Source organism: Piliocolobus tephrosceles, chromosome 15 (genome assembly GCF_002776525.5).
Source record: "Piliocolobus tephrosceles isolate RC106 chromosome 15, ASM277652v3, whole genome shotgun sequence".
Lineage (NCBI taxonomy): Eukaryota > Metazoa > Chordata > Mammalia > Primates > Cercopithecidae > Piliocolobus > Piliocolobus tephrosceles.
This window is the reverse complement of record NC_045448.1, coordinates 56342435-56486613: the sequence shown is the minus strand read 5'-3', so window position 1 is coordinate 56486613 and position 144179 is coordinate 56342435. Positions and strand designations below refer to the sequence as shown.

The following is a 144179-nucleotide window of genomic DNA, read 5'->3' as shown; positions in this document are numbered from 1 at the left end:
ATGTAGTCTACCAAAGAAGGTAGGTCCAAGCTGATTCAGCCATTACAACTTCAATTCTATGGAGCAGATCAGCGTCACTGAAGTTAATTATTACTATGTCTCTGGTCTCCAGAAAGAGCACCTTCAAAATTTTCTTTTTTTATGAAAGAGAAGGTGGCATAAGTTTAGTCTTAAGGGTTGCAACCCAATTACATATAGGCAACCCCCGATGACTATTCTAACAGAAACTACTTTATTTCTCTCCAATTACTCATATTATTATCATTATCCATCCTACTAATAATGTCTTTTCTCTGAGGAGATTATTTATCCGCTTGGGTCACAGGGATGGAGAATGCACCATATCTCTTGAAGTGGAACTGGCTTCTTTTTAAGGCTTTGCAGAAGCTTGAACTAGAGAAGGATAAAGCCTTTTTATGGGAACCATCCTTTGTATCAGTAACACTTATGTTCTGTTGTTAATTGTGACTACCTATTCAAGAATGTCTCCACCATTCAGAATGTGGAAAACATGCCAGTGGGAAGCTCAGCTCAATGGCAGTTCCGGCTTTGGCTTTGGACTCGACACCCAGTTATGCACACTATGACTCAAATTCCCTTCTCGTAATGCCTTATCTCTAGACACCATTCTCCATGAATCCCTTTCCCCATTCGTAATCACTTCTAATCCTCATGTTCCTCTGTCTGACCTTCTCTTCCCACAAAAATCCAGAAAGTATGCACTTAATAAACAAACAAATCCATTGACAAAGATAAATGTATTCAGGGCAGCTTTACCAAAATTCAAACTGGTATTTAACACAATTCCAGCCAAAATGCTCATTTGTAACTCCAGCCAACTATTTTATTGAAATCAATTTGAAGCCAAACATTTTCCAAATGCCTACAGGGCTACAAAAAAAAAAAACAATGTTTGGCTATTTTTCAAACCTTGGAGGATACGGAGTCCCAGTCCCAGAAATAACAAAAAGACAAGGTAAAAGGAAGCAGACTTGAAAAGCGTTATTGCTTGGATAGTGACTCTCAACCAGAAATCAAAGAGCAGAAGTTCATTTAGGGAACCTTTAGGTAGTCATCATAAATGCTAGGAAATTAGGATACAGAAGAGAGTAACACTGAGTGGATTCTTATGGGTCCTGTCATCCACAAGCACTTTTTCAGTTGATTTGTATAGATTTTCTACCTTTGTTTTGAGTTAATTTCCAAAAAGTAGGATGCGAAAGATACTCAAATACAACAAAATTAATACTACTTCAGCACTAGCTTGAGTTTGAGTATCCAAAGACCTGAGATGTTTCAGAATTTAAGCCTGAAGTTTGACAGAGGACATGTCTCAGATGATGGAGAGAAAGAAAAGAAAGAAGAGAAAACTGAATTGCAAGTACAGCTTGTATCAACTCTAGATACCATAAGGTTCTGAGGAATCAATAACATCATGTAAACTCAGAAGGCCTTCAACTTAGAGATTGAGACACCTCTTGACCTATATACTAATACACCCTAGTACATTGATAATATATCAGTAACTCAAGCAAGATACAGAAATGGATATGAAAAAATTCTAGGAAGGAGGAAAATAACAAAAAAGATACAAGCATAAAAAATGAGTGGGATTTGGATAACTTTTGTAAACTCTGGAGGTTGAAGATTTGTAAAACTAACAGAAAAAGTAATGGATTAACCAAAGGACATAGGAATAAAATTAAAACAAAATAAAATTAGCATTTATGGAGAATTTATGTATCAGATTCTATACTAGTTAGACATTTTCACAAATACCGTATTTAGTTCTTAATCTCATGCACAAGTATTACCAACACAGAAACGGAGGCTCCGAGAAATAAAACAATTTGCCTTAAAGCCCACAGGTAGTAAGTAGTAGAACCAGCACTCACACCAAGGTCCACCTTACTCCAAAGTTCATGTGCTTCCCGACACCCCACACACCATTCCACAGCCAGGATAGCTGCAGGAAGGGTAGTCCTCCAGGTTTTCAGAAGATATCCAAATACTTACAGCTCTGAATAAATAACACTAGTTTTCAGGGAAATAGGAAAATTGCTACCATCTGAACGGACCCAATGACCAAACTGAAATTTGTTACTCTCAAATACAAATCTATAGAGAGCCTCCAATAGAACTAAGATCCCAAATGCATACATTGCAGTGCACCCAAAAGATGCATATAGAGACATCTTACCATGGATATGATAATATCCCCAGAATACTTGAACAGAATGTATAGATAAGTTAGAAACAGCTTACTCCTTGATACTTTGCTACTATATTTCAGTTTATCTGGCCTGTGGACTATCTATTCACATTAATATAGCATTGTTGACAAAACAACACTGTATCAGTTTCTTCCTTTTTCTTTTTTAACTGCCCATCACAGCAACCCAGTAAGGTAGGCAAGGCAGAAAAGTATGTGTCTGCTTCTGTTGAGAGCCTGCCTCCCTGTGCAGTTGTGGGCATGACAACTTAAGATTAATACAAAGCTGTCTCATCTTCCACATCAACATATGATGTTTCCATTTATGATCTTTTCTTAATGTTTTCTAGCAGAGGGAAGAAGAACTACATACTTCTGTCACCTCTCTATAGTAACTGTTCAGTATTAAACTTTCTAGAGAGAAAGGAAAATCAAATCTAAGATTAAGAGAAAAGAAAAAACTGAACATCATTCACGTTACTCTGAGAAGCCCTTGTTTTTTGATTAGGATAAAATCTGCTTATTTTTAATCCTGAGCAATTTGACTCCAGAAAATAAACTTAGAACAATATTTAAAAAGTTAAATCCTAATGATCAGACATTCTTATTTTACAAAAGTAGCCTTGTACTTAGGAGTTCGTATGAGGCACAAGATTATATTCAATTGTTCTTTCTCAATTATTTTGTAACTTTATATTTACCTGACTTTTAAAATGAAAAGCCACTTTTCTAACTCAGTAAACCATCACTCTCTTAATTGTGTCAAGTCTCAATTATTTAAGGACAAGTTATGAGCTGAAATCCATAATTCTTTGGTTCAACAAACATTTGATTTAGTTTGACAAAATTTTATTGAGCACTTATTAAACATCAGATGCTAAACTGAGAATAGTATAGTTGAGGATATAAAGATGAATAAGCATAGTGCCAACACTTAGAAGTCTGCAGTCAATGAAGGAGAAAGCATGTGAGTGAGAAAACACCATTGGGTATTACAGGTGCCAAAAAAGGGAGACCGGGGAGAGAAGGCAGTGTGTGATAGTTTTCTAAGATTCAATGTGTGACTGTCACACAAGGGGTGGGTGTGTATGTGTGTGTGTGTGAGTGAAAGAGAGAGAGAGGAGGGAGAGAGAAAGAAGAAATGATTCCAAGTATGGGCAAATACAGCTCACTGGATTTTCAGAACTTGTTAGAGCTGGAGTCTACAATGCAGAGGAAGAAATGGTTTAGTATGAAATGAGGCCGGAGAAAGGCAGCGGAAAATCTCTACCGAAGTGCAAATCGCAGTCAACAAAACCAGACCTACTGAATCAAAATCTAGAGGTAGGTCCTGGGGATCTACATTTGTAACAAGTTCCCTATGTGCTTCTTATACTCACTCAAGTTGAGATGCCATCCAAGGCGGATGGTGGGGAAACTCTGAAGGCGTTTCCTATTCCCTCCGTTCTTAATCATTATTCCTACCATTGATTAGCCCCACCTAGTGGACTGAGGGGCTTAGATCATGGCTCAGTCTCACTAAGCCATGACAAAGTGACATGGGCAAGAGGGGAGGACATGAACATCCCCATCTATGAAAGGTAACAGCCACCACTATTGACACATCTGCCCATTTGGTGAGTATACAGTCATTACTTTTTCAATGTAATTGCTGGTTTTCTTGTCTGAGGACAAATTTTAGAGTGTTTGGCTTTGATATTTCCAAATTCTCTATAAAGCTTGTTGAAAAAACCGTTTTTAGTGATTGGTTTTACATTGACCTGTACTCCTACTTGACTGTTTCTTACTATATATGGATTAGAGTAAATCCTTTCTAAATGCAAAGATTATACTTTTATGACATTACATGCAATATAGCATATGCCAGAAATCTGTGAAAATGAGGTTTCAATTCAGCAAGAGGAGTAGCTTGATAATGTCTCATCAAGAAAAATGCAGAGGGGTACATCAGGGCTTCTGCTGCTGCACTTGGTGAATGAAGATGTGCTTCCACCTAACACAGCCACGTGCCTGTGCTCATACACTTTCTCTTGCAGGTCTAACACGGATGGCTGTGAGTTGGCTTAATCTCAGCTGGCAACTGTGAGATGTTCATACAATCCCTCACAGTGGTCTCTGGGATTATGCTAAACAGAGCAATTTCCTTGCCCTCACGAAGCAAAAGACTTGCATGGCAACCAAAACTAAAATACCAAATTTCTATTTCATGACCAAGGCGGAGGAAAAGGTTTCAATGGTTACTGTTTCATGCTCAACCACTTTTAATCTTACCAAAGTCTTTTTCTAAAGTGTTGTTGTACCAGAAAGGAAACCAGCCTCGGGAATTAATTTGCCTTTATTGGATTCACGTGCTACTTACTGCGCTCCTTCGGTGCTACTTGGTTTTTTAAAAAATTGCAGCCAAGGAGTTTGGGTGTTAGAAACTGAACCCAAAATGTTTTCCCTCTGAAAGCTCCTCCCACTCTCTTTGTGGGTGCTACTCCATCAAATTCCAAACAGTCTAAAAGAGGACGATCTCCTGCCAGGCCCTCCTCAAACTTCAACTCCCCAGATTATCACATTTAATCACCCTTCCTCATTCCTTCTGTGTTTCACATTCATCTGCCCTAAATAATACTGAAATTTAGAATCAACTATGGCTTAGGCTAAGGTTGCCACGAAACTTTTGAGCTGTACCCAACTCTAATTATCGGCGATTCCTGGAAACAGATAATCCTTTTCTGCAAAAAGAATAAGAACAAATGTAATTCTTTAGGGTGAAAAATCAAGGCCAGTTATCCTCCTCATTCACCCAGTAACACAAAACAAATCATGTGAACCAAATTTATAATTAAAAGTGGGATTAACTTTAACAACAAAAATTATTAAAATGTTATTTCCAAAGTCTTGACTGGCACATATCCCCTCAGGTATCCTCAGGAAGAGAAGTCTGTATATCTCAGTTTGATTAAATTACACTTCTGGGCCTGGCGCAGTGGCTCACGCCTGTAATCCCAGCACTTTGGGAGGCCGAGGTGGGCGGATCATGAGGTCAGGAGATTGAGACCATCCTGGCTAACATGGTGAAACCCTGTCTCTACTAAAAATACAAAAACTAGCTGGGTGTGGTGGCGGCTACTAGGGAGGCTGAGGCAGGAGAATGGCCTGAACCCGAGAGGAGGAGCTTGCAGTGAGCCGAGATCGCACCACTGCACTCCAGCCTGGGTGACAGAGCAAGACAGAGCAAGACTCCATTTCCAAAAAAAAAAAATTAAAAAAAATTACATTTCTGTATCAAGGCACATTAGTATGACCTATTAGATTTCCTTGCCAGAAATTGATGTTGAGCAGTAGGAAGTAAGTTTGAGAACTAGTTATTCACATACTAACAGCACAAATACTGAACCATAAGCCAGGAAATAACTTACGTCTGGTAAGGAGAGGACTTCGTATTAATTTTCAGGACTCATTAAGAGCTCTTTTAAGCTGCTGAAACTTTCTAAATGTTGTCTGTATCCTCCTGCTAGTTGAAATAACCATTTTTCCAAACAGGAAAAAATTCCCAATTCCAATTTTTGGTGACCATTTTTCAAAAAGGGAAGAAGATACATGTAATTAAACAGAGTAGGAAATATTTTTTGAATAGCTGAGTACATATGATGCATCAGGAACCGTGCTTGTTGCCTTGCTTCTGTGTACACTCAGTGCACTCTTGCAGTCTCCAGATGTTCCCAGTGCTCTCTGCACATAGAGGCACAGGGAGCTTTCAACACGGCACAAGTATACATATGTAACAAACCTGCATGTTATGCACATGTACCCTAGAACTTAAAGTATAATAAAAAAAAAAGAATTAAAAAAAAAGAAAATGTCAATATCAAGGGCTGTGCCACTGAAAAATGAAATCAGAATGTCTGGGATGGTATCTGGGCATCACTATTTAAGAGGTACCCAGGGGATTATAATGTGCAGCCAAAGGTGAGAATCACTGTATTTGAGCTCAACAGGGAAGCTGTGGTTGGAGTGCAGTGAGAAAATCTGGAAGGAGAGGACTGGAGGGTACAGCTGGGTAGACTATGGTAACAATTTGGGGTTTTAATGTGATGGACTTCAGAAGCAATTGGAGAGTTTTAATTAGAGAAGTGGCATGACTTATTTACCAGTAACACAGTTTAATAGATTTTTCTTAGAATCTAACCATGTATAAACTTTAAAGAAAAATGGTTATTGTGAACTGCAAATAACTTCCTTGTCATTTAACTTTAGGAATGTAAGACCACAGGATAGGCAGATTCCAACCAAGAGGAAAGCCAGTATGAAAGAACAAAAAGGAAACTAGCTCAGGAATCAGGAGCCACAACTCCTTTAGGCAACAGCTTGAGTCACTGTTTCAAGAAAAAAAGAAAATCACGTATCCTTTCAACACATAGACTCTGACTTTTCTTTTAAAACTTAATAACTTTGGAATTACAGCCTGGTAGTAATTAGCATCAAAATAAGTGAAGGATTTGGCATCTCTATCAATGAGACATTCAAAATATCATTTGTTAGACTGGGTTTATGCCAGTCTTCAGTAAAAATAGAGTGCAACAGGATTCCTAGCCTTTTAGTAAAGAGGCTCTGTCTTGCTCATGACCCAAGACCTTGTTAGGGCTCCTAGGAACTAAGTCCTCAGCATTCTCAACTCATCATCTCATTCACCAGCACCTACAGTGTGGCACTTATTATCCCTTTTCCACCTATACCATGAAGACTATGAAAGCCAAGGTGGAAGCAGCCAGCCTGTTAATCAGAGCAAACAAACAGAACCTACTGCCAGTCTGCAGGACTAGACCTTAGATGTCTGCTGAATCTGTGATCCTGAGCTTTTGTTGAAAACCTGAATTCTATTTCTGCCTGGTAAAGATGGCCCCAGGCTCAAAATGTTTGTCTTCTGTGGAAATCCAAATTAGAGTTTTCTGTGGCCCTCCCTTATGCTATACCACCAAATGATGAACAGTTCTTGAATGCTCAGAAAGTCCCACCTTTGCCCTCCTTTGGCAGCCTGCCCTCAGCCCAACCAAAACAATAGCAGAACAAAATAAACAAAAATGGCTTGTGTTTTTAATGATCACTGCAAGATTCACCATTAAACTCCTAAAGATGAGTCTCTATAACCATCTTATTCAAGCCAGAGCTGTCTATCATTAAGGTAGAGCAGGACAGAAAGAACTTTTCTGGTTACAGACTTAATTCTATATCAGATAAGCCCCTCAGGATCAGTAACCCTGCAAAGTACCCAATTTGCGCTTGTCACCTGGCATGGACATACCAGGAGGATCTCTCTGGAAAAACTCTAGAAATATCTGGAAAGGGTGACCCTCTGCTTTTTAGTTCTATTATAGACACCTCAATTACTGGGAAATACTCTTCAGCTTATACAGTGCTCTAAACTGTGACCTGAATTTTAGGATTCTGTTTTATAGTGGACAATCTCAGTTGTATTGCTTACTATCATTTTGCATTGTCTACAGGCATGTTAGTTATATTTCCAAACTCGAGTAATGATTATTAGTTGGCCAGAGAAAAGCAGAGTTTCTGTTCTGTGATTTCTCTGTGGTGAAAGGCAATGAAAACAGGAAGTTACAAATGTACTCCTTAAAGACCTATAATAATACAGTGACATTCAACAAGCAACATTCTTGAACTACAATAATTACTAGGACTTGAACTTCTATAGGTGCTCAATTCTGGCCTTTTTCCTTCTAGATCATCACATTCACTTACCAAGGTCCTATGTAATTAAGATCACCTGTTTCCAATAACCCAAATAGTGTCTGACTAGGGTAGGGCACTGGTTCTAAAATTATGGTCCCTGGACCATATCACTAGAGAACTTGTTAAAAATGCCAATTCTAGGGCCCCATCCCAGATTTACTAAATCAGAGACTCTAGGTGTGGGTCTCAGCAATCTATATTTTAACAAGCCTCTGGATTATTGCTCAACTTTTAGAACCATTGGCCTAGAGGACCTTTTCACCCACCCTGATGAATCTCTCCTTCCCCGTCTGATTCCCCGCAGTAGTTTGTAATGAAAGATGACATTTTAATATCCAGTCATCCTAGCCAACAGTATCCCAGTCCTTGGGGCTTTTAAAACTTGCAGTCTTATGCTGGACACTCCAGATAACAGCCAAAAGAAGCCTAAAATTATGACAAGGCTGCACCCTATTATTTTTAATTAATGACACTACCTGAGGAAGATCACATAAAGCATATTTGCAACAATCAAATCTTCATAAAGCCTATTCTTCACCTACTTTCACTTATCACAGTTCATCCCAGCATGCAAATGACACGATACCAACTGGTTTCCCAACCACCACAAGAGTTGTTAACCCAAGTCCCTAATCTGTCAAATCTTGCTGCAAAACCCCGAAACTATACCTACAGAGAGACAAAACTAGCTAGAGGGGAACATCATGATGAACTGGCTTCTCAGGTCCTCCTCCTGGGGCTCCTTCTCCAGGAAGGAGTCTTTAGGGTTTCTAAGACCACTCTGCTTACAAGACCTTTGGCTTCATTTGAATACCCTTTAGAAAGACACACAGATTTTAGGGAAATGTCTGGTAAAAAATTGAGATACTATATTTGATCATAGATAAGACCTCTAGAGAGAGAAACAATAAGCTAGAAAATATGTCCCTAAGATACTTTAATGTACTCCAAATTTTCACTATCCATAAAATGAAAATATGATTAACCTTAATTCTCAAGCCTATTTGGAATCCAGATAAATGAGACAGAAAGCCAAAAGTGGATTCTTCAGTCTCCACTTCTATGATCTTCACCTCTCAGCTCCACCTCTATTCTACTTCTGAATTCCCTACCCAATTATTTCCTCCCCTTATGTCCAAAACAGCCCATGTAAACTAGAAGTCCCACCGGACAGAATGATGGATTTGCTAAGTAATATTGGACTCCTTCATTCATTCTATATTTGGAGGCATTCTAGAGGATCAACTAGAATTTTCTAATGAGAGATTCTCCAAAAGATGGCCTGCAAAATTATTAATAAGGTAGAAAACCAGTAACACTCTCAGAATTATAGATTTGGCCACCACATTCTTCAAGTTGTTACGTGCCTCCCATATGTACTAATTCTAATTCTAACTTTATCATTTCAGTGAGCTAGAATTCTAGTGTGGTTAAAGTAACATATTAAACAAGAAAACTTTTGGAAGTGATGAATATGTTTATTACCTTGATTGTCATAATGCTAATATCAATGTATATATGACACAATACCAACTGGTTTCCCAACCAATTGTATACCAATTGTACCCCAATAAAGCTGGCAGGGGGAAAACATAATAAAGTTATCTTGAAAATGAAATGCAGTTTATCCTAATCAATGAATCTAAAATTAAACAATTCATCAGAATTTTCTCATTCGAATCCACCTGAGGGCTTTAATATTTTTTAAATTATCATTTAAAAACAGGACTGAGTGGCTTAAGAAAAGCTATTTTTAGGTTGGGTGCAGTGGCTCATGCCTGTAATCCCAACACTTTGGGAGGCCAAGGTGGGTGGATCACTTGAGGTCAGAAATTCGAGACCAGCCTGGCCAACATGGTGAAATGCTATCTCTGCTAAAAATACAAAAATTAGCCGGGCATGGTGGCAGGTGCCTGTAATTCCAGCATCTCAGAAGGCTGAGGTAGGAGAATTGCTTGAACCCAGGAGGCAGAAGTTGCAATGAGCTGAGATCGTGCCATTACACTCCAGCCTGGACAACACAGCAAGACTCTGTCTCAAAAAAAAAAAAAAAAAGCTAGTTTTAAAAAACCCTTTATAAATGCTTATTCACACTACCATAATAGTTTGCCATAAAATAAATGTTTGTGCTAAGTTAGTCATACACATTATATTGTAATATATCTCTCTTGGTAAGTTGGGAAAATTACTTGTTAGTATGACTTTGGATTGCTTTATTAACTGACATTAAAAAGAGTTTTTTAAATTGCAAATTTCATATGAAGGAACAAAAGAGAATAAAGTTGCTGCACTTGGAAATAAATGATACTTAATATAAATTATTACATAGTTTTTGATGTCGCAGATACTGCATCAGGAACTGATTGGATAAGAATCAGTCACCATCAGTTCCTAATGCATTGCCTTCAGCATCTAAACAAGCACCAGTAAATACCTCAAGTTAGATTTGCTGTGATGTGTTCATGGTCATCCAATAAAATACTCAGTCTTAACCCTGAAGAGAAATGTTTCTACAAGGGAGGTGATCCCAAGATGCTAAAACACCTATCATTTACCACCATTCTTGTGGATTTATCACTGAAACCAGAAGTACAAATCTAATTGCATGTTTATGCCTATGGTACATTTGTACCTTCTTTGCTAAATACATTACCAGTAAAACAACCTAAAAGTTGCTGATCATTTTTCTATTTTGGGAGAAAAATGAATAACTTTTTATTGGTTTATCTTTGCTATTTTTTTTAACTTAAGTGTTTATGGAGATTAAATAGGTATTGCTATTGGAATAAGGATTATTTCCCACTTGTAGCACTAAAATAAAGGTTACTGTAAGAAAAAGTGCTACAAAGTCATTATTATTAAAAAATACCATAGTAACTGGGCATAGTAGCTTACTCCTGTAATCCTAGGACTTTAGAAGGCCAAGGCAGGAGGATTGCTTGAGCCCAGAAGTTTGAGACCAGACCAGCCTGGGCAACATAGCAAGACCCCATCTCTAAAAACATAATAATAAGCAGGAATGGTGGTGCATGCCTATAGTCCCAGCTATTTGGGAGGCTGAGGTGGGAGGATTGCTTGAGCCCAGGAGTTAGAGGTGTCAGTGAGCTATGATCATGACACTGTACTCCAGCCTGGGACAGAGTGAGACCCTGTCTCTAAAAGATAATAAAATAACATGTTAAATTCTACTTTCAATGAGTCTAAATTCACATATATTTCCAGAATTTTCTGGTTGGAAGGTCAAGGTGGCTTGACTAGTAAGTTCATTATACTTCACGCACTAATTCATTTATTGAACACCTATTTTGTGCTAGGTACTATTCTAAGCACTTGCAATAAAGCAGTGAGCAAAACAAAACAGGCACGGTGGCTCACATCTGTAATTCCACCCCTTTTGGGAGGCCGAGGCGGGCAGATCACCTGAGGTCGGGATTTTGAAACCAGCCTGGCCAACATGGTGAAACCCTGTCTCTACTAAAAATATAAAAATTAGCCAGGCATGGTGGTGCACGCCTGTAATCTCAGCTACTTGGGAGGCTGAGGCACGAGAATTGCTTGAACCCAGGAAGCAGAGTTTGCAGTGAGCTGAGATCATGTCACTACACTCCAGCCTGGGCAACAGAGTGAGACTCTGTCTCAAAACAAACAAACAAACAAAAACCAAAGTCACTTCCTAAGGAACTTTACACACTATAAAAAGGGAAGTAAACAACTAAAAACCTAATTTAAATTATTCTTCTTCATAAAATCAAGAGTTTTCAGAAGAGCAACAGTCTTGAAATAAATATGCTTTGACATGGATTGAACATTACTGGATACAAGTAATTATGTAAATTTTGTGGATACTTACCATATAATATTGTTTACCTACATAACAGGAGCGCTCTCTGAAAGAAAATGATATTTATTCAGAAATAGAGCATTGCAATGGAAATACATGTGCCATTGTAAACTATGTGCATATTCAGGGAGGTAAAGGAAGACAAAGGTTTGTAAAGGAAAATTGAGGAGGATTAGATAATTGTTTTAAGATAATTATCCTTGGCTACAAGGATCAGCAACAATGGTGGTACTAGTCCAAGGCTGAGCAGGCACTTATTCAGCAACTGTCTTTAAATAATTATTTTTTTGTGCAAGGTTCTGGTTTTTGCAAAGTCTTTCGTGATAGTTTTTGTTATTAGGCATTTATGAATGAGAACCTTCTCTTCATATTTTTTTCCCAGCTCTGTTTGTCAGGGTAGTTTTTTTTAACGCAAGTTACTGTGTTTTTATTCTGACAACTTTTACATTTCCCCCTTTTTGATCAGTATCTTTCTCCAAAAACATCACTGATCAATTATCCTATATTTAGATTTTGATATCCCTCAGTGCCTGGCCTGGCTGGATCTGGCCCAGGTTGCGGGTCTGGTCTCATATAGGAGGGTGTGAATAGCAGCTGGGAATTGGTGTTAAAGCCCTTTTAAAGCCACATTTGAGCAACAAAGAAGGTTTGAAGGGAGAGTCTCTCAGGCTAAGTCTACCAGCAGTTCATTATTAAGTTCAGTTTTGTCTGTTTTGTAGCCTTTGGCTATCACTTCAAAGTGCCAGGACAGCATTATTCTGTTAGAAGTTGTATTTCTGAAAAAATGTAGTAAGTAACAGATACAAAATTCAAGAAAGGGAAATTCAAAGTAAGATTAATAGTAATATGATAATCCCAGTTTGCATGTAGTTTAAAGCCATGAAACCTATGCTTACAGACAACCAATTGAATAAATCAAAGGACCATTATCCTGCCAAAAGAAAAAGGTAGACATTAAGTGGGGTAAGAGTCTCATCATAATATGGAATCCTGTTCTGACATGTTCAGAAAAACTCTCTACGGTGTAACAACTTCAACTTCTTGTCCTGGTTTTCAGTTTAAATATCTCTGGTTAAGGAATTGGAGAGTTTGGTGAACTTTTTCTGGGGCCCTTACATCAAGCATGAGACTTGTTTCTTTTTTTTTTTTTTTTTTTTTTTTTTGAGACGGAGTCTGGCTCTGTCACCCAGGCTGGAGTGCTGTGCCCGGATCTCAGCTCACTGCAAGCTCCGCCTCCCAGGTTTACGCCATTCTCCTGCCTCCGCCTCCCAAGTAGCTGGGACTACAGGCGCCCGCCTCGTCGCCCGGCTAGTTTTTTTTTATTCTTTAGTAGAGACGGGATTTCACCGTATTAGCCAGGATGGTCTGGATCTCCTGACCTTGTGATCCACCCGTGTCGGCCTCCCAAAGTGCTGGGATTACAGGCTTGAGCCACTGCGCCCGGCCTGAGACTTGTTTCTTAAAATTCATCTAGTTTCAGCTTATGAAGCTTCAGGAAGAGAAGTTCAATTTTTAATAATTTCAAGAAAAAAAAGGTTGAATTGGAGGGATCTGGAGAATTCATGATCTAGTCTAGTTTATAGGTTGATAACAAGGACTTGAAATAATTCACTACATAACAGGTGTATTATAACTTCTTTAGAAACATAACTTTTTCTTTCTAAATTGGTCACTTAGGAATCTCAAATTTAAAAACCTCTTGAGGCTAGGAAGCCAAGCCAAAGCAGACTTTAGATTTTATCTACAGTCTTAAGGTTCCTGGACCTGTCAGGAAGTGACATTTTTAATCTATTCACTTTAAAGTTGAAAACCAGCTTTGAAGCCAGGCATTCTACGTGTGTTTTCAAATATGATATTCCAGTCAAAGCCTTGGTAATATAACTAACGTTCCCAGCTATAAAGAGAAAGCAGATTTTTATTGGTTTAAGTTATTTGGAAATTTTCATCCAGACATGTAATTTATGTCTATTAATTCCACATAACATAACTTTAAAATCTCAAATTACATGAAAATTTAGTTATAAATATTTATCTCTTTCACATTACCTAATTTATTTATTTTTAAAAGTTTTATGAAAATTACTCATGAAAACAGATATTAGAAAAAGTTCTAGTCATCATTTCAGGTTATTTTCTTGTTAACCATTTTTTAACCTGTGAATATCAGGTGCTCACCTAAATAAGAATCTTAAAGTTAAATATATGGGTATTTTGCTGATAAATACAGCTGTTTTTATTAAGCCAACAACATTAAATTAGTCTTATCAAGCAATTACACAAACAAAGATCATTCTGTTTTAGGCTGGGTTTAGTCTTATAACCTTTGTGTCAAACCTTGACACCTTAAAACATCTAGCAGAGACAAATATGAAACTGACCAGTAGACCCTGGGAAAAATGTATACAGACAATTTTGAAGACATTTTTATTTTTATTTTACCAATGATTTTAAAACTAGCCTATTTAAAGATTTGCTTAAGTCACATGAACTAAAAGGCATTTGGGTTAATTACCACATATTTTATATGAGTGCTCCATTTATCTAAGCCAATCTGAATAGAATTTCCTAAGGGATTTCTGTCTGACTATACTAGATTTTAAAATATAGACACAACATATAACATGATACATACACATATGTGTAAACATACCTAAACACATATGTACACAAAGATCTTATAGCTTTCATTTTAGAATTTTAGTCACAAGACAGTGAAACATACAAAATCACTGGCTTATAAAAGACAATTGGATCCATATTACATTCCTGACAAAATGTAACCCATTTATGTGGCTAATAAATATATTATTATAATATATTTATAATAATAAAACTATTGTATTATAATAATAAAACTATTATTTCTCCTGATACGTAATCTAATGAAGTTTATGGACCAAAATTTTGGGTACAGCAGTTTCTGTAGTAGTTTGATTTATTTTTAAAAAAATATTTGTATCCCTTTTTTAGTTTCAAATAAGTTTAGGGTTAAATTTTCAATGTTTACATTTTAGCTAGAACTGGCTGAATTGTACAAGAAAAGTGGATTTCCAAGTGGCCTTGAATTTTTAATAACAAATCGCTCTTTTCATTTGCTCTTCTGATTTGCTTGACTAGTTAATGTGGGTAGAGAAGCATTTTCGCAAGATTTTTTTTTTTTTTTTTGGCTTTTTCTTTTTGGCCCCTACATGTCAGGCAACGAAATATTTATGACAGACAGAGGTACCTTATATTACTGCTCTGAGCTCGAGATTTTGACCTGTTTGATCTGAGAGCCTAAGTTTTATATACATTTATGTAGTTACAGACTATCGATCCTTCAATTAACTGCTCCATTGCCCTGAGCAATTGTTAGACACACCTAAATGTACATTAAAAGGGATTACTCTTAGGTTTAGATTGTTGGTTACCATGAAGCTGTTGTAATTTGTAAAGTCATTAATTTGAAAGTCCTCTAAGGTTTTTTTTTCTTTTTTTCTTTCTTCTTTTTTTTTTTTTTAGTGTTGTCTAGAATGCCACAATCACTAAGTTTTATCTCAGCACCTGTAGAAAAGTCAGCATATTCAAAATAGGCAGAAAAAAAAAATAGAGAGAGATAACTTGGAAAGCTCTACATGTTACCCATATCATTCTAGAGGTTTTTAAACAGTTTGAATAATGACCATCTGGGCTCTGAATCTTCCCTGATGTAATTTGCTCATCAGTTGAGAAATGTGCACATGTATAGGCCATTTAGAAACGTGCACAATTATGGGCCTTAATATAGCTGTCTGGGGTCCCAGAAGACCTCGTATACCTTAATGTTTAAGGATCCCATTCTGTTTCTTATTAATCTCTGACGAGCAAAGAACATCCTATAAATCCTGTTACAGAATGTCATGAGTTTGTACTGATGTTTTAGATGGTGGCAACAGCACTAGTGGCTTTTAATTAGCCATCCAGCACATACCATTTAGGATGTTTATTTTTGCTCTTGGAAGATTTTTAGAAGCAAGCAAGGGAAAGGAGTGGAATAATTTACAGATGCACATAACCAAGCTAAAATGAAATTAAGGTAAAAGTATTCACAAAACTGTTAACCCAGGTATGCAGATGAAAAAAAATATTCAATTAGGCACACAGAAAGAACCAAAAGTAAATTCACCAGGTAACATGTGCCTCAAAGACAGAACACAAACTCTACAGAAACAAGATTACTCAAACCAAAAGGACACCTGTCTTTTATACCAAAAATGACTTGTCAGAAACATACACACACACACACACACACACACACACACACACACACATCTTATCATCGTAAAAGGGATGTAAGGTCTTTTATGTAAGGTGGCCTTGTAACCAAACCAAATCCTAAATAAAGTCAAGAATTTCTACCAAAAGAAGGAGGCTCAGCCTGAGAAAAGACTTATGAGGGCAGAAGTGAGCCATGGAAGCAGAAAGCTCAAAAGTCTCAAATAAGAACTGTATACCAGTCCCAGAAATCACCTGTTCCTTCTGATAGTGATCCTTTCGCAGGTCCCACTTCTGGATGCCGTTTATATCAACTTAAATGACAATCAGAGAGAAGCTTTCTTAAAAATATGATACGTATTTGGGAATAAGTAATTGCATTCCAATGGGAATACATGCGCCATAGTAAACTATTGCATGTTCAGAAAGGTAAACGAAAACAAAGATTTTTAAAGAAAAAATGAGGAGGATTACCTAATTGTTTTGAGATAATTATCTTTGGCTACAAGGATCAATAAAAAGAGTGACACCAGTCCAAGGTTGGACAGGCAGCTGCTGAGCAGTGTAAGGTTGCAGTTTTTGCAGTCTTTTGTGATAGTTTTTGTTTTCTGGCATTTATGAATGAGAATCCTCTCTTCATGTCCTTTCCCAGCTCAATTTGGCAGAGGGCTTTTTTTTTTTTTGGCACAGCAACTCCATTTTGATTCTGACAACTATCACACTATATGCTGTACAGATGTTATGTATATCTATTTTATGGACTTAGCTGAATATGTTCCCTGAAGGGAGAAAAGGCTACTATGCAGGATCTCTGAATTCACTTTCCTGCAGGTAATGTGAAACATAAATTTAATGTTTATTAAATATAACTCAAATATAAACCATATGGCCCAGTTTCAGTGGAGTGTTGCATTAAAAAGAAATACAGGCCAATGGCCATAAGTCATTCAAAAAATAGTTTCCACTTCTATTTATATCTGAAAAAGAGCATAAGCGAAAAACAATTTATAACTTTCAGCACTACTTCTAGGAATCTCTTCTGGTTCTTAATGCCCCCATAGTTGCTCCTGAGCCTCTCAATGTCTATTTTCTAACCCTTAAAAGCCTCAGCCCGTTTGGCTTATCTATATCTCTTTTCCTCCTCCTTTCCTCCCACCTCGCCAGTTTCCTCTCTCCCTCACTCTGTTTTTCTCTCCCTACCCACCCTTACAGATCAGACCCTTAGCTTTTCATTCTATTGGTTCCTTCCATTTTTCTTTGCCTGCCATACCCAACCAACTCTGTTTCATTCTCTAGATATTTACATAGCTAGCTCTTAGTTTGTCTCCACACTTTTTAGGAAACACCTTCCCCAACTGCCCTATTTAAAACAGCCCCTCCAATCCATCACTTTCTACCCCTTATCTGGCTTTATTTTTCTTAATAGTGTCTATCACCGCCTGACATTTGGTGATATATTTGTTTGTTCGGAGTTTTTTATTGTCTATCATTTCTACCAGAGTAGAGGTACCTGAGCACTGGAACTATATAGTGTTCACTGTGTGATCCCTAGTACCATTTCCTGGCACATAGTGGGCTCCAGAAACTATTTGGATAACAAGTGGGTTAATGAGAAATGAGTGGTTTGTATCAGAAATCATCATTTTAACTCTCCTTTCCAGAGAAATAGTTATATCTGAATATGAAAGTTGAGAAACCCTTCTAGTTAGGTCTTCAAGCCTTTTCTCCATCTAGTCTCTTCTGAAGGAAAGTTGGGATTAGGTATTTAGTTTCATATCTTTAAATACTATCTATATGTTAATGAATCACAAATTTATATCTCTAGCCTGACTATTCCTTGCATTCCAGACCAATATATGCAATTCTTGGATTGCGTTGATCGAGAGGGAAGGGGATCCTGAATGTTAGAATAGTCATATGTAAGAAGACAGTGATAAAGCTGGGGACATTAAGCCTCTAAGTTTTGATGAGTTTTGTCTTCTCCACTCCTATCTGAGGAAATTAACCCTGCAGTGCCTGAGGAAAGTATAATGACCTCCCCTGAAGCAGTTACCATGCAAGACAATGCTGAGTCTCCTCACCACTCACCCCTACACTCCTCTTTGCTTCTAGACCTATAATTAGACTCAAGTCCCAGCAGGCATCTAAAGGTGAGGTAGAAAGTGTGGCCCATGACAAGGTGTGCTGTACTTCAAAAGAACTACAGTACTTAGGTTTTCTAACTTATACAGAAATCCATAGAACATGTGTGGAATGGAATATTAAGGGTGTGGAATAATGGTGGAAGGAATATGAAATAAGATCAGGTAAAATTTGTTGATATGGGCTCACTAACCAGAGATTCTGTGTTTAAGGTTTCAGCTTGGGGAATTAGAAAGGGCTATAATTGTTTGACTGGTTGGTTGGTTGATTGGTTGGCTGAAACATGGATCAAAAGATAGCCCACCATTAGCAAATTTGAAATGCCCCATATCCCTCAGTTTAATGTAGAGGAAGGGGTTGAAAGGCTTAGGATAATTGGAATGTTGGAGTGGATTTTTCATTTAAAACCTACTAACCCATCCTAGAATGGTCCAGTAAACATATCTTTCATCGTAATTATAAGAAATAAATTTGTGAACGGAGCCCCAGCATCCTTGAAGAGCATCCTTGATTGCTCTTTTCTATAGGCCAGACTTCACAATGGGAACTACAGTTCCTGAACTGGGAAACCTAAATGCAATGTGAATAATTAGATTCTGGGATGGGAGGGGCCAAGTGGCAGCATTCAACCCCCAAAGGCATAGTAAGCATGATTACCAGAATGAACAGCAGAATCGAAGCAGCAGTTCAAATAACCTGGCTCACATAGACCTATGGCATTGGCTATTTGATCATGGTGTTTATAGAAGTGAATAGTTAGGATGCCTACTAATTTATTACTTGATCTGTATAAGCAGAAAAGTTCTACGTCAAATGAATAAAAGTCAAACCTGAACCATAAAGAGCGTCACAGCCACTCAATCGATTCCCAGACATTAGCTGGTTTACAGACCCAGAACCCCTTGAATGAAGGGGAAGCCAGGTACTCTTGAAGAAAGACCTTGATACACTGCCAAAAATTAGTAATATTTCTCTCAGCCTACCCCAAAGGGATCCATGGCCTTTTACCAAGGGAACTGTGAGTTTGGGAAAAGGAAACAATCAGACCTTTTGGAGATTACCAGACATAGGCTCCAAACTGACATTAATTCCAGGAGATCCAAAAGTCACTATAGCCCACTAGTCAGAGTAGGGGCTTAGGAGAAATCAGTTTAATTCAGGCCTGTGTCACAGTGTGTCCAGTGGGTCCCCAAAGCCATCCTGTGGTTTTTTTCCTCCATTTTGCAATGCATATTTGGAATAGACATACTCAGTAACTGGCAGAATCCCCACATTGGTTCCCTGAACTCTGAAGTAAGGGCTATTAAGGTGGAAAAGGTCAAACAAAAGCCACTAGAACTATCCATACCTAGGAAAGTAGTAAACCAAAAGCAATACCACATCCCTCGAGGGATTTCAGAGATTAGCACCACCATTAAGGACTTGAAAGATGCAGTGGTGATGACTCCTACCACATTCCCATTCATTTTTCCTATTTGTCCTGTACAGAAGACAGACGGATCCTGGAGAATGACAGTGGATAATCTTAAACTTGACCAAGTGATGATTCTAACTGTAGCTGTTCTACTAGGTATGGTTTCATTGCTTTAGCAAGGTAACACATTCCCTGGTATTTGTCATGCAGCTATTGACCTGTCAAACACATTTTTCTCAATGCCTATTACTAAAGACCCCCAAAAGCAGTTTGCTTTCAGCTGGCAAGGATAGCAATATACCTTCACTGTTCTACCTCACAGGTAGATATCACACTAGTTCATTACATTATACCATTATGCTGATTGGACCTAGTGAGCAAGAAGTAGCAACTACTCTACCACTTATTGATAAGACATTTGCATATAAGAGGGTAGAAAATAAACTGACAAATATTCAGGGGCCCTCTACCTCAGTGAAATTTCTAGGGGACCAGTGTTGTGGGGCATGTTGTAATATCCCTTCCAAGGTGCATCTGACCCCAAGAAAGAGGCATAATGCCCGTTGGGCCTCTTTGGATTTTGAAGGCAATGTATTTCTTATTTGGGCGTGTTATTCTCATTCATTTACTGAGTGCTTTTTGTGAGACATCCCTGAAGGACAGTGGTGAAGGGAAATCTGCCCAGTGAGAAGAATACTTGGTTGTGCACTTTGCTTAGCAAGAAACTTGGCCAGATGTACAACTATGTACAATGTGAATGGCTATAGCTAATGGTTTATCTGGATGCTCAAGAGCTTAAAAGGAACATGATTGGAAAATTGGTAAAAAAATTTGGAGAGAGGTGTATGAATAGATCTCTCTCAGTGGGCAAAAATATGTAAAAATATTTGTGTTTCATATGAATGCTCATCAAAGGGTGACCTCAGCAGAAGAGGATTTTGATAATCAAGTGGATAAGATGACCCGTTCTACAGATACCAGTCACCCTCTTCCCCCAAGCACCCCTGTCATCACCCAGTGGGCTCATGAACAAGGTGACCATGATGGCAATATGGGGGTATGCATGGGCCCAGCAACAAGCGTTTCTACTTCCCAAGGGCAAGCCAACCATGGTCACTACTGAGTGCCCAACCTGCCAGCAGAGACCAACACCGATGCTCCTATATGACGCCATTCCCCGAGTAATCAGTCAGCTACCTGGTAGCAGGTTGGTTACACTGGACCTCTTTCTTCATGGAATGAGCCATGTTTGGTCCTTACTGCAGTTATCCCTTACTCTGGATCTGGATTTTCCTCCTCTGCATGCATTGCTTCCATCAAAACGATCATCTTACAGAATGCCTTATCCACCACCATGGTATCCCACATAGTACTGCTTCTGATCAAAGAAATCTCTTCACAGCAAATGAAGTTAGTCACCACTGATGCCTTTCAAATGAAGTAGCAGAAAAAGGGAAGGAAAGAAAACAGTTAATATCCAAACATTATTCTATTCAATTGGAAGCTGAGACTCCTTGGGGCTCCTAATACCACTAGCAGGCAAAGTGTACTGGGCAAGGCAGCTGCAAGTACACCTCAGTAACCAAGGGTAAATCAGGTTGCTGCAGCACAGCAGGGGCAAGGAAGACTGTGTCTGGGAGACAGGGGATTTCGTGGTACACAGCTCAGTAGTCCTATGCCCAAAAATACTCATCAATGGAAAATTGTGGTAACCTAATAAAGATAAGATCACTAAGAACTTGTATCCCATAGGCATAAGGTTAGATTAACCCCACCAAGTAAAAAATTCTGACCAGCCAAGATTCTGGCAGAGGGCAAGGGAACATGGAATAGGTGGAACATAGAATTAATGTAATGATGATCAAGATAGGACTTATGACCAGCTACAGAAGCAGGGACTACAGCAGTCCCCAATTTAACAGAATTGTGACGTATGTTCCCTGGTAGAAGTAATCCTGTCTTAGACACCAGGACCTTCAAACCTACCCAGCCCAGGGTTTTAAGGAGAGGGAACAGTTAATTAATTGTTTATTATTATTACTAGGTATTTATTGTTATGATGATTATTAGGTATAATAGTGAGACCTCCACCCCTCAAACATGAAAACTGCCTATATTGCCTGCTGCATAAACAGCCTCCTCCTCTATGATGTTCTTTCCTCAATCTTTGCATTGGCTTGTTTCTGGACTCAGCTCAAATGTGACCTCTTCAAAGTAGCCTTCCATGACCACCTGTCATCTAAAATAATGCACTCTCTCCACCCCTACAATCACTATATTACTGCATATTTTATTTCCTTCCCAGCATTTCACAGGCTCTGAAATTATCTTTTTATTTCCTTGTCTATCCCCTTTCTTCCCCCACTCCACAAAGCCTGTGACTTTGTCTTATTTCTTCAGTACTTAGAACAGTTCCTGCTACATAGAAGAAGCTCACAAAATATTTCTCTATAACATAAGTACTTCTGGCCTCCAGGAATATAAGGCAAGAGAAAACCATGTACCAAAGTTCAAGTATGAGCCCTTGAAGTATGATTCCTGCAGAGGGGACAATTCTTTTGCTACAAGGAGAAACTCAAGACAATAGGTGTAGAACTGACAACTATTCTAAAATATTCTGTAATTATCTGTACTTTCTATCTTAAAGTGACAATGATAGAATAGGATTCAGAAGGGAAACATTTAAGCCTGCTGCTTTGAATTAATTATGGGCACAAAATGAAAATTTGGATTTTTGAGAGAAAGAACACTGTAAGTGGCCCATACTGGCTCTAGGAAAGCCCCTCTTTGAAACAGGCAAAATGAAATTTGAAATGTGTAGTTTCAGAGTGCTGTGTTGGAAGGACTGTAAAGAAATTTGTGAGGGCTGTGAAGTCAACTGTGTCTTATTCTCTATATCATGCCATCACCCAGCAAAGCTCACAGCATTAAGGATGAGAGGTGAAAGCATATGAGGAACTTTATAAAATGCTTTTGCATCCACATCACAGAAGTGAAGCTGGGCTACACCCAGAAACTAATTTCCACAGTGGAAAATGCACCATCTGAGGTGCCTTTCATTTCCTGGGAGGCAAATGACAAACCACACTGTAACTTCTCACACATTTGACCAAATAATCCCAATCTTGTTGTATTTATCTGGACCAGAGGTACAGGATGGGTATGTCAGTTCCCCATTACTACCTCACTGAACCAGACCGAGGAACAAGTTGGGAATGGGGACCATGGCCCATGTCATGTCAATTACAGATAGCAAACCACCCACACAAGTACCCTAGTTTATACATAATAGGCCCTCTGAGAACCCACATGACATCCTACGTGCTGGATGGTACATCTGAAAGCACTGAGAGAGCTGAAAATCACAGACAGCCAAGTAAGTCCCTGCTGAATACATATCTAAGGAGCTTTGCATGCATTGTTTATTCCAGCAACTTTATGGAATAAATTACGTACAACAAATTAGTTTCAGATGGTAGGATATGAAGAGCTGATGTTCTGTATAAAGGAAGGTGAACTCCCAATTTTGACCCAACCACTTCCCATCTCGGGCATCTCGGACTCAGAATCCAGATGCAATTCATTTCTGAAATGCAGTGAAGATCAGAAAGTGAATAAGTGATGAGGTTTAGAGATTTCAAAAAGAAATTTATGAGTATTGTTAACTCATTATATTATCCTATGATTTCTGGTTGTTATATGTGAAACCACAGGTAAAATTGAACCCGTCCTTCCTTCATTCCTTCATTATGCACAGCAAGCAAAAATAAATGTCTTCCTGACATTTCCAACCTGCACAGAAATTCCATAATAGATTCAACTCAACACACGTTTAAAACCTCACTGCCTACCATACTGGGATGTCATTAAATTCCTGAAAGAGACATAATGTCTTTCTCTATTCCCCCTGAAATCATAAATTATTTGTTAAATTCACACGGTAAAATTGACTTATTTTGGTGTATAGTTTTATGAATCTTTCTACAGGTATAGACTCATGGAACCAACACTGCAGTCAGGGTAATAATTCTAGCACCCCAAAAAATTGTCTGACATTACTACTTTACAGTCCCTCTCCTACTTTAAGCACTAGCAAACCACTGGTATGTTCTCTGTCACTGTAGTTTTGTCTTGTCAAGAATGTCACATAACTTTTGTCATGTAACTTTTCACTCAGTAAAATACCTTTGCGATCCATCTAAGTTGCTCCACGTCTCAATAATCTGTCCTTTTTATTGCTAGGTGATACTCTGTTATATGGATATACCATAGTTTGTTTATATGTAGTTATTTTCAGTTTTTAGCAATTACAAATAGAGATGCTATAAACATTTATGTACAAGTTATGTTGTAAGTATAACTTTTCATTCTCTTGGGTAAATACCTAGAAGTGGGATTGCTGGGTCACATCCTACACGTATGTCTCTAAGAAATTGCCAAACTTTTTACAGAGTGGCTATACATAATGTCTTTTTGATAAGTAAAAATATAAAAATTATTAAAATGACCCCCAAAGCTTGTTTACTTGTGTTGAGGGGATTCCAATAGTTATTCACCATAATAAAATATTGTTCTTAAAATAATCAGAGGCATTTGACTTCATTTCTTTCTTTTTACTTTTAAAGCTTCAATTACGTCTTTCATATTTTAATGTGATTTTTAAAACAAAATTAAGTGCTTAACATTGTAGAAGCATAAGGCCTTGAGGAATCTACTTATACATGAAGAGATTTTAGTAAGAGACAGAGAATCAGGAGAAAATCTCATCATAGCTAGTTTAAGCAATATAACCCAGTGTCATATGCATCAAGTCCAATTTTCAATTCATAAATAAGCCTCCCCCTCCCTTCCTCCAAAAACGTCCACCCCAAGCTAATTACAGAAGAAAAGGGAACATGAACACCAGCCAGAAAAGATTCACAGTTGCCACTCTTTAGTTGCTACTTTAATGGGAAACACATGTGCAAGATACCACCCAGGAGACAACTGACCAATGTGCTCTGAAAAATGGAATGTCACAAAAATGAGCCATACAAGATGGCTTACTCTCTTGAATAGGCTGAACACATAAAAATGTTTGATACCATTTTGTTCTTAGATAAATATGGCGAGGTCCCAAGATGAGATGCTGAGACAGAAATTAATTTGTAGCAACAAAGTTAAAAAGCAATGACTTAAATTAGCCCTCACTTCTTATCTCATCCACATGCCCCACAATAGTTGACCATCAGATTTGGAAAGTACTTAGCAAAGTTTACATGAGGAGAAATCCTGCAAAGAAATTGGAAGAAAGGGAAGAATGGTGATTGTTCTTATTAAATAACAACACTAACACTCATTAGCTACCATCACTACAAGAAGCCAGTTCTGTTCTGAGTGCTGTATGCACAGTATCTCATTATATCCATAATTTACAGGGTAGAATTATCTCCACTGTATTAGTCAGCTAGAATTGCCATAACAAAATACCATAGACTGAGTGGCTTAAACAACAGAAATTTATTTCTCACAGTTCTGGAAGCCAGAAAGTATGAGATCAAGGTGCCAGCTGATCTGGTTCCTGGTGATGGTTTTCTTCCTGGCTTGCAAACAACAACCTCCTCACTGTGTCCTCACATGGTGGAGGGGTGGGGGTGGTACGGAGAGACAGAGGGTGAAAGGAAGAGCTCAAGAGCTCGAAGGTGCTTCTTCTTATAAGGGCACTAATCCCATCATGAGGTCCCCATCCTCAGGACTTCATTTAACCCCAATTATCTCCTAAAGGCCTCATTGCAAAATACCAATACAGTAGGCTTTAGGGCTTCCACACATGAATTGTCAGGGAGAGTCAGGGAGGAACAGTTCAGTCAATAGCATCCACTTTACAAATAAATGATGTTTCAAGAGAACAAGGAGTTCACAACAGCCCACTCAGTTGGCAATCAGCAGAGTTTGAACTTGAACCCAAGGGTATCAGACTCTAAGAGAAAAATATCTACTACTTATTGACTGCCCACTAAGTGTCAGGTGTATCTATACAACATCTCTATTCTCTATGGGAAGCCAAGTTTTTCCCGTTATTCTTTCCAGTTATAGATACGGAAACCGGCCCCAAATAGTTAACCAGCTATTAACAACCTACCATCTAAGCCTAACATACTGCGTAACATTTATCCTACTGGTTATCAAAGTGAGGCCCCCATCATCACCTGGGAACTAATTAGAAATGCACATTTTGGGGCCAAACAGCAGACCTACCGAATCAGGAACTCTATGGTGGCGTCCACAATCTGTGTATTAACATACCTTCTAGGTAAATCTGATCCATGATAAATTTTGAGAACCACTTGGTTGTTCCATAAATTTATTAAAATAACTAATGCATTGAAAACTCAATAATCAGTGGTATATCCAGAATTCATATACAGATCTGTTTGGTTCTAAAGCCTATGGCTTTCTGCTATACCGTACTCTTCCATCCCAACTTTACGAAGGGAAGATCTGTGATTGCAGAGCCCGGTTCTGAATTCTGCTTTGCCGCTATAATTCCGATCAGTTCTCCTACCTGCAAAAATGTGATACAGGAAAATGTCAAAAGATAATCCCTGAGAATTAATAACGCTGCTTAATACTAATCAGGAAACACCTTTGGTACGAACTAGAAACCAAGCTTTGTGAAATTTTTATTTGGGCCTGACAATTTTGTGCTCCATGTAGTGCAAATGAGAAACAACCCAGTATATGGAAACAGTAAGTATGGAACAAAGTTACTTCTTTTAAAAAGAAAAAAAATGATTTTATCCCTCTTTGACTTTTTTTAATCATGTTTAATCCATCTAATTGATCATTGCTTTATCTACATGTTGTCGCTGTATAATTACCCCATTTCCCCCCTGCAAGGAACAAGACCATATTATATCCCTTTATAAAATCTTGATAATTTACACAAAGGAATAAAAATCTGCTTATAATAGAAATGGAGATTTCTATTTCTCATTTTTGGAGTGGTAAATGAAGGTACTTCTTCTCACATCAAGTGCCTTTTAAAATCATTCACAAAATAAAAGCGCTTTGAAAAGGGTTATTTCCAATGCAAATATAGTCACCTGCTCTTGTGATCAATACACCTCTAAAACATTATATTAATATTTACAATATTAATGAGCATGTGTTAGTCACTGCACAAAGCCTTTTACATGTGGTAAAACTCATTTAATTATCACACACACATGAGGTAGCTTTTAGGATTATTCCCATTTCACAGATGAGGAAATTGAGAATCAGGGAGGGTAAGTAACTTGCCAGAGCTCCTTCAGCCAGGAAGTACAGGACTCTAGATATTAAGCTTATGAAAGAGCTCTTGCTGAAAATTGATTCAGACACGGACACTTGGCTCTGGATGGATGGGCTCAGCGTTGCTCTGCATCTGGATTACTTCCAAAGGCCCATCTGTGAGCCTGCCTGACCCCCGGGATGGGGCGGCGCAGCCTTTGCGGCCTTGGCACTCCATCTGGAGAGACTGAAAGGGAACAGCAAGGTGGTGACTCAGCGGCCTTGACTGTCCCTCACTCTCCTGGGAGACGGAGAGCAAAGTGATAAAGGGACAGAGTGGGAACTGTAGTTCTCATTTCTCTGTTTGTTTTCCACTTGATTCTTAAAAACAGACCTATTAATCATTTAGTTCATGACTTTGGTCATTCCACTGACTCCTAACACATTTGAGTCAATGAAGCAAAAACTAGAAAGTTGTGTGTTCAAACTTCTCAGATGGAAGAATTAAAATCCTTTGAAAACATTTCATCAGCCAGCAGAAAGAGTCACATGTTTTTCTGCTTCAGAGTTGTAGATGGATGTGACTTAAGCCCTAACTGGGAAAAACTGTGTGATTTACAACAGCAGATAGACATTCTGAGTAACCTTCTCATAGTCTTTTATTCCACCTACCAAAAACAAAAGCTGTTTTCAGCAGAGCCCAATTAGGTGAAAAGGGTTTTCCAAGGAAACTGTTGCGTGTGCTTCTTGATTCTGTCCTGATTTGGGAAGTTCATCCAGGCTGAAATTACTCTGTGGAGCTGACAGGAAGTTTGTTCAATGACTTTTGCCTTTCACAGCCCTGCTCTCCTTATCTCTACAGACATGCTTCCCACTTTCTTTTCTGGCTCCCTTCCTCCTTCCCTTCACACACACCTTCACATCTCCCATCTACTTTGATTGTATTAATTGATACCATAAAGAACACTGTTAGAAGGGGAGGCACAAGTGTTGTAGCATTTGAGGGGCTTTTAGTGCAGGAATTAAAGGCTAATACTTGACCTGGCCAGATCTATCATTGCATGCTATGTCCAGACTCTCCAAAACTGTGAGAGCCTATTTTGAGTCCCTCTTTCATATCTTTGTCAGGATTTGAGTTCACTGAATATGCTGAGAGCTTCAGATAGAAAAAGACCCTATCCTTCCTCTCAAGGAGCTGACGCTTGCCCAGCAGGGACAGTAGGTTAATGAGTAGCAAAGCTCTCCCTAGTTAATCTGGCTCCAAGTGTAGTGTGATGGGTCCTCTACCAGGTTACTTAAGGGTATATGTCCACTGCCTGAACCTTAAAGGTCAGGTAGTGAGCCAAGGCAGTCATGCCCAGCCAAAGAGCAGGTGTCTCTGAGAACCCAAACATACCGAGGAAAACAGTCCCATCACACAGGCACAGTAGGCAAAGAGCCAAATAATTAGCTTAAATGAGAGATAGGAAGCGGGATGAATCTCTAGAGCTGTCCTGCTACTGCCCAGGAGTGCTTTGTATGTAAGTCTTAATAAACTCATCTACTCACCAAGCTGGACTTGTCCAAGTCATTTTGGTTTCTTGATACCTTTCCAGTTTGCAGGGGGTGGGGAGGAAACATTACAGTCCTAAGTTTTTCTCATAACACCAAGTGGATTCATTTAGAAGGCAATTTCCTAGCAAGCATCAAATTCACAGCAGATCTCCCTGGATCAAGGGTGATAAGCTTTCTAGTAAAATGATCGGTTTGGAATCAGATCTACCTAAGCCTAAATCCCTGTTCTACCTTGGACAAGTCATTGAATCTCATTAAGCCTCAATTCTCTCTACTATAAAATGCAAATGACATCTACCTCAAGACTCTACATGAGGATTAAATGAGGAAATGTTATACAAAGCATATGGCATAATTATTGGCAAACAGGAGGTACTCAATAAAGGGTAGTTTCCCTTCTTCCTCCTTGTCTCTTCCCAGGCCTCACAAGAGGACTGTGGCCTCTTAGTGAGATGATATAAAAGAGACTCTAACAATATTAAACACTTCAGAAGCACCTACTACATCCCAGGCACTATTCTAAGCACTTTATATATTTCAGCTCATTTAAGTCTTCCCTAAAACCCGATAAGATAAGAGCTATTATCATCTCTACTTCATAAATGAGATATCGGGTAACTTTCCAAAGTCACACAGTCAGTATGTATGTGATGGGGCTATGATTTGATCCCAGTTTATCTAGCTCTTAACTATCACATTATTAGGAAACAGATAGTGAAAGAGGTGCTAACTGTATCTGGAATGCAAGTACACAAAACAAGCAGTCCTCAGACAATGGGTTCTGTTTGATTTGCACAGTGTTTTAAAAATCAAGTCTATATTTCTGACTGCTCTCAAAAAATCTGGAAGATCTGGCACTAGGCAGTTCACATAGTGATGTGGCAACAAGCCATTGACTGGTGGCTGCTGTCCGGATTGAGGTCCCCAGTTCACCAGTCTCCAGTGCTCACAGCTGTATTATAGGGCCTGCTTCACTTTTAATCTGCACATACATTTGAGCTTGCCATCCAGAATTAGGCAATGCTGCTAAACATGGTCTTAGCCATAAAGACACAAGAATTGTGTTCAATAATGTGCACCCAATGGTTAAAATGTCTGAATTAAATGAAGGAAAAAAATGAATGTAGGCAAGAGGTCTGCGTGAAAAGCAGTCAACAACCAGGTTCAAACACAACCACGCAGAAAATGCCTGGATAAGCCTTTGAGCCCTATGTGCAGAAATTGTAAACTCCACATCTCCACACCTAAACAAAACCTGAAAATGCAAGTTTCCTTACAGTCCATGGAGCAAAGACTCTTTTGCCTTCAATGTTAAATGCATTCCTCTTTGTTTGGCATAGCTAAAAGAGGGAGTTTAAATTTTCATGTACTACTTAACACAAACAATAACATTTAAAATGTTTTCTCTCTCTCTCTCTCTTTTTTTTTTTTTTTTTAATTCTTTAGGCCTTAATGATTGACATGATCTTGGAGATCAGTTAGGTATGTAGCAAAACTGTCCTAGAAACCTGGAAGATGTGGCAAGAAGAAAACATGGAGCCTTTTCTGAACAAGAGTATGAGAGAAGAAGAATCACTTCAATTTGTAAGTGTGGATCCTGGGGCTAAAGAACTTACCTAACACCACACAACCAGCAAATTACTGACCCAGCATATTCTGAACCAGGTCTTTATTCTTTCCAGGACTTCACAGTGCCTTCCTCAGAGCATCTCTACATGAAAATCTGTATAAAGAAGTGATCTGTGGTGTCGCCATTTGTATCAAAATGATATCACCAACTTATTTAAAAGACTTTATCTAAAAGTCTTCAGATAGTTTTGGCCAGGGAAGAGCTCTAATATCACACATTAATAGCCCTACCTTTGTAACATGTAAATTGTTTTTTGTTTTAACATCTCAGTTTCATTAAACTGAGACCAGAAAGAGTCATCATCTTTTTACCAATTTGTAATCATTTCATTGTGTTATGGACCTGTAGCAATGTTGACTATATTTACAAATCTGTGAGTGAAATCTTAAAACCATTTTCCTCTTCTAATCTCTCCCATCCTGCCTTCTTAGAAGCACACAAAGCATCTCAACCACTCCCAAATTCCCTGTTGGAATACTCTTAATGATTCTGAAATATTTTGTTATTCCCCAAACACCGCCCTAAAGACGAATCACTAGACTCCAGGCTCTTCACATTGCCAAGTTGAATAGAGTTCAAATGTTCTATCTAACCAAATTCTAACTTACAACAAAGCCACATATAGTAGATGATGTGTAAGATATTCCGAAAATACCAAGGCAACAGAGAAAAAAATTTGTCATCAAGAGGTCCTCCCAGAACTTCTTGTAATCTAGAATAGTCATTTTTATCAAGTTCCTGTAACCTAATCATAGCACACGTGTATATATGTATGACTAATAACATAAATCAACTTTCATTTTAATAATGTATAGCTTAAATTTTCTCACATCCAAAACAATTAGTGTTGCCAACTTTAAGACTATTTCTCTACTTGAGACATCAGAACATGCACAAAGACTTGAGGAATAAATAAACCCAAGAAAACAATCTTAGCCTGATAAAGTAAAAATTTTGAATAAATTCATAAATCATTTAAAACACAATCTTATGAAATTAGCCATTTCATAGTATGTTATGAATGTAAAAGCAGAACACAGAAAAGGCATTTTCCAAAAAGATATAGGACTTACTAGAATTTCCTTTTATGTTAAAAAATGGCCCATGGAAGAGCAGTTTTCAGAATGACCAGGGCATAGTCAGACACCTCTTTCATTGGAAGCTTCACCAAAGAGCACACTTCTCCTGAACTCAGAATTTTGAGTCCAGACCCAGCTCTTGCCAAAGTTCACTGGGAGTTTTGCTAAGCTTCAAGGCGATCCCACCTCGAAGCTCTTTCGAGACAAAGTTAAGGTAAGTTCCCCTTAATATTTCCAGAACCATATGAACATATAAGCAAACTGTGTAAGGCTACATAGAAATGATTGAATTTTGATTTCTTCAAACTACAAATACTTTAAAGACAAGGATTCTCCTCTCCACTTATTTTGTATTACTGGCACCAAGAATAATGCATAGCACATAGTTGATACTTAATAAAGTCAATACTTGTATAAATAAACTGAAAAATTCTCACAAGACCAGTGGGGGCAGTTTTACGAATCTCCCTGTAGCCCTGCAATTTTCAAAGGTTTCATCACATAATTCCCCTCGCGACTTTTTGGTTCACTAATCATAAAGCCACACAGGCAGAAAGGAAAGAAATTCCAGAGACCAAAAAGCCGTTTGTTTTGTCCATCCAGTCACATATGTGTAGAGTTTTAGAGCTAAAAGTGGTATTAGAAGTTGCCTTTGAGCAATCTCATTTTACATGTGAGAAAACTAAAGTCTAAGCTCTTGGGTTAAGTGACTGAGCCTTGATCACCCAGCTGACAGGCACCAAAGCACTTCCCGTTATTATTTCCTACATGTTCCTCTGCAGTTAGCCCCCACCACCTCCACCAGAAAGTATCTGTAGACTTAGGTATTTCCTTTAAAAGTCTCAGATGACTTTACTTGGGGTGTAGTGGAAGGGACCACAATTTTATTATAATTTACCAATAGCTGGGAGTTTTGCCCCATTAAAAGGTATGTATTGACTGATCTGCTGAATCTTGCTTTGAGGGGAAGGTTTTTTTTTTTTTTTTTTTTGAGCCCATTTGAAAAGGTTAAATGTTTCATTACTCTTAGATTATTAAATGAATAACTCCAGGGAAAAAATGTATCATTGTTTCTTACCAGTATCAAGACAAAGAGGTAAAACTTTCAATTTGGCCACAAGAGGGCAGCTACAACATTTCCTCCTAGGTCTTTGCGGTTCTAAACAATGACAAACTGAGCATTTGGGGACTCAGCTTGCCATCGACTTCCTAATAATACCTTTCAACTGAATTCCCAATATGTCACAAAACATTCTCTCATGGTGTTTCCTGGGACGTTTTTTGTTTTGTTTTTAAAGAAATTATTTTCCAACTTCTTTCCAGATCTAGAGAGTCCTCTGCTTTAGAACTCTGTGCCAAAGTCACCATCTACAAAGATCTTTAGAGACCAGTAAATTGTTAGGCTAATTAGAAAACCCACAGAAAATGTTTTATTTTAATTAAGTTTGACTCCAGATAAAAATAAAAACAGTAATGATTATCTGATTCCACCACACTTAATAAAGCTTGCTCTAAGTGCTTCACAGGATTTGCCAAATATTTGCCTCATCTCAGCCTTTATTCGTCATTCCCATTTTCATGATATCCTAAAATCTTTCAAGTCAAAATTTATTGTGGAATTTTATCACTGAGCTAAACGGTGGGAGGTCTGCAGACAAAAAAGCAGAGATTAGTAATAGCTACATTGCATATTCTTATAGTTGCACAAAAACATAAATTCAAACTTATTTCATCTTTTAGGTGCATAAAGAGTGAGGAGTTAATTTGAAAAGTAAGCGCTAGATTTTATATGTACATATGTGTATGCATCTGTGTGTAGGTGTGGCTGTGTTTGTATACTCATTAATTTTTTTGTTTTTTTGCTCATAATTATAGATAAGTACTTTGGAAATTTAATATTGATGTTTGTAGATTTTGAAGATGTACCTAGTGATGTATTTCCTTTACATTTACCGTAGAGCCTTTCCCCTAACCATCTTATTTAAAATTGCAATCCCTGTCCCCCTTACCCCCATATATCCTGTCCCAATTCCCTGTTGTATTTTTTCTCTTATCAACATTTGACATACTTTATATTTTACTTGGTTTTTGTTCGCCTCCTCCACAAGCACCCCCTCCCCAACTAGAATAAAATTCCTATGACGAAGACAGAATTTTTTCTGTTTTGTTTATTGCCATGTCTTCAAATCTTACAATAGTGCCTGACACATCAGGGGAACTCAATAATGCAGCAACATAATGAAGTCACAAAAATTGAAGCATTTTTACTAGAAACTGATATTTTAAAATATCTGGCATTGCTAATTTACTTGAGTACACTTAAGGAGACCTCCTAAAAAGAGAAAATAGCCCACTATCAGAACGCAAGCATATTTCCTAAAGTAAGTATCTGAAACAATACTTGGGCTCATGATTACGGCTGAGCGTATATTCTTGAATGCTCAGACTCAGCAGGTCCTGTTTCCCAAAAGTCAGTCAGACCTGGACTGAATTATCAGCAAAGGTGGCCTCCAAGAGTTGTCACAGTATCACACAAGCAAAGCAGTGAGATAAAGGAAAGAGCAGTGACCTATCAATAAGGAGCCCATAGTTCTAGTTCTGCCTCTGCCACTAGCTAGCCAGGAGTTAAACCATCTATTTAAATTGTTAGTGCTTCGATGTCCTCTAAAAAATAATAGATATAACACCCTGTTTATATCAAAGAATTTTGGAATCTAGTGAAATGTGAAAGTATTTTGGTAAGTATGGACTATTTTTCAAGTAGAAGATGTTATGAAAATCAGTGTTTCCTGTACTGTGCTATGTAATGCCACCATTTGGTGTGGCCAATCAACAATTTAATGTTAATGAACAACTCTAGGTTGGATCCAGTTCTATCAGTGAAGTGATGGTTTGTCAGGCCCTTCTTGGTACTGTAACCCCTAGGCCTTCTTCTTTCCACTGTTGGGTTTATTTGACCCCAGAAGCTCTGCCCCATCCTGCCTCTACGATCAATCCTAAGTAAAAACAAAAGACACTAAGGGAGTTCTATCCCCATAAGGAGGAATTCACATCATGTCACCATACTTACTTAGTCCAGCCCTGATCGTATGTCCCAGCGCTGGTAACTGGGCATCTTCTTTCTTCTCCTTCTGATAATCAGATCAAGAATTCACCTCCTCTTGGAAGCATTTTCACAGTAGGTATAAATATTTGATAAAGGAATGACAAAAAGGCTTTATGCCAGTGTCCCTCTTGGTTTAGAGCTCTGCCAGGTCCTTGTCGGTATCCTTTAATCCCTTACCTCTTCACTCCTGGCAGCCTTCCCTGATGCTGGCTGACCATTAGTAGCCTATATTTGAGAGCATCAGAAGTACAAGATATCTTCCTCAATTCCTACTGCTATGTTCAACCACCTTTAGGACTTCTCCTTATTCCATTAGACTCTGTAAAGCCAACTGCTTTTCTGATCCATGCTTGGTTGCCATACCCAGTGGATACCACCTTCTATTTGCCAACCGTCTAAAACAGGTCTCTATCCTCAGGGCCTGCCTCACTTGGTTCCTGTTCCAGCTCGTGGCTTAGCCATACCACAGGACTGTCACTGGGTTAACTGGAAGGATGCTGTCGAGTCATGCCTACCCTGGCAGAACCCTGACAGCACACAAAGCAGTGCAAGTAATGCTCAGCTTCAAAAAATGTTATACTCCAAAACTATGCTTGCAAATAGATTCTCTAGCACTTGGGAATGCATATCTCTACACCAACAACTCATACACTTCAGTAGTCATTCCTTCAAAGACATTCACCAAGTATCTTCTTACTTGGCACTGTTCTTGGCACAGTAGAAGAGAAAGTGAGATACAATCTCGTTCCTCCAGAAGTTCACAGAAGAACAAAGGAGACAGTGATAGAAATGACACATATGCAAGGCAGCATGTGGAAAGATAGAGGACTATCCACAGTACAGTGAGAACAAGAAAAAAGAGGTGAGCCCTCTGCCTGGGCGGATCAGGAAGGTTCCACAAAGAGACATTCCACTGAGGCCTAAAGAATGAGGAAGTATGCACCAGGCAGATGAGTGGAGAAGGGTGTTCCTGGTATGTGGTTGTCAGGTTGCCAGACCAACACCCAAGTGTCAATTTAACCCCAACTGTAGCTCCATCAGTGCTGCAGGCTTATGTCAGAAACAGAAATGGAATAGGTTTTTGTAGGCCAGCCTGGAAATACTTATTTCTGTTGGGAGATTAGTTCTAAGACCCTCAATAAAAGAGAGTTGGCCCTGGGCTTATGCCAACACACATGTACCCACTGCCACTACCACCAATCATCACCTGGGGCAAACAAGAAAAGCAGTTAAGTGTCAGGAGGAACAATTCTTGCACTTTCACTTTCTTTCACTAGCTGATCTTGTGAATGCAAGGTCATGAGTAAGGCCTTTTAGGGACTGCACATACAAGACAGGTCCACACTCCAAGGAGCTTAACAACAGGCTATGCTAGGACAGGCGCAGTGACCCACGCTTGTAATCCCAGCACTTTGGGAGGTAGAGGCAGGAGGATCACGAGGTCAGGAGTTTGAAACCAGCCTGGCCAACATAGTGAAACCCCATCTCTACTAAAAATACAAAAATTAGCCAGGTGTAGTGGTGCACGCCTGTAGTCCCAGCTACTCAGGAGGCTGAGGTGGGAGAACCGCTTGAACCCGGGAGGCAGAGGTTGCAGTGAGCTGAGACCATACCATTGCACTCCAGCCTGGGTGACAGAGTGAGACTCTGTCTCAAAAATAAATAAATAAATAAAATAAAATAAAGAAACAACAACAGGCTATGCAGGCAAGACCTGTGCATATAAAATAACTGAGAGTCCAAGGCAGTAGCTGCCAAAATAATGATGCATTCTATAAGTACTATACTCCTAGCCATCACTGCTTTATGGAAAGGATAATTCAACTTAGTTCAACAAGTATTTTACATTAAATGCCCACTAAAGATCTGTTGGTTATATAAGGCTGCATTCTGAATTTCACAAGGCAGGATCCACCAAGTTCCATAAATGCAAATAAGTTTTCCTCCCAAAAGTAACACGGTAAGTCAACTCTGGAAAGACTGTTGGGTGTTTAATTAATAGGAATTCTGGTTTACTCAATACAAGAAACACATCAAACTGAATAGGTATGAAAAAGAATTTCCCACCAGTTGAAGCTGTCTGAATTAAAATTAACCACCTTGGGGGGTAATAAGTTTCCCATGAGGCTAAATAATTACTTGGCAGTGATTTGGTAGGGGTGATGCAAGCATTCAATGACCAGTAGGCTCCCTTCCAGTCCTGTGATTGTGTGAATTTCTGCAGCTCCCCCTTAATAACACAATAAACAAACCTGGGAACCCACACTACAAGGTTGTCAATGTTGAAGATTAGCCATGGGTTAGGCTTATTCAGGGTACCAGAGCTCATTCTGAATGGTGGTGAGGAAAGAGAGAATGGGAAGGTCGAACTTCTACCAAGAACTTGACCAAACTCCCAGGGTGCTAGTCAGTATCTGGGAGACTTCAGAATGCCGAAACTCATTAGTGCTCAAAAAGGGTCATAGTTATTAGACAAGGGCACTCCAAGATGAAGACGTAACTAAAGAACTAAAAAAACAGCTCCTTGAAGAAATGTGTAGGATTCTAGAGTATTTTGAAAGGCTCTTCCGATGCTGACTCCTGAGGGGCCCTCATGAATGTTAGGACATTCAGATTCTCGGGAAGCTCCAAGCAAAGCTGTTGTCAAAGATGTGCCCAAGAAGAGTACCTCCAAAAGTAAACAAGCAGGGGGTAGACAAGACAGTTATAGAGGTCTCCTGAGTAAAGTATATAGGACTGAGATGGTGAATGCAGAAGAGGAGTAACAGCCTAGGGGGTCCTGGACAACCAAGAAACAGGTTGTTTAAAATCCTGGCATCAGGCAGTACCTCAAAGCAAATTGCAAACGATGTCATTGGCTGAGCCCTGGGTATCCTGCCTCTGAAACAATGCCACTGTGTAGGAAAAACAGCCCATGTTTGGATCCATATTCAACCAATGCCGGGCTCTGTAACTGATACAGTTTTTAAACTCCCATGGGCTTCAAAAATCAGGGGACTGAATTAAAAATTTTTCACAAAGTCCCTATAAGTCCCTTATAGATCTAACTCTAGGATCTATAATCCCTATACACAAAAGAGAACATATTATAGGAGAAGAAAACAGTTATCAGCAGGTCATTCCAAAACATGCTGGAGAAACTAAATAAAGCAAAAAGTCTTGATTTCTGATCTTGTATCTATGACTTCTCATTTTTTTCCATTTTGCGACTAAATTGTGGTTTAAGTAGTTAAGCCAAATGAATAGAAGCGAAACCAATACACTGCACACCAGCAGCATTCTTATTTTTGTGGAGAAAGAAAACAAATATGTGCTATTTGATCGTGCAAGAAAGATAAATCTACAAAGCTTCCACAGACAAAGCCCATTAAATCAATAGAGGTTCTGCCCAGTGCCCAGGGAAACCCATCAAGAGAAGCCAAATTATTTCTTTTAAAAAAAAAAAGCTACAGCTTAACATTACAAATCATTTGCTGTTCTCAAGAGAATTGCCTAGTATTGCAAAACTTGATAATTACTGATTCATGACTGATTTAGGAAAAACATCGGCTTAAGTAATCAGGCCAGAGTACTGCTGCTGACCGCAAGGCTGGCAGGAAACCTAGCCTTTCTTTCATCATTTCTTTCACGAATGTTTAACATTTAACAAAATTTAGCTTTTAGCATATCACCAGTGGTTTGATTTTTTCAAAAACCTGGGAATACAGAACATACCAGTTATGTATTATCAAGCACCTAGCTTTTCTCTAACTTTTCTTCAAGGATCACTAACCAGAAATGCAGTAAATTATGAGAAAGTGATTCAGAAATCAGACTTGACATGGACTCTTTGCTATAAAATGGTAGATCTCAGGCTCTTTGAAAGAACTCTACAAACACTATAAACTGACAGTACATTCTGCATAAAATAGCAGGAAGAATTTAATTAATGTTCTGAGCCAATCCTACACGCCACAGGCTACACATGCCTACATTAGGACAATACACAAAACTCTCATGTAAGCTTTGCTAAACAGTCACTTCATGTGGCCAGCAGAAAACAAGTATATCAGAAAATGTTCATCTGTACATGCCCCTGGGAAGATATTTTCTATAAGGATACGTGAATATCGTACCTGCATAAAGAAAACTATTTCCTCTCTGTTGGAATTGTTTTTCTGCTTAAAATTAAGACATTAAGAATATTTTCTTATTCTGGAGAGGAATTACAGAGAAATGTTGTCCTACAGATTCAGAAACTGCTTCTAATACCATAACCAATTTTCATTTCAGATCTTTTCTTTTTTCTCTAAGATTCTGCTTTCAAGTAAACATGCTTTTGTTAGTAAAAGCCAGATTCTTGTCGACTTAGTTTCTACTAACAGTCCTCTCTTTCTCTCTCTCTCTCTACATATATATATATATATATATATACATACACACAATAATTTTATATATTTTGTAGTATATATCTATTTTGTAATATATAGATAGATATATATGACAAAAATATCCAAATTGTAGGTCTCTTCACTAAGAAGACCTACATCATCAATGTTCTTGCAGGAAAAAAGTCAAGTATTTAAAGAACAGAAAATTTAAGTAAGCATTTAAGGGCAGTGGTAAAGCAAGTACTTATAAACTGCTGATGTGCAATTTGGTATAGAACCCTATATAAGCAAATTGACAATATATATTAAGGTGTAAAATGATTATACCCCAGATCCAAAAATTCCACTTTGAAGGAGATATTATTTTAAATACAACTACAATAGGAAAAATTTTATGCACAAAGATATTTACTGCAGCATTATTTTTAATAGAAAAACAGAGAAACAGCATTTATGTTGAACAGTAGGAAAATGATTAAGGAAAAAAATTATATAATCTCTCAACAGATTACTATGTAGCCATGAGAAATACCTATGAACATTGGTAATAACATAAAAATGCTTAAAATATTAAAAAAAAACAGAAAACAAGCCAATATTATAGATGCACATACATATATAAAAATGTTTGCTGATAAAAATAAACAAAAGAAAACCCTTCATGTAAAAAATAGATGAAAGGAAATATTGGATGCTTTTTTTCTCCTCTTACTTTTTCCGTATTTTCTAAATTTTCTTCAATAAGCTCCTTAAGGAAACATTTTGAGTAAAACAAGAGGAATTCCAAACAGATATGGATAAGAATTATGCTTAATATTCCTGACCAAAATTATACTAGGTCTGAGAGAGGGCAAATTTGAAGAAATTTTTGTGGCATTACTGTTTATTGAATTAATTCATAATTCATTCATTAAATGAATAGTTATATAAATTGTCTGAGGGAGAGCGGGAGGGAATCATAGAAGTCATTGTTAACCCAAGAAAATCATCTAGTCTGCATTATTCAGCAGCAGGAAGAATGAACCCTAGGGGGACTGAAATGTAATTTAAGAATTGAAATAATATAGCAGCAGAGAAGTCATACGAAAAGAAACTTCGAACAAGGCAGAGAAGATCAGAAATGTTAGTGCTGCAGAGATGCACTGAGGTCAAGGAAAACAAGGAGAAACAAAAAGGGACAGGAGTTAACAAGTTCAAGACTATTTGGGAAACTAAAGCTAGAAATCAAGTCCTGGAGGGTGAGTGGTGAGGAACTGGAGGCAGTGGGTGCAGAGGGAGATGAGAAGGCAGCAGATTAGACCCAGGGACATTTGCTTCATCCTTTGCAGAATAGGGGATATGGGCGTGAGTTTGGAAGCAAGAGCGGGGAAGATTGGAGATGTGGAAACAGCCCAGAACCGTCCTGTCCCCTGCACGCCCCCAACCATCAGAGGCTGCCCATGTACCATATATGGCTGTGCCTGGCACGGAAGTGCACCTCAGCTGGCTCTAAACATCTTTGAGACTTTATCTCTAAACCATGCCTCACCACAAGTCATCTCTCCTAATCAAGCCATTCTTGTGCTACTCCCCACCTGCACACACATAGCCTTCTCTAACTCTGGGAATGTTCCTCCCCTGTCCCTTTCTCACGTCCTCATTTCCTGCTATCCGTAACTGTCAGATTCCAGGGCTCATCCGTGGTCCTTGTATTAATCTTCTAGGGCTGCCATAACAAAGTACTACAACCTGGGTGGCCTAAAACAACAGACATATCCTCTCACAATTCTGGAGGCTAAAAGTCTAAAATCAAGGTGTGGCAGAGCCATGCTGTCTCGGAAGGCCAGAAGGAGGGTCTTTCCTTGCTTCCTCTTACCTTTTTGGAGGTCCTGGAAATCCTTTGTGTTCCTTGGTTTATACATGCATTACTTCAATCTCTGCCTCTATCTTCACGTGGCTTTCTCCATTGTGTGTCTGTATCTCTGTTTTCTCTTCTCACAAGGACACTAGGCATTGGATTAGGGCCCACCCTAATGCAATATGACCTAATTTTAACTTAACTAATTACAACCGTAGAGACCCAATTCCAAATAAGGTGACAGGATATGAGGGCGATCTGGCCGCAACATCTGTCACCCCATTGATCACCAGGGCTGATTTGGCTGATCTGGCTGGTTAGGCAGGTGTCCCCTTCCTCCCACAACTCCATGTGCATCCCTCCAGAAGCTGCGCACTCAGGGGAAGAGGACGACCATCTGGATAGAGGAGGACCGGTCTTTGGTCAAGGATATACAAGTAGCTGCATTCCCCTGCTAGAACCTCCAAACAACCCCAGATAAAGTAAGAATCTTAGGTTCTGGGTAGACATAAAATCAGGGGTCGGGGAGGGGGGGACTCTTCAACTCAGTACAGTCCTCATCCAGCCCCAGAGAATGGCCATTCCCCTGTGGTCTCATCTGCTCCCAGTCCATCTATTCTCTGCTTGTTACTATGAAATCTGAATCCCTGGCCTCAAGCTCAATGCCACTCTTTAGAGCCATGCTTCCCACTGCCCGTTGGAAATAGTTGATTCAGAAATTCACAGGCCCTTTAAACAAAACAGCCACTTCCAAAAGAGAGTCCAAATCCCATCATGGCTCCTGTGTTTTCTATTTTAATTCATAACAAATCTATCTGGCCTCTCAAGTTAAGAAGCCTTGGCATTATCTTCAACTTTCTCTTCTTCCTATTCCCCTCCTACCACATCTGATCAGAAAAATAGTCCCTGTGGATTCTATCTCACAAACCTCACTCAAATTTGACCTCTTCTTTCCACTTCCATTGCTAAGGCTTTAGTTTGCTCTCAACCTTTCCTAGTTTGCTTTTCAACCTTCTAAGGAAAGGTTGCTTATATAGGCAACACAAAGGCTCAATTCAGTAAAATACAGCACCCCTATGCGGTAGGTGCTGGACATACCAAGAGGAATTCAACACAATCTTGCCCTTGTGTAACCCTCAGCCTCTTATCTGGTCTCCCTGCCACTAGGCTTAAATGTATTTTCTTGTCAGAAAACAAATCTTATAATGTCATGCTGTGGCTTCCAATTCTCTTTTCACTCTCTTTTTCCTACAAGGTGAAATGCAAATCCTTCTACAGTCATGGAAGATGTTTCACAGTCTGCTTCCCCCTGTGCCACACCCTTCTCATCCAGTACTTCATCTCTGCCATGGTGGGCTTCTTGTTCTTTCCAGATTTATTCCTGGGAGCAGTGTTTTCATTTATCCAAAGAGCCTTTTCTCCCTTCGTGCCCTGGGAAGCTCCTACCTACCTTTAAAGTGCTGCCCAAATGACCTGTCCTTTCTTACCTCTTATCAGAATCCAACAGAGTTCCTCCACACTCCATGCCCCATAAGACTTTGTTCAAATCCCTGTATAATCACATTTGCTAGATTGTTGAAATTTATCTTTTTCACTGTGTGTCTCCATCACTAGACCAGGAGCTCACAGAGGACCAGTATCAGGCAGCATTCATGTATCTCAGTCTGAATGAATGAAATTATGAATGCATCCTGCTCTCTGTGTCTTAATCCTACCCAAGGTTCCAGGCCTGGCTCAGTCCCAAGCCCCTTCCCTGGACTTTCTCAGTCACTCACTCCAGGCTATGAGTGTCTCCCTTCTCTGAAATGACCACAGTACTTACTCTACGTATCACCAGCTTGATGCTTACAACATGGTACTTTGTGTGACTGAATGTCCCAGTCTTCCCTTTTGATACACTTCAAAGTTTCTTTTCCAAACTTAGTCCAATAATTTGCACCATAGTAGATGCTCTGTGAATATTTGCTAATTGGTTTTTCAGTTTGGCAATGAGGGGGTAGAGTCCTAAAGAAAATGAGAAAGGGTGAGTCCCAGGACAGGTGGTAGTTTGGGCTATAGAACAGATAGAGTATATTTTCTCCCATGAAACTAAAAGGAAGGGAAGAAAATTATAGGAAAATTATAGAGGAGAATACAAAAGTCCAAATTAGGACAGCCTTGGTCTTATTTTTAAAATAAGCATGGAAAAACAATATGCCAATTTAAGTATGCTACATAAATCTTAAATACAGCCAAATAAAAACAAATCAACATTTACCATCTACAGCTAGAAAAAGAGAAGGCAAGAGTGTGTGTAGTTTATATAAAATGGAACACATCATGTACACACTTTATGTAAACTTGCCTCTACATGCTTATTGGAAAAGATGTGAGTAAAAGAACTGTAAAGTGTAGGCAATTCTTCCCTCTGGTCCACTGAAGGAGCATTCACTCACCATGTGCCCCTCGTAGTCTAAGCAGCTCCTGATGCTGATAAAGCCAAGCCCACTTCTTTAGCGATCTGTGTCTACAGCAAAGGAAAAACTAACTGTACGGCACTTGCAGAGAGAGAGTGTTAGTACCTAATGTAGCACATATTTGTGATGGGATATACTAAAATTTATGAGCAGTTTAATAGTCTTTCAAGGATATTGACTTTGCATAATTTTCATATTGTACATTGACTTTAGTACCAAACCCCTAAGTAAGATGTGACTCCACTGTGTAAGTCAACTGGCCTCTACTGATACGTAACCCCCATTAGGAACTCTTATAGTATTTGTTATTTATACTACTCATTTTGGCATTTAGTTGTATGTTTAACTGCTGGAAGTTCAGGTGTAAATATGATCTTGTTATCTAGACTATAAGTTCACGTTATCTAGACTGTAAGTTGGTGACTGTAACCACATCTTAAGCTTTTATACCCCACAGTGTGTATGGCACAATGCCAAAGACCAAACAAAAGTTCTTAATTACTGAAAGGCCATTTTATCAGTGTCACTTTCTCTCTAATCAAACTCTGAATCTAAAAAATTACTAAACATGTCTTATATTCTCTGTTATGCTTTCTAGGGTCCATTTTTAAGGAAGAGGCCCTTGTTTAACTCAAAGTTACTCCTTAAATATTAAATAATTGGCTGTTATCATATTCAATTAGGGAGGCATGCAGAGGTTCAGTACAAAGAGTAATTTAAAAAGTTATTGTCATCAGCATTTTTCTAGAAAGATAATAAAAATCACTTGGGAAACAAGCCTGCCTTTATTGGTGGCCTGGGAAGAAACATCAAATCAAGCTAAGACCCACCCACTCCTTTAGAGAAAATATAAAACATGAGAGTAAAATCTCCATGGAATAATCAACGAAATACAGATATTTGAGAAGATGAATCAGGATTTCTTCAGGTTTAAATAAATTATCATGTATCATCTCTAATTTAAAAACAACATTTTTAAAGTAAAATGAGCCTTTCATTGCTGATTCCTAGCATACTATTTCCTTAAATCCTTTCATTTCATTAATATAACTCAGTTCACAGTGCAGTGGGAATCAGATGAAGATTGAGCAATTACTGAATGTCATGGGATTATAAAGATAAGCTATTTGGATAATTTAAGCTAAAAAAAAAAAAAAAAACCTCTCCTTTATCTCCAGGGTGGGTTTGGGAACTTTGGTTATTCACTGAATTTGGCCAGCCTACATTTTATATTACCAGAAAAAACATTCTAAATGTGCTTCCAACATTAGAAAATTATTTCTGTTTTCAACATGTTCTGCGATGAAGAGATGTAAGATTAAATATCATCCCAGTTAAAAGTAAGTTTGCTGCCATTTTTACTTTATTGGTCAGCTAGCTCCTTTTAACTCTTGAGTCAAAGTTTGGGGCATTAAAACAAATAAATTCACTGTTTTTTCAAGCATAAATGATATGCAATAAGCCTCAGAGAACAGAGGTTACTCACTCTGGTTATGTTTTACTTTCTTGCAAACACATACTCATGCTCAATTGAACTGCCTCCAAGTGATTTTTAAGCATTAAAGGTGAACACAGCCCTCATTTTTCAGGGATATTTTGGGCAGCTGTTGTAAAACAAAATGCAAATCATTTAAAAAAAAAACCTGATGTTAAATTAAAAAGCACTAATCAAGAAATTACCCAAAGTTTAAGCTCACATAAAAACCACCTAAAATGAATGATGGGTAAATGCCTTGTAACATTGAACAGGAAAAACATTTAGAACTCTTGACAATGGGTTCAAATGTCCTGACCTGCTCGACAAACTCCCCTTTCCACATCTTTCCTAGATTCCATCAGATCCTGTTTTTCTCTCTATAATAAACTGTCATTTATCTAGAATGCAATCAAGCAGAAAGTTAAAATAAACAGGGTGGTGTTTTCCTATGCTCCCTTTTCCGTTAATTTGCAGGTGTTTATTGAATGCCTACTATGTTCCCAACACTGTGTTGGACACTGGGCATATGAAAGATGTTGCAACTGTTGCTTAGAATTCTAGAATTCTCAGAATTCTTAGAATTCTCTTTAATGAGGAAAGAATAACAAGCAAACAAGCTTTCAGAAATGTAGTCCATAAAGCAACTTCTAATACGTCTGTAAAAGCAATCCTGTTTCCATCCAACCTCTAACTGCCTTGTTCACCTATAATTACCAGGCTGAGCAGTAACAGTCAAAGCTCTCTGACTGTAAGTGGAAAATACTATAAAATCCAGAAGTTCCAAAGAGGGTCGAGTCTCTTCCATACAGTTTTAGTTTCAAATGTATTTCTATTTTTTGACTTTGTTAATGTGATTAATCATTCATATGTTCTATTAATAAAACTAACCTGTTCTCCCACATTATACATAAATGAGGATTGAAGTCTCTTCCTATTCAATGCAAGGCCCAGCATGGAGTTTCAAAGGATTAACAAATAATTTTTGAATGATAGAGATTATGTCCATAATGCAAAACCCACATTATTCTTACATGGATCTGTGGCAATGTAAGCTACAAGTTTTAATTAGAAGTTAAATTTTACTTCTCAGTATAGTGAATTTCTATTTTGCATGGAAATAATTCCATGGGTAAAGGGAAAGTTGACAAAAAAGCACAAATTTAATCTATGAGGAAGGGCATAATAATATTCCATAGGGGTTATCCATGCACCTCTGTCTCCATCTTCATAGCCCTCATTCCTGGGAAAATAAGAAAGTCCAATTTTCCCCATCCAAATTAATACATATCTGTTTCTAATTCTCTACTAGACCACCAATAATTATGTCACATGGGTAAATTCAATATATACAAGATTCCGATTTTACGAAAACAGAAAACATGGAGTCAGCAAAAAATCTTTTGCTCTCCAGAGTCTCCTATTTTAATGTTCCATTTTATAGTATACTGGACATTTTTTTAGAAAAAAAAATTTCTGTTGGAGACACTGGTGAATAAACCAAGGAATTAAAAGTCCACCCTCTTTCAAAGAATACAAAGGACATCAACACACTTTTAAAAAACACAAAATCATTCATTTTCACAATTGGTTTTCCACATTATGCATCTAACAAGTATGCTTGTAACTTCGATTGAAACACAATCCTTTTCATTACTAGTTATACCTTTAGCCATTATTATTTTATATTTCTATTTTTTAACAAATTACCTAGATGTTGGGACAACAAGTTAACTATCTGAGAAAATAAAATAAAATTAGATTCCTACTTTTCACGTTTCATTGAGATTAACTCCAAACGAACTAAATATTTAAACACTTAAAACGTAAAACCATGCAACTACAACAGAAAAATATATGTGAACATTTGGATATTCTTGAAGTGGAGCAGGACCTCCCAAGCTTAACAATGAAAACAAAATTCATAAAAGAAAATACTGATACACCTGACTACCTCAAAATTTTAAATTTTTAGGTTTATAATTCTAACAATATGGTGTATCCCAAGGAATTTTTCTGTACAGGATACCTAAAAATTCTGAACAAAACATTTTTTAAAACCTTTTAGAAACATAGCTTAGATGGCAAGAAAATTAAGGAATTTGCAGAAGCAAAAATGATTTAAAAGCTAGAATCCAAAAAGGTAACCAAGCACTCAACAGCACAGTTGCCTGGAGGCATTTGCAGAAATCTGTGATTTCTTACAGTTTGGAGATTTCAATTTTAATGAGGAATAGGAAACAGGACCAACCTAAAACAGAAATTAAGATCAAGACATTGCCACAAAGCTGAAATAATGAAAGGAGATATTCTCAATGGAAAAGGTAAACTAAACAAACAAAACAAAACTATCCCACTGACTCACAAAGCAAGGGCTCTGGATTCTGGTTTCTGCATAAAGGAAAAAAAGAAGAGAATTCCTAAGAGCTCACAGTCTCAGGCAAACTTTCATTTTGGTTTGGTAACAGGACTCAAATTATCTATGCAGAGGAAAATAAAAGATTACAGACTAAAGTAGTTCTTGATTTCATTTCCATTTGGCTTGCAGAAGCAAATTTAAATTCTTTCTATAGAAGGTAACTTTAACCCAGGCCTCAGATTTCCCACAGATAGAGTTCCAATGATTATGAGCTCACAAATAAAAATCACAAAACAAATAAGGAAACAAGCCACTATGAACAAGAGTCAGCAGAATAATTATGCAATTCAATCGGACTCACAAAAATTGCTGGTATTGGAATTATCAGATATTATATTTAAAAATACATGAGTTTAGTGTGTTTACAGAAAACAATACTGAAAATGATGAAGAAACAAGGGAGTATAAAAAAATAGACAGTCGTGAAAAAGACAAAACATTCAACTGGAAACTATCGTAATATTAGAAACTTAATTGTCAAGCTAATCTTCAAGTTAGAGCTGAAGAGAGAACCCATGAGTTAGCAGATAAATCTGAGTACCCATATGCAGCAACAAGAATCAAAGATTGACATATAAAAGAGAGGTCAAGAGACTTGGAGAAGAGAGTCAGAAGAGAGAGACATATTTAATAGGATAGTCAAAGATAACAAAGCAAATGAGGAGATGCAAGAGAGTAGAAAGGAATAAATCTTCAGATTCAGAATTATAACAATGCCAAGAAGGAAAAATGAAAATAAATCCACACCTAGAGACATCACGAGAAATTACAACATACCTGAGTTCAAGAGATCTTAAAAGAAGCCAGAGAGAAAAGAGAGATTATCTACAAACGAACAATTATTAATAAAATGATTGCTGACATCTTAGATCAACCATGAAAGCCAGAAGATTGTGGAATAACACCTTCAACATGCCAAATCACAATAACTCTCAATTTGGAAGCTTATATCCAACAAAAGTATCTTTCAAGATAAGCATGATGAAGACATTTTCAGACAAGCAAAAAGGGAGAATTTACCACCCACATATCCTTTCTAAAGGAACTTCTAATGGAAACACTACAGAACAAAGAAAGATCTGAAATTCAGAAGGAAATACCAAGAGAGAATATACTACACATGTGGATGAAGTTAATAAACATTAACTGCAAGGACCACAATGTCTAAATTGTGGGATTTGAGAAAGACAGAACAAATATAAAACAACAGTAAAGGAGATGGTTATCAAAATTAAAGTGTTCTAAGGTCCTGAAGATAGTGATGTCCTTTGAATATTTTTAAGCTAAATATGCATAATAAAAATTTTAAGATAACCACAAAATTAATAGAAACAGTAGGTACAACTAAAAACTAGAAGAGGAAAAAGTAGAATGCAAAAAACAGCATAACAACAAACCAATCTGAAAGAAGGGAAAAAAAAAGCGAAGAAAAAATGAAAATTAAGATGGTAGCAATGAATTCAAAAGCAACAATAATCACTATAAATGAAAATGATGGAACACTCTCCTTCAAGGAACATACCAGACATGAGGGATAAAAGACTACAAATTGGCCAGGTGCGGTGGCTGATGCCTGTAATCCCAGCACTTTGGGAGGCCAAGGCGGGCAGATCACGAGGTCAGGAGATCGAGACCATCCTGGCTAACACGGTGAAACCTCGTCTCTACTAAAAAAAATACAAAGTTAGCTGGGCATGGTGGCAGGCGCCTGTAGTCTCAGCTACTTGGGAGGCTGAGGCAGGAGAATGGCGTGAACCCAGGAGGCAGAGTTTGCAGTGAGCCAAGATCATGCCACCGCACTCCAGCCTGGGCAACAGAGCAAGACTCCATCTCAAAAAAGAAAACATAAGACTACAAATTGAGTTCAGTGTCTACTGCTCAGGTGATGGGTGCACCAAAATCTCACAAATCACCACTGAAGAACTTACTCATGTAACCAAATACCACCTGTTCCCCCAAAAACCTATGGAAATAAAACATTTTTTAAAAAAAGAACATATCAGACAAATACTAACCAAAGAAAACCAAAAGACTTGAGTCATTGCTATATAATAAGAGAGACAACTGGTTTTTATACAGGAAAAAATGAAATTGGATCAATACCTGTATCAGATAACTATTGTTACAAAACAAAACCACCTCAAACTCAGTGGTTTAAAGCAGCAATGGTTTATTATCACAGAAAACTCTACAAGTGACCTGGTTTTCAGTTGAAATTGGGCTTAGCTTAGGCTGTGTGGCTGGTATAGCTCACCTCCTGGGCCTAGTGGACTAGCTCAGACATATTCTTCTCTGAGCAATGGAAGAAGCAGAAACACACAAGGCCTCTTAAGGCCTGGGCTTGGAACTCATGTCTTTCTTGTCATTCTCTTAGCCAAAAAAAGCCATGTGACTAAAGCCAAGAGCTAGGGAAGTATCATCTAACTTTACAGGAGAAATTTGAAACCACATGCCAGAGGATATGGTTACAGGGAGGGGTAACAAATCGGGATCAATAATACAACTACCACAGCATGTGAAACCATGTACAAAAATTGCAGATGTGTAACTGCAATTAAATAATACAAAATAAATAAATGTGAAAGACAAAATTTTACATCTTTCAGGAACAAACAGAAGAATATCTTTATATCCTCAGGGTGGAAAAAGGCTTTAAAAAATAAATCAAAAGCACAACTCATGAAGTAAAGCTTGATAAATTAAAGAACGACATCAAAAGATATCAAAGGAAATGGAAAAAAGAAGTCATAAACTGAGAGATGGCATTTTCTGTCTTTTGTGGGGTGGTGTGTGTGTGTGTGTGTGTGTGTATGTGTGTGTGTGTGAGAGAGAAGCAGAAAGAGAGAGAGAATCTTGCTCTGTTGCCCAGTCTGAAGTGCAGTGGGAGTGATCACAGCTCATTGCAGCTTCAACCTCCCAGGCTCAAGTGATTCTCTGACTTCAGCCTCTCGAGTAGCAGGGACCACACCCAGCTAATTTTTACATTTTTTGTAGAGATATTTTTATGTTGCCCAGACTGGTCTCAATCTCCTGGGCTCAAGTGATCCTCCTACTTTGGTCTACCAAAATGCTGGGATTACAGGTATGAGCCACTACGCCTGGCCAGATGGCATTTTCACACATAAAACTGACTTAGGATTAGTGTCCAGAATTTATGAAGAATACTTTGGAATCAGAAAAGCAAAGGAAAAACAAACAACCCAATAACAAAGTGGTCCAAAGACATGAAAAGACATTTATCAGAGGACCAATAAATAGATAAAAAAGATGCTTGCCTAATCAGTAATCAGAAAAATGCAAAGTAAAACCACCATGAGCTAGCTTTACAGCCACCACTGATTTTAAAGTCCAAAAATATCAACCATTAACAATAACGTGAAACAACAAGAACTCTTAAACACTGCTGGTGTGAGTATAAAATGATACAAGCCCTTTGGAAAACAATTTGGCTATTTTTAAAGAAGAAAATATGCATCTCTTATGAGCCAGCAGTTCTAATCCAGGAATACATCTTTTGCACATATGTACAAGAAAGTTTATTGTCGCATTTTTGTAATAAAAGAAACTGGAAACAACAGAATGAAAAGTGATATGACCATAGAGCATAATAGCATGCATGCATTAAAAGGATGGATGCATCAACATGGATGATACTGAAAGGGTAATGAATTTCCAAAAAAAAAGGAAGTCACAAAAGAATTTGTAAGATATGATTCTACTTACATATATAGTTCAAAAATGAATAAAATTAAATAAGACATTGTTTAGGAACTATCTATATGTGGTTTCTAAAACTACAAAGAAAATAAGAACAAAATCCAAAACATCCATTATCTCTGGAGAGAAGAGGAAATGCGATATAATAGGAGTTCATACAGGCTTCAAAGTTTTGAAAATGTACTATTCCTAAACTGGAATGTGAGTATAGGGTTACTTGTGTTATTATTACTCAAAGAGTTCATGTATGTTATTTATATAGTCTTTTGTATAATTTATATATTTAATTTTAAGGTAAATGTTAAAAATTTAAGCTGTATATAAAAATATTACAAACATTAAGACTAATGAAAAACTGAAAAATTTTTGTATGATGTCTAATAAACAAAGAGTTGTTACTTTTTAAAATTCTACAAAGAGATTCAATAGAAAAATAGGCTAAACACTGAAGAAGATAATCCTTCACAATTACAGATATACAAATAAATATAGGAAAAGGCATTCAACCTAGTAACTAATAGAAATCAGAGCAACCATGTATATGAGTGAGTATGAGTGATGAGTATGAGTGAAAATGGTTCTTGCCATTTTCAACTGTGAGAATATCTTAAAAAGAAGAGTATGGAATGAATGATCACTCATACTCAGGAGGAGGGATTAGCCATGGGTGCAGTATTTCTGGGGAACAATTTGGTGAGATAGCTAACCTCCTGCCTTGGCCTCCCAAAGTGCCGAGATTACAAACGTGAGCCACCATGCCTGGCCTCCACTTTAAAAATGTATATATTTATATGGATAAATAGAAAGATATTAAAGGATGTATTTCAGAATGTTCACACTTGTTACCTCTGGATGGCGAGATTTGAGATGATTTTAACTTATATCTTTTGGCTTGTCATCATCTTTGGCATAATCATGTATAAAGAATAACTTTTATGATGTTAAATATAGTACTTAGGAAAATAATATTGTGTGTAAAAAGCACCAGAAAATACAACTTTTTAAAACTTCACACTTGTCTTTATGGTGAATCTGGCACTTTTCAAAGGGAAGACCTTCAGGCTCAAGAAGGATTGTGGAATTTCAGAATAACTACAAAATATAATGAAGGTTACCAATGAAATGATTTTTAAATGCCTTAGCATGGTATGGCCACAGATTGAATATAAAGGAGCCAAGAAGTCATAAAAATTAAAATTCACTATCAGGGAAACAATTAGAAACTCTGCAGAAATTTAGCAAATTAAGAAAAAGTTATCTAGAGTTCAATGATGGCATGTATTAAATATGAATACCCTAAATATAGAATGAGGAATAATTCTAAGTTATAAATTGGTTATGCCTTGTGCTTCCATAATGGGAGTGTGATGTATCCCTTGATAAGACACTGTTAATAGTGTAATGAGGAGAAAAACAGAAGGAACCTAAGAGGCTAGGAAGATTAGTAATAGGACCTATGGACTTTCACTACCAGTTTATTGTTTGGAATTTAGCCTAGATCAACAATGACTTAGTAAAATTATAGCCTGTACTTCATTCCCAGCAGTTGCATGGTCCCCTGCTCAGAGAAAAAATATTCAATCCAAAGAGCTACCTACCAAGGTGGTTCTTCTACCAGTACCCCACAAACACTGTGGAAATAAAAAGGTCAATCCTGACTTTTGCCCATTCTCTAAATAACTACACATATGTGAAAAGAGGAAATGAGGACATGAAAAGTTTGGTGTGGGTAGCATAAATTCCAAGCAATACAATCATCCAGTTTTAACTTTTCACACAAGTATTGGTAACTTTTCATAAAACCATTCAATGAAAATGAAACAATTTTCATTCTAAACCATGCTATAATTAGAAGACAAGCCTGGTCAGTTCAAATTCTTTTTTTAGATGTCATTTCAAATTTGATGCCCTATTATAAAAAGTCCAAGATTTATATTGCATTTAAAGCATGGCATAAACTCCCCAATCATTAATTCCCAATAAGTATTCCCACTCACATATTTTATATTTTCATAGCAAACATTTTCCCAATTGAATTAAAAATTTTTTTTAATCAGATAATGAACAGTCATACTGCAACTTGCTAAAAAACATTCCTTAAAGTAAAAACCCAATTAGTTGAGTCCATTTGACTCATGCTGGTTTTTTATTCAGAGACTGAATTTATGTGGTTGAGACCTGTTCTTTCCTACAGATATGACTTTGAATGGTGATTGAATAATGCAAAGTACACATGGCTAGGATCCCAAAATCTGACTAATTGAGATTATTGCTTACAGAAATTTAAATTCCAGCTGAGAGCATCTCACAGTTCCCAAGGGCCATCACAAACTGTTATTTATCCATGACTAACTAAGGCAAAATTAGAAGGCAGGGGGTTAGGGGGCAGGGATGGGAGGTTATTGGAAGGATAAATCTGTCAGCTATTTAGGGTAAATATAACATTCAGAAGCCATTCTTTCAGCTATAAAATGATTTGGTAAATTTCGAACAGAAGACTTTTTTTCTGGTTATTTACCAAATACAAAGACCTAAAAAAGTATCATAGAATAACATTATAGAGTGCCCTCAAAAATTCACTGGTTTCAAACCAATATCCTACCAAGCTTCTCAAGAAAACTGTATAATCAGAAAAGAAAAGGAAAAAAGACAAAATCAACTAAAGCTACTTAAAAGAAAGATGTTACTAAAACTAAGTCGATTTTGCCTGACCCCAAATGTTGACTTTTTATTTTTTTCCAAAAATCAGACCTCAAATTTGAAATGTAAAAATGAACTATGCTTGGAGTATGGAGTGCTCTTTAAAAATAAAGTATTGCTGGGAGAAATTGGGAGTGGGGAGTTTAACAGTCTTGAAAAGGCCTGTAACAAACAACTAAACCCTTTCCAGGCTTCTAGAAAGCATTCTGAAGACCAGGGACCAGCCTGAAAATACAATCACCACACAAGGATTCAATTAAACCCTTGGTTCTATAGAATAACATGACTCCATTTGGGCAATATAAATATTTTGATGGCTAGGCAAAAAATGGGATGAGCTGTTCTTCAGATACTCATGGATGGCTTTAGAATAAATGAGATTCCTACTCTGGTTATGTCTATCACAAGCCCTCCTCACACTGAGTATTTCAGTGACAAAATCAGTCTTAGGCTGTTTGTGTGACAACAGGTATCTGGGTCATATAAAAAACTACTCAAGGGGATTTTTATTGAACGTTTTGTGTTTCTTTTTCCCATTACCATAGAGAATTTGGCCCCATTTCTTTCATTTTATTTTCCCTGTACCCTTCCTTTCTTATAAAGTTCATTTCTTGGTAATCATTCAAATCTACTAACGAGATTCTGATTATGGACAACCAGTGGATTTTGGGGTTGTCTGATGCCCTCTTGGGTAGAAAACAACAAAACCCCTCTGGTATAAAAAAGTAATCTAAAATGTGCCAATGTAATAAGTTGTCTTTCATATAAGCCAATAATGCCACAGATGGCTCACTCTTAAAGAGAAGTATGCCTGGAGTCCCTTTTCCTGTGTGGTCATGGATACGCCCTGAATCAGCCGTGGCCTCTAATAGTTCCCTCTGACCAGAGGCACTTGACTTTAGGTCCATTCTCCACGAAGTTAAGTTTCTTCAGGTATCAAACAGACAACGCTGACCATTTTAACAGTGTATATTTACCATTTGAATAATATTGTACACAGCAAAGTTAAACACATTCTTAACGGGCAGGCTCAGAGTTTCAGTCTACAGGCCTCAGCTTTCTTGCCTGTATAATGCAGACAGTAGAAGGCCCCACTTCATAGCATTGCTGTGATTAACTGATGCCTAGCGAACAGTGAGCCTCAAAAATTGTGGGCTCTTCCCAGATAACAAAGCTATGCAACAATAAAATAAATTAGTTGTAGGAATTTCTTCCTTTGTTGGTTTTCAAGAATATTCTCTACTGATTAGCACCTGCTGAAAACTTAAATATGTTTCTCTCTTCAGCAGTCTACGTCTGTTTTCTTAAGTTCAAAGTAGAAGCATTAAATAATTACATAAGATTCTCTATCCAGGCATTGTCTGTTATAAAGAAATCAGGGCAGATATTTATGGGTTTGAAGCATATGCAATTTGGAGGCCCTCTTTACAAAAAAGAATAAGAGATTATAAATACAAAATTAGGTACATACAAGTAAGGGGCCCTGAAGTTTCATTAACTTTATTGTAAATCTACCCCAAAAGCAGTTTTCACATTAGAAGCATCATCTATTAGTTGCATTTTTTTAATGCTTATAACCTGAAAAAAAAGATAATTTGTATTAAAAGGTAGGCAACATAGAACCTGCAGCACAAGTAGGCTGCTTTGCATAATATTGTGAAAGTGGAATTGTTGTTAATCAAATAATTTTACATGTATAAAAGAGCCAAAGAAATTCTACAGCCAGTATCTTTTATAATGTCAAAAATTCTTGCATGAAATGAGTTGTCTACTTTCAACAATTAGATTTCTATGACTTTTTTTGTTTGTTCCTGTGACTATAATCTACTTTTGAGTTCTCTCAATTAGTCACTATGAGACAGAACTTCATGGAAACTTATTTAATCTCATATGCATCATAATTCTTAAATAAAAGACATTAGCCTTGATCATAAAAAGATACTTCATTTTGGAAGAAACATTTTTTATCACCTAATTTTTTTAATAATGGTCTTGGAAAATAAAAGTGGCATACATTAAGAGAGACATTTACATCTTCTTCAGAAGCAGTCCATAAACTCTGATTCTGAGCTTATTTATTTCAGGTCAGCATCCTCCATTCTCATGCAGTTAGAAAAATGATTAAAATTAACAAATGACAATAAACTAATACAAACTATTGTGTATGATGGTAGACCTATCATTTGTTATTATAGTCAACCTGTAGTTCCATACCTAATTCTGAATATTTCATGACATACCAACCTTAAATATTTCATAAATCAAACAATTTCTGGACTTGACAACAACCACTATCTTTACTCCCTCAATTTTTATTCACTTTTCAACCTGATACAGTCTTGTTTCCACTCCCAGTCCTCCATACACACAAACTGTTCTCTTCAAGGTCAACAGTGACCACTGTTTCTAAATCTAGTCTACACTTTTCAACTGAAAAAAAAAAATCTCCCTGAAACCCACAAGATCACCCTTTCCTGGATCTTCAACTTCATCCTCCACTATTCCCCTTACTTTGTGCCTACACTTAAACAAAACACAATACAGCACCTATACAGAACCATGCAGGCCAGCTTGCCTAGTTTAGCAAACAAGGGCCTTCATGACCAACCCCAGTTTACTTCTCTGGCCTTAATTCCCGTTTTCCCTTCCTCAATCTCTCTCCTCCTTTCATGATGAACTGCTTATGGATCTCCTGAAGGGTCTCTGCATCTTCATGAAGTCCTTTCCTCCCTTGGCCTGGTTGATGGTTAATACTGAGAGTCAACTTGATTGGATTGAAGGATGCAAAATATTGTCTCTGGGTGTGTTGGTGAGGGTGTTGCCAAAGGAGTCTGATATTTGAGTCAGTGGACTAGGAGAGGCAGACCCACCCTCAATCAGCTGCCAGCACCATCTGATCAGCTGCCATCACGGCTAGGATAAAAGCAGGCAGAGGAATGTGGAAGGACTATACTGGCTAAGTCTTCCGGTCTCCATCATTCTCCCGTGCTAGATGCTTCCTGCCCTCAAACATTGGACTCCATGTTCTTCGGGTTTTGGACTCTTGGACCTACACCAGTGGTTTGCCAGGGGCTCTTGGGCCTTCAGCCACAGACTGAAGGCTGCACTGTCAGCTTCCATACTTTTGAGGTTTTGAGATGCAAACTGGCTTGCTTGCTCCTCAGCTTGCAGAAGGCCTATTGTGGAACTTCACCTTGTGATCCTGTGAGTCAATGCTTCTTAATAAACTCCCTCTCATGTATACGTCTATCCTATTAGTCCTGTCCCTCTAGAGAACTCTGACTAATATGCCTGGATAACTTGTCCCCTAGGACCCCTCTTAGATGTTCCTCCTTATGGGAAGCAAGCATTCCCTGGACTCCCAACGTTGAGTTGATTACCTCTTCCTTGCACTCTCTGTGTTTGCCCCATCAAATTGAGTTATAATTGCCTGCTCAGATGTTTGATAACCCCTCCAGACTGTAATATCATTAAGAACAAGGTGGTAAACCCTGTGTTTTCCAAATATCTGTAGGAAACTAAAGGCCCAATAAATTTTTAAAAAACAATTGTAAGTATAAGTAAATAACACAAATCCACACAAACAAATCATCCAGATGATTTTACACAGAAATTTGACTAAGTTTTAATTTCTCTCTCTCTCTCTTTTTTTTTTTTTTTTTTTTTTTTTGAGATGGAGTCTCGCTCTGTCGCCCAGGCTGGAGTGCAGTGGCACAATCTCAGCTCACTGCAAGCTCCGCCTCCCAGGTTCACGCCATTCTCCTGCCTCTGCCTCCCGAGTAGCTGGGACTACAGGCGCCTGCCACCACGTCCGGCTAATTTTTTTGTATTTTTTTATAGTAGAGATGGGGTTTCACCACGTTAGCCAGGATGGTCTCGATCTCCTGACCTCGTGATCTGCCCGCCTCGGCCTCCTAAAGTGCTGAGATTACAGGTGTGAGCCACCGCGCCCGGCCCTAAGTTTTAATTTCTACTCATTAAATTCAATTACAACAACCAAAATATATTTAACAATTTCAAATAAAATGCATTAGCAGTTAGCCAGCACATAATCACCTAATTAATTCCGATTATCAAATTAAAAAGTGGTATCTTTGTATAGCAGTAAAACCAATAGTTTGATCTACATGACTGCCCATAAATAGTTTGACTATTAGGTTTTCTTTTTCACAGAATTTACTGACTTAATAAGCTACTTGAAGGTCATACAGTCATTGGCTTTATAATGATTTTATAATTTAGGAATGGCCTCTTAATCAGTTTCAAATCTATAACTCAGAGCTTTCTCATGTAAACCTTATTTCCACAAATTGGAGGCTAGTCAGGCTTAATGCATTACTGCTTACAAATAGTATTGGAAATACAAGTTCATTTTAGTTTGCAAAGGACTTCTGCACATGGGTGTGTCTTAAACATTCTATGTGTTTTAAAATCTCACCATTGTCCAAATGAAATAGGGACTCAAAAGAATAAGACACATTTGGAAATATGCACTTCAAGAAATCTAACTGGAAAGACTAGGCCGGGCATGGTGGCCCACGCCTGCAATCCCAGCCTTTTGGTAGGCCAAGGTGGGCGAATCACCTGAGGTCAGGAGTTCGAGACCAGCCTGGCCAACATGGTGAAACCCCATCTCTACTAAAAATTCAAATATAAGCCAGGCATAGTGGCAGGCACCTGTAGTCCCAGCTACTTGGGAGGCTGAGGCAGGAGAATCACTTGAACCAGGGAGGCGGAGGTTGCAGTGAGCCAAGATTGTGCCACTGTACTCCAGCCTGGGCAACAAGAGTGAAACTCCATCTCAAAAAAAAAAAAAAATCTAATTGGAAAGACCAAAACATATACAAACTGACGCTACCACACTTCCAAGATCCATTAAGCAAGCAGTCTCTTCAGGTTTTACAATATTTCAAAGAAAATGGTAGCAAACTGGAGTCACAAAAGGAAAATGATAAACATTTGTTAAAGTTAATTAACAAGGGAATGGGATAAAGGAAGCAGTTTGCTTGACAATATCCTGATGTTGTGCATTCTGTGAGATTCTTCAATGAAACCACAGCTTCTTAGACAAACCTAGCTAGTCACTCGATAATTCATCAAATAAATTTTTGTTGAGAACCTATTTCATGGCAATGACACAGAAGTAGACAGGACAGAAACAGCCCTTGCATTCACGGAGTTTAGATTTAGATGTAATGAATATCTGACAGCAGCTTATTACTGCAAAAATCAAACAATCTCTTGACTCTTAGTCCAATAATGTGCCTTTGTCATTTTACTCTGTTATTATAAACAATTCCTCAGGACTGGATAACTATCTTTCAAATGCATATTATGTGTCTTTTTTTTTTTTTTTTTTTTTTGGAGACAAGGTGTCACTCTCTCACCCAGGCTGGAGTACAGTGTTGTAATCATGGCTCACTGCAGCCTTGACATCCAAGACTCAAGTAATCCTCCTGCTTCAACCTCCCTAGTCGCTGGGACTACAGATACAAACCATCATGCTGGGCTATTTTTTTTTTTTTTCTTTTTATAGAGACAGAATCTCACTATGTTACCTAGGCTGATCTCAAACTCCTGAGTTCAAGTAATCCTCCCACCTCAGCCTCCCAAAGTGCTCGGATTACAGGTGGGAGCCACCGCACCCAGCCTACGTGTCTTAAAGCCAGTATTTTAGACCCATTTCCAATTAGGAGAATAAACAGTCCTCAGTGCTCATGAAACTTCAATGGCTTTTCTCTCCTTCTCTTTCATTCCCAACTCTTTTTCTTCTCTGGTTCTTCCTCTAGTCTACTGGCTAATAACACCACCATCCACCTGTTCTCCTGAGAAAGAAACCCAAGAATCATCTGAACTTTCTTCCTCTCACTATCATCATGTCCTGAACAGCCTGCTTCCTTAACATACCCCAGCTCTGATAACTTCTTTCCATCCATTATCTGAAAATTTCAGATAGGTTTCCAACTGCCTCTAACCTCACACCTCTTCTCAAGAATTCACCCACCACTCCCTCTACCAGCAATGTAATATTTATAACATTCAAGTCTGAGTTATCGATCCCCTTTCTAAACTCTTTAATGGTGCCCATCAACCACAGACAAAGTCCAAGCCATTCCTCAGGACCCACTAGTTCACCCTTTCCTGGATTTTCAACTTCATCTTCCACTATCCCCCTCTACCTTGCACCTATATTGAAACAAAACCCAAGTGTTCATGGTTCCCATAAGAATGTTCCGATGTCTTTGTGCTTTTGCACATACTGTTTCCTCTCTCTAAAACATGCAACCCTAGAGGGTTTGTGTGGTAAAACCCTATCTTCCTGTGAAATCTGTTTCTGAATGTGTTTGAAAGAAGTCTAAGTGAGAGAAACTCCGCATCGAGCATCGCTTGCTCTACTAGCCTTTGACTCCTCAAACAGAATTAAGCATTGTCCATCTCCCCTTCCATATTAGGATGGGCCAGAGACTGGGCCTTCTTCGTATCCCTCACACTCAGCTGAGGGCCTGGAGCAATGCAGGTGCTCAAAAAGCCCTCAAGCATGGAGGGAGGGATGAATATTATATGAGATAAGAAGCAAGAAAATGGGATTCCTGACCCAGCTCCACTATTACATGTGAGAGTGGGTATGTGTCTGCCTGTCTGCCTGTGTTTCAGAAAGTCTATACAATGGAGGAGTGGTATTAAAGCCTTCAGATCTAAAGTTGAATCATAAAAAGAACACTAATGGCTTAGGAGGTCAAAGAATTAAAGATCTAGTGCCTGTTTAATGTCACTGGGCCTTTGATAAATATGAGAACATTGGGATAAGAGGGGTCTGAAAAATGATCCTCAGGCTGAAATATAGGAGACAGAAAACCAGCTCCTTTTACACAACTATGAAATGTTTTATTTCACTTAAACTAATTCTTAACTTCTTCAACTCTAGTTTCAAGGTTATTTTTAGAGAAAGAAGTAAGAAAAAAGGAACAAAGGTAAGCCTTATTTTCCATGACCCAGTTGTTACTTATCCCATGTAGGTGCAATGATGTTGGTTTAAGAAACCTGGCATTTAGGCCAGGTGCATTGGCTTACGCCTGTAATCCCAACACTTTGGGAGCCTGAGGCAGGTGGATCACAAGGTCAGGAGGTTGAGACCAGCCTGCCCAACATAGTGAAACCCCTACTATTTTTTAGTCTCTACCAAAAAAATATAAAAATTAGCCGGGCATGGTGGCATCCGCCTGTAATCCCAGCTACTTGGGAGGCTGAGGCAAGAGAATTGCTTGAACCCAGGAGGTAGATGCTGCAGTGAGCCAAGGTTGAGCCACTACATTCCAGCATGACAGAGCAAGACACCGTCAAATTAAAAAAAAAAAAAAAAAAAAAACCCAGAAATCTGGCATTCCTCAACAGCTAGGAGAAAAATTAATGAGGGGATAAAAGATGTTAGGAAGGAAAGACACATAGAAGATGCTATGAAAAGAAGGAAGATATAGTGATTAGGCACAGCAAATAAGAGCCAGCATATAGCCAGAACAGCAAAACTTCTCAAAGATAATCTCAATAGAAGTCTGAAATTCACAAATATTCAAAAGATCTTCTACTCTGTGATAAAAGTTCAAAATCCTATTTTTTATCACCAACTAATAGGTCACCTTGCAGACTCAAGTATAATTTGATAGAGATAGTTAAACCATGTTTTCCATTATAATTCAGACATATATGAGTTTGAATTGAACCAGTGGGGTGTGCCTGCTGCAAAGTTATTTGCATTAAGAAACTTGGAAACCTCTTAGGGAAAACCCGCGCTTGATCCAATAACAAATACAGCTGTTGGGAAGGAGGAAAAGAAGGTAGCACCATGAACTGAGTGCAGTATCATCACCCAGATTTGTTCCCCTGACCAAAGCATCACACACTGGTTCTTAAGGAAAGGTGCTTATGGGCCGCTAGGTTCAAGAAGGTGTTTCTGCTATTGACTATGTAAATAGTGACATCTAGTGCAATGCCACTTTGGTGCCTATTTGACTTTGTACATAGAAATACATACATAGAATACGTATGGAGAGAGAGAGGAGAAAGCCAACGGAAACACACAGAAACTCTGCAAAGAAATACAACAATGTTAATAGTGGTTAATAGTATTAAGCCATTTTTATTATGGATGATTTTAATTTACATCTTTACACTTTTGTATGTTTTATAAAATGTCTACATTGAACATCTGTTACTTTTATAATCAGGAAAAAACAAAAACTGCTAATGAGTCAATAGGAAAAAGAAAGCTACAGAATATTTAGAAACATAAGTTCATTTTTAAATGTTGGCAAACCATGGAAAATAAACTTTTAATCAAGGTGGTCATTGTTAAGTCTATTGTTATACTTGCTTAATATACTTCAGAAGAAAAAGAAGTACTATTTTGTCTAAAATATAGCTTATTCAAACATTATTTTTAATTTGGTAGTTATTAGTTATGAATTAGCTCTAACCCAGGATTTCTGGAAGTGTTTGAAAGAAGACTAAGTGATAGAAATTTACCATGTATGTATAGTATAAACTCATTTTCTTCACTGATTAGGTAATCCCTTGGAGAGAAAAGAAAAGAACTCCTTAATATAGCATAAATTTATATTCAACTAAGTCTTCACAATACACAGAGGAGAAAAATACAGTTATTCATACAATTTTCCAGATATTTAAACCAGCTATCTGGAATTTTAAGACTCAGACTAAGTTTTATTTATGAATCTGAGTGTGACCAACTGAACCATAAGCTATTTTATATCACACGTGTGGTATGTAATATGGTCTCTCCTAGCTAAACATTCAATTAAAAATGAGGAGGATGACCGGGCACGGTGGCTCAAGCCTGTAATCCCAGCACTTTGGGAGGCCGAGACGGGCGGATCACGAGGTCAGGAGATCGAGACCATCCTGGCTAACACGGTGAAACCCCGTCTCTACTAAAAATACAAAAACTAGCCGGGCGAGGTGGCGGGCGCCTGTAGTCTCAGCTACTCGGGAGGCTGAGGCAGGAGAATGGCGTAAACCCGGGAGGCGGAGCTTGCAGTGAGCTGAGATCTGGCCACTGCACTCCAGTCCGGGCGACAGAGCAAGACTCCGCCTCAAAAAAAAAAAAAAAAATGAGGAGGATGAGGACAAAGATGACATCATGAACTATCTTTATGATTTATTTTAATAAACATTTGTGGAGTATCCACCAAATGTCAGGTCATGTGCTTTTGCTCAGCAATACAAAGATAAGACTATCAATTTCAGCTCCCAGACAGGTGAGGCATGGGCATTAGTATGGGCTGGGGCCAATGTCCTGGAAGTCTGCAGCAGGGGCAGACATAAGGGTCACTAGCCCAAGGTCTGCAGAGCAGAGCATTGAGCAACAGTAATGTCAAAGGTCATCTCTAGGAGAGATGCCAGAATTAAAGCCAGGCTGGCCAAGTGAATTGTCATAAGCTGAGAAGATGACTCCGAGTAGGAAGCAATGGGACAGAAATCAAACAGACAACAGGATTCATAGTAGAGGGTCAGGTGGAGAAATTTCCCAAGCAAAGCACATTCTGCATGAAGCTTTGTCGAGCATATACTGCAATATGGGCTGCTAAGGAAGTAGACAAACATAGTCCCTGCCTTCCAAAAGATCACAGCCTAGCAGAAGAGAGAGATAACACCCATTTCATTCATGTCTACTCCACCCAACAGCTCCCTAAGGGCTGGAAACATGCCTCAGTCAAATGTGAGTTGGATGGATGGATGATGATAAGGAAGATTAATTACGTCAAATAAACAAAAGAGGCTGTAAATAAAGAGATAGGGAAGGGAAGTGGGGAAGTGGAATGCTCCAAAAATGAGGAATTAAGACTTGTGGTTCTACTCTTGGTTCTGCCACTTACTAGAGTTAACTTGGATAAGTCGTCTAAGCTTTAAATTTCATGAGGGAGTTGGAGAAAACGGCTACTAAGATCCCCTTTTTGTTCTTTTTTCTTTTTACCATAAAATGAAATTCACCAATTTTAAAATCAGATTGAAAAGTCCTTTCTGATCCCAGCATTTTTCCAACTGAATTGAACAAATTGAAGTGTTTTATAAATCTTGGCCCTTTTAAAAATTAACTATAATTGAAGCATCTACTTGAACAGAGTTCTTTACAAAACACACACACACACACACACACACACACACACACTCTTAAATCCAAGCAATTTCCTTGCAATATCTCTCTGTGGATATGTAAACTTTTAACCTCTTACCTTGAATAGAGTTTCTACATTTGCCCTATTTAGTCAACAATAAAAGTCAAATATGCCATTTCTTATAAATTATCTGCTAGCAGCATATTATAAATTTCAAGCAGGAAAGTTTGTGAGTTATTTTTCAAGTCTTTCCACATTCTACAGTGAGACAGAAGTTAGAAGTTAATGCTAGTTTATCAAAATAATTTATGCTTTAAAGTTCCTTGAATAGCAGACAGAAAATAATAACATCCATTCCATTTTTAGGCTTTGGTCTCAGCAGTTCCACTGGTATAGGATATGACATACTAAGAGGAAAAAATCATAAATCAGTCTTACTAATGCTATATATTTTTTTAATTCTAAATGTCAGCAAACACAAAATATCTATGATTGTGTTTAAACCATTGTTCTCTAAAAATTAATTTAAATATTTTCAAAGATATTTTAAAATCTGTTTTGTTATCTGAAATCAGCATCAAGATATAAGATTAACTATTCACAAAAAGACAGATGAAGAGCATTTCTGTGCTTCTCATCCACTAACTGAAGGAAAAAATAATTCAAGTAAGGTAAAATAAAGTTGGAGAGTAGAACAAAGAAAATTCTAAAAATCAACAAAATACTATGAAAAGGTTCCAAACTGGCAAAAGTGGAGTGATGATCCAGTTCTTTAAATTACATATTGAAATAAAATTACTAATTTTCATGGATATTATTTCTAATTTCATGCTCCATAATACAATCATCCTGAAACCCCATCAGCCTTGATTAGCCAAATGAAGTTTCCGGAATATCTAAGTTTGAAAAGAGAGAGGGAGGAATTTGTAGCTGAAAACAACAATTAAATTAAAAAAAAAGTTTCACATCTGTGTTCGCATCTGAAGTTGCTCTGTAAGATCTGATAACTTGTTAGAAAGCAATCTTTTTTGCAAGGCAGTGGATTTACATCATACATTTTTATCTCTCCAAGGAAAATCTAATTACTGGTTCCAATCATTTCTGATTGATTTGCTTTTTATTCTTCCAAGGTATTCTCTGCTTTATGATGAAATCAAGCCTTCAATAAAATCCCAAAAATTTTAGAACAATTTACAAGCTCCAGATGACTGAAAGTTTTCTCATGTCCGTTTGGCATTCAGAAAGAGACTTTCACCAAATATATTCTGAAGAAGAATACATCTGGCACTCACTAAAACAAAGAACTTACCAGTGACATACTTGAGGCAAATTAATGTTGCATAAATGCAAATTTGCCAATATTCTTTGAGGCCAAAGCTGCACTCCAACTTCCATGTATTTCAATGAGTCCTCTTCTAATGCGCAGGCCACCAGTCACATGAGTGAATGTTGGGGCATATTTTAGCAATCAATTTAATAACTACACATTATCTTCTATGTACAAATTTAAAATTGCTTACGTGTAATGTGGATTTTTTAAAGAAAAGACTTAGCATCTGTTGAAGGCTCACTTAAGTTCATCGCTTCTCTTGGCCTGATGCAAACTCCAAATCACTGACAAAAAGACAACATAGAAACAAAGAATTTTAGCCCTAAAAAAAAATTAAAAACCATCTCTTTCAAAGACTTGTTTCAGTCATATACAGTATATCAGAAATCCAAATGTGTATTCATCATGAGAATATTTTCATGGATAATAATGGTAAATTCTGCTATTCAAAAATATTGAAATTTTATGCATCAATAAGAAAGCAGTCCAAGAAAATAAATAATTTAATCAACATCATTCTTGCAAGAGTCCATTACAGGGCTATCAGCAGTCAATGATCCATTTTTATCAATTCAGTAAGAATACCAGTGTTTTTAAATGAATTCTTTCTGTAAGAAGGAGAGGGTTTTTTCCACCAATTCTGGTTCCAGCCTTGGCTTCTTCTTCAGCAGTTTCCTAGGAGAATATACTTTTACAAATCAAGTGGACCCAAATGTTGCCTGGTTTTGATACATGGCCAGAAACTGCAGGCTAATTCTGTGATTCATATCTTGGTCCCTAGCATGCCAGGGATGCCCAATGTGGGTCCCTGTTGGACACAGTTATTCTACACCTTGACTAAGTATTCTTAAGACTCAGCCACACTGATAGTACGTTTGATTCAGATGCACACTCCAAAGGACACAGAGACACAGAGCATAGTGCTCAGTGTGTGATCATCAACATCTGTGAATCTCTTCTAAAATTATGAATTTTTGTCACCAAATACATCTTCAAATCTTTCTCTCTCTCTCTTTTTTATTTATTATTATTATTATTGATACAGAGTCTTGCTCCATCACCCAAGAGTGCAGTAGCGCAATCTCGGCTCACTACAACCTCCTGAGTAGCTAGAATTACAGGCGCACACCACCATGCCCAGCTAATTTTTGTATTTTTAGTAGAGACGGGGTTTCGCCGTGTTGACCAGGCTGGTTTTGAACTCCTGGCCTTAAGTGAACCACCTGCCTCAGCCTCCCAAAATGCTGGGATTACAGGCGTGAGCCACCGTGCCCGGCCCAAATCTTTAAAATCTCAGATTCCTCTGAGCTTAGAACAATTTAGGAAGGTGAATCTGCTGCAATCTCCACTTGCATTCTGCTCAATCCATGCATCCAGTTTGAATCCATAAAGTTGGACTCCATTAAATAAATCATCCAGCAGGGTGCAGTGGCTCACTCTTATAATCCCAGCACTTTGGGATGCTGAGGCAGATGGATCACAAGGTCAGGAGATCAAGACCATCCTGACCAATATGGTGAAACGCTGTCTCTACTAAAAATACAAAAATTAGCCGGGCGTGGTGGTGTGCACCTGTATTCCCAGCTACTCAGGAGGCTGAGGCAGGAGAATTGCTTGAGCCCGGGAGATGGAGGTTGCAGTGAGCCAAGATCACGCCACTGCACTCTAGCCTGAGTGACAGAGCGAGACTCCAACTCAAAAAAAAAAAAAAAAAAATCAAAATTTAAAATGTTTGCTCTCAAGAGACAGCATTAACAAATTGGAAAGACAAGACAAACACCAGAAAGAATGTTCAAAAAATGTAAATCTAAAGAGGACTTGCAGGAAGACTATTTTTAAAAACTCTTACAACTAACAAGGCCAAAAAATAAAGAAATGAACAAAAATTTGAAAGAAAATATATTGATGGACAATAAGCACACGAAAAGCAAAATTCAACATCAGAGACATCTGGACATCAGAGAAATGTAAAATAAAACCACAATGAAATACCATTTACACACCCACCACATTGGCTAACGTTGTAAATTACTGACAATACCAGGAGTTGGCAAGGATTTCAGGCAAATTGAATCTCACATATTGCTGGTAAGAACATAAAATAACACACTCACTTTATAAAACAGTTTGACACTTTCTTATAATGTTAAACTTACTCCTACCATATGACTTAGCAATTTCACTCCTAAGTGTTTATCTAAAAGAAAACATATCCCAACAAAGACTTATATGTGAATGTCCATAGCAGATTTATTCATAAACAATCCAAGTATCTATTAAGATATAAACAAACAAATCAGGGTACATACACACAATGGAATACTACTCAGCAATAAAAAGGAATGTGCTTCTTATACACCTGATAACAAGGATGCATCTCAAACATGCTGAGTGAAGGAAGTCAGACCCAAAAGAGTATGTACTCTATGATTCCATTCATATGAACTCCCACTGCAAAAAGGCTGCAGGAGAACAAGGTTGTAAACAAGGAGACCAATTAGAAGGATGTTGCAATAATACAGGTGGAAAATGGTGGTGGCTTAGACTAGAGTGGTTGCAAAAGAGGTGATGAGAAGTGGTTCCATTCTGGATATATTTTGAAGGTGAAGCCAACAGAATTTTCTGAAGGATAGAATGCAGGATATCTCAGAAAAAGAGAAATCAAGGATGACTCCATGGTCCTGAATCTGAGCAAAAGCAATGATGAAATTGCTTTAACTGAGACGGTGAAGGTGGGTGGAGTAGGTTTGGGGATGATAATAGCAGTTGCATTCAGTTTGAAACATCCATTAGATGCCCAAATGAAGATAGCAAGTTGGCAGTTGGATATATAGGAACATTTCCAGGCTGGAGATATAAATTTGAGAGTTTTCACCCCATTCTTCTGGAAAAGTGGCTGAGAACAGGTAGAAAGAGTTTAAGAGAAACAGGAAAAACCATGTGCACAGATCTTCTTACTGTACAAAAAGCAAAGATTCATTTTTAAAAAATCTGGAGGTCATTAATGACTTGAGGATAACACTTACTAGAATTTTCGTAGTAAAAATATTCGATACCATTACCAAAACCCTGTATACTCAAGTAATGTTTACGGAGGGTTGTACACCTCCCCTCTGATCTCGTCCAATACTGTGTGGCTTGCTACCAAACTGGCAACGTCTAGGTAACCCACACTGGATACCCTAGAGATAAAGAGAGCAGCTTCCACTTGATAACCTCCCTCTCCTGCAGTCTCTACCACCCTCCCACCTTTGGTCAGCAGGAAAGGAAAGGAGCTGTTCCTCTCCTCCTGAGCTCTGCCTCCTGCTCAAGGACAGAGTCAAAGTCTTTAACTCCTTCAGTTTGTAAGTTGTCTCATTCACGAAATTCTATTTGGCCATTTGCTTCCTAGAAGACAGATGCCTTAGAAGCAAGCTATTACTGTGACTTTAGAGTTGGAGTCTTCAGAGGTAACTGCAATTTGTGTGGTATGATTTGGTAAAGACAGAAAAAAAGATTTTTCTCTCCAGATTCCTGAAATTCCACTGAGTATGAAAGGTGAAAGTGAAATGCCCAACTTTGAAAAAGCAGTATTGGAGATTTCACTAAGTCAACAAGTGAAGAAAAGAGAAGCTATAGATGAAAAAAGAAAGCCATAAAAAGGGAGACTTTTTATTATATATTGACAAATTATAGTTGTATATATTAATAGGGTACAAGGTGTTATGATTTTTAATACAATGTGGAATAATTAAACCAAGCTAATTAACATATCCATCACCTCAAATATTTGACATTTCTTGTGATGAGAACATTTGAAATTTACTCTCTTAGTGATAATGAAATATACAGTACTCAATTATCGGCTTTATTCACAACACCGTGCAATTGATCTAAAAAAAAATCAAACTTGTCTTTTTTTTTTTGAGATGGAGTCTCACTCTGTCACCCAGAGGGGCGATCTCAGCTCACTGCAACCTCTGCCTCGCAGGGTTCAAGCGATCATTCTGCCTCATCCTCCTGAGTATCTGGAATTACAGGCATGCGCCTAATTTTTGTATTTTTAGTAGAGATGGGGTTTCGCCATGTTGGCCAGGCTGGTCTTAAACTCCTGACCTCAGGTGATCTGCCCACCTTGGCCACCCAAAGTGCTGGGATTACAGGCGTGAGCCACCGCACCCAGCCCTTACTCTTCCTATCTAATTGAGGCTTACATTCTGTTATCTCTCCATTCCCTGCAACCCTAGCCTCTGGTAATCACCATTCTACTCTCTGCTTCTATGAGTTCAGTTGTTTTAAGTTACATTCAGATACTTGAGAACATGTGGTATTTGTGTTCCTGTATTTGGCTTATTTCACTGGGCATAATGTTCTCCACTTCCATTCATGTTATCACAAATGACAGAATTTCTTTTTTAAGACTAAATAGTGTTCCATTGTGTGTGTGTGTATACACACGCACACACACACACACACAATGGAATACTATTCTCTTTTAAATTTTGTATGCCTAATAATTCATGCTTAAAGGACAAAATAATAACTATTTTTGAGTACCCCGCTGTGGAGACAGGATCTCCTTTGATCCTTGCGGCAAAGTGTAAGGTAAGTGGCATCATGGCAGAACTGAAGATCAAAGAGACTGTCTAACTTTCTTAGGGCTACATAGCCAAGTGGTGAAGCTAAACTCAGTCTAGGCATACTTAATAGTACACTGACATTAAATGTCTATAAGTAAATACCAAAAACAAACTGCAAGTCTTCTCTATTTACCATACAGATTATTCCAGTGAACTGCCATTTTTGCCTGTCTTGAAAGATACTTTTCAAAAGAATGGGGTCATATACACACGCGCACACTCACACACACACAATGGAATACTATTTAGCCTTAAAAAGGCATATATATATATGTGTGTGTATATAGATAATATATATAGATAATACACACACACACACACACACACACACATATGCCACATTTTCTTTATCCATTTATCCCTTAATGGACACTTAAGTTGATTCCATATCTTGGCAATTGTGAATAGTGCTGCAATAAACATGAAAGTACAGACATCTCCTCAACATACTGATTTCAAATCTTCCCAGTAAATACCCAGAAATGAGATTGCTGGATCATATGATAATTCTACTTTCAGATTTTTGAGAAACCTCCATACAATTTTCCATCATGTGTGTACTAATTTACGTTCCACCAACAGCGTACAAGCGTTCCCTTTTCTGCATTCTCGCCAACACTTGTTACCATAAAGGGAGGTTTGAGAGACCGTAAAACAAACCCCACCTCACAGTTTTGTTAGTGCAAGTTCTGTTTGGCCTATTCCCAACACTTAGCACACAGTAGGTGGCAAACATTTGTTGAATGGATGAATTCTCATTTTTCTCCATTTGTGAAAGCAGACACCTCAAAAAAAAATCTGAAAGAAAAGGTAAGGAAACAGTTCTGTGAATGGGGTTAATTTACTCTCCTAGCATTCACTTATTGGGAAAAAAAAATTAACAGCAATTTCTAGAGACCCTCTGGTCTCCTCTTGTTCCTTGGAGAACAAGAAAACGCACTAGGGAGTGGGAGTATCCCCAGGCAGAAGCACACCCAGGACATCACATGTCAACGTGTCCTCTCTGGCCTGGGGTCCCCGCGAGTCTGGGAAACGAGGGGCTGGCAAGGGAGAGCAGGCTGGGACGGCAGAGAAGGCCCCTGGCGCAGGGGGCGCAGACCTCGCTGCGCTGCGCGCTCTACCGCCGGGCTCGCAGCGCTTGGCTCAGCGCTTGCGCCTCCCTCAGCTCTCTCCTCCGCCCCCCTTCGCCCTCCCCCTTTCCCTCCCTTTCTCCTCCTCCTCCTGCCGCCGCGGCCGCTGCCAGACTTCGCCAGATCAGACCCACGGGGCTGCCCTCCCCTGCGCACTCCCCTCGCTGCCCGGGCCCGGAGCGCAGCGCGGCCGCGCAGGTAGGAGCCCCTGACGGGATGTCGCCCCGAGCGAGCCCAGTGCTCACGGGGCCGCGCGCGGGAGAGTGAGTGAGGTGGGGTGACCTGAGGGGTGCTGAGTAATCGAGAACTGCCCTGGACTGTGCAGGGTGTCTCGGGCAGAGAAGGACGTGGAGGTGTGCAGCCTCGGAATGCGATCTGTCAGCAAGTGCGAGTACTCGGGTGACATCTGTTGGGATGGGCATGTGTGTGCGCGCCCACAACCAGCCGGCAGGGCTTTGCCCATAAACGTAGTTTTGAAAGTTTAGGGGACCAGTGTGCGAGATATAAGCCGCACCTGGATTCCACAGGAGCTGGTCAGAAGCTGGGACGGTGAGCAGCTCCACGGGACCGCCGCGTTAGCTTGCTGTTAAGAAAGGGGACCTCATCTCCCTGCCGGACCAGGCCGCCCGCCAGAAACTGGTACCTCGGGTGGCGGTGCGATCCCTGGTTCCGGTCCTAGGCAGCCTGATACCGAAGGTAGCTTGTCGGGGACCCAGAGACTGATATGACAAAAGAGAAGCACTCGCTTTGGGCTGCCCCTCCACACAACCTGGGACTTTTAAACAAAGCTGTGCGCAGATAAAGGCGTGGAAATGCCACTTTGAGAGGTTGTGCGGGGGGATGTGAGAAGCTCTGAGAGATGTGAGAAGGTCTAGTGTTCTACTGGAACTGGGAGATCGCTCTCTGACTTTTGTACTGTTATTTTGTTTAAAAAAATGAAAAGCCTGACGCCAAGGCAATTCATATTGGCTCGCAGGTATTTTTGCTCATCTGTGCAAGGAACTTTGCTAGCTCAAGGTGAGCATACTGGGAAAGCCTTAAAGTTCTAGAGAATAGAGTTTTGCAGCCCCACCTCCATCCCCGGGGGTGTGGGGTTGAGGGGCAGGAAATGCACCGTCCCCTTTGAAATGTACTGTTTTTTCCTTTCGACCCCTTCTTTCTGCAGCCTGGTTTGTAGGTGCAGTATAAAATGCACGCTGAATGTCTTTTGTATGTAAACAGTGTAGCAGGACGGAGTAACGTGAAATGCAATTCTGCAGCAGTTTTTACGTCTTTGCTGCCTTGTTCGTTGGCCACCGAGAAGGTTCAGGAGGGGGAGGGGAGATGAGAAAGCAGATTGGAAGTTGAGTACAGTGGAGCCTCAGCCTCTCCCACCCTCCCTTCCTCGCTTGTGTTCACTGCTAAAGTTTTGTTACTTTCCCCGCAGCAGATACTAAACATCAGTTTGTCCTGTATTTTCTTTGAGATTCACAATGTTGAAAGCCCTTTTCCTAACTATGCTGACTCTGGCGCTCGTCAAGTCACAGGACACCGAAGAAACCATCACGTACACGGTAAGGGGTGATGGAATTTGAAATAAGTACGGTTCAGCGGGATTCTGTGACCAAAAAAAAAAAGATTTTACACACCCCTGCCAGTGTATTTGGGCTATACTGTGCGGAGGGTGATAAATTAAACAACACTTTATTCATGCTTCATATCTAAGATTCGTTGTAAATTGCCCCCTTGATCCTTTCAAAAGTTCACTGGGCTCACCACCTAAGATAGGAACCAACATGTAATCATTTGTGCAAGGCTAAAAATGGGATCCGTTTAAAAACTAAAACCAAAGAAAGTTACGTTTCCAAAACATTCAACAAATTAATGGGTGTAAGGAACTGGAAAACCTGGATTCCTACCACATGCAGATAAAACCAATACGTGCAGAATAAGATTCAAGTCAAGTAAGAACATTAAACACCATAAAGACACATGGCCTCCTTTGTGTACATGACATACATTCTCATGTAAGTGGCCTTTATTGAATTTATAAAGGCTGTATATTCATTCTTTTTTGTATAACTCATAATTCTAATAAATAAAGGCAGACACACTTTATGTGTTACTAGGATGCATATTGGCTAAAGTGGTTTTCAAACATAATGTGTGCAACTCTGTTTTGCATTTTCTAATTAGCATCTCTGATATTTCCAAGTAATATTTGATTAGTTAATTGCATAGGTGTAACCAATGTTTAATAAAATATTAAAAAGATCATCTGACCCCTCCCACTGCTACAAATAGCTGTGGTGAGAACAGAGAAGGACAGTACTGACTTCACTTCTGGTGAGTTTGTTTGCACCTCTGTTTTGTGTTTTCTTGTCTTTAATCAGTGTGAGGCAAATGACATTTGTCCTGGATTGGAATATGAAAAACACATTTTTCTACTGCTCACAGTTTAAAATTAAGTAATCCTACTGGAAAGAATGTGAAAAATTTCTGAAAAGAAAACTCTTAAAAATGAACTAATGTCAATTACTGATAATAAATATTATCTCACTTTTTGGTACCACATTTTCCCTAGAATGTTAGTATTCATCTGGCAAATGTTCCTTTCTGTTGTTCAGATCCACTATAAATAAAATAGCTTAATACAAATATTTTGTTAACTTCATGTTAAATGCAGTTGCTTCCTCTGCTGAAGATAAATAAAGCAAGAAAAATGAAGGCATGTGCTGTTTATCTTAAAATGAAAATGTTTTGTTATTCAGACTAAACTTACTGCCTTCTCAGGGAGCTAAAATTAAATTCACTACCCACTTTTATAATAATCTCATAAAAGATTTTACTTCTTTTCCAATTGCTTATCTTCTATGCCCTTCCCTTTGCTAATCACCTAAATCTTACTCATTTTTACCAGAGAAGGTTCCCTGTGGCTTAAACATGATAGTTTTAAGACCACTAACTAAGGTTCATTATTATTGTAACAAATTTTCCAGATATGTTACCTTTTGTGCCAAGATTGGGCCTATTCTCCTTTAAATTTTATATGCCTAATAAGTCGTGGTTAAAGGACAAGATAATAACTATTTTTGAGTACCCCGCTGTGGAGACACGATCTCCTTTGATCCTTGCGACAATGTGTAAGGTAAGTGGCATCATCTTCCTTCTACTAGTGGTAGAACTGAAGATCTGAGAGAGTGTCTAACTTGCTTAGGGCTACATAGCCAAGTGGTGAAGCTAAACTCAGTCTAGGCATACTTAATAGTACACTGACATTAAATGTCTAGAAGTAAATACTAAACAAACTGCAAGTCTTCTCTATTTACCATACAAATTATTCAAGTGAACTGCCATTTTTGCCTGGCTTGAAAGATACTCTTCAGAAGAAAGGGCTCCACAAAACAGCTTCAAGTCCTCTTCCATATTAAAGATGGTGTCCATTCAGCTATTTACTCAACAAGTATCTGCATAAGCAATTCTCAACACTATTAAAAGAAATTTATTTGTTTACTAAGAAAATTCAGCCCCCTCTTGGAGAATTTACCCTGGGAAGACAGTGTTGAAAACTACAAAGTTCCTAAGCAAGTACAAATGATACTATTATACAGATTATACAAATTGCCAAGGAAAGGCCGGGCGTGGTGGCTCAAGCCTGTAATCCCAGCACTTTGGGAGGCCGAGGTGGGTGGATCACGAGGTCAGGAGATCGAGACCATCCTGGCTAACATGGTGAAACCCCGTCTCTACTAAAAAATACAAAAAAACTAGCCGGGCGAGGTGGCAGGCGCCTGCCTGTAGTCCCAGCTACTCGGGAGGCTGGGGCAGGAGAATGGCGTAAACCTGGGAGACGGAGCTTGCAGTGAGCCGAGATCCGGCCACTGCAGTCCAGCCTGGTCGACAGAGCGAGACTCTGTCTCAAAAAAAAAAAAAATTGCCAAGGAAATAGAAAAGCAAGGAGGTGATTAATGTTGGTGCCGGCATATTAGAGGAGACAGAACTCTGTGCTGGTTCTTGAAGGAAGTGATGACCTCGGTTGGATTGATCTAGAAAGCCTGAAGAGGCACCTGAGTCAGAGAGTGGCATAATCAAAAGCTAGAGCTGAAAGCACCTGAGACCAATCCAGGTGGTGATAAGGTCAGATCAGCTGGAAGTGGGTAGTAGAAAGAACCCAGAGATGGTGATGATGAGAGACCTGGAGGTCACTGTGAGGTCTCAGAGAGAGGAGCAACATAACCAAGAGCACAAGAAAGACCATCATGGGGTCCGTATGCAGCATGTAGAGATACGGGGCCTTGCCTACTCACGGGCCAGCAAAAGACTTACATCTACATGGTAGATGTAGAAATGGACACAAAGTCAGCAGAGATGGAAGGAAAATAAGTGGAGATTCAGCACTGATGTTAAAGTTGGAATCCTGGGTTTTGAGAAAGGTGGTGGTACCTTGAACACTGTTTGGGAAACAAGAAAAAAATTAGTCTGAGAGACAAAGTGAATTTAGTTCTCACTCCAGTAAGTTTCAGACATCAGTAAAATATCTAAATGGATCTCTGGGCTTCCATTCAGCTATTTCCTTGTCAAGCACCCATTATGTACATAAGCAGCTCTCAGTTATATTAAAAGAATTTAAGTTTATTTGTTTGTTTACTCCACTTTTGCTCAGTCCTTCCTTAGGCTTCTTCCTCACAGTGACTTTCTCAAGTGAGCGTCTGATCAGATTGCTTTCTGAGCTTAAAAGTTCTTCAGAGGCCTCTTACTGCCGATACCTACATTTCTCAAGTAGTTCCTAGACAACCTGTATGGGAATCACCTGGGATACTTGCTAAGCATTTAGATTCCAGGCCCCCTACCCAGACCTACAGAATCAAATCCTTTGGGTGGGCCCAGGAATCTTCATTTTAACAAGCACCCTGAGTGATCCTTAGACACAATAAAGCTTGAGATTCATTGACCTTCAGGGTAGAATTCAGGCTTCCATTCCTAAAGAAAGGCTTTCTTGATTTGGCTCTGCCTACCTCTGTAACCTCGTCCTCCACCTACCCAGAACTCCTTGCAGCTCCTTCCCTTTTCAACAATTTTATGCCTTTGTCACAGTAGCCTGTCTTCCTAGAATTCCCACATTCATCTGGAAAAATCCTGCTCATCCTGTAAAGCCTGATTCACTGTCACCTCCTCTGTCAAGCCTTCCCTTCTGCCCTGCCATGCTCACCCGTGCCCCGGAGCAGAGTCCATCACTCCTTCCCGTGTACACTTGTAGAAGGCACCTGCCATCTTACTGCAACTTGTCTACCTATCTGTCTCCTCTTCTGGTCTTTGAGCTGCTTGAGGACAGGGACAAAGTCTGCATCATCTTTGCATCCCCAGGCCCTAAAACTGCCTGGTTTCAGAAGGTGCTCCATAGGCTGTTTGTTCAGTGGGTGAACTAGAGAGGAGACTGAAGCTGGGAACTGCTAGGAGGAACACATTTGTTCCCTAGGAACTGAAGCTAGGGAACAGGCCAGGGTGTGAGATGGAGGTAAGAATGGTAAAGAAAGCTACGTGCTTGCATGTGGTAAGAGGATTTAGAGAGAGAGAGAAGAGCCCAGCGCTGGTTGGGGGCGGGGGCAGGGGCGGGGGCGGGGGAGAGGGCAAGGAAAGAGAGAGAATTTGGTCTTTTTTTTTTCATATTTACAATGTGGGAAAAAGGCAAATTAATAAAGAGCAGTCAGAGAAGTTGGAGAAGATTAGTCTCAAAACAGAAAAGAAGATGGTACTGGGCAACTGTACCAAAAACAACAGAAGAGTTTAGGCAGCTGATGACTGAGAATGGACCCCTGAAGTTGTCCAATGCACAAAGTTGTCTTTTAAAAAAAAGCAATAGAATGTTAAACCACCCATCTCATCATATATCTAAGACTTTAACGCAAGGATTGTTGCGATAAGAATGAAGCTTTTAGAGTGATTTCTTAGGGAATGGACACACCAATTAACAGTCTCCTGGCCCCACCTTTGATGTTTTCTTTGCAGCAATGCACTGATGGATATGAGTGGGATCCTGTGAGACAGCAATGCAAAGGTGAGCCAGCCTCAAAGACTTCCCATGTGATCACTGCCTTCTGTCTCCATCTCTTGTGTCACTCTTCCTATCCTGTCTGTGTTATACCAAAAAGGCATAAGCATTATATTTACATGTTCGATTTTTCCTTCTTAGAAGATTCCTGACTTATTTTATTACTGACCACAGATATTGATGAATGTGACATTGTCCCAGACGCTTGTAAAGGTGGAATGAAATGCGTCAACCACTATGGAGGATACCTCTGCCTTCCGAAAACAGCCCAGATTATTGTCAATAATGAACAGCCTCAGCAGGAAACACCACCAGCAGAAGGAACCTCAGGGGCAACCACCGGGGTTGTAGCTGCCAGCAGCATGGCAACCAGTGGAGTGTTGCCCGGGGGTGGTTTTGTGGCCAGTGCTGCTGCAGTCGCAGGCCCTGAAGTGCAGACTGGCCGAAATAACTTTGTCATCCGGCGGAACCCAGCTGACCCTCAGCGCATTCCCTCCAACCCTTCCCACCGTATCCAGTGTGCAGCAGGCTACGAGCAAAGCGAACACAACGTGTGCCAAGGTAGGAATAACTTATTTTCCTAACCATTGAAAGCTTTTGCCCAAGTGCACCTCGTGGTGAGGATGATAATAATTCACATTTATTAAGGACTTCCCGCATGCCAGACATCATGCTAAGTGCTTTGTCTGCATTATCATATTTAATCATCACAATATTCCTAAAGGGTAGTTGCTGTAGGTGTCATCATTGTTTTAGAAATGGGAAACTGTGGCTTAGAAAGTTCATCAGTGGTTTCCAACCCTAGCTGCCCATATTTAGAGTTACTTGGGAATCTTTAAAACTTCTCAATGGCCAAGCTACACCCCAGCCCAGTTAAATCACAGTCTCTGAGGGTGGGTTCCAGGCATCGGCTTTTTTTTCAGTTCCTCATGTGCGGCCAAGTTTGAGAACCAGACGTCACACAGGTGCTAAGTGCAGAGCTGACCTTCCAACCCAGGAAGGCAGGTGCCAAAGTCACAGCTGGCAAAAGTTGCTGTCAGGTTATTCATTGGGAATTTGAAATTATGCTGTCAAGCTACTCCACAGATGTACCCCTTTGGTTTCTCAAGTTTCTTTTCATTGAACTTGCCACAGATTTATTTTCCTCATTCAGGAATAAAGAAATGGGGCTCCTGCTTCTCATTACCTTGGAGGGACTCTCCCCCACTCACATTTATATCTCGTTTAAAGCTCTCATTTGACCACATTTCACTTATATCACTTGCACCATGGCATCATCTGCCTAGGTTTTTCTGTTTATTTTCACAGAGCACACACATCACTGTGTATTCTAGAAACAGCTATAAGCTCATACTAGCAAAGTGATAAGAATCTGGGGCTTTGAAGACATGTAGGATATTAGCTAACTGAACTGTGCTAACAGATTGTTTCCCTTTCCTTCTTAGCAAACCGTTTCAGAGCAGCCTGGTGTAGAGATTGTGTTACTGAAATGGGGTCATAGGAGCCTCCAGACTCCTTTCTCCCTGCCAGAGGCTAACTAGGTAGACCCCATAGTGCAGAACTCCCATGTCACCACCACATATGTGTATGGCACACGTGAGTCAATGGAAAGGGTCCAAGAGTTCTCACTTTCTAACTGGTCATGTGTGAGGAAGAGAGCACCTTCCTCCCTTAACACTAAGGGTTTCAATAGAGACCACTGAGCTGCTACATTAAATGGAAGATGCATTTTCTTGTGCCCTGGGTTGCTGCCCCTTATTCACCCGTGTTTAGTTTTATCTTCTATATAAAAGATACTCGAATTTAAATGGCTTAAAAATGAAGCAAGGGGCTGGGCATGGTGGCTCACACCTATAATCCCAGCACTTTGGGAGGTTGAAGCGGGCTGTTCACCTGAGGTCAGGAGTTCGAGACCAGCCTGGCCAACATGGCAAAACCCCATCTCTACTAAAAATACAAAAATTCTCTATGAATGGTGGCACGTGCCTGTAATCTCAGCTACTGGAGAGACTGAAGCAGGAGAATCGCTTGAACCTGGGAGGTGGAGGTTGCAGTGAGCCGAGATCATGCCACTGCACTCCCACCTGGACAACAGAGTGAGACTCTGTCTCAAAAAAAAAAAAAAAGAAGTAAGGAAACTTGTCATGCTCTAACTTATTTATTTCATATTTTGTTTGTAAGTTTTAAGTACCCCACATCAAGACCTAACCCATGTTGTGATGGTGTCACTTTTCAGAGGGTGCATGGTATTAGCATCTGTTTTGTGTTACTGTCATGAGTCAGAATTCCAGTATTGATGATGAATGCTTCAGCATCTGCTTGATATTCTGATATTGAATTTAAGGATTATGTCAAGGAGATAAAACGATGAGGTTATTCTTATACATGTATTTGGGTTAATACTGATAAAAAAAAATCTTGAGTTTATTTAAGATATACCAGCTTTTAATTGTGTTATTTAGTTATATAACTAGACTGGAAAGTTTGGTGGTATTTTTCCCAAAATCAAAAAATTTTGCTGAAAAATTCTTAAGTATCAACTTTTATATACTGAATTATTTTGAATACTTTAGATGTATATTTTAATGGTACTTGGGAGAAAAAAAAACAGATAAATGAATGAGTCATTTCCCAAAGTAGTTTGTAGTCATTGACATTTATGGTTGAATTCAAGAACAATGCCCAGAACTAAATGAAGAGGTCCTAGAATAAAATATATTCAAGACTTACAACATGCATTGGTTATGGCAGAAACTGTACTGTGATTAATAAGAATAAAATCCTATTTAACTTTTCTCGAAAATATTTAGACTACCTAACTAAGTTAGGTTTCACATAGTAAAACATTTATAGTTCTTACTTCTTTGGGCATTTTTTTTTTAGTTATAAGCAGACTATTAAGTGCCTTGCTTATGGAATATGCTAAATACATACCTGTTGACTGTGCACACATAGGTTATCTCCAACCCAAATTGTTCTGTGTAATTCAGCCAGTTTCTAAAATTTGGGATTGGTGTCTATACCATTGAAAGCAGGGTTAAAAGTTTTTTGGAAGGCCTAAGGCTTAAGTTGGATTTCTTCCCACCTCACAATTTTGCAAAGTGCCCATAAATGTGGATTTACTTAATTGTTGATAAAAGGGGGTTATTTCATATGATAACAACAGGATAATCTGTCTAGGGAATTTGACTAACATAAGTCGAGTCACACTTGTGCCCGTTTCTTATTGAGCTAATCAAATATGCAGTCCAGCTTCTTCTAATTGCCTGCAGATGTATGACATTCTCATTCCAGGCCAGCAGCACAAAATAATGTTTTAGCACCAATGTGGAAGTATGGGGACCTCTGTTTAGAATAATAATGTGCTCCAAGGACCTATATTATTGACATCATCATGGAGTTTGAGGAGTCCTGTGTTTTAATAAAGATCTCCACTCCCTTTTAAATGTTGCATATTTATGCCCAGTAATCCAGACACATTTCCTATGGTCTACTGGATAGAATAAATGATTCTTACAGATGAGTCTTATTTGCATAAAAATTATTTCTGTTTTCTGTGTATATTTTTCAGCAGGTATAGTTTATCATTATATAACCTATAACTGAGGACATTTTAAATGTAAGAACTGAAATCTGCACTGTGTTTCAGTCTTCAAATCAATTGTGCCTTTGAATGCACTATACCAGTCACAGATGGCTTCTAAATAATTTAAATAATTCCACTAGATATTTTAAATGTACACTATTTTATAAATATATATTTTAAATACCTGTCCATTTAACTGTTGAATGAAAACATGGTATTTTTACTCCTTGTCATGTATTTTTTGGGGGGTTTTCAGTTCTGTACAAAAACAAGGAGTTTGAAATGCAACATAACATTCAAAGATCAGGTCATAGTGAGCAGGTGTTTTTCAGGTTTTTTGCTAAATGAGGATCATGCTGTGGGAGCCAGTAACACTGAGAGTTTCCCATGACTGACATTATTCTTGGCATCTACAAAATGAAGATCATTTCAGTGTTACATACCTGGAGCCACGTGTAGATAGAGTTTTCAAAATTAATTGTTTCCATGAGATACCATCTGCCTCAAAGACAACAGATACTCATCTACACCAAAAAGAAGTTGAATGAATGGGGAATATATTATAACCTGTTGATGGCTCACCTTTAGTTTTCTACACCTTTATTGCATAGTCTCTATATAATCTTTCTCTTTTTTTTTTGAGACAGAGTCTCGCGCTGTTACCCAGGCTGGAGTGCAGTGGTGCTATCTTGGCTCACTGCAACGTCCACCTTCTGGGTTTAAGCAATTCTTGTGCCTCAGTCTCCCGAGTAGCTGTGACTACAGGTGTGCACCATCACACCCTGTTAATTTTTGTATTTTTAATAGAGACAGGGTTTCACCATGTTGGCCAGGCTGGTCTCCAGCTCCTGACCTCAGGTGATCTACCCACCTCAGCCTCCCAAAGTGCTGGGGTTACAGGCCTGAGCCACTGTGTCTGGCAATAGTCTCTATATAATATTTCTAAAGGAGATGGAGTTAGAAATTACCAGATAAAGTTGAGAAAGGATTTTTTTAAATCATATATAACTTTCTAAGACTTCCATTCCTGTATTTAAAAAAAAAAAAAAAAGTCATTTGGGAACTGACAAGAAAGAGAAAGCATTGATTGCCCTAATTGAAGAAACTTGTTGGTTTAATTGAACTTTAAAAAAATTAAAACACCGGGCATTTTGCATAGCTGGTAATTAAGCCGCTACTAAACTCTGTTAGGATTTACAGGCATGACTACGAACTTGGTAAAGAAACTGTGCCATCAAAAAGTGAACTCAGTACTAATGCCCAATAAAGTTGATTGTAAAACCAAATCAAATACAGTACCTGGCTTATATTGTATAAAGTATCATTGAGAGATATGAATAAAACATACCCTAGGGTTTCCACCATCTCTGTCTACCAGGACTTTCCGGTTTCAAAACCAAAAGCTCCATGTTCCTGGAAATGCCTTCATCCCAGGCAAATAGGATGGTTGAGCCCCTAGCATACCCACATAGCCATATCACCTGCACCTCACAGACAAGAGTGAAGAAGTCCTAACATTAGAGCCATTTTTTCAGGTTGGGGCATTGCTTGTCCAGTGAGACTATTTTTACAATTTATTTTGTACTTTCAAAAGACAAACTGCATTGATTTTTAAGTAGTGGACAGAATCTGTCTTTGCAGTTGTTGGGATCCCATTTGCCAGTTGGCCAGTGAGCAGGTTTCTACATTGTTTTAGATGTTTTAAGTGTAGGATAACTGGACATTAGAATCTGCACACTTAGTTATGTGTCAATTGTACCATACCATGGGAAAGTTAGCAATCTTTTCACATTCCTACATGGAAAAAATTTCACCACACAGCCAAATTAAATACTATGTTTCACCTATAAATTTTTCAGTTTGCTAAATGTTTTTTTTCCAACTTTCAGCTATATTTTCAATCATTTTATTTTATCATTATTACATGTGATACAGGAGGGATTAGAACACTAAAAAATACATATTTGCCTCCTGTAAAGTCTAAAGGAACAAATTACAGTGTACATAGGGTTAAAATTTAAAAACCTCTATAGTCTTAGGGAATATCCATTATATTCTACACATTTCTTTATAAACATAAGGGTAACTAAACTACTCTTTTGAAAAGGAAAGAAGTTATTATCTGTACATCTACATTTGCAAAGAGGAACTTGAAGTAACATATACAGCTTCTCAGATGCTAGGGATATCTTTCTTTGACTTCTTTCATTTTAAACTTAAATGATCTCATATCCAGAAGAGAATTAGAAAATCATAGTGTAACCAATTAGATACCTGGCATTGTCATTACCAAACAGCTTTCAAACACTGCCCCTTTTGTTGATTATCATTAATGTCACTAGGGTTGCTGGCTGCATGGGTTAGTTTTGTAAGGAAATGCCTAATTATTCTTACATATAATTATACAGCCCAGTGAAGAACTGTGATCTCAGAAAATAAATATTTTGCAAAAGGAAGACTATAATTGAGTAAATCATGATGTTAACCTTAAAAAAAAAAAAAGGTCAAGCAGTAAGAAAAATGGGCATTTAGCCTGCTTACAGTTCTTCATTGTTTTTAGTTGTTAATTACCTCAAGTACCTGAAAATTCTCTAAAGTTATGTAAACGGATAAGAGTTGAGTTTACAGGGGAGACTTAATTATTTTTCAAATAAGCCGATGCAGTGTATAGAAGTGATTGATTTATTCCTAAAAAAAAAAAAAAACTAGCATTGTTTCATAATTTACTTTTCAATATACTGCAGCCATTGAATTTCTAGTCAATTTATGTCATTTTACTATGCATTTGTGAACAGTATTTATATGTATCTGATTCATACACAGTCAGAAAGTGTTCTTAAAATTCCTTCATAAAAATTGAATGACAACCGTTTGAGGTGGAAGGATAGAAGAGGTCAGCATGATCACTCTCCTGCAGCAAGACTGTGCTACGCACCTCCCTAATTCAATGGTTCTCAAAGTGTAGTCCCTAGACCAGATGCATCAAGCATCATCGGATAACTTATTAGAAATGCAAATTTCCCAGGTCCCACCCCAGATCAACTGAATCAGAAACTCTGGGGCCAGGACCAGCAATCTGGTTCTGGGATTATATATATTATATAAGATATGTTGTTATAATAAGACAATTAAATATATTGTTATAACAATATAACTACATACAGTTACATAACTATATATTGTTTTAACAATCCCATAATATTGATGCCTCCTCAAGTCTGAGAACCAATGCCTTAACTTAATCTTAACTTCTGCTATATAAATCAGAGGGCAGGGTCAGAATACTTCACATGGGATATGGGAAGCAGTGAAAAAAAACATCAAAAATATACATTCTGCCTCTAGGGTAACTTAGTATTTCTATTTTACTTTTCTCACTCTTCTTACTGTCATCGTCAGTACTCTGATTCCTAAACATGGGTGGCCATGAGTCCTGATTAAGACTGTATCCCTGAACCAAGGATATGATGTATGCAATCTAAAGGAAAAGGGTACATATTAACAAGAAAACAGGATACACATCTCTATAAAACCTACAAATATGCAATCATGTAACTATTCTTAAATTGCCAGTAGGTGAGACTCTAATTTTTGTTCTGGCTATGGCAATGACTGGTGCTAAGTGATACCTATATCTTTTATAAGGCTCCTCCTTAAGTACACGGCACAAACTTGTGAGATGAGGCAATGCTGTTTGGAGGTTCAGTTAGTGTAGAACCACAAAAGAGAAGGAGGTTGACTCTGACTTTGACTGTAAAAGCATCCTTCAGTCACCAAAGTGATATGAGATCCTTTCAATATCAGATGCACAGCTAACCATCTCTTTCCATTTAGACTCTGTGAGTATCAGATATTTGAAGAATATTCACATAAGCATCTTCTTTCAATTTAAACTTTATCAGAAATTTACTTCCTATCAAAGACGAGGAAATTCTTTTTAAGACTAATTAACACTTAATCTGTGGAATGAATTTCCTCCTCCCTATTGAAGCAAGAAGAAGTAGATTAGAGTAGAATTGCAAGCCCGGGTAACTTCAGGAAAGTGCACTGGTACTGGCTCATTATTTATTTCTCCAGCAGGAAGTCTCAAGCTATATTCCCTGAAATCAACAAGTTGCCCCATTTTGTAAGGATTGCTTTTTCACGTGTTGAATTGCTGGCACAATTTTATTCTTTGAAACCGAAGAATAAACAAAAATTTTCCCAATGTGTTAGATTTTGCACGAATGTACAAATAAGTAATTCACACCGCATCTGAAATTCATTAGCATGTTGCTTTTTCCAGGAGGTAATTGCAAATTGCACACTCAAAATAAAACTGATCAAGAAAAAAACTGCATTTCAAATATTGGCAAAAGAAAATGCTGTCACTGCAGAAATTTTAAAAGAATTGCAGGTTTGTAGTTTAAACTGAAATAATTTGTAAACATTTAATAAAAATGAAGTGAATAAATGACATGAAAGGAAGGCTGAATGCCGAGCTATTAGCATAACTACAGTTTAAAAGAAGAAACAGTTAATGTATATAAATGTATACTAAATAGACTAAAAAGCTTGAGATTTGCACTAAGTCAAATTTTAAAACTTCAACTACCTTTCAAATGATTGCACATCTATCCCAGTCCAAGGTAACTAGGCAGTATTGCAAGTGAAATTGATCAAATGGGACACAAAACCATTCCATTCCATTCAAGTTCAGTGAATTCAGTCAAGTTTGAGAACCACTTTCTGTTGTAGCTTAATAGAGTCAAAGTAGAAGGAAGGAATGCTCATAGTCCTTAGGGAAGTTGTCATAATTGTCCCATGAATTATCAAATAACAATAAAAGAAACAAACAACAGTTCAATAAAGTAAAATGGGACATCACTAGAAGTACATGATGAATTGCCAAAAGTAGATGTGACACAGGTAGCACCACAAGTTACTAAAATACATATTTGGACAGAAGAAGAAAACATGTTCTCAGAAATGTGGTTAAGGACAAAAGTCTGTTTCCTCCCTGGAATGAGGCATTTGGGAGAGAATGCTGAGGAGACACTGGGAAATCTGACAAGGAAATTAACATCCAAACATCAGAGGAAGTAATCATGCCGTAGCTGCACAGAACAAAAGAGAAGCATTGTATCGTGTCCACATTCCATCTGTCCTAGAATGATTTCCCAGGAGAGGTCCCCAGAAACAGTGTGCTTCTGACTGGAATGCTAGCAAGATAAGGTGGGGAAGAAAACCAAGTCAGTGAACCACTCTGCAGAGCAAACATCTATGACTGGTTCCATCCTCAGTAACTCCACCAAAATGCTAATGAATTCATCTTGCTCTGTCTAAACATATTCCAGAACTGCATTCTGTTTTACTTATTATTGAATACGCAATCAGTAGATGTTGTTCGTATAAATGAATAGATTTTAATCATCGGAGAACTCAGACTTAAACCATCCTTGAAAATAAGTTATCGAGTACCATGTGTGTATAAGGTATATTTCCCAACTATAAATGTTATACAATATTAGTGTGGTCCATGAATAATTTTTGAAAGAGACTGTTCTGTCCCTTTAACACGGAGGTCTCAGACACTTTGTCCCTGTTTTAAGCTTATGCTACTTGAAAGAAGGATTCATTAAACCTATTCTTTATATCCTGGATTACTAGGTTTTCCATAAATATTAGTGACTAAACAGGTTGGTGTTATTCCTAGAGCAAGACTAGTAATTGGGAACAGTAGAATTATTTTTTATTTCCCAATAAGCCATTTAACCAGGGAATGCATTTCTGTATCAAATATATCCTTCCTCAGAAATCTCATGGTGAATAAAATGAAAATACACTTTGGGAAAATGTTAATATTTATGATACTTGAGGTCAGATAATCATAAGGCTGAAAAATAGTTTTGTTTTTATAATTTTATTTTTAATTAAAAAATATACATATATATGGGATGCAATGTGATGTTTTGATACATGTATACACCATGGGATGATTAAATCAAGCTAATTCACATAACCATTACTTCACTTGTTTTTTGCAGTGTGAATATTTAAAATCTACTTGCTTAGCAGTTTTGAAATATACACATTATTATTAACTATAGTCACCAGGCTGTGCAACAGATTTCAAAATCTTCCTGTTTAACTGAAACTTTGTACCCTTTGACTAACATCGCCCCATCTCCCTCCATTCCCACCCTCAGCCTCTGGTAACCACATTTTTCCCTCTACTTCTATGAGTTTGACTTTTTCAGATTTCACATTTAAGTGAGATCATGCTGTATTTGTCTTTCTGTAAGGCTAGAAAATATTGATGTGAGCTCTCTGATACTGTGAAGAAACTCAAGGCTTTTGATGAACTTTGTAAAATAAGATGAAAGAAGAAGGACTGAGCAATCCATCTTATCTTGGACATTTCCTTGGCTAGAAATTATCCTTCTCAAATCTGTTTTTAGAATCCAAAAAAGTCACTTAGTTGGGTACAGGTGATTTAAAAGAAGAGTTTTCTGATCTTGTCGCCAAGTAGAGAAGCTCGAGGGAGCTAGATAAGTGAGAAGGAAAAGTCATAGTTCTCAGGAACCCAGGAAGAAAGAACAGAGTTTACTGAGAGCCCATTGAGAACTGATAACTAGCTGAGACTTGAACTGTTGGTGAAATAAGAGTGAAGTAGGGAAGGGAATCCAAGACAGCCATAAAAACTGCATGTGCTTTTACGTGTGCCTAGTTAAAATGAGAATCATTACAGGAGCTGGAACTGCATATAGTTAAATCGTTGTGGGGAAAGTGGTGAAATAAATTTTCACTCTGAACAGCTTTGTGTGTTGTGAGGAATCTAATCCTACTCGAGTGAAGCCACAGAACACAATCCAAAGTGGGAAACAACTCTTGGGGTCCAACTCACTGCCCACCTTGCAGACCAAGTCTGTCACAACCCGGGTTACGGAAGAATTTTTACTCAATGATGACGTTAGATTTCCCTTGTGAAACATTTTGCAGCAAAGCCCTCCTCATGTACATACATTCACACCAGCATGCCATTAAATGAACATTTATACTATTTTCTGAAAACTTATGTATCCCAGTATTTTCTAATATACCAAAATTACAAAGGGCAGTATAAGTCTGTTTTTCAGAGTTTGCTGTTGAATCCTCAGAACTGTATTTTTACAATTTGTAAATGTGTGATATCAAAAGATCCCACTTCTAAAAAAGAAAAGAATATCCCAAGAGAAATAACTAAAAGACACTTTAGAAACCTGCCTATGCAGGCTAAATTACCCCTTTTCTTGCCTGGTTTATTCTAGCTATTTATGCAACACACGTGCACACATACAGATACCTATTCAAGTACACGCCTATACACATGCATCTGTACAAACATGTGCATATACCATTATTTTCAGTAGGAAGGTACCATGTACCAAAATGAAACTGATCAAAGTTGATGATGCTTCTGAAATAACTGAATGCAGAGAGAGGTTTCCTCTCATTATTCCGGTAACATTAACACTGGAAACTGCTTTCTGAATACATGTGTCTACCTATCACAAGAGAACAGGACACCTTGGACACTTCCTACACTTTTTGCTGAACAAAGAATTGTGTTAGATGGATTAAATAGAAAGGGTTGACAAAAAAAGAAGTGAAGGTGCTGAGGTATAACCTCTGAGGCTTTGCCATCACATACTTCTGCAGCATGATGATCACTTCATTACTAATCTTTCTCAGAGATGTGCCTGGATTTCATCCTGACCCATTATTTTATATTGAACAACTTAATTTTTGGCAAATTTGACATTTTTAATGAACTGTCGTTTAAGATGGATTCAAAAATGACTTATCTGGGACTGACACTGAATCTCCAAGCTTTTTCATTCTTCAGACTTTGGTAAATTGTATAGTCAGGAAGTAGTCTGGAATACAATTCCACTCAACAAGCAAGGCAGAAAATTCCAGTTATTTGTAATGAATTAAACTTTGCATTAAAAGCTGTGGGAACCTTTTGTTAAAACAGTTCATGACCTGGAATATCAAAAGAATCTTAATCCAGGGAGGGAGCCAGAGAAAAAGTCCTCCCATACAAGCTGGTGAAGATGACGGGTTTTGGCCAGGCATGGTGGCTCACGCTTGTAATCCCAGCACTTTGGGAGGCTGAGGCAGGCAGATCACTTGAGGTCAGGAGTTCAAGACTAGTCTGGCCAACATGGTGAAACCCCGTCCCTACTAAAAATACAAAAATTAGCTGGGGTGATGGCACATGCCTGTAATCCCACCTACTCAGGAGGCTGAGGCAGGAGAATTGTTTGAACTTGGGAAGCAGAGGTTGCAGTGAGCCAAGATCGCACACTGCACTCTAGCCTGGGTGACAGAATGAGACTCCGTCTCAAAAAAAAAAAAAAACAAAGGTGCAGGGCTTTGTTCTGAACTTCAATCACAACATGAACTCCCTTCTTCAGTGATTGTCGTGGGTCGGGGGTAAGCTAATGGTCAAAAGAAACTAAATGGAAGAAGGAAATGTAATTGTAGTGCAATTTAAGCAGCTAAAATATAACAGTTCTGTAAAACAGGAAAGATTAGTTAGTGAATAGCTCACTCAAAAAAATGTTAAATAGCAAAGTGAATAGCTCACTCAAAAAAATGTTAAATAGCAAAACTATTGTAAATTAGAGCTCAACTCCAAAGAAACTGAAAAATATTTTCATTGATTTTTCAATTTAAGCAGAAAAATGGATTGTGTAAGCATGCCAGAGCAATAGTTTCCAATAAACCGACCTATCACAGAAGGTTAATACGCCAAATAGACCACTAGAATATCACTCTGTTAGAAAAATAGCTTATACTATCTAATTGCCATCGTAAAAACTTGGCCACAAACAGTATTAGGATTCTAATAGAGCTTTAAAGAATTACTGGGAAATCAGGCTGGGCGTGGCGGCTCACACCTGTAATCCCAGCACTTTGGGAGGCTGAGGCAGACAGATCACCTGAAGTCGGGAGTTCAAGACCAGCCTGACCAATATGATGAAACCCTGTCTCTACTAAAAATACAAAAATTAGCCAGGTGTGGTGGCATGCGCCTGTAATCCCCAGCTACTTGGGAGGCTGAGACAGGAGAATCGCTTGAACCCGGGAGGTGGAAGTTCCCGTGAGCCAAGATCGCACCATTGCACTCCAGCCTGGGCAACAAGAGCAAAACTCTGTCACACGCACACGAAAAAGAATTATTGGAAAATCTGTTTATAGTTTTGAAGTCAGAAACAGGCAGACTTTACACATTACCAAAAGTATTATGAACTTATTATAAAATTTTCTCAGTAAAATACAAGGTTTCTGGTTTCAGATTAAAAGTTTATAGTGACAAGAGAAAGGCAGGAAGACCTTAATAAAGAAGATTACAATAATTATTTAATTACAATGTGAATGGTATTTTGCATTTTCTCCATAGCTTAAAAAAATTGAGTAAAAGTCCTGAGAAGTAGATAAAACTAACTGCAAGCAACAGACCTGTTTATTTTTCAGTGTAAATCTTGACAGGCTAAGAAGATAGGAAAAGAAGAATCAGTGCAGATTCAAATTCATACCAAGCCTTTGCAATTGGAGATCCTAAATTTTGTAATTATTCTAATAGGTAACATTATTGTTATGCCAAAAGCTGTTGCTCAGCAGAAAAAAAAATGCCACTATCCCTTAGAAGAGAAGACATAATTTCTCTGTCACAGTTAGGTGAACCTCTGTATTTAGTCAAGGTACTCCAGAAAAAAGACCCAATAGGATACATGGAGAGAAAAAGAGGAAGAGAGATTTATTGTGAGAATTTCTTATGTGATTATGGAAGCCAAAAGTCTCATCATCTGCCGTCTACAAGCTGGAAAACAAGGAAAGCCAGTGGTGTAATTTGCTTTAAATCTAAAGGACTAAAAAGGGGGTGGGAGATGGGACCTGCTAGTGTAAGTCCCAGAGTCCAAAAATCTGAGAACCAGGAGTAGCTCCAATGCTCCTTTCTTAAGGGCAGGAGAAGATGGATGTCCCCTCTCAAGAAGAGAAAAAGAAAATTAATCCTTCCTCTGACTCTTTGTTCTATTTGGGCTTTCAATGGACTGGATTACATCTACCCACTTTGGTGAGGGCCATCTGCTTTACTCAGTCTGTCAATTCAAATGCTATATATTCTGGAAACACCATCACAGACACACCCAGAAATAATATTTTAACAGCTATCTGGGCATCCCTTAGCCCAGTCAGGTTGACACATAAAATTAACCATCACAAACTCTTAACCACAAAGATCACAACTGGGTAACAGCAATTGCTGAAAATTCATGACTTGGTGTTGCTTGCCCAGTGGCCAATTTAAAAAATATATACTGCATGTTATGATGATGAAAAACTCAAGCTATTGATGATACTTCCTGGATCTTCTGCAAATCTCACGTAACAGTGATACTCACCCTCTAGCACCACCTACCACCACCACACAGCACTCAGGTATGAAAATCAGTCTTCTAAGGAAAAAGCAAAAATTCAGGGAGTACCTGCTAGCGTAGGGGCCAGGACTATATTCAAACATACATTTGTGGAAAAAAAGCAAAAACGGAGCAAACAACTGAGCCATACCTTTATCTTCCAGGAGCCTCCTCTTAGCCTGAAAGACAGGACCACCTGTAAGAGGAATGACAGGTGGAAAAAAAGATGTGGAATGGAACTGGGAGGGAGATTAAAAGAGAGCAAGACAAGGGAGTAGAGGACAATGAGCAGTCACAAGACTATACCAATGAAAAGTAGGTTCTCCTAAAGTATCTCATGAGATATTGTAATTACCAGCTGTCCACTCATATATGTGTGTATGTGTATATATATATGTATAAGTGCATATATATTTGTATAAATGCATATGTTCCTCAAAAGACTGATGAAGGAAAGTAGAAAAGGTGACACCTAATAAATCAATTTTGCTGTTTTTATAAAATAGGCTAAAGAAGTCTTTAAATTTGGGATTCAATTGTTTAATATTTTTTTAGAATCTCCTATATGCTATGCATTATAGATCAGTGCTTCTCAAATGTTAATGAACATATCAGTTCCCTGGGGATCCTGTTAAAATGAAAATTCTGATTCTGGGTAGGTCTGGGTTAAGGCATGACATTATACATTTCTAACAAGCTCTCTGGTTTTGTTGATGTATGTAGAACCTGTCTTCCAGTAGCTGACAGTATCCTTCCCACCAAGAAATTGATATGTCTAATGATTCTTCATCCTCTACTTTCTGCAGCACCAAAATGAGGTATAAATTGGATAGAGTCAAATTTGCATGCGGTTACTTTTCAAAAATACATTTTTCTCCTTTGGTTAGATACTCAGTTTCTCCAATACAAATTACATTGTAACAGCTATAGCTATAATTCACAGATATTTCCCTCTCTTACTAATTAATAGAATTTTCTCCAGTAGTGGAATGTTTGTATGCTTGAATGCTCAAGAGAATTCCAGAAAGTAGTCTTTGGCAGCAAAGGGTGGTGGAACCCCCATGAAACTAAGCAAGAGACAAAAGTTCCCATTTGGGTCTTCCGCTAAATGTCTTGCTGACTTTATTTAATGAGTTCATCTTGCTGGATCTCAGTTTTCTCAGCTATTAAAATTAAGAGTTGTCCTTTCAGCTCTTACTTGAAATTATTTACAAAGAACAAGAGAAAGAGACAGAAAATGAATGCACTTTGTCTAGGCAGTAAGCCTTGTGAATGTATGATAATGATATGGTTCTTGATTGACATATGCCTGGCATTTAAGCTGTTTCCATTGATAGGAGTTCATCTTTGCCTTTTGGATGGCATTTTTATCAGGAAGACATACTGAGGCAAGTTAAAATCCACCTTGGGAAGAATGCAGGTGCATTCTGTGATTATAATAGCGTTAATGACTCAGAAGCAAAAAGACAGCCGGTTCTAATCACCTGAAGCTTTACTGATAAAACAGTTCACACCTACTATTAGTTGTTTGCTAAAAGTCTGGACCAAATCACTGAAGCTTTAAAAGCTAGATCACTGCAGTGTTTTCCCCAGGCACTGACACGGGTAATTACGGTATTGTGGTTCATGCCACAGCCCCAGACTTCTTTTTTTTTTTTTTTTGAGACAGAGTCTCACTCTGTCACCCAGGCTGGGGTGCAGTGGCCAGATCTCAGCTCACTGCAAGCTCTGCCTCCCGGGTTTACGCCATTCTCCTGCCTCAGCCTCCCAAGTAGCTGGCACTACAGGTGCCCGCCACCCCACCCGGCTAGTTTTTTGTATTTTTTAGTAGAGACGGGGTTTCACCGTGTTAGCCAAGATGGTCTCGATCCCCTGACCTCGTGATCCACCCGTCTCAGCCTCCCAAAGTGCTGGGATTACAGGCTTGAGCCACCGCGCCCGGCCAGACTTCATTTTAATCCTAGCTTGGAAAGGAGTTATTTTTATTTTGGTGCACAGTAAATAAACTTTTTGCATAAATTAATATAAACCCATTTAAAATGCAAAGGTGCCAGCAAATGTGACCAGCCCTTTAGTATGTTCTTGATTCTTGAATTAAGGTTTCCCATCTTCATTGGAGACAAGAGTGCTTTTCAGCAAAGAACTATCTGTTTAAAGTCTATGAATTAGTTCTTTTCACCTTTTGGAATTTCTTTCAGCCTCCAACTCAAACCATGCTTACAACCAAAGCAATGACTCTTGCCTGAGTTTATGTATTATTTTCCATCACATATGAACCATAAGGAAGTCTATGTGCTAGTTAATCTGTTGCTGCATAACAAATTACTCCAATGCTTAGTGACTTGAAACAACAAACATTTATTACCTCACCTTTTCTCTGGGTCAGGAATCAAGTTGTGGCTTAGCTGGGTCCTCTGACGTTGGGTCTCTGACAAGGCTGCAGCTCATTCAAAGCTTGACTGGAAAGGATCCACTCCCTTGCTCAAATACTAGTGGTTGCTGGCAGGATTGACTTCCTGCCTCCGTTTCTCATAAACTCTTCCACCTTCAATTCCTTGCCACTTACACTTCTCCATAGAGCATCTCACAACATGGAAGCTTTCTTAGCAAGTGAGGGGGCAAGAGAAGGTTCCAGCAAGACAGAGGATGCTAATAAGACGAAAGTCAGAGTCTTTAGTAACCTAATCATAGAAGTGACAACCCATCAATTTTGCAGTATACTGTTCGTTGGAAACAAGCCCCTGGTGTGAATGCCAAGATGCTGGCATCATTGAGAGCCATGTCAGAAGCTGCCTACCACAATCTAGAATTAAAATTCTCCCTGAGTTGACTCCAACCATTTAGAGTTAAACCTAGAATTTTAAATGATTTCAAAACGCAAAATAGGAATTCAGAACAAAATATACCCCCTCCCCAGCAGTGCAAGAGGCTGTGTGACTCAGGCAGATAGGCAGCCTAATGGGTGTGGTCAGTAGCACAGGCAAAGAAGAACCTGGCTGTTTCCAGAAGCTACTTTTGAGTAAATGTAGCCTTTTCTTCACTGACCTGAGTCTTATAAAATGCTATCCATCCGCCCCAAAAACACTCATAAATGATTCCATTTCCTTTGATTGTAAAAACTTGTTTAAAGTCTTTTACTCCACTCTACAAGTAATATTGATGGAACAAAAACTTTAAGGGCAAGCATAAAAACTCTCTTTATGGCTGATTAACATGTACTCACATGCTTGTTACATAAAAGACATTTAATAAACACTGCTCTTGCTTTATGTTACCTTTTGTCCTAGACATTCCGATATTTGTGTTTGTTAGGAAATCATGGATATCATGTTCTTCATCTCTCCCCTAGAAATCCCTGTTCTGCTCACATTTTTCTTCCCACAGTCTATTCAAAAACCTGCTCCTAGAATCATCACCTTTATGTTTAAATATGTTTACATCGTTTCTGTTGCCTCAAAAGTCTACTAAGGAGACATGCACTGAATATATCCTAAGATTACAACAAATAGGTTGTGTAAGAGTTAAAACTTCAGAAGCAACAAAATCCAAAATGAATTTTCTTGGGGTCCCAAGGAATAGGTATCTCAATAAGAGGCGGGATAGTGGCTTATTTTTCAACAAAGGGGAACTAATGAAGTAGGATAGCCCTCTGAGGAAAAGAAGAAAGATATATGACTAAAAATCAGTGAAGGTAGAAACCAATTTAACAATAATAGCAGGACCTATATATGAGATGGTGACATGAAGGGACAGCTGCCAGCCACATCCACTCTCCCCATGAAGAATACTCTAGTAGCCAGATTGTCAATTAACCAGAGAGAAAAAAATGGAGAAAAGGCTAATGCAGCTATTAGAAAGTATAACTAAAATCCAAAGGAAAGTTTTTGGTTTTTTTGGTAAAGAAGATAGAAATAGACCAAACATTATTAAATTGCTTTTTAAAGTGCATAATACAGCTCTGTATGGAGCACAGTACATTGTCTCCTTAGTTTACTGTCCCCCAGATTATTTTCCAGATTTCTCCAGGTGTTTCTCATGCCAATAATAAAAACCCCTGAGAGCCAGCTGTGGTGCCTCACAGCCAGGTAGAGGCCAACCCGGAGCATCCCGGGAAGGCTAGTCTAGTCCACGAAGAAGGCAGTGGGGTTGCTCGTGGGGGCAGTCAGATCTGATTCCCTTTACAGTGAAGCCCAGAGGAAAAAAAAGCATTCTGCTCATAAGATTTCCTCATATTCAGCCATCCATTTGCTAATATATTCTCTTGACAAAAGTAGCACCACTAAATTCCTCTATCCTCATCACTAACTCTAAAATGACAGTTTAAGGATTATCCTTTCTGCCACTTACCATGAAACTCAGCTCCAAGCCAGTTTGTTGTAGGTTTCTGAACTTAACCACATAGCTCACAACTGAGTGGCTAATCAATCATTCTATGACTGAATCCATCTGGAACAAATTTCAAGAAGTGGCCATGTAGGTTTCTTTAGGGGGAAAAAAAAAAAGTAAACTGAAACCAGAGCTGATTTTTTCAAAAGTTCAGAAGAAAAAAAAAAAATTACAAAACTTAGCAATGACTTTCCCCCCAGAAATTGTTCATGCTCTCTGAATAAGACTTATTCTGTCCTGCCCCATTCTGCATCCATTTAATCCTTCAGAGAGGTGACCTGTGAATGTGTTGCAGCAGAGTCCACTTTTCTGAGAATGAGCTCATGGTCATTCCTTGCGTAGAAGGGAAGAGGGATATGGTGTGGCCAGGTGGTCACCATAACCCCACGTTGCTCTTAAATTCCCAAACACACAGGGCTCAACTGAGAGATTATGGAACCAAAAGAGCCTCTTTCTGGTCAATTCTTGCTAGACCACTGGTTTTTGCCCCATAGGCATTAAAGGATAATTTAAATAATGCAGCCAGGAAGATTTAAGTACTAGATGGTTTTTAGAACTCCATCTTTCCTTTCCTTGCTAGACCCAAATTGTTAATGCAAGTTTAGGATATATTTCTCCATATATACCCTTAAGTCTGCACCATTCATGCATTTGTTTAATTTTTAGTGATTTATTCATCAGTTCATGCATCAATGCATTCAATTAACATGTGTTCAAACTGTATGAGAAGCCTAGGCACACCACCTTTCTTGCAAGGACTTTCCAGTCTGTCTGAAGATGTAACATAAGGTCAGACTTTTAAAAATTAAATGATACAAATAATTCAGCTCAATGATTCAAGTCAACAGAACCTAGTTAAGAGCCTCAGTCCCCACATCATCAATGGTAACTGGTGATTACTGAAAAATTCTGGAGAAGTCAGAGGAGGGATTGGTGCTGCCACCAGGTAGCCAGTTAGGACTTTTCTGAGAGAATGGATGTGGTCTAGTTCATGAAGGATGAACCAGAGGTGAACAAACCTGAGAAGAACAGGACAGGCTTGGTGGGTGGACACCCTAGATGCAGCATAATGTTGACAGTATTGTCCTTGTGTATCAAAGTCTCCTTTTATGCCTCTTACTAGCATAGTTACCGTATGTATAGTACTTGAAAGTAATGCAGTTGTTTTTTGAGAAACTCACTCCCTTTTCCATAAATCAGACTGATGTAAGCTCTCACACCACTGTTCCCCACCCCAGTCCCACTGTCACTGTTTGGGTTGAGGCAAGGTGGGTACTGCGGGTGCAGCAGGAAACAAGATTGGAAAATTCCATTGGAAGACAGTTTAGGTAGGACCCAGAATTCTTGGTTAAGCCATTTAAATTTATTACTGTCACAATTAGTGACAGATTTTGAGCAAAGAGTGACATAATGAAAACCCTATCTCCAGACAGGTGTAGGATGAGAAGGAAAAAAATACATATACACATATGATTAAATGTGTTAAGTCATCCTAATGGGACTGAGGTGGGGAGCATTGGTGGTGAGGGTCTATGTCAGTCTGATTTATGGAAAAGCGAGTGAGTTTTTAAAGAAAGAATTGCATTACTTTCAAGTACTATACATAAAGTATGCTAGTAAGAGGCAAAAAAAAGAGAGTGTGATACATAAGGACTATCTTCTGGATCATAATAATTAGTTTAAAATTATTTCTAATAGATAATTCATTTTGCCACAGAGCAGCTTCTCCTGTGTGAAAGAGTGATTCTAAACAAGTTTCACTCTAAGTAGAGTGAGTAGCTTGTTTCTAATATTCTTGAGCAATATATTTATTCATAGGTATTACAAAGATAAGCATCAATTACAAGTTAACAAGTTGGTGTAATTTCACCCTCCACACTTCATGAAATAACCAATTTGGAGTTAAATAGGCCCTTCAATTATCTACTGAACAATCAGCCTTTCTGCCTCATGCCCACATTCATTAAACTGTAGAATATTCATTAATCATAATGTATGACTGAAGGAATATGGAGCAAGTCTCCAACTATAAACTATGTCTAAACAGGCTGTTAACAGTGGTTACTCTTATTTTAGCATGTATAAGGCAGTCACCCTGCAAAATACAATGAATTCGACGTAAGCAGAGTCATTGTAACAAGGTTTTTGCAATATTGGAAATTATGGCAGGAGGCAATTATCCATAGGTCTATTCTACCCCACAACCCCCCTGCCATCCATTCTGCAAATAAGCATGAACTAAAAAGTAATCTGATTGTAGACAGAGGAAAGCAACAAGTTTTCCTGATATATCTAGGGGAAATATTTTCCAGTTAAAAGTTATTTTTATTTAAAAGTAAGAATTTAAAAGGGGTACAGAAAGAGGTTTGGGAGTAGGAGTGAGGCTGGACTGCCGAGCTAATAAAGCAAGAATTTAAGAACATAAGAATAGATAGTTTAGTTTATGGATTGATCCAAAAGAATTCTAACTGGATTTAGATCTCACTTCACTAAGTCTCAACTTTTTTTCTTGGGAGACCCCACAGCTAGTTTGCAAAGGTAAAACACCTGGTTTATCCGTTTATTGACCTATTTAAGTTTCCATTCTGAAACACTTCATTAACAATAGTCATACCTGTACTTTTCCTTCTCAATGGTGGGGGTCTGCTGGAGATGATGTGTTCGTTATCTGGAATTTACTTTTTTTTATTTTCTAACAGATTTAGGAATAATAAGATCGGGGAAAAGTTAATATTGCTTTGTTAGTTACAATTTGGGAGATAGCACAAAACCCAGTCTAGGTATCCTGTAGCTGAATCCCTAAACATCATTTCAAAGTGTGAGACTATTCAATAAGCCTGAATTAAGTAACTAGTATGTGCAACGCATAGGGGGTGCTGAGAATACAAAGAAAAAAGCTTATGGGGCCTACCCTCAAAGAGCTCTCAGTCTTTGAGGAAGCAGACAGTAATTACAATGTGATATTTTTAAGTCCCATTTTAGTGACTTCCTAGAGTAGGTGACACCAGGCTTCAGTCTTGGGAATTTGTGGCAATTAGACTTTAGAGAAGTGGGGAAAGGAGAAAGAATGTTCCAGGCAGAGGGAGCAGCATTTGCTAAGGTCATGAGAAGATGGGAAAAGGGAAGAGCAAGTTGTTCTACATAACTTCAGTGTGCAGTACATGACGATCAACAAGAGTCAAATCATAAAAGGCCTTGCCAGTCATGTTTTAAAGTTTGGGTTTGATCCTCAAGATGGCAGGGAGTGATGTAATCAGCTGCCCTTTATACAAAATGAAAGATGCCCTATATCAGTCTGAAACTTGTGTATGCAAATCCACATGAAATCTGCCCTTTCTGCTCACAAAGGAATTAAATGCATCATTTACTTTTAAAATTTATTTCTGGCCGGGCGCGGTGGCTCAAGCCTGTAATCCCAGCACTTTGGGAGGCCGAGACGGGTGGATCACGAGGTCAGGAGATCGAGCCCATCCTGGCCTACATGGTGAAACTCTGTCTCTACCAAAAAATACAAAAAAAAAAAAAACTAGCCGGGCGAGGTGGCGGGAGCCTGTAGTCCCAGCTACTTGGGAGGCTGAGGCAGGAGAATGGCGTAAACCCGGGAGGCGGAGCTTGCAGTGAGCCGAGATCGTGCCACTGCACTCCAGCCTGGGCGACAGAGCGAGACTCCGTCTCAAAAATATATATATATATATATATATTTCTGAGTTCTCATTTGTTAACCTGCGTGGATAATTTTATTGTAACTAATTAAAACTGGTTTTATTCTCTTGTTATAATAGTTCTGCAGTGGCAAAATAAATATGCATTTCATTCAAGAAATAGCACAGGTCTGTCTGTATGCTTAAATTTTTATCAAACATAAGGAGTAGGGAAAACATTTTAGCTCAAGGAAAAGCTACAGAAGTCAAACCAGCCTTAAAAAATGAGTCAACGTTTAGTGCACCATTTCGGGCCATTTCTGGTTTTTCTGCATAAAGAATATGACTGCAACTCTTAAAGGATTTTTACTGTTTGAGGTTTGCTCCATTTTAGAGCTTGTGATACCACTTATTGGAAGACTGGTTTGAAAACAAAATTGTAATTCAACCTTTGCAGAGGTTGCAAGAAAGTTTTACACATTCACGTGTTTTGTCAGAACATCTCCTAATCTTGTAAGACAAAATGTTGTAATGATGATATGATTGTGTAAATACTATGGAAGCATCAAGTGTTATTTATCTTAACTGTTTGCCAGTTTATAACATAAACATGCTAGAATTTATACATCCAGCCTAATGGAGAGCTCAATTGCCACCTTCAACAAGTTGAGGCTATAAAAATTATATAGGCCACAGATATGTGCCTGGGGTTATCCAGCTGTTAGTTTCCCAGCAGAGAATGCCAGACTGTGGTGGTCAGAGCAAAACTCATTTAGGACCCTGAGCCAGCCAGACAAGGTGCTTCATCCTTAAAGGGGCTTTAATTGAGGATGAGGTGGGGAGCAGCCATTGCCCCAAGTCAGTAGAGATTCCAGAGATAGTGAGTTTGTTGCAATTCTCTTTCTTAGAAAAGACAATTTGTGGACACAGCTGTCCCAAAGGTCACCTGAACAAGCTACTTTCTGTAGTGACCTGGAGTTGAGCTGGACCCCCGAGGGGAGTCTTTACTGGTAAAATAGAGAATATAGAGGGAGGCTTATGGACAAAGGCAGACAAGTGGCAAGAATCTGTTGCACGTGGCAGTAGGTGGCCTGGCAGATGTAGAGGGCCATGTAAGATGGCACCGATGAGATGGAGCCCAAGGAAAAGACAGTTTTATGTATGGAACCTCCTGTTATGTGGCAGTGAAGGTTCAGACCAATTATACAGGACCATCTGCATTTTGTTAACACCTGTGTGCACAGTCACAGGCAGGTCTTGGAGCCCTGGGAGCCTGGCAGCAGCCCAGCATCACTAGAAAGGTGAAGATGGCAGGGACAGCCCTGCCAATCCTGCAAGGAGTACACTGGAGAGCCTCAGCACTGGACCAGGGAAGCAGCCCAAGAAGCAGTGTCCAGGGCCTACAGACCAGTGGGAGGTAGTCCTCACACCACTTTAGAGGTAGCAGCAGTCGGAGTTCTCAAGTTGGTCTCTGGGGCAAATGCAAAATTCGGTATTTAAGTAGGAAGGGGTCAGAAATGTAGGATGATGATTGATAGGCTAGGATGACAACAGAGAAGGAGTCAGCCTAGCCACGTGATTCATCACCCTATTATCATAAGCATGGTGCTTTTCCTTGGGCCTTAATTTCTTTCATTTTTCCTGTTTGTTAATACTCTCTCTTACAAGAGTAACAAGAAACAGTCATGTATGCACATATAATTTACCTTCAGCTATAATGAAGGCATTTGAAGAAGGTCATTTTGTGTTCAAAGAAACTAAAATTAACTTTCCAAAAGAATACTTTTCTAATATGCCATGGTTTTACTATATTACTAGTACAGCATTTAAAAAACAAATATTGGCCCAAAATTAAACTCTCCTATCTGATATGACTGAATGAATGTTTCATTAAATACAAGTGGTGTAGATCACCATTCTGCTTAGTGAAGACTCTGCCAACCTGCTCATTTGAAAAGTCAGGCATACAACATTTTCATCTTAAAGTCTAACTCTAAGCTTTGTCCTTAAGAACAAATGACCAGAAATCCTTGTCCTGGCTTTATATGCATTTAACTCTATGACATTTGGAAATATTCCCTGTTTTTTCATAGTTCTGATTGATAATTTTATTATTGTCCTGAAAGAGGGTGGCCACAATGTCCTTAACATTCTCAAAAAAATAAATAAATAAAAGTTGCTGCTGAAATTTACATTTTTCATATCTTTCTCATAGCTAGAACTTGTTCACACAATAGTTCTCTCTCAGAGTTACATGTAGGTTCTAATTAGAGCTCTAGTTAATGTTATGCGTGCTAGGTAGTCTTTATAAATATTAATGCCTCATTGCCATGAAGCTGTCCTGTAGCCACCAACAGTCCTTTCCTCTGACAGGACTGATTTTATGAATCAAATATTATGAAATGCAGAAGATGCTAGATTTGTTTTATTTTGACAGATTTTTTTTGTTTGTTTGAATGTTTGCAATTTTCCTAGTGAGAAATAACTTTTAGCAAAAAAAGGGCTGTGTTTGCCTGTTCTTGTATCCATTCATCTGGAATATGCCAAAGGAAGGGAAGGTCATACTATGATGCTCCTGCTGATTGGGTGTTAGTCATAAAGACCATATTGAAAACATGACACTAAGCAACAAAACAAAGGTAGGATATTTAATAATGTGAAAGTATATAGAAAATTACATTAAAAGCCCCAACTTCCTGCAGTTTTCTTGCTTCCTTCCATCTGTATATAGCAGAAGTACCACCCTGATTCCACTACCAGTTTACGTCTTCACACTGTTAAGTATAATTTATTGAACACTTACTGTGGACCAGGTACATCAATTTTGAGTGTGTATTGTTTCAATTAGTCCTCACAGTATCATTATGAACTGAACATTCCCCTACTTGATGGATGTGGAGTGAGATGTGGAAGAGTAGAAAAGTTAAATAACTTTCCCAGGACACATAACTAAAACATGATGTTGCTTGGATTTGAACTGAGACCTATTTGACTCTAAAACCTGTGATCTTACCCACTCTTCTGTCTCAAGCATATTTCTATCAGTGAGTTGTATAAGAGAAAGGGTTATTCTGTGATTCTCAGACTTTCTAAAAAGATCAACAAGTCTGCCCTTGAACTCTAATTCTTGGTATAATAAATTATATATAAACATTAATTCTTGGTATAAGGCAGCTAGTAAAAAGCTAGCATAAGCAACTACAGAAAGACACAATCTGAAATAAAATAACTTAGAACTTAAAAATACTAGCTGTTAGAGAATAATATGATTCCTCTAATTCTGAAAATCATGAAAAGAGATTCTTAATTGAAGGTCACTGACAGGGTACCTCCTTACACCTATCTAGCAGCCTCACAGTCATCCACAATAACCGCATATGTGCCTGAAGTCAAAGGTTTTCACTTAAAATTTTCTCTAAACAAATTATTACATTTCTAGGGGAAAAATAATCCTAGGCTAATTTTAAAATTAACAATCTGGCCGGGGGCGGTGGCTCAAGCCTGTAATCCCAGCACTTTGGGAGGCCGAGACGGCCGGATCACGAGGTCAGAAGATCGAGACCATACTGGCTAACTGGGTGAAACCCTGTCTCTACTAAAAATACAAAAAACTAGCCGGGCGAGGTGGCGGGCGCCTGTAGTCCCAGCTACTCGGAAGGCTGAGGCAGGAGAATGGCGTGAACCCAGGAGGCGGAGCTTGCAGTGAGCTGAGATCTGGCCACTGCACTCCAGCCTGGGCGACAGAGCGAGACTCCGTCTCAAAAAAAAAAAAAAAAAAAAAAATCTGAATTGCTCAATTTTTCCATTTTCTTTCAAAAGGAAAACTTGGAATATGATAGACTCCATGGATGTGCTCCATACAGTAACCATTTTAAGTATATATAACAGATCTAAGAACACAGAGTTTGGTTTTTTTCATCTGTTTATTCATGCCAAGAAATTCTCTCTAAGATTGACTTAGTTTGGCATCAACCTTTAACACACCGACTGCATAACTGGCTTGGGGTCCACCTGCCTTTGTACTCTGCAGACACACGAACCATGTATAGGGCATGTTTCTCCACCAGATTTTTTTTCAGAATTTGCACTGCCAAACAGACATTAAGCTACTCTAAATTCTTGACAAGTATGTAAATTTATAGGTACACAGTAGTGTATTTAAACATTGAAGAGACCTTTCTATTCATCCCACTCTGCTCATTGAGCCATTTAATCCTATCCAGAAAGATGAGTCCATTTTCAGACTCTCCTTTGATCCTACAGATTAGAGGGAGAGAAAAGTCACCGCTGAAAATGAAAAAGGAGGGGAAAAAGAAATGGAGATCCATGACCATGGCCCCAAGAAAGCAACAGCATATTACTCAAGCTTCCGAGGATCCAAGTTAGAGAGAGGAGAACAGATTAGAGCTAGAAAACAAATACTTTTAAAAACAGCATTTTGGAATTTATCAAAGTAGGCTTTAATTTCAGATTCATAAAACTGAAACAGATCTCAGAGAATGTATTGTCTGAGAAACTTATTTCTGTGCCCAATGGAAATGTAAAGTAAAATGCCCCAGACTCATTTTAAAGTCTAAAGTCTATTTTATATGCTAGCTTTGAGAAGCCTTTAGAATTGCAACACTGACAGGGTCAGAAGTTTTTTTGAACAGATTTTCTTTTGTCCCTTATGGCCTTTAGGCACTCCTTGAGCTAATATTCAGGAGTTATTTGAATGCTGTTGCTTCACAACACTGAAAGTGTTCTAACATAGAGGGAGGAAAATCCCACAGCCTATGTCAACATAATTTATCAACAAATTCAGTCCAAGAATGCATGATAATTTATGGATAACTTGGAGGAAATGGTAACTGTGGTATCAATTTGGAACAAAACCAAGAAGTCAAATCTCACTTGGTTTAATGTTATCTGATGGATTTGGGCACAAGTTTAACATTTTGATCACCGAATAATCTAATGCCTTAACCTGATGAAGACTGAGCCTTCCTTCCTGAAAAATCCTTAATACAGGACAAGGAATAATGAGTCTAAAATTCTGTAACTGTTTTCCTGCTCAAGGAAGAGGGAAGGAATAAATAACCACTTACAATGAAATCTTTTCTTGCTACACTTTATCACGAGGCAAGTTTTTCAGATGTTGGGAGATAGATTGTAAAGGTGTAAAAGTTAACTTCACAGCTATACAAAGCTGTATGTATGTGCACCATGTGTCAAATGAGAGAAAGTATAGATATTCAATGTTGTTGAATCCTCACAATTTTCTATATTAGAGTGGATGCAGCATCTGTTTTTCAATTTTCAATCATCAACATTATCAAGCTTAGAGAAAAGTTAACCGTACAGTACAATTTACATGGAACACCCACCATTCAGATTCAAAAATTATTAAAACTCTGTCATATTTGCATGTAGCATGTTAACACTGTTTTTAAACACAGATGACTAGCCAAATCCCCCACCTCCTGCTGGGATCCACATTGAATCGTTTGTGTATTTCCAGTGATAGGAAGCTCATTATCTCCTATCAAAACATACATCAAAACAAATAATAACCACATTTTCTCTTACACTGAGCAAAAATCTGCCTTTCATGCATTTCTAGCCATTTATTCTATTTCTGCTTTTTGGAAATACTTGGTCTAGATCTTTTCCTCTTCCCAGGGAGAAGAGCAGAAAAAATAACTATTGAGTACTAGGCTTAGTACCTGAGTGACAAAATAATCTCTACAACAACCCCCCATGACACAAATTTACCTATATAACAAATTTGCACATGTACCTCCGAACCTAAAATAAAAGTTAAGATAAAAACATCTTTTCCTCCTTCCCTAGGCTCCCTTTCATAACACTGAAGACTATCTCAGATATAGATCTCATCTGTATTTTCTTCTCTCGTAAATTGAGTACAAAGAAAAAGATAAGGATGATGTGAGGAGGTAGGGTGGGGCTATGGGCCTTCTTATGGGCTGGCATTTTTTTCCACAAATTTTGATCTGTAGTATTTTCATTTTCATTCAGTTTGAGATTTCTCAAATTTCAATTTTGCTATCTTTAAACCATGGGTTGTTGTGAAATATGTCTAATTTTCCAAAAGAAGGGCTTTTTCTGGTTTTGTTGCTGTTGTTTCTATCTTATTTACATTGTAATTGAAGAACATAATCTATACATTGCAAATCTTTGAAATTTATTCAGACTTACTTTAATGCCAGCATATAGCCATTTTCTTTTAATGTTCCCTCAATACTTAAAAAGGCTATGTATTCTGTACTGTGCTCTATGTGTCAATTAGTTCAAAGGTTTTAATCACATTTTCTATTCATTTCTGAAAACTTGTGCTTATTCTTTCAATTACTAGGAGAAGTGTTTTAAAATCTTACTGTAACTGTGCTTGTCAATTTTTCCTTTTAGTTTCATTCATTTTTTTATTTGCCTCTACTGAGGCTATATTATTAAGTGCATTTAAATTTAGAATTTCTACATATTCCTAGTAAACTGAAACTTTTATCATTAAGTAGTATTTTTTTATTCTCTAATAATCTTTTTTTTCCTTAAAGTCAACCTCTTCTAATACTAATATTGCAAAGCCAACTTTCTTTTGGTTAGTGTTTGCATAAATATTTTCCATCTTTTTCCTTTTAATCTCTGTGTCCTTGTATTTAAATGATGCCTCTTGAAACAGTATATTTGGGTTTTGTTTTTTAATCAATTTGACAATTTTTGGTTTTTAGTGAGGGCATTTAGTCCATTTACATTTACTGTAACCACTGATATGTTTAGGTTTAAAATTACCTACCATTCTATTTGCTTTACATTTGTCCTGCACATTTTAGTTTCCTTTTCTTTTCTTTCTTGCCCTCTTTCTAAATTGATGGAGTATTTGGTATTATTCCATTTTCCCCTCTGTTAGCTTTGTAGTTTTATTTATTTTTTATTTTTTTACCATTCCTTTATTGCTTTTCCTAGGGATCATTTGAACATGCATCCATGACTTATCAAAATTTAAGATAAATTAGTACTTTTAACTCTTCCTGCGTGATTCAAGGACCTTAAAATATTTAAACTCTATTCCTCTTCCAGCCAAACTATATATGCTATTATTCTCATGTATTTTAATTCTAAATATTTTGTAAATCCCAAAATACTTCACTATTATTGCTTTAGGCAGTCAGTATTTATTTAGATTTATCCACATCTTTATTCTTTTCATTGCTTTTCATTGTGCTGGAATTTTGAATCAAAAAGAGAACAGAAAAAAGAATTTAGTGCAAATAAGGGCCCTGAGGCATATGGAGAAACACTGCGCAGAAAGATCATAAGTAAGATATAATGAAATGGGCAGGAAAATACACACAAGAAAGTAACATTCTCTGAAGGCAAGAAGCACAAAGATATTCTTTATTGAAAAAGCTTTAGGCAGTTAATGAGTTGGAGAAGTATTGCCAAGTTACACTCACCAAATTTAGTAGTATGCCTCAATTTAGTGGGCATAAAAGCTGCTTATTGTTGAATGAACAACAAGCATAATGTAATTGGTTTCATACAATTAGGAGGTCAGCAAGCCATGCTTGTTATAATTGGCACTGCCATAGCCAGGGGCTTATGCGACCTCAAGTGATGATTTGCCTGAAGGAATAAGCCAGGAATGTGTGTGCTTTGGGCTCCAGAGACTTGACTAATCTGGCTGCAAGGCCTCAGGGAGGGAGGCCAAGAATCAAATCACAGTGCTCAGGCAGGGCTTGGTAGACTCAGTTGAATGTAGTCAGTCTCCATTCAGTTCATCACTCACCAGTGTTTGATCCGGAGCCGGGGAAGTGGGAGATAGAGGAGAGGAGAGATGAAGTGGCCGGGAACCAGGAAAACACAATTGAAATGTCAGTGCAGAGGCATCCCATGATAGGGTGGGATCTTAATTCCTCCCAAGGCCATCTGCTTTGAAACAGGTCTCCAGCCTGTATGGAATGGGCTTAAACCTTCACACAAAGGGTCTTTAGTTCCTAGTACTGAGCCACTCTGGAGCAAAGACTGATAGTGCTGTTTGTTTCAAAATACAGGTTTACCTCCACAAGCTAGCAGATTGATGATTGGTTGTTAATATCCCAAATATCAGGGTTATCTTTTCCCAAACATTTTCTAAATTAATAATTAAGTTTAAGAAGGCCTGTAATCCCAGAACTTTGGGAGGCCAAAACAGGTGGATCACAAGGTCAGGTGTTTGAGACCAGCCTGGCCAACAGAGTGAAACCCTGTCGCTACTAAAAATACAAAAAATTAGCCAGGCATGGTGGTGGGTGCCTGTAATCCCAGCTACTCAGGAGGCTGAGGCAGGAGAATTGCTAGAACCTGGGAGGCGGAGGTTTCAGTGAGCCGAGATCGCGCCACTAAATGCCAGCCCGGGCGACAGTGTGAGACTCCATCTCAAAACAAAAAAAAAAAAAAAAAGAAAAAAAGTTTAAGGAGGAAAAAAAAGAGAGTTTAAGTGGGTATGACATATTCACAAAAATGCCAGAAAATACTCCTAACAATTAACAATCATTTATCAGTAGACAATGTAGTTTCCTTGAGATTCTGAAAGCATAAGGTTCACATTGCCAGTGGGCAAAAACCGCTGAAGAATGAGAAGTAAAGCCTTTATTTCTTTGCTCTTCTTCTGTTTCAGCCTATGACCCATTGGTTCATCTGGTTTGAGTGTAGTACAGATGAGTCACAGATTGGTCGTTCACACGTATTAGTTAGTTTTCTTCCCCATGTTCATGAACTATATGCCTAACCTCATCCAATCATCTGACAAATAAACACTATTGTCCACAGAGGAAGCTACGCGGCGGGGGGTGGGGGGGGTCCGTTTGCAATGCAAATCCATCATCATTGCTAGAAAAGCAATTCGAAGTAGCATGATTTTTTTCCTATGAGAACAGCATATTGTAAAGTTCTGATAGAACATAATGCAATGCCAAGGGCTTCTAGGACACTTGATTTGCCACACTCTAAAACAAAGAAATGAACTATCAGGGAGGCTGATAATTTGTTGATTTTGGTGATATTTTTGTTTATCATTTAAAGCACACCAAATTATTAACAATCTGTTTTGCCAGAACTGATAAGAATCTAGAACTATAAATCTACTGCTGGCCATCGATTAAGACAGTTCTCTCTTGTTACTTAATATTAGTATTTATTTTCTTCATTAGAACTGCTTAGCTTGAGTGAATTCTAGCTGATAATTTCAGAAGGGTGAAAAGCTAACTAGAACTGGGCATTTGGCCCAGATAAATCTGATTCCAGTACTATGAAAGAAACAGCAAGGGAACTAGAAAGTCTTTGACAAAAAATTGTTGATAATTGGCTAAAAACTGGGGAGGGAAACAGAAAACTTGGAGAGCTATGAATGTTATTCTAAGCAGAAGAAAGACACAAGGGAGGAATCAAGGTGCTGTGACATTAACAACCCTACCTTTAAGGCTAAAAAAAATTAAAAACATCTATACTTTCACTTAAAACTAGTCTCCAGAACTCTTAGGAAACAAGTCTTCCTCAAGACTTAAATTGCAGAAACAAAATGGAAATCTTGGGTTTGAATCTCTGCTCTGTGTGACCCTGGGCAAGTTCCCTCAACAGAGTCTACATTTCAGTGACATCCTTCTTCCTCATCTGTAAATTGTGGATGAAGTAACCACCTCTTCCACAAGACTGTTATTAGGATTAAATCAGAAGCTTTGTAATTCTGCCTTCCCAATCAAATAATAGATCTTTTTATATTGCTAAGAATTTACCTATTTTTATACCAATTAATTTTAGAATGTTACCAAGTTTGTATATGAAGCTGTATAAAATATTATATACTTTCTTCTAAATCAGATTTCAATCTACATAATTTATTATATTAATTACTCAGGTTATCACTATCAATAGCAATTACTGGATGAGTAAAACGGTAGTAAACTGCAGTGCCCTCAGCTCTTGCTGAAGTAGTTCTTACCTTCCAGGATTATATTGAAAAACAAAATACTCCAAATACCTCTTAAGACCTTCACTCAATGAGTCCCTTTTATTTAAAAAATTTCACAGAGTAAAAATAAAGAGTACTTTGGTAGGAACTAGTTTATCACCCTGTCCCTACAAAGGATTGGGAGCAATCATTTTGAGCAGGTGGGTATCTAAATCATTAAGAATGTTGGGAGGAAGGAGGTCAACGGTAAAGAAGCTCCTCCTTCTAACAAACATGAATCCTTGACCGTGACCTTTTTTCTACTTTACTCCATTTATGAGATTAAATCAGTTTGATTGAGGAAGCTAGGTATAATAAGGTTTTAAATCCACACAGACCAAGAAGTATCACCAACTTGAATTTAACCACTATCTTTTCTTTAACCACAAGAGTTCACAGGATAGCACTATTAAATAATATTTGCAAAGCATGTACCATGTCCCACACAGAACTAGTAAAGATACGGTTATTTTACTACAGGAATTTACAGTCTGGAAACAAAAAAAAAAAAGGTATGTTATGAAGAATCTGAATACTTTTAAAAATCTGTGTGTTATTGTTAAGGATAGACTGTCTCTTTTAGAGATGGAGAAATAAAGAGAAAAAAATGGATACAATGACCCTAGATCACATAGGGAGTGACAGATTCAAAATAATTTCAGTCTTCTTTGTCCTATTACTAGTGCATTCTCATCTCTAGTCTACAGTGGCTTATTCAAAAGTAGTTCTAAATTATTTCTTAAACCAGAAGCAGCACAAATTATAAAAGTCTAAATGGTCCTCAACACCATTCAAGGTGCAGATAATTTTTGCCCATGAAAACATGCTGAAGGGACTCCATGTCGTGGTAAGTTATCAAATTATGGAAAGAACATTGCAGAGATTAAAATGTTGCATAAGAGAGAGAAAGCAGCATGAGTCAGGGGTTTGGGAAATATGAGTCAGACTGAAGGGAAGGAGCCAAAAACATAGAGAATGAGGGCCTAAGCAGGGACTTAATGGACACCACAGAGATGTGGACATAGTTGCCTCCATTAACTTTGAGAGAAAATCAAATGTGCCGTTCCCTAGACTTGGGGGTCACCGTGACAAAGAGGCTAGAAGTGAGAGCTGAGCAAAGATTAGCCTGCGTTATTTAAAGCAACTAATGGTGCCAAAGTCAGCAAGAGAGGGACCTACAATAGTATAAATCACTAGGAGGGAGTGCGTGGGCACATTTTTGAAAAATGAGGGCATCACCAAATATTACCATTAGCTATTCTTAATGTATTAGAATGATGAAATGTGTTGTGATATTTTAGGAAGCACATTCTATTATTTTGTTCTTTGGTAATGTTAACATTAGGCTCTGTCTACATAGTTCAGAGAGACTCCTTATGTTGTTCAATCCAGACTCTCTAATCTTCCCTTTAAGGCCTTGAATTTTGCTCATGACAGAGCTAGCATTTCGTGATACTCTTCAACCAGGCACTGTACCAGGCTCCTCACACAGAGCCCCTGCAGCTATGCTGGCTCCATCTGTCTGCCATTCTTCTCATGGAAACCAGTTTTGTCTTATCAGCATTTTCTAATGTGAGCCACTTTCTGCCTAGAAACAGCTTCCTTTTCCTGGCAACCCATGTATCTCGTCTTCTTCAAAATGCAGTGGAGAACCCACCTCTTCTGGCAAATCTGCTTTATACCTCATAGCCTCTGCACTCCTGGACTCATTATTTTTCTTTTACTAACTAACATCTTACTGATTTTGCTGTGTTTCTCAGATATTACCTGTTACTCTGCTTTATACATTTTTAGCTCCATTAGGTGAAACACTGATCCTACTTTTCCTGAAACTTTAGGTACCCATTCTCAGCAAATGGTAATAACTCATTTATCCATTTATTGAACAAATATTTATTGAAAATCCACCATGTTTCATGCATGATCCTAGGCACTGGGAATACGAGGAGGGAAATAAGACAGATCCCCTACCCCCACCCAAAGAGCTTGGTCCAGGTCCCAGGAAATGTATTAACTGACTGCCTGAAAAACCAAGTGAGCTTAACTGTCAAGGATAAATTATAATCATGCAAAAACAACAAAAAATTTCTCCCCACAATAATTTGTCTTAGATTATCAGGAAAATCATGGCTGACCTGAGTAGTTTCCCTTATAAATAAAGCATTGCTTTTGCTAATGCAGACATTCTCCCATACAAATGTAGGAAACTGATTTTTCTTACACACCATGGAGATACCTACAAAAGGCTGTGTTTGCACTATGGGAAGTCAGGAGCAAGTAGAGGGCAGTGGACTGTCATCAACGCTCCTGGGACAGCCAGCTTTTCCAGAGCATCTGCACAGGGATGGGTATTCTGCTTTGAGTTTCTGACATCATTGTCCATTTTAGTAATTTTTGTATCATAGTGAGCTTTCTGGTATTTACGACAAATGGAAATGCACAGAAGTAGAAAAGCCAAACATAGTAGAATTTAACAATGTATAATAATTTTATATGACTTTGTATAGATGTGTTAATAAGTAATTCCAGGATCTCAAAGTACAATTTTCAAAATAAAATTGTGTTATTTAAATACACTAATAAATTGACATTAATATCATTGAAAATAGGTCAAAGAAATTCAGTCTGTTTATAGCCTTTAGCATTAGATAAACCGCCAACACCAAGGGAGAGGATAAATATTCTAAACCACAGTCAGAGAAGCCATAAATGCAAATGCAGCTGGTAGCTGCTTCCTGGTCACAGAGGTCACTCTTTTGACGATTTTATGAGTCCCAGTAAGTAAAATGTGTAATCACCAGTCAGTCCTAGGTGAGGCAAGTCTTGTGGCAGCTTTGTTTGGGTTTTGGTGGAGAAAGGGAAGGAAAGTAGTGGCATTGAGCACAGTGATTTTTTTTGTTTTTGTTGTTGTTGTTTTTATTGAATTAATTTAACTCACCTAATATTTTTATTAAATAACCCACTCAGAAGGTAAACAGACCTCATTCTTAAGAAGGAGTAGCACAGGTTTTTGTGTTTAAAATCTATTTAATGATATATTAATTCCACTGGAAATGTTAGCCTACTTATGAGACACTAAGAAATGAGCGACAAGAAAGTAGGAAGGAAGTCATAGGGCATCAGTTGTAGGAATGCAGCGGGGTGGAGGCAGTTTGCAGAGAGATGTCAAAAAGAAAAACCTCAGTCACTGCTGAGGCCTCCCTTAGAAAATGCAGCAGCCAGCCCAGGGCCTTGATCTTCTGCCAGAGGAAACTTGCCACATCTGAATCTAACATTGCCATATCTCTCAGGACTGTTATCACTGCAAATGCTGGCAAATGTTCTTGACATAAAACAATAGAAATTCTGCTGTCATTTCTGCATTAACGAGTCATAAAGCTCTGAAGAAACCCCAGTAGAAAGGTTTTCATCAAGTGCATCTGAGAAAATAATAAAAGACACAAAGAACAGCAGATAATTTCAAAGCAAGATTGTTGCACCATCGCATAGTACCTAAAAAGGACAGTTTGTAATCACTGACTTGAAAATAATACTAGTAGTAATTATAATAAATTTCAAAACAAAACAAAGTGACAAAAACCTTAGCCAAAACTTTAAAACCAAGTTCAAAGAATTACGTAAGTGGATGCTTTATAGATTATTATCCGATAAATAGCCATACATCACTCAAGTATTTTTCATCTCCCCTCCCTCTTTCTTATGGAAAGAATCTCTCTTATCATTTCCACACCCAGCTAAGTGAAGCCGATTTCTGAGGACAAGCCTTTTACAATCTCAACTTCATGTATTATTATACTGCATAGTGTAAATACGGCAATCCTTGAAAATACAGAAAAGTGAAAGGCAAACCAACATCAGGGGCTACTCTCTGAGATTCTTAGAGGGAAGACAGAAATTGGGTAAATTTTTTATTATTGATTCTTTCCCTACTTTTTCTTCCAAAATACTGCCCTGAGTCTGCCACAGTGATTATCTAAGACCCCTGAAAACTGCCTCAGGGGTCTTAGATCATCACTGTGGTAGACCCAGGGTAGTATTTTGGTTTTTATGCAAAAATTGTCATCTAGGAATCACAAGATTTTTGACATTTTTTAATGAAGCTTAGAGTGGTTGTTGAAGAATGATGAAATTATATGATCCTTTCTTGTGTGCTACTTAACTTCATGATATACAAGAGCTGAATGAATATAAAGGTGATACAGATAAGGCAAAATTAGATTGTACTTATAAATTACTGTAAATATGAACGTACACACACAAATTTATATCACCTTTTGATCCCAAAGAAATTTCTTATAACTGGTTTATTATGCTATCACTGAGCATTTTTTACTTTTCTAGAACTGTAACTTGCATACTCCTTAAGGCACATTTAGCAAATTATTCCCAGAAGTACACTGCTTTGAGAAAATATGGATTTTTAAACTACACAGGCTAGAGAAACATGATCAAATTGAATCCTTTGCATTCTGAAATTTGCAAATAAAAATTTATACGTACGTGTTACCCTGCTGTTTGTAAAAACAAACAGCTACAGGGAACGTATAATATTAAAGGTTGATTACACTGTTATTGCTCAGATTTTTAGAAATGTGTCAGTGGAAATTATCTCAAATACAATATCTTGGATGGAAAAAGCAAGTATCATACAATCTATTTAAATTTCTTAACATACAAAACAATATAATATGTTCTAATGGATGCATCCCTGTCTAATGAAAGTACAAAAACATCTCAGGGAAGGATTCCTTCCTACCGAGACAGTGGTAGGTGATGGGTCAAGGGATGAGGATGGTGTGAGGCTTTAGCTGTATCTGAAATGTTTCTTAACAAAACAAAGTGAGCCAGGACCAACATGGCAAAATGTTAGCATTTGTTAAGTCTGAGCAGTACTCACTGGTATTTGCAAAATTATTTTCTGAACACTTGAAATAATTTATAATTGTAAACATTTCCAATGTAAGAACATTATAAACTTTTAAGAATAAAGTAAAAATTTAGCTTAAGAAGTGGCAAAATGGAGGAAATATCAACATCTTCACAAGTGACAATTCTTTCTGTGTTGCGTGTCTCTGACAGACATAGACGAGTGCACTGCAGGGACGCATAACTGTAGAGTAGACCAAGTGTGCATCAATTTACGGGGATCCTTTGCATGTCAGTGCCCTCCTGGATATCAGAAGCGAGGGGAGCAGTGCGTAGGTAAGTACCACAGTGCAGTGAGCACGGTCCTGCCTTGAGTACCTTAACTGTTTCAACCTCAAGCATTCCAATCAAAGCATTCACATTTCTTTGGAGAGTGTTAGCCAATAACTCCTTATTCTTTTACAGACTACCAATCCATTTTCCACAATAACAAGAAACAACCTTAAAGGTTGAGCCTGTTCTGGATAACAAAGTGTTGGCTAAATGTTAGACGAAGCAAGAGCAGAAATTTGCGGTATGAATGGGACCATAAAAACAACCAAAAAAAATTTAAATTTGCTGTTTTGGGGGCCATTGTGCTAGCACACTGGTACTGTGGGTTTCATTCACCATCCAGTGCTGCAGAGCATAGCATAGCACAGCACATAGAGCAAATGGTAGAGTTGCATTCCAAGCACCAACCCCAGTTCACTTTGAGACCTTGAGTAAGTTACTTAAATCCTGTGTCTCACTATGTTCACTTGTACTGTGGACATAATACTGGTCACTATCTCCAGAGCTCATGTAGGGAATGGTTAGAACAGTCCCTGTCCCTGTGCAGTAAAGCTGTTTGCTATCATTGTGTTCTAAGTCAACAGATGGGTATTAAAGGCTCTTTATGCTGCAAGCCTTTGTAGGATACCAGAAGTACAAAGCCAACTTCACCATGTGCCTGTGTTGGAGGGCCTAAGAGCATGAGCTCCCTGACAGCAAGACCAGGTCAGCTTGTGTCACTGTGGTCTCCCCAGTCCCTAAAGTATGCCCACCATGTGATGGAGGCTCTATGCGTGTGTTTTGAGTGAATGGAAGAACAAAGTATGAGGAAGCCAACTGGCAGATAGTGAAGTAAAATACAGTACTCTGGGCTCAATCATGAGGCCCAGCACTAGGCATGAAACTCTAACCGACTGTCCATTTATTTACATACCCCCTCTTATCACAGACCAGTGAAGAAGCCTTATTTCCTCTTAGGAACAGAGAGTGAGGATGTGGGGACAGACAACCAGCGTCAGTTTTTGCCTGAGAATGTGAGCTGTTGATGTTCACATGTCAACACTGAGTTCCATGTAGGCCCCCACCCAGTTCTGCCTGCCATAGGGCTATGCCTAGATGCTGGGGTTAGTGCCCAGCCTCTGAAGAAGGCCCAGGGTTTGCTGTAAATGAAGCTGTGATTTAAAAGAAGAGTGCGTAGAAAACTCCAGAGATACCAAAATTTTGCCATTGTATTAGACAGGAAAATAAACATTTGAGGGCATAAAAAGAACTAATCCAACTTAGTGTGGGGTGAATCAAAGATAATGGAACATATGGTCACAGCCCTTTTAATGTGGTAGGAGGAAATATTCCTCAACTCAGATCTAATCATGTGTCTTCCCTCCTGCTTCCCTCACCGAGAGAATCAAGTCTACATTCCTCGACAGAGCATGAAAGGTCTTGCTCAATCTGATCATTGTCCAGTTCTGTTGCATAAACACCTCTCCCCCACCACAAAATAATATTACACCCCAGCTTTATTCCACCAGTTCCCCACACATATCACACAGCGTTACTTACACTTTGGTGCCTCTACACAAGGTCTTTACGGCACCAAGAACATTCTCTCATGGCAAACTCTTATTTCACTACCAAATCCTAGCTTAGGATCACCTCCTCTGGGAAGCCCGCTATGATCTACCCAAATATAATTAGTTGCTCTCTCCCCTGTGCCAGTACTTCTCAAATTAGGATGAAGGATACTTTTTTGTAAATTTCCAATCTGTGGCAGACCAATACTTCTGTAAAGTACAATAAAAATAATGTTGCAGTAATGTCAAATTGCTATTTATAAACATGTACTCTCAGTTTCTGTTTTATTCATTGCAGACTGGTCCAAATAGCCCATGAACCAGCAGCAGTCAGCAGGCCACACTTCAAGTAGCCTGGTGCTCCCTGGGTTCCTTACACTCCTTTCTATTGTTGATCTTCTCATTCCATGGAATAATTTGTTCTATGCCTGTTTTTCATACTAGACAGGGCAGAACACATGTATAGTGATTATCATTATAAACTTGTGGTACCAAACACAATGCTAGCAAATAACAATGGTTCAATGAATGTTTATTAGTTAAGAAGACATGCATCATTTATTCACCAAATAGTTATTGAGGGCTTAATGTGTAACAAGCATTGTTCTAGGCACTGGGATAGTAGTAAACAAATTTTACAAATTCATAGTCCTCGTGGGGCTATTAGAAAGTATAATGCCACTCATACAAATTAGCTATCAATACTAGCACCTGATGATAGTACTGAGGACTAGGAAGCACTATGCTAAAATTGCTCTTAATTAGTGTGAAGTTTCAATTCATTCAAATAGTATTTATTGAGCACCTACTATGCCAGGCCCTATTCCAGATCTAACAATGAACAGACAAAAAACCCTCTATCTCCACCTCAAGGGGAGAAGACAGTTCTTATTTGCCATGCACTATAGTGAAGGAACACACAAGAAGCAAATAAACACATAACACAATGTTGAGTACTGTTAAGGACTACAAAGAAGTCTAAAGCAAGGTAAGGAAATAGATAGGGCAGAAGAACCTATTTTATATTGGTGGGAAGGGTGGCCACCCTGAGGAGGTGACATTTGAACGGACACCTGAACAAAGTAAGAGGAAAGCCATGTGAATATCTTCTTACTATTTATTTCAATATTCAAGTTAAATCAAATGTATCTTGTAGCTTATTAGCTCCCATTTATGTTTACTTGCTTTGTGCCAGGAACTTTGCCTACATTATGTCATATAACTTTCCCAATAATTCTACTTACAGAAGAGGAAATGGAAGCTCAAGAGGTTAAGACCAAGATAGTAATTGCCAGAACAAAGATTCAAACTCAGGTTATCCTGAGGCTGCTTGAGCACACTACTTCCCATAATTTTAGTTATTAAAGTACCAAAAGAGCCCAGCATAAAGGTTTGTTTTGTTTTGGTTTACCACAAGGCAGTGTCACTATATAGCATTACATTGTATATGCATAATGGTTGTTTTAAATTATACATGCCACGTTAAAGTGGTCACAAAGTGTAGAATCATGAATTAACGAAATTTTATTACACTTCTAAGATGTTAATCCTACTTTGCAAGTTCTCAGTTGAGCATTTTATAGTTGAAAATATTTATATGAGAAGGACACAGGCTGGAACACTTCATCGAAGTGTCAAAAGAGCACTCTCAAGAGGTAACTTATTTAGCATCCTATTCTTCCACAGTGTTCTTTTATTTGATACACAAAAACATCCTAAGATACACATGGCAAGCTGTGCTATCCACATCTTGCAGAAGAAAAAACCAAGATACTGAAGGCATAAGTGACTTAGCCAAGGTCACCAGCTGAGCACAGCCCACAACTCTTTCTTTGTTTTGTGCTGCACAATGTGCTTCAGTAGTTCTTTTTCACTTCTGTAATGATATATAAGCTTTTAGCTCCCCAAACTGACATCTTATATATATGTGCAATAGTCTCAATTATTTTGTTTTCTTTAAATCTCAACCCACCCACCAAGTTTATTTACCACTGAATGGCATGAACATTGAGTCTTTGTTCTTAACATCTTAACTGCAGAATACAAAGTATATTTAAAATATATATATACCCTAATTTTAACAAAATAGAGAGGAAAGTATTACTTTTAAAAAGAGATTTTCTCTAGATAGGTTTTCTAGATAATGCTTTACAGAGAATTTGAAAGCAAACAGCAATGCTAATTCAATAATTTTGTTCTCTTTGTGTATGTGCCTGACAACCTAGACATAGATGAATGTACCATCCCTCCATATTGCCACCAAAGATGTGTGAATACACCAGGCTCATTTTATTGCCAGTGCAGTCCTGGGTTTCAGTTGGCAGCAAACAACTATACCTGCGTAGGTAAGCCTTTTGAGAACTTGCTGATTTCTGTCTTCACAAAAGGAAACCCCATGCCATGTTGCAGTATTTCCAGTTTTCTATGTTCTTGAGTAAATAGTTTCCATCGACTTCCCTTCAGCAATCATAAAGCTTAAAAGATAATAACCAATCTTTGTCTTAAAACACATTAAGATGTGAATGGAAAACTTTTTAACTTTGGTTTTAGTTCTCCTTTGTGGCTATATCGACAAATTTAAAACTACAAATCAATTGATATACATACACCAATTAGTCAAAAGTGTGTGATATAATACTGAAAGTGCCAAAGAGGTTACTACAAATTCAAGTATATAAACTTTCCACTGCAAGTGCATCTGATTTTTACATGCTTCTTCTCCCCTTTCAGAATGCAATGTCACGGCACACAATTAAAAGACTGGCATGACTTGGAAAAAATCTAGTGTAGGAAAAATGCCTTTTCACAATATTTTCAGTGCTTTAGAGCATTGCAAAACTCCGTATGGGTCTCAAAGGCTTATGTTATAATTGTAATGGAATTTAACAGAACCCATTTAAAAAGTAATAAATAGCACAGATAAATCTTCAGTACAGCATGCTGAGACACCGTATCAGTGTGAGTGTCTTATATCAATTATTTATAGAATTGGCATTTTGTATCTGAACAACAAAAGAAAATAGATACTGGAATGTGTATTTATTAGAAGCATTAAATTCCTTTGGAAAGATTCATCAAACATCAAACTAACTGTCATTCCTAGAAAAAATATTTTGGTATTTCCAAAAGAAGTGTATGACAGACGTTTGAAGTTGTTCCAACAAATATGAAAACTAAATGGATGTTCTCCAGTGAGCTTCTGCAGGGCAAATAATTCAGCTAGGGAATTATTTATCAGCAGATGACATAGGTACAAAAGAGCAAGGATGTGTTTAAAGTCTCTCTCTCTCTCCACCTCTCCCTCTCCATATATATATATATATATATAAATATAAATATAAACTTTTTTTCAGATATAAATGAATGTGATGCCAGCAATCAATGTGCTCAGCAGTGCTACAACATTCTTGGTTCATTCATCTGTCAGTGCAATCAAGGATATGAACTAAGCAGTGACAGGCTTAACTGTGAAGGTAAAACTCTTCCCAGATAGTATGGAATAAAGTCCAATCCCTGTGATTGCTGTTGTTTTATCTGATTATGTACCCGTTTATGAAAACAAATGTTTACCCATGGGAATTCTGTTCTGAAATCCAGTTAATGTAGTTCAGTTGTTACATTGCCTTTTTAGTGTGTTACCAAGAAAAAGGAAAGGAAGTAAAATAACTGAAATATTAGGTGCAAGCTGGCTCTAATAATTAGAAAGGGTGCTCTAGCATGTTGCTTCTCAGTGTGTTATCCAGTGAACAGGTGTGTCAGCACCTCCTGGGAGCTTATGAGAAATGCAGAATCTCAGTCTCCAACCCAGACCTTCTAAGTCTGAATCTACATTCAACAAAAACTCCAGGTGACTGGTGTGCATATTTAAGTTTCAGAATAGCCAAGTGCATGTCAAAATATTAAAATAAAAATCAAGAGATCTGGCTTCTGGTTCTATGCCTGCTACTGTGTGACTTGGGCACATTTCTTAAGTTGCCTGGGTTTCACTTTCCACATGAACAAGAGGAGGGTCATTTAACTAGACTGATGACCTTCAGAGTCCATTGCATGTGCACATTTTGTTGTATAATTCAAAAGGTATTAGACATCCTGAGGGGGATGCCACGGACACCTGATGTCCCTGACCTCCTCACAGTTCACTCAGCTTTACACAAAGCTCAAACCCCAACGAGAGAAGCCTCACATCATGCCATTACGCTCAAAACTGAAAGAGGCTACCTCAGGACAGCTGCATCTGCCCTTCTGAGTAAACTGTAGGGACATCACTATTCAGAAATGCAAAGCATTCTTCCCCTGCAGGCCAGCTCCTGCCAAGTTGTCATTCTGGAAGCTTGCACAGGTTAGGGGACTTGGAGTTCAAAGCTCAGATGAACTTGGCGTCAAAGTCACCCAATTTCTGAGAAGACAAACATGAACTCTGCATCCTGGATGGGTCTGCAGAGTCCAAAATGAAGACCATCAACCCCAAGCCAATTCATTCAGTAGTGTAGTTAGGTCCAGGATTAGCCGAATTGTCAGTAACAATTCAGTAAAAGTCATGATAAGAAAAACTCTTTGTGCTGTGAAGTCATAGAGGGAAATAAGCTGATATTGTTAGAATTTACCTTTCAGCTGCTTATAAAGTTTTGTATTTCTATTTCAGAATTTGCAATATTTTTACTCTCTTTAGCTCACCTCAAAAGTATATTACTTCCCCGGGACTGTTGAGCAGGAAAAAAATATATATATGTGTGTGTGTGTGTGTGTGTGTGTGTGTGTGTATGTGTGTGTGTGTGTATGAAACCCAGGCAAATTAAGAAACGTGCCCAAGTCACACAGTAGCAGGAATAGGATCAGAAGCCAGATCTCTTTATATATATACATATAATTTTTCTCCTTAAAATATAATTTTAATTATATATAATTATTTTAATATAAATATTTTTAATCTTTATATGTGTGTGTGTGTGTGTGTGTATCCAAAGTAGTGATGCATAAGCTTTTCATCTCTGTGTCCTTGCTCTTGTCTGATTCAACAGACATTGATGAATGCAGAACCTCAAGCTACCTGTGTCAATATCAGTGTGTCAATGAACCTGGGAAATTCTCATGTATGTGCCCCCAGGGATACCAAGTGGTGAGAAGTAGAACATGTCAAGGTAAGTTTTTTTTTTTTTTTTCATATGTTTGGTATTTAGTTTTAACCAGGAAGAGACGAGAAGTTGTTACAGGATTCTCCCATAGACTTTCATTTTTCCCACTTTGAATATACAATTTAAGCTCTTTTTTCCCCTGATCATCATAAAATATATACATCTCATAAAGAGGCAATTCTATGCTAATGCCAACTTTTCTTGAAATTCAGAGTAATCATTTTTCATCCTCAAAAGATAAATAATTTTAATAAAATATTGATATTTCTTCTATGTAACCTACATAATCTCCTTGAGATACATCTTCAAATCATCTACTGGAAAAGATTCAGTTATTAAAATGTTTCGCCTGTGAGTTTGAGTATAGAGCATAAGCTCAATATGTGAGTTAAACATACCTCCATCCAGTCTCAGTTCTCTAAAACACAAGGATTATGAATTGGGTAAGAATGTAGGTGCTGAGAAAAGTCAGCCTAATATGTCGTAAAATATACTTGAATATTTTAGAGAAAAACTACTAACCCCAAAATAGCTAATGACCTTGGATCCAGTTTCAAAATAAACATTCAGATGATCTTCACACCTATACATAAATGGAAGAGGCCGCTCCCTATAATGGTATGATTTCAGAGTCTCAGGAAAATCTAAAAAAAAAAAGGACCCTACCTCCAATGTTGCATGTAGTTGAAAATTTTCTTTACAGGGAAAGGACTGTCAGATAATACCAAAAATGTAGAAAATCCTGGAAAGTTAGTACAAACACTTAAATTTACACAAAGCAACAAAAGAATGAAAAAAATGACCGAACTTGAGGACAAAAAATCTGTTTGAATCCCAGCTCCACTGTATTCGGTCTGCACAATCTTGAACAAATTATCAAACTGCTTTGAGCCTCAGCTTCCTCATTTGGAAAAGGGAGTTGTGGGAATTTAGTGGAATGACATACATAAAAATAATTTGCAAACTATAAAGGCTGTACAAGTCAAGGTGTTTTTATGAAATTTACTTACCAATGTAAGTGGCCAGTAGTAAATCTTCTGTAGAGAGTCCTTTTTAATCAGAGTTGGAGTGAAGGCACACAAGGACAATAAAGATCCTGTTAAGAAAAGAAAAGATCAGGGAAAGGAGACACTGGGGATTCTCAGTCTATATCATGATTTCAGAGGAAATCCATGACCTGGGATTTTATAATAGGCACACAATTATTCAACTGGACTCCTACCAATGAGTATGAGCATAATCAGAATGTAGTTCATTGCACAATGAACATCTTTATAACCCTTTCCAGGTTTCTAGAGACTTTATAAATGTTAATTGTGGGAAAACATTGCATTCCAATGGTTTTACTTACTGAACCCTAATTGCGACTTTCAACATGCATATTACATGCAAGAAAATGTTAGCTAGTGGAATGTCTTAACAAATTTCTCTGGAGTCCTTCAAACAAATATCTATGTGTTTCTAATCAAAAATTGATTTGATGCTCAGCAAAAGACAGAAGCAGATTAATGCACAGTGGGCTCCTACCTGCTTAGCCTATCTATCTGGAAACATTTATATCTATTGTAATTAAAGGTGGAAAATGCACTAAAGTTGCAAGTGGGGGATTCATAAATGTTGTATGTTGAAGATATGCAGCTTCAGAATGTTTGGTTAAGCCAAAACATTTTTTGTGAAAAAGATTTAGCATTCTTCTAAAGTATAAAGCAATTGCTTTCCCCTACTGAAATCATTCCTTTTGAGCCTTGTCCACAGGAATAAAATGTAATTAAAAAGGTTTGGATTCTTAACTTTCTCCAAAGACTTATTTTGGGGATGAAATAACTGTTCTCATTTCACAGGCCTATACAAATGAAAACTGTGTGTGTGTGCGTGTGTGTGTGTGTGTGTGTGTGTGTGTGTGGAGAGAGAAACAGAGAGACAAAGAATACACATACACATAGACACACACTCATCAAATATTTTGAGAGTATTAATTTCTGAAAAATCTTCCAGAATTATTAGGGTGATGATTATGCTAGGCTCTACATTACTGGAAGTAATAAATGAAATTATAAAGTTGCCTTTTGCTTGTGTTGGACTCCATATAACAAATCAGTATTAGTTTTCCCTGTACTTAAACAGTATCTTTATTTTTCAAAAAAGTGGAAAATACTGAAAGGATAAGTCGATTGTGATTTCATCCGAAGAATCTAAGTTTTCTTTCTTTAGCCATAGCCAGCCCAAGAAGATACTTTTTGTAACTGTCTCCTGGAGACTACCTAGCTTTTCCAGTCTCCTCTTGAGTTCCAGATAACTTTAGCCAGTTTAGAAGCTAAAATACTTTTTTTTTCTCCAAAGTCAAGGCATGAATTATTTAGAGTATGTGAACTTGAATGAGCCACTCAACCCTTATTTGTTTTTCATCCATATCAAGTGGAAATATCTTTCTCACCTACCTCCACAGAGTTTGTGTGAAGAGCAACTTAGTTCAATTTATTATTTCTTAAAAGCCAGGTGCTCTATTGCATTAATGCTAGGTGATTAAAGGATTAAAAGATGGGTACAATAACCCTTGCCCTCAAGGAGTTTACAAGCTAATAGAACGGTTAAGCTAGACATGCAGATATCAATAATGCAAAGCAGAAAGCAATAAAGGCCCTTAAAAAAGAACACCAGATACAAGAATTCGAAAGAGACCATATCCCAGCACCTAGCCCATGCTTGGCTTAAAGTAAGGATTCAGTAAATTACTTACAGAATGAGTAAATACATGAATGAAAATATCTCATTGTGGAGAAGGAATGATTCAGAAAAAGTTTACATTGAATAAAATATAAATCACTATTCAAATGTAAAGGGAGACAGACATAGAGATATAGATATTAATTTTATTTGTATTGTTGTTATAAATGTAATGGCTCTCTAGTAAAACTGTTCTCTCAGATGTCATCTGGAGGCTTCTGATTCACAAATCTAAAGTCAATCTTTGTCCAGCCTGAGGTAAACACAGCCCTTCTTCCCAGGACTCTCTCTCCCTCTGACTTCTTTGGCATTGCCTTTTCCTGGGTTGTCTCCCTCCACTGACAGCCTCTTCCTTAACTTCCTCTTTTTCCCTACAGTCCTAAAATGGCTATGCTCTACGAGGTGGAACACTTCATAGTTTCACTTCTTGTGCTGTGCTTCCTTCCTCTGGACAGTATAATCCACTCCCAGCATGCTTCAGCTTCCTGAAACCACATTTCTAGCTTTCTACTTTCTCCCGAGTTCCTGAAAGAGATGATAAGCTGCCCTCCATAGTTTATGCTTGCTGATTTCTCAGCTTGGAAACGCTTCCCTGCCCCAGCCATGAAAACTCCATCTAACCATCACCTTTAAGACCATGTTGAGATGCCTCTTCCTTCAGCCTTCCCTAATCCCCCTGGCAAAATGACCCAACTCTGCTCCACATCCCCCAGTATACTTATCTGTCTCTTACTTAATTTCACTTTACTTTCTAAGTAACAATATGCATACTCCCTTAATTATAATGTCCCTGAGGACAGGAACTGGTGTTTATTTAACTTTTATATAGGCAGAGTCAATGGTTAACATTGGGCTTTGAATTCAACAGATGAACAATAGGTGCTGGATAAAATATCATGAAATGACACTTATTAATCTGCCTAGAATGTCTCAGCTCTATCTGTCCTGAATTCAATGCAATGAACACCCAGTCTTGTGTCTAAAAGCAGGTTGAACACAGTCCAGATGCCCTCACACCTCCTTCCTTGCAAACAGAATCTGCCAGTAATATGATTTAATTAAATCAGTTCATTAGTTTAGTTAGTAAACTCTTTGACCCTACATCTCTACAGATATAAATGAGTGTGAGACCACAAATGAATGCCGGGAGGATGAAATGTGTTGGAATTATCATGGCGGCTTCCGTTGTTATCCACGAAATCCTTGTCAAGATCCCTACATTCTAACACCAGAGAAGTAAGAAAAATCAGAACTTTTGAAAGTGAGGATTTTCTGGTCTTACCAAGCCAAACTGCTGACTACTTTTGTCTGTCTCTGCAGCCGATGTGTTTGCCCAGTCTCAAATGCCATGTGCCGAGAACTGCCCCAGTCAATAGTCTACAAATACATGAGCATCCGATCTGATAGGTCTGTGCCATCGGACATCTTCCAGATACAGGCCACAACTATTTATGCTAACACTATCAATACTTTTCGGATTAAATCTGGAAATGAAAATGGAGAGTTCTACCTACGAGTAAGTATCCTGAAGGCAGCCTTAACTATTGAGAAAGACGGGAGTTTGTTGTTGTTGTTGTTGTTGTTGTTGTTGTTGTTGTGTGGTATCCACATGTGGAAGGAAAGCAAACATTTGAAGAGTCTTATGTGTAGGCATTGTGTAAGCCCTTTCAGGTACATTATTTCATTTATTCCTTTTGGTAACACTGCTAGATAGATATTAATATTCATCTCCATTTTTTACGGAAGAGAAAAGTGAGATGCAGAAAGTTTAAGTAGCATCCCTGAAGTCACTCAAATATTAAGTTTGGCAGACTCTGATAGAGTTGTGTGTGACTACCAAAATACAAGCTTCCCATCCCCCCGCCTCTACTCCCTGCCCCAAACACCCCCCAAGTAGATATCACTAATCATTGATGGTTAATTAATTATATATAGACATACATATAATTCAAATCCAAAATAATTCCTAGAGCTCCTAAAGAGTTTTCCAGAAATCATGAATTCATCATTGTTACATTCACAAGACAGTTTACATTCACACCGAAACTGAAACCTGTAAGTATGTGAGAAGTGACCCCACCTCCCTGCACAGTATGTGTCAGTAGTTGTACCATTCTTGCAAACTTCTGGGCTGACAGTATGGAGTCACCTTCCTATCTTTTATTGCCTGTGTGAAGTCTACTTTCTGAATTCTGCCATTGCCCTCTTCACACTGTCTCCTGGGTTATCTTTGCTTCCTCACATCCCTATCTCTCTTCCTATAAACTGGCTCCTGTCATTTCCATGATCCCTTCAGTGGCTTCTGAGCTGGTCTCCCTGACCCCAAAGCCTCAGGCTTCCAGTCTCCCTACAAAATCTCAGCAAGTTCATTTTAGGTTAAAATTTGGACATATTTTAAATACGGCTCACCACTTCATGTGAAAATGATGGCACCCTACCAAGCAGTTTGCAGAGTTACCGTAACTGTTTCATGCTAATGATGTTATTCATCCAGTTACAATTTTCTCAAAACTCCTTTGGGCACTCTTTATTTTTAATCAAATTTTAAAGCCAATATTTCATTTTGAGAATATGAATTAAATTGGGAAATTCGTCCTTGTGGCACACTTTACAGATTTTTAATGTTTACTCATTTATCCTGTTTTTTGATATATTAATTTCCCATATAGCTCCAGAGTTATGTGATACTATTTCTTTGCCAGTATATTAGAAAATGATTAATTTCTCATGACCAGCTTCTGAAAAGACCCAATGCAAAATGCAATCTATTACAATTATTTTTTCTAACAAAAAAGAATATAGTTCTTTAACATTTGGTATTTTAAATTTGACATATTCTTGCTATTTATAAGAAATTTTCACTAAGTGAATTTTGCACAGTTCAGATACTACCAATTAACTAATTCTAGCCTAAAAAATAACATTATTTTTAAATAACAAAATCTTTAAAAATAATTTTCTATTTTGAACTTTTAGCCATAAATGTAAGAAAATAAAATTTTCTAGCAGAATAACCAAAGAGTGAAACAAAGTTCCAACATGTTTTTTCTTTGCAATTAAACATGGCACTTTTACAGTTATTTACTATTCATATCAGTGCATTTACTGACTTGATATTTTCAATTAAAAATACAGTGTTTTTCTCCAGTGAAATCCTTATTCTCATGACTGATAGAAAACATTGCCAATTTTGATAGTTCCAGAGTTAAATAATGTTAAATTATTTGAAAGAAAATTATGTAAAATAATAAAAATAGACATTTCAAGACTATTTCTTGTCACATAATTCAAAAAGTACTTGGATCAAACCCTACAGAGTTTCTCCACTAAAATTCTACTTGTGCAGAGGGCACCGAAATGCATCAACAGCAGGTTAAATAAGTTAATTAGGTTAATTAATTAGCTTAATTAAGCACCTACTACATGCTCAGCTCTATGCTAGGTGTCATGAGGAATTAAAAGGACACGTAATGCACATTTTCTGATTTCAAGGAACTTTAAATATTATTGTGTAGAAAAAATTAACATCTATGAAAATAGAAAGGGGGCAATTTTGTGCTCAATTCCAGGGTCCAGATAAAACGTGGGCTGGCAAAGAAGGTTTCTTGATAGTCATGAGTAGCCTGATTCTTGAAAGGATATGTGGAATATAAAATTTGATTTATATTCCTTTTGAGAAAACCATCTTCCCTGGAAAAGAGAACATATTGTAAAGAAAGTACATGAAATTGAAGGTTGAATATCCAATATACTCCCCAATACCCCAGTGTCTCTGCTCCCTTACTGAGCCTTACTATTATTATTCATAGCCCTATCATTGCCTAGTCTAGTGTTCACTGAACTATGTCATCCACTAGAATATGAGCATAATGAGAGCAGAGACTACACCTGTCTGTTCACTCTTCTATCCTCAGCACATAGAATGGTAGCTGGCACATAGCAGATGCTAAAAAAATATTTTAAATGAATAAATTAATTCAATCAACACCTTCAAGGTGTTATTATTACCTATAACTATTGTTTACAAGAGGTATGCACCATGGAAGATCCTGGAGACATAAAAATGAATAAACCCAAGCCAGTTCCTGCCCCCATGGAGCTTGTAGTCAAGACATTGAACAACTGATCAGAAAGATGCTGACTGCTGCAGCAGAGGGTCGCAAGCTGCTCATGAGTATATAGCAAGTAGACCTAACCAAAGCATTCTCTCCCTTGGTTTAATGTCCACCCATTGAGGTAATTGCTAAATCCTAATCCATGACTCTATCCCTTGGCATTCAAACTCACACATACACTTACCTGCCTCTCCAACCTCATCTCCCTCCACTCACAAGAGCCCATCACATTCTTCATCAAAATGAAACTGCACCCAGTTCTTCTGAACATATTACTTTACAAAAACTTTCAGTTGTCCCTGGTGACTCTCCTCAGGCATTCAAAAGCTTTCCGTCAGTGCTTCAGGGCTCTTCATTTTCTTCCCTGTATACATACACGTTTATGTATCTTCATACGTGCCCTGGGTAACCCCATATATCTTAGCATTTACCACATTCTGTTGAAAAACTGTTTCCATTTCTCTTTACTTACTAGAATGTAAACAGATGCACAATGTTGAGAAAATGAAAAGTGACAACTTTGTTTACAAGTTCAAAAATTATCAGATTCTCACTTAAGCTCTAGTCTCTGTAAAGTCCACAACTTCTCAATAAAAGTGAAGAAAAATGTTAACAGAGAGGGAGGAATCAAAAACAAAGAACTTTTTTTTTTTTTTTTTTAAAGCAAGGCCTTGAAAGTTGGAACTAATGACTGTATTAGACAAGGGATAAGAGCCAAGAAGAGTTGAAACCAAGAAGGGACCAAGTAGTGGCTCTTGTATACCACCCTCAAAATTCTCCCCCTAATTCTTATAGGAGGTATACTAACAAAGCATAGAAACTCCAATGCAAGGAAAATTATTCTTTCCTTTCTCTTTTTTCTTTTATTTTAGCAAACAAGTCCTGTAAGTGCAATGCTTGTGCTCGTGAAGTCATTATCAGGACCAAGAGAACATATCGTGGACCTGGAGATGCTGACAGTCAGCAGTATAGGCACCTTCCGCACAAGCTCTGTGTTAAGATTGACAATAATAGTGGGGCCATTTTCATTTTAGTCTTTTATAAGAGTCAACCACAGGCATTTAAGTCAGCCAAAGAATATTGTTACCTTAAAGCACTATTTTATTTATAGATATATCTAGTGCATCTACATCTCTATACTGTACACTCACCCATAATTCAAACAATTACACCATGGTATAAAGTGGGCATTTAATCTGTAAAGATTCAAAGTTTGTCTTTATTACTGTATGTAAATTAGACATTAATCCACTAAACTGGTCTTCTTCAAGAGAGCTAAGTATACACTGTCTGGTGAAACTTGGATTCTTTCCTGTAAAAGTGGGACCAAGCAATGATGATCTTCTGTGGTGCTTAAGGAAACTTACTAGAGCTCCACTAACAGTCTCATAAGGAGGCAGCCATCATAACCATTAAAGAGCATGTAAGGGTAAGAATGAGTTTTTAACTGCTTTGTAAGAAAATGGAAAAGGTCAATAAAGATATATTTCTTTAGAAAATGGGGATCTGCCATATTTGTGTTGGTTTTTATTTTCATGACCAGCCTAAAGGTGGTTGTCCATTACGTAATAAATCATTGTTGTACAATATGCTGGTTTCTGTAGGGTATTTTTAATTCTGTCAGAAATTTTAGATTGTGAATATTTTGTAAAAAACAGTAAGCAAAATTTTCCAGAATTCCCAAAATGAACCAGATATCCCCTAGAAAATTATACTATTGAGAAATCTATGGGGAGGATATGAGAAAATAAATTCCTTCTAAACCACATTGGAACTGACCTGAAGAAGCAAACTTGGAAAATATAATAACATCCCTGAATTCAGTACTTCCACAAGATGCAGAACCAAATGAATAAAAGGTATTTCACTGGAGAAGTCTTAATTTCTAAATAAAATTTAAATCCTGACACTTCACTAATTTATAACTAAAATATCTCATCTTCGTGCTTGATGCTCACAGAGGAAGAAAGTGATGATAGTTTTTATTCCTGGCATCCAGAGTGACAGTGAACTTCAGCAAATTACCCTCCTACCCAATTCTCTGGAATGTTTGATACATCTCCTTGTTTAAAATGTCACTGCTTCACTTTGATGTATCATATTTTTAAATAAAAATAAATATTCTTTTAGAAGATCACCCAATCTTTGGAGGTTTTCAATGTAGTCAATAGTCCCCAATATAATTTTTATATCTATCAGTCATAGGTGCCAGCGCAAGAACTACCATTAGATTTTTTTAATAAATAAACTGGGAGATGAGGAAGCAAAAAGACAGTTAAAATCATGCCACAAAACAGGCAACTTTTTCTTATATCTAGTTTCACAGCATATATGAATAACCTCTGTCACCAGGTAATCTTGCCACTAAAACAAATATCTCTCAAAGACTTGACTAGTGTGCAGAAATTGCCAAAAAGAAAGTTCACCAAGAGCCCAAGGAACAAAACACAAACTCCTTGTGTGAGAGTAGGGGATGGGCTCTTAAAGGTTAAAGGGGTACAGAAACAGGAGAGAGAACAGATCTGACCAAGGGACAGGACAGAAGCAGAATCAACAGCCACAACACAGCAAGACTGTTGAGTTCATTCCTCTTACCCTGTCTACATGATTGCTTACAGTCAAGATAAATTACAGCTTGATCTAAATGTTTCCATTTTTAATCAGTCTAGTGATTTTCCTACATACAAAAACAGTTCTCAAGTGAGAGCTGGGAATAGCAACGGTTAAAGAAAAAAAGCCTAAGACCTTCTTCCAACACATTTTTCCCTCTTAAACAAGAAGACCGGTCTTGTCTATAGCTCCCGAGGGAATTGTAGAAGAAACAGGAATCTCTGAAATGTGTATGCTAAGCTCTGGCCCTCAATTTCTACCTCCAAATATATATACGTATATTCTGGGTCTACGGAAGCTATTAACTGCAGACAAGATGTTTGCCCTTTTATCCCAAAGCCTAGTCCTACCCACAAATCACAGACACATGGAAAGGGTTGATACTGAAGTTTCACTGAGGCAATTTCTTTGTTTTGTTGTGGTAAAATTTACCATTTTAGTCATTTTAAAGTGTACAGTTCAGTGGCATGGAGTACACTCAGAGTTTTGTGCAAATATCATCACTATCTGGTTCAGGAGTCCCCAACCACTCCCCCAACAACCGGACTGCGGACTGGTACCTGTCCACGGCCTGTTAGTAACCGGGCTGCACAGCAGGAGGTGAGCAGTGGGCGAGCATTACCACCTGAGCTCTGCCTCCTGGCAGATCATCCCAGCATTAGATCCTATTCTCCTATGAGAATAGGAGCATGAACCCTATCGTGCATGCAAGGGATCTAGGTTGTGTGCTTCTTATGAGAATCTAATACCTGGTAATCTGAGGTCTGAGGTGGTACAGTTTCATCACAAAATCATCCCCCACTCCTCCCCACCCTCACCCCCCACTATCCCCACCCATGGAGAAATTGTCTTCCACCAAACCTGGTGCCAAAAGCTGGGGACCACTGATCTAGTTCCATAACATTTCATCACTCAAAAATAAACCCCATACCCATTAACAGTCACTCCCATTTCCCCTTCCCATAAGCCCCTCGGGGAATTAACATTAATCTACTTTCTATGGATTTGCCTATTCTGGATGTTTTATGTAAATAAGTTCATACAATAATATGTGGCCTTTTGTGTCTGGCTTCTTTCACTCAGCATGTTTTCAAGGTTTAGCCATGTTATAGCATGTGTCAGTACTGCATTTCTGTTTCCAACTGAATTATATTCCATTGCATAGATCTGTCACATTGTGTTTATTCATCAGTTGATGAACATCAGCTGATAAGCTGTTTATACCTGTGATTATTCCTTTTCAATTTTGGGTGTTGAAAAGAAACTGTTTCCTAGACTATTCACCCACTAGTTTCACAGCCTAAATTCACCCATTTTTAATTTGGCTTCTGACTAAAAAGAATAGCAAGTTAAAAAAAAAAAAAAACTTTGTTTAATTCATGGAAGCAAAAACCTAGAAAAAGCTTTGAGAAGCTAACACATGAGTTCCTTTACAGGTGCAGTCATCCTCAGCAAATGTAAATATCTCATGCTCTCTTACTTTGAAATCAAAAATAAATATCATGTCTAAAAACAAATCAAAGCAGTAAGACAAAATTCTGCTGTTTTCAAACTACACATGATTCTTTCCTTCCCTCCATGAAAATCACTGGTTTAAGCCTGCTCCCATAGATGAAAATTATGGAAATAATTTATTGTCAGTCATTTATTATTGTAATTTTTCTCAGCATTTATTGAGAAAATCCTAAAGTAATTCCTTCCAATGTCTAATAGTGTGATGGTATAGAAGAACCAAGAGTCTATCTAGTCTTGGGGAAGTCACTTAGCTTCTCAGTACCTTGGTTTCATCTATAAAAGTGGGATATTGAAACAACATGTTCTTCCAGCTTTGAAAACCAGGTGTGGTGGCTTCCACCTGTAATCCTATCACTTTGGGAGACCAATGCAGGTGGATCAGTGGAGCCAGGAGTTCGAGACCAGCATGGACAACATAGCGAAACCCCATCTCTACAAAAACATACAAATATTACCGAGGTTTAGTGGCATGTTCCTATAGTCCTAGCTACTTGGGAGGCTGAGGTGGGTGGATCGCTTAAGCCCAGGAGGTAGAGGTTGCAGTGAGCTGTGAGTGCACCACTGCACTCCAGCCTGGGCAACAGAACAACACCCTGTCTCAGGAAAAATAATTATATATATAGATATATCCCAGGAATGCACCATTGAAAGAAGAAGCTGTATTTGCCAAATCTTTGAAAGCATCTGAGTCTTCTTTGTACGCAATGACTATTGGAAGGCATTAGTCATTGGTGGAATAAAAAAATGAATAGTGCCCACCCAAAAAAAACATATCTTCACTTTATGGGCTCATTATTAACGCTGAGGACATAATAAATAATCCAATTTAACTATGTTTTTTAAATTGCAATTCAAACAACAATTACTGTTAGTATTCATTCTTATGCATGTTTTTGCTCCTTTCCACTGAAATTAATTGCAATCTGATTACTCATGTTAAATTGGAAGTCATTTTACCTTATTTCACCAGTGGAAAAAATGGCTAGTCATGAGTTCCCACACTTCCAAACATGCTTTCAGGGAAATGCCTATGTTTTTACTCAGTGAGCCTCAGTACTGAGGACTGACGTAGATGTTTCCAACACTTCACTGTTCTAATACCTGTGGCCTGGGCTCTGAGACTTCCGTGCTCTCTGACTGGACACAGTTGTTTTTTGACAGTGGTTAGGAAAGACCTCTCGGTTGTTAAGCTCTCAAAAAGAGAATAATTTCCCTTCAGCTGCCAAATTTCCCTCTTAACTAGTTTCTTTAACAATTGGCAATCTCCATCTCCTCCAAACATAAAATATCTTCTATTTCATACCCTTATTTTTCATAATAATAGGATTCTAGAACTTAGATACCATCCTGTAAAAATCTCTTATTTTTAAGACTTTCACAACATCGCAGTTTGTTGAGCAAGAGTGCTATGCCTAGAATGCAGTTCTTATGACTTAGATTAGGGCTCTTTTCATTGGTCATACTCCAAATTTCAACACCAACGAGCAATGTCTTTCCTTTTAAACCCCTTCTTGAACAGTGTTCACTCCACATCACGGGCCAGCCTTGCTGGTTGCATGATTTTTTTTCATCGCTGCTTTCACATGCAATCGGATGGAAATAACATAGATACCACCAACCTGATTCTTATTTACTTTCTTAAACTGTAGCTTACTGTTCTCTTTAACTCCGGAGAGGCAGAAGTAATCGTGTTACCCAAAATACTCCTGAATTCTGGAAACTGAAATGCACAAACACCAGTCATGTAGACCTCACTATACTTGAGAGGACAGCAGTTTCCAGAAGAAAAACAGCTATTAGTAGAGATCGATTTGGATCTCTACTAATAACGGGGAGCTCTGAGAGCAATAGTGATTGATACGGTTTGGATGTTTCTCCCCTCCAAATCTCATGTTGCAGTGTGACCTCCAATGTTGGAGGTGGGGGCCTGGTGGGAAGTGTTTGGGTCATGTGTAGATCCCTCATGATTGGCTTGGTGCCCTCCCTGCAGTAACATGTTCACATGAGAGAGAATTATTTAAAGGAATCTGGCTTCTCCTCCTGTCCTTTGCTCCTGCTCTGGCCATGTGATAGACCTGCTTCACTTTCCACCATGATTGTAAGCTTTCGGAGGCCCTCACCAGATGTTGATGGTGGTATCACGTTACCTGTACAGCCTGCAGAATCATGAACCAATTAAAGCTCTTCTTTATAAATTACCCAGTTCTGGTATTTATTTATAGCAATGCAAGGACAGCCTAACACAGTGGTGAAGATAGAATGAGTCTAACACTCCCCTGGTCCAGGAGCTGGACAAAAAAGCATACAGTGTCCTTCCTGCTGTAAGGATTATTATAAGGTCAAGGGTTAATATAAAAAACATTGCCATTCCTTGACACTGGTTTACATTCATTAGGTGATTTTCGAAGGCGCAAATATGTACAAGGAACATCATCACCTAACGGCTTCTGTTTTAGAGGCCTAGAGTAAGACAAGATACCACACTATTAACAACTCAGTCCTCAATGGGGCTTTAGGTTCTTTCACACATGAAAATGGCAAAAACACATAGGTATTTTTTAATTATAATTTAAAAATACAAGTATTGAAGAATAGAAATCAGCTAGAAACCAATCCCCATATCTAATACATGTAGTAATTTCTACCACTCTTCATTTACAAGGGAGATGCTTTAGTGAATTCAAATATGGAAATGGAAAGATTGTTCAATACCCCAAGGCCACCTGAACACAGCCCAGTGGGATTATTATTTTTGGGGAAGCTTCACGAATAAAAGTTTATTGTTGAATCTTGTTTCCATGACTTCAAGCAGTTGCTTGTGTTTTGAATAGCTATGTATGCTTCTAACTTTCTCTCCTTTTAAAATTTAGAACAGCTGCTGGTCTGCTCATATGTTATGCATAAGAAGCCCACAAGGGACAAGGCCCTCTGTTAATATGTCGAATTATTTTTAACACAGTTATATTTCTATCCCAAATCATCATCTCTGAAAGATGGCAAGCTTCCATCTTCCCAGCTGGGGGGAGCACCTGCAAAATTCAAACCCAAATTGTGATACATCTGGTACCAAAAAACCAGTCTTGTTTCATCTGGCCAGCAGATTAAAATATCAAGATCGTTGAACAGAAACAAGGCAAAAAGTTAACTGCCTCTTATATGCAGTCAACGCAGATGTCTAGTTAAGCTGTTTATATAGTAAGCGCATGTGTATGTTAACGGAGCACAGACCCCTTTAATAAGCCAGAGTTGGAATATAAATGCAAGAGAATTTTAAAGACCTGAATGCAATAATTCAGTTCTTTTTTATCTTCCCACAGAAACTAGTTTCTGCAAAATCTCAGCATGATATTTAAACAGACACATATAACACAAACAAATGATTTTGTTGAGTTATTTGAGTATCTCCAAACTGTTTTCCTTTAAAAACTCCATTTTATGTTTTTGCATTTTAATATTTAGATTATGTTTCTTTAAGTGGTAAATTACTTGCATATGACTTAAACAAGGTGTCTTGGTTTGTGTTGCCCCAAATGCAGATTCTGACATAAAAACTGAGTTCTGGTAGGTTGAGAGGTTCTCTTGGGAAGCAAACTTGAGGGAGTGGGGAAAGTGACCCAGGGAAGGGAAAGATGCCAGTGAATTAGTGAGTTAATTAGTGGATCACCTCTATGAGCAACTGTAGCTCAATTCCTCTGACAAACCATATGGAACTCACCTGAGCAACATTCCACTAGAGGCCACATGGGCTGGAGCATTTATCCACCAACTCCCATCCCTGTGGTAAGTGTTGCCCATACACACTGCATGCAGGAGGGTGTGCTTCCTCATACTGGAGAAAGCCCTCAGGCAGAGGGTAAAAAAGACAGGGGTTTGACAGGGGATGCTGTTGGCAAACTAGAAACTTCTACTGCACCATGCAGTAAACTCATGTGGCTAGGGAGATCTGGGGCAGACATTAACATTCGCTAATTGAAGCCAGTGCAATGCTTGATGATTCTGACAAATGGAGCTTCTGTTACTTACTGGCTTGATGGCTTCATATCACATAAATCTCTTCCTTGACCTTTTTCTGTTCATTCTCCCATCTTTTCTTCCTTTTCCTCTCTCATTCTCTTCTTCTACTCAGGCACTAACCATGTCCAAGGCACATGATACCGAATTAGATTCAAGGACACATATAATACTATGCAAAGTGGTATTGTTGAGCGTATCTGATTCTAGAGCTCATCACAAGTCCAATTGCAGAGTACTACATAGAATGAGTAGCCCTTCAAAAGTGAATCTTCAGGGAAGCTAATGAAGCTAAAGCTTCAAGGCTCCTGCCTTGCACCAGCCCCTTCCAAGGTCCTGAAAGGGACTCTATGTTCACATAGTCATGTATTTTTGTAAAATTTGTATAATACATTTTAGCCGAATTGGTTAAAATTGCTCTTTCATCTTGGGCTCCCCCCCATCACACTTCACATGTTGCGTGGCTCTGAAGTGGGTCAAAAGTATGTTTGGGATCCAGCCTGGGAAAGTTGAGTTAGGAGAGTACATTTAGTTTGGATTTAGTAGGCTATATTTATATAGTTAACATTCATTTCTATGTATGGTTAATTTGAGCTCCTGTCTGGAGTAAGAATATTCTAGAAATATTCCCGCCACCCTTTGTGTTGACCATAGCTGACAGCATGCCCAAAAGTTCAGGGCCAGGAGTCCCATCACACTATAACATTCTATAGCATCCAACAATGGATGTAAATAGCAGAGGAAAAACAAGTTTTGAAATATGCAGAGTTATAAATTAATCTAAGGAAAATTTTTCCATTCACTAGATATGTAAAATAATAAGCAGAGGATGTGGTTTTTAATCAATGCCTAGTCATGAATATACCTAATTATGCAGCATATAAAATTATAAATGCACCATACCATGAAAATATTTTCATATATTTCTCTAGGAACTCACCAGAAATTATTCTGAGAATAAAAAGTGACTTGTAACCAAAAAGATGTTCAGATAATACCAAAAGTGATCATTTTTGAGAAGAAGAAATACATTTCAAATGGAACTAATAAATAGACTCTTGAGTTGATTGATAAGTTAATGGAGAGGACTGTGAATCATATGAACACACTGGGGAAGAACATAAATGTCCTGCTACTTCGATCTATAACACTGATATCAGTGAAGGTAACAGAAAACAGGTAATTATACACCACAACAGGACATCAACAACTCACTGGCTAATGAATGTGACCATTTCAAAGGATATTTAAGATTAGTCCCTGAACAAGAACACTTGGAGTGATCTGAACTCGTATAGATCTGATATGACAGAAACCCGATAGAGGTTTCCCAAATCTAAGAGCAATATTAAAAATTTGCATGATATTGTAATAAAGACTTGTGAAGTCAAAGAAACTTTTATAAACTACCAATTTAAAAAAAGTCTTAACCATGCTAGAGGAAAACCTGGATTATTTTACTATTCTTTCTGTAGAAAATAATACAAAATTGCATTTATTGGCAACCAGAATATGCATCAAAAAATGTAGGAAGAAAAAGTATTACAAAGGAGTGTTAGGCAGCTAATTAACAAAAAAAGTTATTTTCCCAGACTTTGAGATTTTTGCTGTATTTGTCAGCTTTTTAAATTTATAATTTATTATAATTTCTTACGTCATTCTAAATAAAAATTTACTTTTGTGTCTAATTTTGTACTTACAATTTTATATTTTTTTCCTTTAAAGTGAGCCTTCAAATACATATAAGCTTAATTCAAAACCTGGATACATCCCTGGAATAAGAGCACAAAGCAGTTCTGCCACTAGCTTAAATGGTGCTTTTGTGCAAATTAAAAAGCACACATATTCTGGGTCTTACAATAGTTGACTAGGCAGAAAAAAGGTACATATTGCAGGTACAGGAAGTGGCCCTTTATTTCAAACTTTCCCCACTGCCTATAGCATCATTTACTCTTGTTAATAGCAATTGTAGATTTAAGAGTTACTGATGTCTGACTCAAGTTCAAGAGTTGAAAAATTTATTTCAACCCTTGGTCTCCACAGATGAGTTTTTCTCATAGTGCTTCAACATTCTGTTACCCCCGCTTGTCTCAGCAGTGATTATCTGCCTTGATTTCCCTTTAAGATCTATTGACCAGCCATTAAAAAAAGGCAAAGACCTCAAAGAGGTCAATCTGTGACTGTCTAAACCCCTGATCATACCCCAGCTCCTGGATCTTGCCTTATAATTCTAGTATCATTCACTTCAATAAAGATTTCACTGGGCATCTGCCATGTGCCAGGCACTGTGTTAAGTACTAAGGAAGCAAAGATAAAAATGGCATGGTCTCTGACCTCAAAAAACTTACAATGTGGTGGGGAAAATAAACAATTTTGGGGGTTCAATTTTTTTTAAGTCACTATTTCTCGAGCAGCTATTATTCATAAGCTGCTTTCAACCCATTATCTGACTCCTCACATTCACCCTATGAAGAAGGGATTATTAGTTTCATTTTACTGGTGAAGAAACGGATTCAGTGATTTGTTTAGGCCCAAATATCAAGCAGGGGCAGAACCAAGACTGGAAACAAGATCCATCTTTCTCCAAAGACTGAATATGTTCTTAGGGGAGCATAGCTGAGGGCAGTTAACTCTGATCAGAGCAGCTCAGTGAAAGGACGACTGTGCTGATCTTAAAGGTAGAATAGAGTTTCTTCAAGTAAGAAAAGGGTGTTTCAGCAGAAAGGAATTTATGCACAAAGGCAAGGAAGCAAAACACAACAAGCAACATGTCAAGAAGCCTCGTAAACCTTGTTGTTCCAAGCACTCAACCAAGATCCTGATTCCTAATAATGAATCACGTGGTGAAAAATCTCACTCCGGAGATCCATCAGTTTATTTCCCTAATCTTTTTTCTCTCTTTCCTTACTCCTCTTCATAGTTCATTCTTTCCACAAACATGGATACAATGGCTGTTTAAACACCATATCTACTTTTAAGGAATATACAGTTTATTGGAGAAACAAATTAATCAATCAAATAATCCCACAGACAAATGTAATTTTTGAAATTACATGTAAATATACTTTGCACATTGCAACTGTGACAGGTGCTACAAAAAAAGGAATGAGGTGCTACAGGAGACTATAAGGAGAAACTCAAATGACCTACTTATGCTTCCTTGGAAAAGTGTCTCTTGAACTGATATCTTAAAGATGAATAGGTGTTAACTACATAAAATAGGTAGGGAAAAATATTCAGAAAGGGATCTGCTCATGCAAACACCCTTTGGAGGGAGGGAACATTTTCTGGGACCCAGTCCAATCAACCAAAATACCAGTGTAGCTGGAGCCACAGATAAGGCTGGAGAGATAAGTAGATACCATTGACAAAGTTGTGTCTTCACTCTTATATCAATGGGAATGTATTTAAATATTTTAAGCAGGTAAGTAACAATCAGATTCACACTGTGGAAAAATCCCCTTTAGCCTGGAGATAGGTTGGAAGCAGGCTGAGATGGATGCAGGCTAGAAAGCTATTTCAGCAGCCAGGGAAAAGATGACATGTTAACTTGGGCAGGAGTGTTGCTAGAGAGCATGAGAAGTGAACAGATTATACTGTATACAGGAGATGAAAACTAGTACTTAACAATAGATTGGATGCGGAAAGTGAGGCAGAGGAACATGTTGAGAATGAGTATAGGTTTCTGGCTCCCATAATCTGATAGGCAGGCAATTGTTTCCAAGTAGAGATTCATGGATCCATCTGAGCTTCTCCCATGTTGGGGCTCTATCGCCTTCAACAGCAGACTTCCAAGGTCACTGTGCTCATCCCACATCAGGAGGTGGGTGGGAAAAAGCATGAAGGATAGAATCTGAGAACTTGTTAGGGGGAAGGTGTGGAAGCTGCTTACATCACTCTGCTCTTCCTCCTCTGGCTGCCAGGAAGGCTGGGAAACAGAGTCTGGCTATCTGTCCAGGAAGAAGAGCAAACAGGTTTGGTCACTCGTTAGCAGTCTCTGCCTCAATGGGCAAGCTAGAAAATGAGCATATTCTTTTTATTCTGGTCATGGAAGTGTTCCATGGGGACAGAGAACAGTTTTCTACCTTTCAGATTTATGTTTACTTTCACTTATTTCTCCTTATCCCTATAGCTCTTTTCTTTACAAAAGTAAATAGAGTTCCACACTTGGATACATTCATTTTTAATGGGGGCAAATTACCTTTCCAATACTATTTATTCATTTAGTAGATATTTAGTTGTCTGCTATCTTAGCCTAGTTGTTTACTTCATGTCTAAGGATGGCAGGAACAAAGACAACTAATCTTTTAGCCTTAAAAAGGGGGGAGGGGAGGGGTAATTAGAACTGGGTTTTTAATTTATAAGAAAAAAGTATGCACAAATATCATTTCCTTAGTGTTATTTCTAATGACCAAATAAACAAAAACAGTTTAAATGCACAATAATGAGAAATGGCTAAGTTAAAATTATGGTACACCTCTACGTAGAATATTACACAGTGATTAAAATCATATTTACAAAGAGATTTTTTAGAGTGGGGAACATTTACAATACAGTGCTAAGTGAAAAATAGCAGGAAGTGCTATTTCAATTACATAAATATATATGTAAAGAAGATAGCTAAAAGAAAAGATTTTGAATGTTCCCAACACAAAGAAATGATAAATGTTTGAGGTGTTTTATATGCTAATTAGCTTGATTTAATCATTACACATTGTACACATATATGAAAATACCACTCTGTACCCATAAATATGTACAAGTATTATGTGTTAATTAAAAATAATAATTTAATTTTTAAAAAAAGAAGAGCACACAACCAAATGTTAACTGTAGTTATTAGATTGGTACAAAGTAACTGCAGTTTTTGCCGTTAAAGGTAATGAGGTAGGATTATATTTCTGAGGTAGGATTAAAGGAACAGTATATTCCCCTCTGTATTTTCCTATGTCAGAACGTTTTTTGCAGTAAATTTCAGAGCAGATTTAAAAGTTCTTTTTAAAAAAAATCAAAGAAATTCAAGGAAGCCACAGCCTTGTTATATGTATGCTTCCCAGCCAAAATGGACATTAAACTAAATTGGAGGTTCAGTCCCAAATCTTCCACACGAGAATCTTCCATGAGTGCTTGTTCAATACTGTTGTAGTATAGATTCCACCAGTCCCATTAACTGAGGACTTTAACATCATAGCATCATACATGGAGTCCATGGAGAGATCCATCAATTCTGACCTGGCAGAGGGCAAAGTGAAAAACAGAACTCAGGCCAGAGGGTCAGGCTTGGTGATACGTTTTGAATCTGTGTCCCCACCTAAATCTCATGTTAAATTGTAATTCCCAATGTTGGAGGTGGGCCTGGTGGGAGGTGATTGGATCATGGGGGTAGTTTCTCTTGGTTTAACACCTTCCCCCTTGGTGTAGTCATAAGAGTGAGTTATTTCAAGATTTAGTTGTTTAAAAGTGTGTGGCGGAGAGGGGTGGAGCAAGATGGCTGAATAGGAATAGCTCCAGTCTCCAGCTCCCAGCGCCAGCGACACAGAAGACGGGTGATTTCTGCATTTTCAACTGAGGTACCGGGTTCATCTCACTAGGGAGTGCCAGACAATCCATGCCAGTCAGCTGCTGCAGCCCAACCAGCCAGAGCTGAAGCAAAGTGAGGCATCACCTCACCTGGGAAACGCAAGGGGGAAGGGAATCCCTTTCCCTAGCCAGGTGAACTGAGACACACAACACCTGGAAAATCGGGTAACTCCCACCCCAATACTGCACTTTACCAAGGATCTTAGCAAACAGCACACCAGGAGATTATATCCCACACCTGGCCGGGAGGGTCCCACACCCACTAAGCCTCCCTCATTGCTAGCACAGCAGTCTGCGATCTAACGGCAAGGCAGCAGCAAGGCTGGGGGAGGGGCGCCCACTATTGCTGAGGCTTAAGTAGGTAAACAAAGCTGCTGGGAAGCTCGAACTGGGTGGAGCCCACGGCAGCTCAAGGAGGCCTGCCTGTCTCTGTAGACTCCACCTCTGGGGACAGGGCACAGCTAAACAAACAAACAAAAAAAAGCAGCAGAAACCTCTGCAGATGCAAATGACCCTGTCTGACAGCTTTGAAGAGAGCAGTGGATCTCCCAACATGGAGGCTGAGATCTGAGAACGGACAGACTGCCTGCTCAAGTGGGTCCCTGACCCCTGAGTAGTCCAACTGGGAGACATCCCCCACTAGGGGCAGACAGACACCCCACACCTCGCAGGGTGGAGTACACCCCTGAGACGAAGCTTCCAAAGCAAGAACCAGACAGGAACACTCGCTGTTCAGCAATATTCTATCTTCTGCAGCCTCTGCTGCTGATACCCAGGCAAACAGGGTCTGGAGTGGACCTCAAACAAACTCCAATAGACCTGCAGCTGAGGGTCCTGACTGTTAGAAGGAAAACTAACAAACAGGAAGGACACCCACACCAAAACCCCATCAGTACATCACCATCATCAAAGTCCAGAGGCAGATAAAACCACAAAGATGGGGAAAAAGCAGGGCAGAAAAGCTGGAAATTCAAAAAATAAAAGCGCATCTCCCCCTCAAAAAGAATGCAGCTCATTGCCAGCAACAGATCAAAGCTGGATGGAGAATGACTTTGATGAGATGAGAGAAGAAGGCTTCAGTCCATCAAACTTCTCAGAGCTAAAGGAGGAATTACGTACCCAGCACAAAGAAACTAAAAATCTTGAAAGAAGAATGGAAAAATGGATAACTAGAATAATCAATGCAGAGAAGGCCATAAACAAACTGACAGAGATAAAAACCATGACACGAGAAATATGTGACAAATGCACAAGCTTCACTAACCGACTCGATCAACTGGAAGAAAGAGTATCAGTGATTGAGGATCAAATGAATGAAATGAAGCGAGAAGAGAAGTCTAAAGATAAAAGAGGAAAAAGAAATGAACAAAGCCTTCAAGAAGTATGGGATTATGTGAAAAGACCAAATCTACATCTGATTGGGGTGCCTGAAAGTGAGGGGGAAAATGGAACCAAGTTGGAAAACACTCTGCAGGATATCATCCAGGAGAACTTCCCCAACCTAGTAAGGCAGGCCAACATTCAAATTCAGGAAATACAGAGAACGCCACAAAGATACTCCTCGAGAAGAGCAACTCCAAGACACATAATTGTCAGATTCATCAAAGTTGAAACGAAGGAAAACCTGTTAAGGGCAACCAGAGAGAAAGGTCGGGTTACCCACAAAGGGAAGCCCATCAGACTAACAGCAGATCACTCGGCAGAACACTCTACAAGCCAGAAGAGAGTGGGGGCCAATATTCAACATTCTTAAAGAAAAGAATTTTCAACCCAGAATTTCATATCCAGCCAAACTAAGTTTCATAAGTGAAGGAGAAATAAAATCCTTTACAGATAAGCAAATGCCTAGAGATTTTGTCACCACCAGGCCTGCCTTACAAGAGACCCTGAAGGAAGCACTAAACATAGAAAGGAACAACTGGTACCAGCCATTGCAAAAACATGCCAAAATGTAAAGACCATCGATGCTAGGAAGAAACTGCATCAACTAATGAGCAAAATAACCAGTTAATATCATAATGACAGGATCCAGTTCACACATAACAATATTAACCTTAAATGTAAACGGACTAAATGCTCCAATTCAAAGACACAGACTGGCAAATTGGATAAAGAGTCAAGACCCATCAGTGTGCTGTATTCAGGAGACCAATTTCATGTGCAGTGACACACATAGGCTCAAAATAAAGGGATGGAGGAAGATCTATCAAGCAAATAGAGAACAAAAAAAAGCAGGGGTTGCAATCCTAGTCTCTGATAAAACAGACTTTAAACCATCAAAGATCAAAAGAGACAAAGAAGGCTATTTAAGTATCTGAGCATGGTGGTACATGCCTATAGTCCCAGCTGCTTGGGAGACTGAGGCAAGAGAGGATTGTTTGAACCCAAGACTTTAAGAGGCTGCAGTGAGCTATGATCATGTCACTACTCTCCAGCCTCAGCAACAGAGTGAGACTGTCTAAAAAAATTTTTTTAAATCCTTAAATTGCTGAATATAAATATAAGGGTTTTTATAGAAAGACTAAATATATTAGCATTTATTAATATACATAAAAATGATGTTGTAATTATAAAATGGTTCTCATCTATAAAATATTGATATGTCACAAAGAGTTCAAAATTACTCAGGACCTTATTCAAGATTACTAAGCGCTAAAATTCTAATTAATATATATATAATTCTGTATACAAAGTGTACCAAAAAATATGGGATGAGAAAAGTTATAAGAAAGTCATTAAAAAATGTGTTGTTACTAGAAAGAAATAATTTTGTCTAATTCAGAGGTTATTTAAAGGTTGTTTTAAAATATGGATTTAGGAAGAAATAGAAATAAGATATAAGAAAACAGTAAGTAAGAGTGAGAGATATGAAGCAAGTTATGGATATTAAGATGTATTTTTAGCAAGGAAGTTTTTTAAAAAGGGAATAATTTTGTGTGAGGAAGAATCTTGTGTGATAACTTTTTGTCCTAAAGTAAAATGACTAACCAGTCATTTATGAAAGAGAAAATACAGGACAAAGCAGAAAGTCTAAACATGTCACATAAGGTCTCAGTAGGACATAATAAAGTTTATGAAGGATGAATTATGAATTTATGAAAGAATTTTGTATATAATCTAATTGGCTATAATCAGAAAGGAATTATTTATGTCTTTCCAAAAATTGCATTTGATATTAAAAATACACTAATACGAAACTAAAACTGTGGTCCTCTGTGTTAGAACAACTTTTTTTTTTTTTTTGGACAGAGTCTTACTCTGTCATCCAGGCTGTAGTGCAGTGGTGTCA

The 144179-nt window shown here is 38.2% G+C and overlaps 1 protein-coding gene across 2 annotated transcripts; it reads left to right on the top strand.

Annotated features, from left to right (window-relative positions):
* The first annotated feature begins 70150 nt into the window (after positions 1-70150).
* On the top strand, positions 70151-128681 carry EFEMP1 (EGF containing fibulin extracellular matrix protein 1). 2 transcript variants are annotated; one of them, XM_023228283.2, is made up of 12 exons: positions 70513-70578; positions 71357-71397; positions 71846-71933; positions 76366-76414; positions 76583-76969; positions 113534-113656; positions 117429-117548; positions 118557-118676; positions 120222-120341; positions 124172-124295; positions 124380-124575; positions 128047-128681. In XM_023228283.2, exons 3-12 carry the CDS (start codon positions 71853-71855, stop codon positions 128206-128208), a joined length of 1482 nt encoding a protein of 493 aa, XP_023084051.2. In that variant the 5' UTR covers positions 70513-70578; positions 71357-71397; positions 71846-71852; the 3' UTR covers positions 128209-128681. The 2 variants fall into 2 exon arrangements, with proteins under 2 accessions (XP_023084053.1, XP_023084051.2); XM_023228285.2 differs by lacking the exon at positions 71357-71397 and having other exon boundaries at positions 70151-70578.
* The last annotated feature ends 15498 nt before the right edge of the window (positions 128682-144179 follow it).

Excerpts from the sequence above, each read along its gene's own strand:
- EFEMP1 (XM_023228285.2), top strand. The coding sequence starts at position 71,853 with ATGTTGAAAGCCCTTTTCCTAACTATGCTGACTCTGGCGCTCGTCAAG. Across the intron at positions 76,415-76,582 it reads TGTGAGACAGCAATGCAAAG|ATATTGATGAATGTGACATT; the intron begins GTGAGCCAGCCT and ends TACTGACCACAG. Across the intron at positions 118,677-120,221 it reads TGACAGGCTTAACTGTGAAG|ACATTGATGAATGCAGAACC; the intron begins GTAAAACTCTTC and ends CTGATTCAACAG.